General features: G+C 40.6%; 1 protein-coding gene across 2 annotated transcripts; it reads right to left on the bottom strand.

Moving 5' to 3' along the window:
• Positions 1-42,211: 42,211 nt before the first annotated feature.
• LRRC3B (leucine rich repeat containing 3B) lies at positions 42,212-125,690 on the bottom strand. Of its 2 annotated transcripts, none has more exons than XM_004419434.3 (2): positions 125,117-125,690; positions 42,212-43,462 (listed from the first exon to the last, which is right to left on the bottom strand). In XM_004419434.3, the coding sequence occupies exon 2, from the start codon at positions 43,296-43,298 to the stop codon at positions 42,519-42,521; it is 780 nt and encodes a 259-aa protein (XP_004419491.1). In that variant the 5' UTR covers positions 43,299-43,462; positions 125,117-125,690; the 3' UTR covers positions 42,212-42,518. The 2 variants fall into 2 exon arrangements, with proteins under 2 accessions (XP_004419491.1, XP_087286759.1); XM_087430633.1 differs by lacking the exon at positions 125,117-125,690 and adding an exon at positions 122,841-124,163.
• Between the last annotated feature and the right edge of the window lie 18,489 nt (positions 125,691-144,179).

Below are 144,179 nucleotides of genomic sequence, written 5' to 3'. Positions count from 1 at the left end.
AGTTCAAGAACTCTACAAGGCTGTGTCTTGGTATTTACCATTGTAGGTCAATTTCCCTCTAGCAGGAATTTTCAGTATGTAGAGTCAATTATGTTTTGATTCTATCAAAAAAAAAAATACTGAATTGCAGCTCTCAATATTTGTTCTGTTTTCTCTGTAATTTATCTTAACTCTTCCTTTATTCCATTCTCTTTTGTTCAATGTTCTTATTTCTACCATTTTTGTTGTTTCCTGTGTTTTCTGCAGTCTGTTTTCCATTTGCTTCTTTCAATTTCAGCTTCATTTTTGTGATGGTTTTGCTCTGTTTTATTTACTTCCTTCTTGAGTTTGCCAGATCATATTTCATCTCCTCCTTTGCCTTGATATCTCTAGGTTCTAACATTTCTTCTTTGTGATCTTCCTGAATAGAGAAGATTGCCTCAATAAAGTTTATAATATTTCCTTCAATTCATGGAAAAGTGTTGAACAAAAAGATTATCTGCACCATGGTTGTAATATTTTTCTTGGTACATTTAGGTCCCTTTCTCATATTTTTCTGCTATAGTAACCATCTTCAATGTTAGATCCATTCCTTTTTATTGCTCATTATTGAATAAATTGGAGGAGGTTTCTTTAGGGAAGAAACTTTCTAACATCACACACAAAAGGTCTCTTTCTCTTGATGCAGCAGAGGCGTACTGCTTTTTCTCAATATGGTGGGTAGGGAGTGGAGGGGTGAGAATTTTGCCACTAGCACTGCTCCCTCAGTCTAGCACTGGCTGTTGCAAACAAAGAATATTGCCTTTACTACTCAGGTTGAGTCCTTCACCTTCAGGAAGTGTATTTCTGTTGAGTGTTCTAACATCTGCCTTCACTCGGCCAGCTCATCACTCTCTGAACTGCTTCATGTTCCTGCAAAATTTTTGCACAATTTGGTTTGTTTTGGCAGTCCTTACACATATTTTGGAGTCTGCAGATTCTACTTGACTTATAGTTTTGCTAAAAATTAGTTTTGTATTTTTTTCTTTGTTACTTTTGCAAGATATCCAGGAAGAGAAGAGGAAAACTACTGACTTATACAGCCATATTTATACCAAAAGTATTGTATATTTTAAAAATAATCTTTCCAACGTCTTGGTAGCTCCTAGATCACAACTGCTTTAGTGTAGAAGATTAGAATTCATGGTTTTTGTTTTAAAGATGGCTGAGGAATAAGAAATCAGTAACAAGAAATGATATTTCTGTGCATTGTCTTGATTAGGGCCTCTGCAGTTTCACTCAAACCTAGCAGCCCTCATTTGTGTCCACTTGGCCCAAAGGAAATTCACATATCTTTGTCATGCTAGGCCACGAATTTGGTATCTCTCCAATTTCTTCTATTATTAAAATAGGGAAATTGAGATGGTTGTGGGGGTGACTGACAATTTGATTCTAAGAATAGTTCTAATTGGGAATGGAAATCTGCTCTTTCTGACAGGAATCCACTTTCTTTTATACAAGATTTATTTGTTTGTTTGCTTTTGACTGAACTCACTTGTTTTTAAGGCAGAGGGAGCATCCACACAAGTCCCCACTAAGCCAATTCTTGACTTTAACAATTGCTTCCCCCCATCTTTCTCTTCTTTTTTCATAGTCTGCTTCTCATATTGTCCAAAGGACGGTTGGTGCTCATTTTTGATCAAGAGTAGCAGAATGTTTAATACCTAGAGTCTCTTTGTCCCCAGCTTTGGGGCTTTGTTGTCAGTTCTGGCACAACAGGAAAAGTCCTACTCAGTTTTCTGCAATGCTTACGGAACATCTATTATGTGCTGAGCCTTGCACTAGGGGCTGGAGTTCCAATGTGTATCAGTCAGGGTCCCTGCCTGAAGGAATAGCTAGTTTTGTTAGAGAAATAAGAAATGCTAAAATTGCCCTAATGCAAGGTGGAATGTAGTTGAGCCCCTTGTAGAAGGCATGATTTGCTAGGAGAGTTTGGCAAAAGGATTCCAAGTGGTGAAACCATGAAGAAGACAACATTTGACTTGGGAGATGGAACGAGTAGGTAGTCCTTCATGAACCATTTTCCTTTTAGGATCATAGGATGCTTGTGTTAGAAAGGCCATTTCAGATCATTTAATCTGAATCATCTGGCTTCCCAGAGGAGGAGACAAGCTCAGAGAGCAAAGTGTCCTTCCAAGATCACATAGCTAGTGTTTGAGCCAAGACTTTCTTGGATCCTGGCTCTAGGCCTGGGCTTCTTCTTTTACAGCATGTGGTCTCCAAATATTGCAACACCTCCAAATTCCAAGACCACCTTTTAACCAAGTGTTGGCCATCTTGAACTTGATGTGCTTTCCAGGTCAGATGAGATCTGGGAAGTGAGGCCTGTGCGTGAGCTTGAATTTCACTTAAAGACACGTAGACCCTTACCTGTTCTTTACGACTCACCACAAATGATCAATTACAGCTTCGTAACCCCCTCTGCCATCTCTTTAATATTTCAAGGATATATAATGTTCAGTCCCGACCTCTATGTTTACGATTTATTGCTTTCCTTTCCCACATTTTCTATCAAAATGTCCAATCTGCTTTGGGCTATTAACTCTTTCTGCTCTCTGATGTTTTAATTACGATGATGCATAAACACTGACGAAAAGTGGCAAAAATTTCAAGACAGTTCTTTTGCAATGTTATTACTTAACCTTTACAGAGAACTGTATGTTTGCAGGACACTTACATGCTAATTAACTCTTCTTCACTAACACTCTTGGAAGGGTTCCAGGCTGTTTATTTCTAGGCCTTAAGTAATAGACTTTGATAATAATGACCCTGTAGGCCTGGAAGGGACTGTAACAGATCACTGAAGTATGTGCCCTGCTCCCAGAAAAGCCTGCATTGAACCTATCCTGGACTCTCTCCCCTGATGTTCATTTCTGTCTTCATATTCTCTGCTAAATTCTCTAGGAGCTACTGGTGCCAACTGCTACTTTTAATCCCTTCTTGTTGGGCAGAAATTTGAAGTATGAGCTCCTTGTATTTTAATTTTGGTTTCTCAAATCCATCCATCAGAAGTCAGCGTCTCCAAATGGTCATGTTATAAGCCAGGTGGGAAATCACCATGACCTCAGTTCAACAGAGCTCTCAGGAATTGGGTTCTATAAATCCACTTTGTGCAATTTTAGATACAGAATGTGATAGAAAAGAAATGAAAAAGAGAGAGGAACTTACATTGATTGCATACCAGCTATGGGCCACTCGTTTTCTAGACACTTTATATACTTGATTTCTTTCAATCAACTAAGATAGATATTTTTATCCCTATTTTTAGAAGTGAGGAAACTAAGGCTTAGAGACATTCAATAATTCCCCCAAGGTCAGACATCTCTGAAGTGGTAAGCTACAGTTTAAAGCAGGATTGTGTTGACTTCAAAGCCAGAGTTTTTTGTGTTACAACAGTCCTAGGAGCCTTGCGAGCACCTACAACTGGAAGTTGTAGAGGACATTTCATTGTTGCTTTCCCAGCACTGTTTCCCTTAATCTGGAAATAACCCCTGAATTTCCCATGGAGAACGAAGCTGCCTCGCTTTTAGTCCACACAGTTTGGCTGGGGTTCCTCCCTCATCCCCAAGGTAAAGATATGGGCATATATCTCAGAGATAGTCAATGAGAGCATCTCATTTCCCTAACCACAGAGACTAGGTCAGAGATGAAGAAATGGTCCACTCTGGACCAGTGGGAGCCTATGGTGGACAGAATAATAACCCCCACAAATATGTTCACATCTTAATTCCCAAAACTTGTGAATATGTTACCTTACATGGCAAAAGGGACTTTGCAGATGTGATTCAATTAAGGATCCTGAGATGGGGAGATTATCTTGAATTATCTGAGTGGGCCCAATGTAACCACAAGGGTCCTTATAAGAGGAAGAAAAGAGAGTCAGAGTCAGAGGGTACTAGTCTGATTCTCCAGAGAAACAATAGAATGAAAAAAGAAATACATGTATATATATATACTCACACATACATAAAGAAATTTCTTATAAGGAATTGGCTCATGTGATTACAGAGGCTGATAAGTCCTAAGACCTGCAATCAGGAAACTGGAGACCCAGGAGAGCTGATGATATGGTTTCTGTCCCAGTCTGAAGGTCTGAGAACCAGGACAGCCATCAAAGTAAGTTCAAAAGCCAGCAGGCTCGAGATCTAAGAAGAGCCAGTGTTTCAGTTTGAGTCTGAAGGCAGGGAAAGACCAGTATCCCAGCTCAAAGAAGCCAGGCAGGAGGAATTCCCTCAAACCCAAGGGAGGGTCAGCCTTTTTATTCTATTCAGGCCTTCAACTGATTGGATGAGGGCCACTCACATTAGGGAGGGCAACCTTCTTTACTCGGTGTACAGATGAGAATGTTAATCTTATCCAAAAACATCCTCACAGACACACCCAGAATAATGATTGACCAAATATCGGGATACCCCGTGGCTCAGTCAAGTTGACACATAAAATTAACCATCACACAGAGAATAGTATAGGGCAAATTAATTGAGGTCATAAATGCAATGAAACTGCTACAGGAGGTAATGGCCTACCACCACTGCTGGTCTCTGATGGTTTTTTCTTAATTCTTCACACACCTCTTTAAAGTCTGTTCAAGCCACCTGAGATGAGTCTTGTTTCCTATCAGGTCTCTGACTGATATACTTGGTAGTCTAAAAGGATAGTACAATTCAAAAAGAATCCTTTCTTCTCTAGGTTGAGTAACTATTACCAGCATGATCTACCACACGATTCTTTACTATTTAACCTTGATTTGTTAAGTTATGAGAATTTTACTTTCTTACTTTGATTCAAGACCTAAGCAGTAATAGAAATGGGTAGAGAACATACGGCAAGACTGCAGAGTAAAGGTGTTACTTAGATACAGCAAACCTGGTTCCTTCTCCACTCAGCCTGGAGAAAATCGTGTCGTCTCTCTGGGCCCCCAGATTCCCATTCCTGAAATGAGAGAATTCAATTAGGGGATCTCTCAGGTCACCTGCTCTACCAGAGACAAGACCTCTTTCTAAGCAACCTATGGGAAAACTGCTAAAAAGTTTGCCAAAACTCTCATGCCCTCATTGTTTACAAGACAATGAAGGAACCTGTAAATGACCAGCTTAAGAATGTGTTTTCATTCAATAATGACATGTAAAACCTTACTTTGGATAAGACACTGGGAAAGCACTGGAATAGAAAGACTTGGGTCCTTCCCTCTGAAAGCTTACAGTCTATCTGGGAGGCAAATAATTAAACGTGAATTATAACCAATATCATAGTAAGATAAATGGGAGAGTATAGGGTGGGAGAAATACCCAACTCAGATTTGGATTGCGGAGAAGGCCTCCTGGAGGTGGTAACATCTGGATTGCTTCTTGAAATGGAAGTCAAAAGTAGGCATGGGGACAGGGAGTGAGACAGAGAAGAAAAGATTAAATAATTGTTCAAAAATGTTCACTCCTTCTCCCACCCCCACCTCTTTGGGTGCAGTATACAACCCTTCCTCTTAATTCTAGATGTCTTGCTTTGGCCAATGGAACATGGGCAGAAATGACAGTGTGACAGTTTAGGGCCTAGGCCTAGGGATTCATCCCATAGTTCCACTTGCCCTTTCTTACTTCTCTGCCATCACCACAGGAAGAATCCACCCCAGCTAGTGTGATAGTGTAAGGAAGATGAGTAACATGTGGAGAAGACTTGAGCCCAACCCACCATGAAGAGCCAAGCTCTTTGAACTCACAGCTTGAAGCAGAGCTGCCCAGCCAATCAAATTTATATCAGCGGACCCATAGACAACTTGCAGATGCACGAATGAGTCTAGGTGAGATCCGTACAGCTGCCCAAGCCAACTTGTAGATGTGTGAGAAAGGTAAGCTCATCTTTGGATGTCATCGAGATTTTATAGTTTTTTGTTATGCAGCTTTGTTATGGTATGAGCTGAGTGATACAGGAACTTTCTTTGTTCCTTCCTGCATTCTAGGCAGAGAGTATAAGGGATAAGCACATATAAAAATCTACAGCAAAAGGGAGCATGGCCAATATATTAGTTTCCTAGGGCTGCCATACCAACTTACCACCACTGAATGGCTTAAAACAAGCAAACAAAATTATTTTCTACCAGTTCTGGAGGCCAGAAGTCCAAAATCAGGGAGTCACAGCAGGGCCATGCTCCTCCAAAGAATCTAGGGAAGAATCTGTCCCTGCAAAGTCTAGCTTCTGGTGGCTCTTGTCATTCCTTGGCTGTAGCAGCATAACTTCAAACTCGACTTCCATCCTCAGATGAGCTTTTTCTCCATGTCTGTGTCTCAAATCTCCTTTTTTTCTTCTCTCATAAGGACACTAGTCATTCCATTTTGGGCCCACTTTAGATCCAGGATTATCCCATTTTGGGATCCTTAACTTAGTTATATCTGCAAAGACCCTAGTTCCAGATAAGGTCACCTTCACAGGTACCAGGGGTGAAGACTTGGCCATGTTGTCTTGGGGACAATACTCAATCGACTACTGCCAATATGAGAAACTGAAAACAATTCAGCAGAGCGGGACTCAATAGCTCACCTATTAAATTGGGACATTTAATACAACAGTATTCAAGTTATTGGGAGGATTAAAGAGTTCATTATACAGAAAATGTGAAAAAATGTATCTGGTATATGGTAAATTGTCAGCAAGCATTAGTCATCATCATAATTTAAATAATTATCACAGCCTTACCAACTTTAGAGAATTATGTGAAAATAAAATGAGATACTAGTTGATGAAGCATTGTTGAGAAGTGTTTTTAAGTATCAAAACCATTTAAAATGTTATTACTTTTGAAGAATTCTCATGCATACATTTTCAATAAAGCAAATCACATTAAACATCCAGCGAGTGCTAAAAGGAGAGACGTGGTAAGTAAATCTTTTCAAAAAGTGAAGAATACCCCTGTGTGATTTTTTTCAGCGAATCAGACTTTGCATAAATCAGTTGACTAAAAGAGGAGCTGGTCTGCTCACTTTGTTGTTCATGCAACATGCTACCAAATTGATTTAAAAGTGAAAATTTTTATTCAAATAACAAGATCAAGACAAGAACACAAGCTAGTATTTTTCTTGGCTGGAATCCTTGGGAAGCCTGAACACTCCCACATAAATACGCCGTTGTCAGATTTCCTTATGTAAGTGCTTATTTATCTTCTTTAGGGATGCCTATTGTGTGGAATATGGTTTTTGAAAACATTTAAAAAGCTCTCCTACAGATTTTTTGTAACCTTCTCAAATGGGGTTAGGAAATTTCCCTTTGGCTATACACTGGGAGGAAATGATTATTTCACCTTTTAAAATATGAACAAAATTGATGAAAAACAAACCAAATAGGACTTAGGGTTGCTGTTTCTGGTTCTGGTTTCACTTGTGGGCTCGAAAGGTATTTACTGAGGACCTACAATGTGCCAGGCCCTCTGCCAAGTGCTGGGTAGACATTTAAATAAGGAATTTAAGTAAGATATTGTCTTTACTCTCAATATAGTTAAGGATTGGAGAGAGATGAGAAAATCAGCAAGCACAGAACGGTGTAATGTACATCTTAATGGTTCTGTTAAGGGAGAGGTGTAGAAACATAGAGTCCAGCATCCTGATAAATGGGGTGGGAGGAACAAACTCCGCCAGAAGGAAATGTTGTAGAAGTTGAGCTCTGAAGGAAAAGGAGCCAGAGCCCTGTTGTGGAATGGGGAAGGAACGTCAGAAAGCGAGAATTGTATGTGCATATATATGTAGATGGGACATCCATTGAGGTCAGTGGATTTTTTTTGATCAACAAATATTTTTTGAAAGAATTTCAAATGTCCCTTGACGTTAGAGGGAAGAGTGTATCAGCGAGTAGAAGATATAACTGTGGGATGTCCCGGGACCTATATGATGGACCCTGTGTGATGAACTAAGGGCTTAGCACTTTATCCTGAATGTATTCTAACCAGGGGATCCACTGGTAGAGAGATGAGAAAGAGAAAGAGAGACGGAAGGCAGCTAGTTCTAAGAAAGGGAAATTGGTTAGAAGACTGAGGCTTCAGTTTAAGGGACAAAACCCTCATCTACGACAGGTGAAAGAAGAGGGTAGGAGAATGTGAAGACAAGGAGATAGCATCAATAAAAATGGATGATCACTTGGGTGTATTGGGTAGAGGGCCAAGGTGGGAAAAGTCTAGAGCTGTGCTGTCCAGTACAGTAGCCACTAGCCATGTGTAGATAATGAACACTTTAGACACAGCTAGCATAATCTGCAATGTGTTGTAAGTATACAATACACACCTAATTTCAAAGACTTAGTATGAAAATCTAATGTAAAATATCTCATTAATAATTTTGTACATTGATTACATGTTGAAATGATAATTTGGGGGTATATTAGGTTATGTAAAATATATTATCAAAATTAATTTCCTGTTTCTTTTTACCATTTTTTTACTATTTTAATGTGGTTACCAGAAATTTTTAAGTTACATATGTGGCTCATATTTCTGGCTCATGTTATATCTCTAATGGACAGCACTGATCAAAAATGATTACACAGATGTCTGTCTTGGGCAGGTTGGTGATTGTGTTGTCATTCAACAATGTAGAAATGACAGAGGAGGAAAGTTCTGGGAGGATGACTAGGTGTTTTATTTTTGATTTGTTGATTTTGAAATGTGTATTAGACTTTCATGTGGAGCTATCTACTTTGTAGATATGTTAAATACATGAGTGGGAGGCTCAGCATAGAGATCAACCGAAGAAAATAGATTTTGAATGGGTGTGGGCATGGTCATCTAAGCAAAAGTTCTCATTTCCTTTGGAATTGCTCTGTCATAGGGTAGATGAATGGTTACCTTTATAAGAAACTGCCTAGCTAATTTCCAAAGTGTTTATGTTTCTCTCCTCCTATCAGCAATGTCTGAGATAAAGAATGGACGTTGTTTTATATGTTTTTATTCTTTTTCTTAAAGACGGCTACTTTAATTATATAAGCATTAAGTCCTATAAAACCTGGGCTCTCCTGTTAAGGTGGTAAAGTCAGATCCAAGACTCCAGACTCCTATACTATGGGGAGAAAAGTGGAGGAAGGGGAACAGAACCTCTGGAATAGCAGTGATCTGGATGAATCTTGCAGAATCACTTTGAGATGATTAATTTTGTGTCAACTTGGCTAAGCTATGAGACACAGATATTTGGTCAAACATTCTTCTAGACTTTTTATGAAGGTATTTTTTAGATGAGATTAACATCTAAATAAGGAGACTTTGAGTGAAGCAGATTACCCATCATAATGTGGTGAGCCTCACCTAACCAGGTGAAAAAAGATTGACCTCCCATGGGAAGAGGGGATTCTGCCAGAAGATGGCCTTCAGACTTGAACTGCAGCATCAACACTTGCCTGGGTTTCTAGCCTGCTACACTACCCTGCAGATTTTGAACTTGCCAGCCTCCACAATCAAGTAAGCCAATTCCTTAAAGTCTCTCTCTCTCTCCCTCTGCCCCTGCCACACACACACAAGCATCCTCTTTCTCTCTGGAGAACCCTAACTAGTATACACTTCATCTCTCACCTGGGATTCTAAAGGGCTACCAGCATTCAGAGCAGACTCCTTTCCAATTTCCTCTCTTCCCCAAATGCAAGTTACTACCACACTCAGTAAAAAGGTCCTTCGGCTTGTGCTTTGAACGCTCCCAGAGTGTGCGTTTCTAAACAGGACAAGATTTCCCCTTTTACTCTCCTGCCCCTGTCCCCTTCTATTTATCAGCTTTTAAACTAGTTATTTTTTCTGCTCTTCTCACTACACTGACCTTATGGTATAATCAATACAGACAGATATCAAAGAAGGGGAAATAGGAAATATTGTTACCATTACGTCCCAGGAGCCACTGTATACATTGAACCCGGATATAAAATTGCCCCCAGTCACCTTGACCTTGCCTAACAGTGGAGTGAGGGACCCAGGTAGACACAAAGAGCCCTGTGCAATCAGATTCGAGCTCAGCTACAATGATCTCTGCCTGTGAGGGCTACTGAAGGCTTCCCAGAGAGGGTGATTCTGGGAAAGAGAAAGCCTCCCCTGCACTGCAGCTCGACGCTGAGCATCACAGAGCTCACCCCCTGCCCAGCAGCTAACCTCACCGAACCCCAGAACTGCCATCACTGCTGCTTTTGCTTTGACACTGAGCTGAGTGCACCACTGGTCTCGTAGCTGTGATCTGTGAAATCCATGGAGCTGTTATTTAGGATTTTCTTGTAACGCCGTTGAGAGTCATTTTCCTGTGGCTTCCATTATTATTATTATTATCATCATCACCACCATTATTAGGTGGCTTCCTAACAATAGCATTTATGTGAATATGCTTTGTTTGTACAGAATTGCATCCAATTTCCTTCGGCTCAAAGGTAAGAGTCAAGCTAATCACCCAGTGTCAGACACCCAAAAAAACTTGGGATTCTTTTGGCTTCTCCTCCAGGGCAGTAGGGGTGGAAACCCTGTGGCAGGCCATGTGACCCTCCAGCACTGCTGTGAGAGAGTGTGGGCGGAAAGCAAAATGCTAAGGGACTGCTCACCCCTGGACTGATTTTTATTTGTCGGCATTAACACTTTCTCACGTTTCAAATTCCAAGGGAGAATATAGACATTGTAAAGGCTGTGGGGGGAGGTTAAATTACAGACAGAGCTTACCCAACATGGAACACTCCTGTTGTGAGGATGGAGCAAGTTCCCTGGGGTACTGAAGGTGAAGGCAGAAACATTGCCCCCCACTGCAAACACCACACATGGCATTCATGGTGCACAGTCATTCCTATTCCCTACGACTGTAAATAGCCCTTTCAGAAAATGAAGCTCAGATCTATCTTTGCAACAGGAAATTTAGAGGCTAGTCTCTTTTATTCCTCAAATTTTTGTCTGTTTCTTTGATTTTTGGGTTTTGCTATGTGGGACTGTAGAGGTTCTCAGGATATGTCTGAATACTTCCTTGAATTCTGGCTTTGCTCCCTGCAGTGTCTGCAGGACCTTGTTAGTTCATCTTTCTGGGACTTATTTTTCTCATTCATAAATTAGAGGAAATAATAGTAAAGTCTCATGCAGTTTCTGTAAGATTAAATGAGAAAATCCTTATTAAGTGGTTGCCTACTGATTATGTGGCAGAGAGGGTTTGGTGACCATCCATGGTATATACTCCCCTTCCATTGTAATTGATGGGAATGGTTATCCATCCAGGAACTACATTTTCCAGCGTCCTTGCATCTAGAGAAGATGCCGTGACTAGTTCCGGCTAACGGTATGTGAGTGGAAGTGATGGGTGCCACCGTTGGTCCCAGGAGGTTAATTAAATGCACCTGTGTACCTTCCTCACACTTTCTTCACTCCATCTTTTGACTGGTACATACCCAAGGAACCTTGGAGCTTCAAGGTGGAAGTAAGTGTGACCCTGAGTCAACTTTCACATGATGGTTACCCAAAAGAGCCTCGCTTCACAACGGACTTTTCAGGGGTGAGGAAAAAAAACATACTTTCATTGCCTTGAAATACTGAGATTTTCGGGTTATTTTTTATAAAGTTAGCATAGCCTGATTAGTAGGAGTTATTATTATTTGTACAGGTGAGTCACTAATCTATTATTAACTCACTCACTAACATCATTTCACATTTTTCTTTGCACACCACCACTACCACATTAGGTGAGAGGCTTTAACATATTTAGCGTTAATAAGAGCTATCAAGAGGTTTTTCACTAAGTAAGCAGAAAGACGTCTAAGAACATTATGTATTTTATGAGGCCAGAAATCACTTTTATGTCTTTTTCACCATTTTATTAGTGCCCTAGTATAGTATCTGGGCTTAATGAATATTTATTCATTGAATGATGTACTACTCAGATAGAATAACTACTGAATAACAAATATATCTACAGTGTCAGTGGCTGACCACACTGGAACTTTATTTTTTGCTTATATGTCAGTTCAGTGTGGTTCTTTGGTGAGCTCCTTTCCATGCAGAGATTCAGAGGACCAGGATCCTTCTGTATTCTGGCTCTAGCCTCTCATAGAGTCTTAAAGTCCTCTGTTCCATCATTTTCATACATCTAGCAAAAGGAGATCATGGAAGATCATAAGAAAGGATTTTATTGGCCTGGCCTGGAAGTGATGCATCTCACTTCTACCACATTCCATTGGCCAGAACTCAGTCACATGGTCACATTTAGATGCAAAGGAAGTTGGGAAATGTAGTCCAACTGTGTACCCAGGAGGAGTGTATTAGTATCCTATTGCTGCTCTAACAAATTACCACAAATTCAGTAGATTAAAACAGCACAACTTTATTATTTTATTGTTTGGGGGGTCAAAAGTCTTAAAATCAAACTTGGCAGGGCTGCCTTCCTTCTGGAGGTTCTAGAGGGGAATCAGTTTTCTTGCCTTTTCCAGCTTCTAGAGGCTGCTTGCACTCCTTGGTTCATGGCACATTCCTTCATCTTCAGAACCAGCAGCATTGCATCTTCCATGTCTTTGACCTCTGCTTCTGTCGACGTATCTCCTTCTCTTACTCTGACCCTTCTGCTTTCCTGCTATACAGATCATTGTGATTACATTGAGACCAACCAGATAATCTAGGATAATCTTCTTCCTATCTCAAGATCCTTAACTTACTCATATCTGGAAATTTCCTTTTTCTATGTATGGTCACATATTCACAGGTTCTAGGAATTAGGATGGGGGCATCTTGGATATTTTGGGGGGGGCTTATTCTTTCAACTATAAGGGGGAAATAGTTTGTGGTGAATATATAGCAGCCTCCACCACAGAAGGATTAATTAATTATGAGAAGATAATAAGCATTGCTCTGGGTAGACATGGAGATCAATTTTGACTTTCTCCGACAGATTATGGTTCCCTAGCAAAGTGATCAAAGTTTAAAGAAGGACTACAGTCTGGGGAATTCAAACAAGAATAAAACAGGGCTCCAATTTAGAAAAAATGGGATAAGTGTGCAGCTCCTGGAACAAGAGGGTAATGTGTGGTATATTTTATTCTTAAAACAAGAATGAGGCAGTAGCCAGTAGCTAAAATGACCTTTGGCTGGCTCTCTTGTCTAAAATAAACACAGGTGTCTCTGCCTCGCAAATTTCTTCTAAGACTCAAGCCATGATTTATACACAGTGCTTCAAGATCCTGGACCTGAAAAACTGAGAGTCCTCTAGCAGAAACTCCCAAGAAGGGCAAAATATGGTTAACACTGTGTTAATTTTACAAATCATAATTTTAAAATATCTGTGTTTGCAAATTAGGATGCTTTCCTAACACTAATTAAAATATCCTTATTAACTTTTGGCAGGCAACTGCTGTTCTTAATTTGAGGAAAACATATCTAGAAGGGTTTGAAAATATTTTTAAAAAATAGACTACCAAAAAAACCAACTTTGACTACATAAACCTTGCATAAAGATAGCAGTAAATTGACTACAAACACGGGAAAAAGGACTATAATTGTCTCTCAACTTCATATTAGAAATATTACAAACAACTAACTTCAAAAAAATAACACGTCTTTTTACCTTTTCCAAATGTTTGGTTAAAACTGAATTCAGTGGTTCTTTTTCACTCTCATGAGGACCCCATGATGAAGTATTCTTGGTTGAGATTGTTAGTCACTGACAACAGAATCCACTACAGCTATTACTCAGAAAGAGATGTGAGATGACATTAAGCAGTTCACAGGGATGCAGGCTTAGATGCTGTTTAGAGAAGAACTATGCAGCCAAGTGGAATAAACCATACCATGGAGCTCTGTCCTAGAAACATCGCTGCTGATACCACCTACCCCTTAGCAATATGATGCCAAGGCCAAGACCTTAGAACACTTCCTATGGTTCAGAATAACCAGACACCTGCTTGCCAATAACTGGATCTTCTCAATGTGGAAACTGCTTCAATTTTCTCCCTTCCTCTCCATGACATGTGGGATTGTGTCTGTGTGGTGAAATTTAGTTTACCTGTGGATTTCTACCTTCATGACAGTTTTAAAATTTAATTTTTAGTTTTACAGATTCTATGGCTCAGGAAGGCAAGCTAGAATATTTGTTGAGTCAAGCAAGCTACCATATATGCTGTAAGTATTAGGCTTCCCTCTTTGGAGTTTCCTCCTCGTTAAAAATATAAAGCATTTGCTGCACATGTGGAGGCATGTATCTTGCACTGTGTGCTTTTGCCAGGATGGAAGTTCAATAATAAAACTTACATAGACCTGGGGCATCCTTGACCTCTGCCAGACCCACAGTGATTCTGTGGCATCTCTGTGAACCTAAGAGACTTACTACTGCCCCATGCTGGAAGATTCTCTTTTCATTTCAGTGATGCATCATGTTTATCTCAGTCCTGAGTTTCAGAAATCAGGAGAAGAGTTTGGGCCCCAAATATTGTGTCTACGTGTCATAGGGTGACTGAGGATAGCAGCCCATGTTGGCCCACATATTTGGAGTCTGGGTGTGTTCGTTTTCCCTCTGATCTCTTGTTGCCAATGAGGACATGAATGAAGCATGAAATCTGTCAGAGGAATGGAGGGAAAAATTCCTATTAACACATGTTTATAGAACACTTGTACATTTACAAAGCACTTCTTCATATATTCTTAAGTGTTGTTGGAGATAGGCAGTTACGAGGGAAAGGAGGCGTGATTGTCTCCATTTTAAAGATAGCGAAACTTAGACTGAGTTGTCCAAGTTCATAGACCTAGGAAAAAGTAAAACTAAAACCCTAATCCATATCTTCTAACTTCAAGCCTGGTACTCTTTGGATCACCCAAATTTACATCAGAAGAGGAAGCACCTGAATGCTCATTTAGAACCTCCTAAAGTGCCTGGCATCATCTTAGACACTTTTCGTTTATTATCCCACATTTCCTCACAACAATCCCCGGGAGTAGGTGTTATTACAGATAAGGACACAGGCTCAGAAGTCCCCCACAGGTGATAAATACCAGAGTCTGTATCAGAGCCAATCTTCTCTAAAGGTTTCGATGTTCACTGAAAAATTTGCTCCCAGATTCTTAGTAAAAATAATTTGGCTTTTGAGATGGAGAAGGAAAAGCAGAAATTCCAAGAAAATGAGGAAGAAGAAGAGAAGGAGGAGGAATTGTTGATAAATTGTCCAAAGATTGGTATTTGCCTGTGCTGTGCATATTAGACTCAGGACCCATTCTCTTGAAGAGGTCTCATGGATAGGTCCCTTCTTTGCTGACATTTCCCGCCCCACTGATTTTTGGAAACTGGCATCATTTTCTCAAGGTGTGTGAGGAACAGAGTTATGGTGAGGCTTTCCCCATCTGTGCTAGTTCATTCTACTCACAACTCAAGCCCTATTTCCTCCTTGGTTTCCTTCCTGTAGATCAAATACGTCACTAAGTTTCTTGATTATAAAAGTGGAGGGACAAGCTAGAATCTATCATTTAGGAACAATATAATTAAAATATGGATAATACTTGTACATACCCCAATATCTCAGTTTTGAGAATTCTTCAGTAAGTTAAATATTTACCAATTGACTCAATTCCCCTACTATGTATATACTCAAGAGAATTGAAAATAAATGTCTGTACAAAATCTGCACATGTTCACGCAATATTATTCATAATAGCTAAAAAGTGGAAACAACCCAAATGCCCCTCAACTGATGAAAGGAAAAACAAAATGTGGTGTATCCATACAGTGGAATATTATTATAATATTCACACCTTGAATACTATAAAAAGAAATGAAGTACTCATATATGCTACAATTGAATGAACCTTGAAAACATTATGCCCAGTGAAAGAAGCCAGATGCAAAAGACCACACGTTGTTTGATTCCATTTATATGAAATGTCCAAAGCAGGCAAACCCGGAGAGATGGCACGTAGTTTAGATGCCAGAGGCTGTGGGAAGGGGAGGATGGAGGGCAACTGCTAATGATGCAGGGCTTATTTTGGGGGTCATAAAAATGTTCTAGAATTAGATAGTGGTGATGAATATACAACTCTGAATGTATTAAAAACCATTGACTTCTACCCTTTAAAAGGGTAAACTTTATGGTATGTGATTATGTCTTAATAAAGCTGTTAGTTAAAAAAATAAAAATAAATGCTGCATACAAAAAAGGAAGTAGTTCAGTTGCCCAATCATATGGAATTCATCAAGCATATGGCTATAACCCTTTAGCGGCATTTAAAAGCTTTTCATCATCACATTGGATATATGGAATTCTTTCCAGAGAAACCTATATTTTAAGCCTCAGGATAGTGAAGTAAAAATAAACTCTTGAAAAAATATGCTTTGGAAAAAGAAATCTGTATATTTCCTTCAATGTGTTTCAATTTAATTTAAGTGGCTGGTTTCGGAATTTTTCAAGGTTTAAGTATTCATTTATTCATTCAAAATATCTTAATAGAGAAGCTACTATGTGCAAGACACAGAGCTAAGGGCTGTAGATTATTCAGAGAAGTATGAGGCAGGAATAATGTTAGGACCTCCTAAGGAAGACAATACATGCCCATATACTGCTGAGATTTAGACCTGGGTCTAGTGCTAGGCTGCAATTCCTGCTCTGGCCACAGCAACGGTGGCTGATTAAATTTTTTCCCACTGATCCCAAGGATTGCCTTAGAAATCTTTACAGAACCCTGATCCAGACAGACCCTATCAATCACTAAGTGCAAAAGTTGAAACTTACTTGGGGGCCAGATTCATCAAACCCCCTCATTAGGTCCAGTGAAGTTAAGAGACTTATTCATAATTTCAGAGTTGGTCAGTGCTGATTTAGGAATAGAATTTGAGTCTCCTGATCCCACACCCTGTGCTTTACCTTGTGAAATGTTAAAGAGTAATACATAAAAAGTGAATGGTACCAGATATGCTACTTGATATTGGACTTTAGAAGAAGAAAGAGAAATATAGGCCTGCAGATTGAGAAGTCTTCATGGGTAGTACAGGGCTTGGAAAAATGAGAGGCAGAGAGAAAGCTACGCAAGGCCCCAGAAAGTGCGTGAAAAAAGGACTCAAGTTGAGAACGACCACAGCATTGGGGAATACACAGGGCATACAGCCACGAAGGAGACAGACCTGCAAGTGTACCAGTAGACCCCCTTATGCTTCAGAAATGCACTTGCTAGCTACCAGTACTTGAAAATCAGCAACTTTAACCTTTGTGCATCTCACTTAATAAACAAATGGCCCTGGGAGAGGCAACACATTGTGCTCCTTCATTTTACAAGTATTTATTGAGCACTTATAATGTGCCAGGGTTTGGGCATTCCAAGAAGAAAAAAAAAGGCATAATTCCTGCTAGGGACTTCTTATGGGGGAGGCCAACAGATGTCACTGGTGCGTGAACCTCAGGATGAGTGTACTTATCTCTTGCCTTCTTTAGAATGGATTGTGTGTTGGGTGTGGGTGGCCAGAGAGAACATGAGTATAAATTGGGGTCAGATTGTTGAGGGCATACAAAGCTAAGGTGATCAACTTGAACTTCGTTTCATAAACCACAGAAAGAAGATAGCACTTATGAACAAAGTCTCCATGACATCTATTGAGGGAGGAGCCTCCAGAATGAACTCACCCTAGTCTCTTATTTTCATTGAGGAAACGAATTGACAGAGAAGGTAATGATTTGTCTGAAGCCGCACCACTAGTTAGTAGCTATAAGTAGGACCCAGGTCCTCTAATTCCTGGCTTGCTTGTGCTACACTCCCCACATGATTTCCCAAATGTCCGATGGATTAGGGCTAGAGTTACAGTGAAAGGCAATATGTCCTAGACTTAGCTGGACCTTGGTTCCTCACCATCATGTCTGTTTACTTTATTTGCTTTCTTTGATCCATCAAAGCAAATGATGACTATAAACAGCATATGGACTAACAAGAAAGTGAGCTTCCCAAGGGGCTGCCATCACCATATGGTGCCACCTCAAACTCATACCCTCCATTTGCCTCAGAAAACTATTTGGCTGGCAGTGTGCTGGGCCTGAACTTTAAGTCATCTCTCAGTCTCCTCACTTAGTCATTTCTATGCAGGGATTCACCCCCAAAGTAAGTTATTAAACAGATAAAACATTACCTTTCTGTATTGTTTAAATGTTTTCAGGCTGCTTTGAAATCATTTTTGAAATGAAAGATGGTATGAACAAATAAAAGCTGAATAAAAGAATAAACAAATGATATAAAGCCAAAAAGTGAGTACTTTATTCCTCTTCCCTTGTTTACCATATGAATTTGTAATTAAATATCCAAGGTATTATTTAAGAAATCTTTTTAAAGTGAGGTCAGTGTAACATATATTTTTTTCTACGGTCTTTTTTCCTCCCTCACTTCTAAAGTACCGTGTCATGAATGATAAATATTGATACCCTCAACATAGGGAAGTTAGTCCCCGCTAGAACCCTGCTAATATTTTTGTTTGTAATTGTTGTATTTCTTCCTACAATACTGTTTGAGAGCTTTAACCCTTGCAGTGCTGACATTTTACCCACAATTCTGAGTACCCCAAAAGACTTTTCCTTGGTATTTTAAACCCTTGAGGTACTTTATATAATTCAAATTTTAAACGTGTCCATTTTAATAAGCCATTAGAAGATGACTGTTCCATCTTCGTACATTGGAGCCCGTGCCCCACTTATGTAGTCTGTCAGAGACAGATATTATAAGGTGCTGGGGGTCCTGCTAAAACAGACTTTGGGTGTCTTCAAAGAGTTGCTCTTGAGGTAGTCCTAAGACCACCATGGCTAATGTCACTGCCATGGTGGCCACTGGAGTTTGGATTTATATGAATGGTGTCTCCTTTTTTCCTTCACAGTAGCATGAATCCCAATAAGCCTTCCCTTGATGAATATTTATTCATTTTTTTAAACAAACATTTATTCAGAGTCTAGTTGGAGCCAGGCTCTGAGGTCAGCACGGGGAATGTAAGAGTAAGAGTAGGGTCTTATAGCATCAATAGGAATTCATGAAGAGAAAGGCAAGCAACAACATCTCGAAGTAGCAGGACCAGTGGGTTTAGTGCTTTACAAGCATCACCTCCACTTGGTCCAGAATACACCTATTCTCTCTTGCAAAGATTCTCTCAATTACTCAGGGATGTATTTGACTATAGAGTTGCCTTCTGGAGGGAAGGTGTGTTTTGGTCTTTCTCCTAAAGATGCTTGACTTGTAAGACTTGTGTCTTTGGACACCTTTCTCCACTGTTAAAGGTTAAGATAGGAGGGATAGAATTGCTGCATTCATTTTATACCACAGCTTGAATTGAAGGTGAACCATGAAAGGCAGAGTGAAGACACAGAAAGAAACTAGGCACTTGAAGACATCTTCCTTGCTTCTGGATCAAGCTTCACCTCAACTAGGCCTATCTCTAGATTGTTCAGATTTCCTTTACTATTTACGGCAATTTGAGTTGCATTTTTCACTACTTGCCACATTAAAAAAAAAAAACCTAACTCATGCCAGTGTCACCTACATACTGGGTAAATGCCTGTAAAGATAAATATAACATAGTCTTTGACTTCAAGTAGTAAATAGCTGTTCGAAGGGGAGAGAAAAAGCATAGGGTGATACTTATAACACAATGTGGTAAGGGCTAGTGTAGAATTAATGTATAGCATTTAGAGAAACCTAGTCAACACACTTGATCAAAATAATTCCTTCCTGGATGGTTCTGCATAAAGGGGAGATAGGCTGTATCTTGACCCTGAATTGAGTTACAGCTCTTGGTTAAGTTGACCACAAGTGCCAGATTCCACTGTGATGGGTCTTCCTGGAGCTGACCACATATTTTTCCTGGTGGATGACCTCCAACTGAGTTATAACAATATCCGTCCTTTGGACACCTGGTCATTCTCCCAGAAGAATGCTGTAGAATTCCCAAAACCTCGCAAATGAAAGCAGTTTGTCTTTGAGAGGGCATTATTTCTACAAGATTATCATGTTTGCTATATATATATCATGATATATATATATATATATATATATATATATATATATATATATATATCATGTTTCTTTTCTTTAGAAAGGAAATGGATCAATCTTTGTCCTCCTTAAACTTTTAAAGTGATAAAAATCATCTACAAGCAGATCTGTCGACTGGAAGCTTCACAGATAAAAATAGAAAACTTCCTGCCAGTCACCAGTTTCCATCCTTCCCCTTCATCTCCAGATCCAAAGAAGCTGAGACGTCTTGAAGCATCCTATAACCCAAATGCCACATTCCATTGCAAAGGAAAGATGACTGTCTCTGAAAATTGAGGGAAAAGTATAGTTCTCTAGAAATTTCATACGGAATATATGCTAGGGTGGCTCTTCACTGGGAAGCAAAAGGGGAAAAGGAAGAAGGGTCTGATGAAAGAGAGAGCCAAGAATGAGCACTGAAAATAGAAAAATAATGATAAGCACAAAGAAGGGAAGTAATAGGATAAAATAGGCAATTACAGGGATAAGACAATTTTTCAAATTGTATGTACATGTTATTGTGACTGCTACTATTTCTTGATCTTATTGTTTTAATGCAGCAAAATTTTAAACAGGTTAAAAAGACTTTAAATTATATAATGTGTTAGGCATCTTGCCGGAAAGGCCTGCTTTTTGAGAATAAGGCAGCAAAACATTATGTGGCAGAGAAAGACTTTTACGAAAGGTTCCCTTTTTGTTGAATGAGGTTTTGCAAATCTGCCCCTAACAGGAGGATTTGCAGCCGGATTATCCAGATCAACTTGCTGAGCCAAGAAATGGTTTCCTCTTTTATTCTGATTTTTAAAAATTAAACTTCATGTTTAAACTCAAATCCTAGAATGTTCAAGTAAGATGTGTTGACTGGTGATTTAAGGAGGAGAATTCAATGACTTGGACTCAAAACTGAGCTCCACTAAGAAAATAAAATGGCTGGTGGGATGGGTGAGGGGTTCATTATTAATTCTAGTGAGAATGAGACTGTTTCCAGAATTGTTTCACAATGATTTCAAGGAAAGTAACTTTTTACAAATGGTTCTTAACATCACTAGAGACCCACATGTAATAATAATGAGAGCTAAAATGGAATAGGATATCATTAGGGAACTGAACCTGAGCTTCAATTGTACAGAATGAGTGAAATATGAAAATGACAGAAAGGATGTTAAAATTTAAAATCCTTTCCCTTTTGGGTTAGCGAAGATGTTATTTATAAATCAAGGTGTTTTAGAAATACGAGGAAACTTGATTCTCCCTACTCATCCAGGCCAGCACCAACTGCCAATATTGTCCAGGCAGGAGCACGCGGGGTGGGGGGAATTTCAGCCTTAGTGATCTGGCTGAGAGTCATCAGGCCTGTGATTAACCCCAGGAGGGGATTGCTGCAGCTGGACACAATCTATTGCCCTCACTGTTCAGCTGGAGGGAGAGTAGGAAAACAAGTTCACCTTAGTCACCCTCTCATGGATGTGAGACCCATCTGGTAGTCTCATGGTCTGGGCTAAGGTGATGTGCTTGATTTTCCAGAACCATTGGGCATCTTTAATCACACAGCTGACAGCGTGTAATGATGCCTGTGAAACTCTAGGATTTTCCACAGTCTGATCCAAAGTCATTTACCCAAATCCATCTTCCACCACCCTGATCTTCCAGTCTACTGACTCAGGGGGCAGTGATCATGTTTCCAAGGCTTTATTTTGCCTCTTGTACTTTATTTTTTGGCCCCCACTTTTTCTTTAATCTTACTTTTCATTCCTTGGTCCTGACTGTAGTCTTCTGTCAGTTGCTCTGTCCCCTGGGACATTTTGCCTTCAAGGCTCTTGATGACCCCTGTCTATTGGACCCCAGTCTCTAGTTGGGACCTTGAGTGCATTCAGACCCTGCCTCCTTTTAGATGTGTGGCTTTATAACCAAAAGAGGGTCTGGGAAATTTGGGGGTACCTTAAAATTATTCTTTTCTTCAGAGACAAGACAATGACCACGTGGCCTGTAATACAGTCATGAGTTTTCAGATTTGGAAGTTCTCCTGAGCATCATCCTGTGTTGCTACCCACAGCCACGATCCTCCCTATATCCTCCATCACGAAGTGCCATCTAGTGCCTATCTGAAGGCCCCTGAGGTGGGGGGGACTCACTAGGCATAGTGAACACTTAATATGTGTGTAGTGTTTTCTGAGCAGTGCATTCCCCTCTGGGACTGCCTTTTTATGAGCCAGACCTGCCTTCCAGTAAGTGACACCCCCTGGCACTGAGCCAACTTTCCAGAGCTTTACAAAATACGCTCCAATGTACTCTGAATAATCACTTTTCCCATATTTGAAAATCATAGCAAAGCTTCCCCTAGGTTCCTCTGTTTTTCAAACTTAATTCTATTTGTAGACTTGTTCTAATGGAAGCCTCCTAAAGATATGTGTTTTGTCAATGTTCCTCTTAAGACGTTTGTCCCAGAGATGAACATGCCTCATAACGGAACCGACAAGTAAAGAAGAGGTGGACAAATATAGCTTTGGTTCAAGACTCGGTACTTCATTCTGTAGCTGATTACATTAGTTACTACCTCCTCACTGCTAGATTATCAATTTATCAATTTATCAAGTCCAGAGATCCTGTCTGATTTTCTGTATATATAGGGTCTAAACACTGAACTTGACCTAGATTTTTTTGAATAATTGAATGAATAAATGGCAGCAACATTACCCTGAGTTAATTTGCATTCACATTCAGCTAAAATATGTACATCTTTCATATTCATTACTCCTATTACATCAGATCTCCCCAACCTAAACTTGTCCCTTGATTTCTTGGATCTAAGATGTGGAATATTCCACTTATTTTATTAGAGTTTATCATTTTATTTTATTTTATTTTTTATTATTTTTTTGTTTATTGCAGTAACGTTGGTTTATAACATTGTATACATTTCAGGTGTACATCATTATGCTTCTATTTCTGCATAGATTACATCATGTTCACCACCCAAATACTAATTACAACCCACCACCACACACATGTGCCGAATTAGCCCTTTCGCTCTCCTCCCTCCCCCCTTCCCCTCTGGTAACCACCAATCCAATCTCTGTCTCTAGGTGTGTGTTTGTTGTTGTTATTATCTACTACTTAATGAGGGAAATCATACGGTATTTGACCTTCTCCCTCTGACTTATTTCACTTTGCATAATACCCTCAATGTCCATCCACGTTGTCACAAATGGCTGGATTTCATCGTTTCTTATGGCTGAGTAGTATTCCATTGTGTATATATACCACATCTTCTTTATCCATTCGTCCCTTGATGGGCACTTAGGTTGCTTCCAAGTCTTGGCTATTGTGAATAACGCTGCAATGAAGACAGGGGTGCATGTATCTTTACACATTGGTGTTTACAAGTTCTTTGGATAAATACCCAGCAGTGGAATAGCTGGATCATATGGTAGTTCTATCCTTAATTTTTTGAGGAATCTCCGTACTGTTTTCCATAGTGGCTGCACCAGTTTGCACTCCCACCAGCAGTGTATGAGAGTTCCCTTCTCTCCACGTCCTCTCCAACACATGTTGTTTCCTGTCTTGTTAATTATAGCCATTCTGACTGGGGCATGAGGTGATATCTCATTGTAGTTTTGATTTGCATTTCCCTGATAGTTAATGTAGAGTTTATCATTTTAGACTTGATCGAATGTACCATGTGTCTTTTGGGTCCAAATTCTCTACCCCTTTTCATTGGCTGAACAATTGTGGACTGACCACTATACGGTGTCCCTCTTCACACGATTCCATTGAAGGAAGCAGGACATGGCGTTGGATATGCTGGAGTGTGTTCCTGGGGAGACTTGACAGCTAGAGAACCATGGCTTGCCTTTTAATTTCTGTTTTAATAGCCACATCTCCACTCTTGAGAACCATGCCCTCCCCTTATATTTGCATTGTGCACCTGCAAACAACACTTTCTTTTTTTTTTGTGAGGAAGATCAGCCCTGAGCTAACATCCATGTTAATCCTCCTCTTTTTGCTGAGGAAGACGGGCTCTGAGCTAACATCTATTGCCAGTCCTCCTCCTTTTTTCTCTCCAAAGCCCCAGTAGATGTATGTCATAGTTGCACATCCTCCTAGTTGCTGTATGTGGGACGCGGCCTCAGTATGGTCGGAGAAGCAGTGCGTCGGTGCACGCCCTGGAGCCAGTAGCGGAGCGCGCACACTTAACCTCTAAGCCACGGGGCCAGCCCCAAACAACACTTTCTTAACGATGACTTCCAGACTCACTTCTCAGAGTCTGGATGGTCATGTAAAGAGAGGAAGTTGCTCTATCGGCTACCATATAACTAGCAAAAGTGGAACCTAATGCAAAATGTTACAAGGATCCACATATCACAAAATTGTGAGCACATTTTATCTCCTGTAAGCAGGGGATTTAGACTTGGTTATGAAAGAATGTAGTATGGAAAGGGGGCATAAATTATTTTTTTTCCCCAGCTACTTTGTAATAGTTTACAAGTATACAACATAATGATTTAATAATGTATATATTGCAAAACAATAAGTTTTCATTTCTGTTTCTGTTTTTATTTTTTTTATCTCTCCCTCTCTCATCATTGTCAAGAACACAGGGGTTCTCCAAGCTGCTGCATTGTGTTTATGCCCCCTGGTGGCTTTCTGATGGGAAAATAGACTAAAGCCTTGCTCCTCCAGGTGTTGTCCACGGGCCAGCAGCATCAACATCACCTGGGAGCTGGTTAGAGATGCAGGATCATGGAGCCTAGCCCAGACTTAGTGAATCTGAGTCTGCATTTTATTAGCACCCACAGGTGATTTCTCTGCATATTCAACTGTGAGAAGTACTTGAGCAATAGAAATGGGACTTGGAATAACCCAAGACACTTAAAAAACACTGATGCCTGTATTCCACCCCTATAAAATTCTGATTTAATTGGTTTGGTCTGTGACCTGGGTAGAGAGATTTTTTAAAAAAAATCTCCCCCATGTGATTCTGATATGCAGCTAAGTTTAAGAACCATTGTCATCAATGGTATCATTTCTGTAGAACTGCATGTTACCACAGGGGCTTCCCAAAACTCTCCAGCTGCTAAGGAATTGCATCTGCGCTTCTTGGAAGCTTCCAAAATGAAAATGCACCAATGCCATGATTCACAATCTTGGCTGCACGTTGGAATCACCTGGGAAGCTTTAAAAAAACACTGATACGTGGATCTCAGCCATCAAGATGCTAATTTAATTGGTCTGGGACGTGGCATAAGCATCAGGAATTTTAAAGTTCCCTCAGGTGATTCTAAAATGCAGCCAAGATCAGGCCTCACTGGACTAGATTCTACAGAGCTCACATCATTTTGCCCTGGCTACTCCTTCCTTCCTTCCTCTTACTCATCTCCATTCCCTGCTAAATTTCCACAGGGGCTGACATGGCAGACTGGAATGAAGACACTGCTACAGAGACTTTGACTCTATTTGGAGTAAGTTGAGCACCCACTGTTTGGGTCTCAGACTCATGGTTGAGACCACAGCTACATGGGCCCTCAGCTCATGGGCCTGACACAAGGCATTGGCTTCTTGGGCAAGGTTTTCCACTGGCTGTTTGACCTGTTGGGCATCCTATATATCATGCCCAAGTTGATTTTCTCTATTTATTTTTTCATACTAACACAATTAGTTCTGTAACTGAAAAACATAATAGAAATATTATATTAATCAAAGAAAGAACCTCTTACCCCTCCTTTTTTCCTGCTCCCAGGTTGGCTCTGTACTTACAATGTGTAGAAGGAGAAATTGGCAGGTTGGAGGGAATCATCTTCCTATGTCTCCCACTGGGTAGTTGATCTTAGGTAGAAACTCCTCCCTGCCCAGTTGTTGGTGTTGAGGGTGCTGCTTCCGCCCACTAGTGATCAGGAAGGAAGGGAATACCTTCTTTACTCAGTGGATCCCAAAGAGGGCTTAAAAAGTGCTTAACTAAAGAGGTTTGATGAATTACTCCAAAGGAGTAGAGAGCTGAGATAGGGGATGGGGAGTATGGCAACCTGTCCTATACCCACTGATAGGTAATGCACATGAAACAGATAATACCCTGGAAGCCTCTGAAAGGAGATGTCAACTGTGGACCTCTTTGTTACTTGTTTGTTTTTTCTTCCCACTTCTTAAACTTTTTCCCCTTTAACACCTTTTTCTTTCAAGTGTCTCCATTGTCCATTTTTTCTTTTGAGAACCACCAGATTTACCAAAAATATGATCAAATCTTAGTCTCCTTCTGTCTCTTATCCTGTCCTATAAACTTGACAATCTCAGGCATTGGTTGGCAATGCTTTTTATCCTCCACCTAGCTGCTATTGGTCTGGTCTGGGTGTCCAACGCTTCCGCAGTGAAGGGGATGAGCTTGGCTCCCATGCACTCAGGGTGGGGAAGTAGGGAAAAGGGGACGGGATGAATAAAATGATGTTCTATTCCAAAGAATGGATGGTTCTCTCCAGGCATAACTAAATTCAAACACATCACACTACTGCAAAGTTTAATTTCCTTCCTGGATTCTTGAGTCTGGACAACTTGAAAAAAACTATTCCTAATGTTAAATTAACTTTGACTTTCTTTCTTATGAACTAATAATGTGGCCTTATTATGACTAAGAAAGCATTCACCACTTTCCCTGAGTTATATTAAAAGCCTCTTGCATTACCATGACAATGAGACTCTCTAAACCCAAATCACAAATCCTTAATCCCCGGAAAAGGCTCAGTCCACAGCACACAATGTTAGTCATCTCAAGTTTCTAACTAAAGAAAGGAATTATAAGCTTCAGATCATTTGGAAATTGTGAGATATTGAGACAAATTCATCAAACATAAACAGATAACGTTGTCAGCTTGGTCTAAAAATGAAATCTCTATTCCAAAATAATAACTAAGGAGCAGTGTGTGTGTGTGTGTGTGTGTGTGTGTAGGTTAAAAATTGGTACTCAGAGGCTATTTACGTCAGCCATAAAACATTTAAAAAATATCAGTAAATGGCCTGTATCTTTCCTATCGACAATGGAGTTGGAATAATTTCTCAAAATGTAACAATTTATTTTATTCTGAAGGTTAACGACACTTCTTAGGTTGCTAATGTGATTTTGTCCATTAATCCAGGCTTTTAAGATGATATTTCAACTTCTAATTCTAATATTTTGACATAGAACCACACCCCCACAGTAGGAGAAAAAGAATTGGGCTTCGAGTCTTTTCCTGAAAGCATGACTCCTGGTTTCTGATTTCTATAATGGGATTTTTTTAAAACTTTGAAAGATGCCATTATTTTCCTTTAGTGATGGTATTTTATGTCACATTTCAACTTCTGTGCCTCAGATATTTGTCACCTCAACATTGCTTTGTCAAGTCTTCATTACACCATGGCTCCCTTTTTATTCTACACATAATGAAAAAGAGCATCAAGGGAAAACTGACACTTTTCGTGAGTGTATCTTGAGGTAGGAATTCATTACATTGTATCAATGATATTTTAGTATCACACTGGGTACACTAAATTTCACAGATGAGAACATTCAAAATGGATAATGTTGCTGTTCAAAAGAAAGCTAAATGGGACAAAATTGCTGTCTCTTCACAAGAAATCCTTTGATTTAATTTGCATACTTTGATAAAGATGCACAGAAGACAGTTTCTTTTAAAGACTCATTTGTATTTCTTGCAGGACAATGTGTGCCTATTCATCTACATTTTTGCTTCCTTCTTCTGGAAATAAGGGGCTAGAAGCATATAGGATATTCTCCAGTGGGAAAGCACAGGCATTTGTTCATCCTGTTCCACCCCCAGCTGACTTTTTGCTTTCTTCTCATATTTTTTCAGATCTTTTCAGACATAGCTTAATTCTCCACCTTCTTCAAGAAGCCACCACTAACTCTTCCTTCCCACGTTGAGTTTCTGCTTGCTCTACATGTTTCTGGGTTTTGTCCCCTTAAGTTTAGGGACCATGTTTTTTAAATCTTACACTCTTATAGTGCTAAGTGCATAGGAAATTCATTTCACTTTTGCATTCATTCAATCAATAACTTATTCAACACATATTTGTTGAGAGCCCTTTAAATGTGAGGCATCATGCTAAGTGCTGTGAAGACAGCAGTGACCAATATAGTCACTACATCTTATTTAGTGTAAAGATTGAAACTTCCAGAAGTGTGTCTTAGGAAGTAGTAGCAGCCAGCAACCAAGGATTTGCTGTCTCCATCTCTAGCCTCCTAAGAACCCCCAGAGGGCCTGTTTGCACTCAAGCTTCTCCTCATCCACCTGGAGGTATATGTCCAGACTCCCAGGCGAGGAAGCTCCCAGGGTGCTGAGACACAGTCAACAATTCTGACAAGTACCTGGGCTAGTCCCAGGGGATCACAATGGGGAGAGACACCCTAGAGATGTTGAGAGAATTATGGCGACCTTGGAACCTGGCTTTTTACTCCTGTTTCCTTTACATTATGGGTCACATCCAGCATGAATCATAGAGGCCCAAGGCCCCTTGGTTTCTCATGTGTTGTGGTCCTCACTCCTCTCCCAGTATCCAAATGTCAGCTTCCAGGTAACAAAGGACAGAGGATCACCATTTTTCTGCTTTGGGAAAAGCAACTTAAAAGGGGTTTCTAAGAGGCTGGAGAGCAATATTAGGGTTTATTTTTCTTGAAAATTATAACATCACTTACCATTTGTTTGCAATATGTTAGGTATTTGTTTTGATCATCTCCTCTTTACTACATTGTTAAGAGAGAGATTCCTGCTCTATAGGGATGGCCAGACAGAAGACATCCAACACTGGACAAATCAGGTTGACAGCTTTTGTTAGTCGTGTGTACTCACAGCCCAGGGGAGGAGAACACCGCCTGACATGCAGGCTACACAGGGGTTGCATTTAGGAATAGAGTAAACGACCAGGGCTGTGGGAGGAAGGCTTTGTAGGACCAAGAGGGTAGGTGCCCCCTGATTCCCACGGGAAGAAGTAATTGGCTTATTTGAATAATTCTGTGGGCTGGCAGAAAACTGAAGCCCGCTATCCAGGGATAAGCAAGGACTGTGCCTGGTCCCCATGATAAGGAGGGTTGTTGGGCTAGGCGATCTTATCCAGGGACGTAGAGTGGTGGGAGGGGAATTAGCAGTTAGGCCATTCAAGTCCTTCCCAATTTCACCAGATGTCAAAGCAGCGCATGATATTGAACCCTGACCTTAGATCTTATATCTAAGTATTATACTATGCATTTGACACCCAATATCTCATTTAACCTTCACAATAACCCCAGTAGGTAGTTATTATTTCTCACTTTATATTCAAAGAATCTGGAGTTCATAGAATTTAAATCACCCCAGGTGACTTCCCTGTAAATGGAAACTCCAGGACTCAAAGTTGGATCTGTCTCCCTCTATAGCTGTGACATATGCAGTGATGCAGCTTGTGAAGGATTCTTTCAAATCAGGCCAGGCCACACTTCCAATTAACAATGCATTTTGACACCAGGATGTGACTGAGAATGTGAAATGGAAATTCTTGATGTTCTGCCACCTACTTAGTATCTTCTCAATGAGCTGCAGCTCCACGGATGGGAAGGCTTTGAGTACAATGAGTACATTGTCTTTAAGCAAAGTGTTAATTATCTTGCAAAACCTCAACACATTCCATTCTCCATGCATTATGTGTCCCCCGAGTTTTACTAAATTTTCAGGATTAGGTGAGATCATGAGGGCAAGCTGTTATGAATGGGATTAGTGTTATTACAAGAATCCTGAGACAGCTTGCTTCTCTCTGCTCTCTGCCATCTGAGGATACAATGAGAAGATGACCATCTACGAACCAGGAAGTGGGCTTTCACCAGACACCTAATCTGCCGGCACCTTGATCTTGGACTTCCCAGACTCCAGAACCGTGAGAAATAAATGTTTATTGTTTAAGTCAACCAGTCTATGATATTTTTGTTATAGCAGCCTGAACAGACTGACACAAGGAGAAAACATTTATTTTTCTTGCTCACAGTTCTGAAAGTCATCAGGGGTTACTCTGCTTTAAGATACCAGATGATTTATTTCAGGAAGTTCAGGAAGTCTGTTCCATGGATATCTCATCCTCCCTAACCAGTGACTACCTGAGGTATGTTTCTCTCATGATGAATAGCAGGGGCACAGGAGGGCGAGTGGAAGCATTTGATGCCTCTTAAGGCCTAGACTCTAACCTGCCATACTATTACTTCTACTCTACCAGGAAGAGGTACTGCAAGTCACACTACACTGGGTAAGACGTCATGGGAGCATAGTCCAATCTACTACAGGGGTATCTGTTGTCCTCCTGTTGGCTTTTTACATGGTGCCTTCTGATTCATATGCTATATATATGAAAAGCCACTTAAAATGTCATTTAATTTAGGCAGGGCTAAAACTCTGGGAAAAAGAAGACTAAAATCATGCAAGGATTACTTCATCCCCAAAGCTGCTGTTTTTCTTATTTTTGATTTTTTTTCAGATGAATCACAAAGTTGTGATTTGGAGCTATCTCTCTTGTTTAGGAAAAATTGGAAACTAAATTTGCTGCGTACTTTCCCAAAGAAAAGAGTGCATGTTATCACTAAAGCACCTGATCTGTCGGTGAGAAGGGCAATTAGAGCTTTCGTGAATTGGGATTCAGTGTGTACCATAATGTGATGTATTGTAATGTATTGTCTTAAGTAAGACCTTTTACCTTGACTATAGCTGTCAAGTCTTAAAATAGTTGGGAGAGTCTCAGTCCTGGCAGTTTACTGTAATATAGGTGAAAATCAAACATTCATGTAGTTATTAAATTGTATAGTCTATTACTCTTCTTGAACAAGAGTTATTAAATCATGGCAGCTTGGTTACGACACACAAATGATTAACTTTGATGAGGTCCAATGTTCTTCAATTCACAAAATGCCCAGGCATTTGTGACACCTCCCCATGACAGGTGGTAGCTAACTTTAGGAGTGACGGCCAGACTTGGAATGGGATACGTGATAGTGACACAAGGAGACACAGCACAGCATTCCGTGTATCAGAAGACTGAAGTTATGGTTCCTGTTCTGCCTTACTGACTCAGGGACCTTTGTGAGTCACTAAAGGTATAGATTTTGGGGTATAGATTCTTACTTATAGAATGAATATAATAATGATACATGATGTTCTCCAGCCTAAATGAATTACCAAAGTGTTCTCCAGCCTAAATGAATTACCAAAGTGTTAGTTATCATGGTGTTGAAAAACATGTTAAACCCGTGTTCTCCTGGCATGGAGCAGCATTGTGAAGCTGCAACTTGGTGATGTGGCTCTGGAGTTGGATTGCTTGTACTGAAATCCCTGCTGTACCTTAGAGAAGGTGTGACCTCAGGTGAGTTAATTATCCTCTCTGTGCCTCAATCTCCTCGTCTGTAAAACATGAATCATAATAGTATCTACTTCAGAAGGTTTCTCTGACGAGTAACCAAGGAAGGCAAGAAAAGTGCTTAGCATGATACCTGGCACATAGTAATTGCTTAGTAAATGTTATCAGCTGAAAATGATTATTTTCATTATTATATGGTATATGTTAAATTTCTGCAAAACAAAGGGTCCCAGAGAGCATTTTTTTATACAGTCTTAAAAAAAATGCACTTCATTGTATTTTTTGACAAATAGACATTAATCCTTTATAATACAACATTTTTGATTAGCCTTTTAGACTCCATGAGATGATATTTGAGTGGCATGGGAAAGAATATTCCAGGTGTTTCCATCCACTCTTAAAGAACACCTCCTTTTGTGAGCTCAAGATACAAGCATCCACCCCCTAATCTCCTGAATGCAAGCACGGAGGTTGCCCAGGCCTCCCAAGAAACAGGTCCCTGCAGGTGTGGAGATGTGGGAGGGACTAGAAGGACAGAGATTCCAGGTCAAGGATTAGACAAGAAATTTAATAAACTGCATTAACATGAGCTCAGTCATTTCCCTGCAAGGCAATAAGCGGGTACAATATTTTATTTAAAATCTTCATTAAAAGAGGTCTTCAAATAAAATGAACTTTCTCCTTTCCTGACAACCAGGAGAAAAGATTTAAGACCATTTAATCTGTGATGCAGTTTAAAATCAAACCTATTTTTGGCTACATCAGGTTGAACTTGGCAGTGAAGCCATGTTGCCTCGCTAGAATTTTTAGGCCGGTTTTATGAAGCCTCATTGACTCCATGTATTTTCATTGATTCCATTATTTTCATGTATAATCATTAAACTTTAGGGACAGAACATACCTACAGTAGTAACAACTACGATGATGATGATGACGATGATGGCAGCATCTGCCACATGCTGATTGCATCTCCCAAACATGTGTCATATCCACCTACTTTCTGTCTCCATTGCCACAATCCTTGCTCAGGCCACTTCCTTTCTTCGCCTGAATTTAGCGCAACAAATGCTTGTGCTCCTCATGTCCAATCATCCCCCTGCCCCTGACAGTTCATTCTGCCAGTTATATTTCCGAAATGCAAAATTGATCACGCTCTCGTCCTAGCTTGGAACTCTTCAAGGGATCTCAGAATAAGGTTGGGGGGGGGGTTCCAAGAATTCAAGATAGGAGAGGCAGGAACCTAGTGAGTCTTAAGGATAGAGATAAGAGGTCATTCTGGAAAACTGGACAGGGTTGATCAGGAAGGGCCATGTAAGCATTAAGGAGTCTGGCCCAGGCATTATTGAGGGGAAACGAGGGAGACATTAAATGTATGCGAACAATGTGTATAGTACAACCCTTTTATATAAAATTTTATATATGTATGTACAGAGAGAGGTCCAGAAGAAAGTTCAAAACATTAGGAGTAGTTACCTCTGAGTGATAGGATTTGGAGTAATTTATACTTTCTTCTTCGTGTTCTTTAATATTACTCTTATTTTCTACATGACTGAATTCTTAGATTGTTAAACATTGAAGTTATTTTCATTTTGCAAGCGAAACAAAACAATTCCTGTGCTCTTTTTTACCACACTACAAGGCAAATTAAAACACTGGGATAATTGGGCCTCTCCACGCTTTAGGGTCTCACAGTAGCTGAATCTGTAGCACAATGAGCAGTTTTCTAATAGGCTTCCCACTGTCTCTGGCTTCTAAGTTTCTTGCCTGCAGAAGAAGTCTTTGAAGTCTCTTACTAGCTGAACCCTAGTCACTGCTAGCTGAGGGAGCCAGCTGTGTGCATCATCGAACAAATGGCAAGCCAATTCTAATTACAGTGTTTTTATTGCTCTTTGAGAGGTGAGAGGCAAAAGCTGTCATTTACAATCCTGGTCAGAGCTTTCAGAGCCCCTAATCAGAAAAATGATCATTGGAGTTGTAAACTGATCTGATCTACTGTGAAAATTGCTGGAAAAAAATTGATAAAATCCTTTCCATTTTAAAACCCCTGATCTTGAGGACAACTACATTAATGAGGTAGCGGGAATTTTTAGCTCGGAGGAAAACTGCTAATGAAGCTGTTATGGGAGGTGAAACACGAATTTGGGTGTAATTAAATATGGGGCACACAGATAATGATATCATGCTTCCAACTAACATGTTTTACTACCTATGGCCATTTTTCCCTTTAAAATAGTCTTAGTTATATGAAAATAAAGCCATCACAATCCGATCATTTATTCATTTTGCATTCCTATATCTACACGAAAGTCCTTGCTTCTCAGAGTTATTATACTCCTCACTCAGCATGGGTGCATTTCCAGAGGGCAGAGGTAGATCCATTTCAAAAACAAAATTGGCCCTGAAAACTAAGGATGACACAGAGAGATCCAGATAGAGTACTCAAAAATGCGATGGCATTAATTGATTAATTGCATTTTCTGAATTTTTCTCATATCACTTCCCCAAAAATCCTTCCAAAATGCTCCCTGGAGATCAAGGGTTAATATGATGTATTAGTTTGTTAGGGCTGCCATAACAAAATAGCACAGACTGGGTGGCTTAGACAACAGAAATGTATTTTCTCACAGTTCTGGAAGACCAAGAACAAGGTGTCAGCAGGTTTGGTTTCTTCTGAGGCCTCTCTCCTTGGTTTGCAGATGGCCACCTCTCACTGTGTCCTCACGTGGTCTTTCCTCTGTGCACACACATCCCTCATGTCTCTTTGTATCCTAATCTCCTCTTTGGATTAGACACTAAAGGCCTGATTTTAATTTAATTATCTCCTTAAAGACCCTGTCTAAAAATATAGTCACATTCTGAGATACTAGGGATTAGGATCTCAACATATAATTTTTGAGGGGGACACAATTCAGCTGATAACCTATGGCATCAGTTGGAAAGTGTAAATGGAGAAAACAAAACAATAAAGCACCTAAAACATTGCTTGTTGTCTTACAATATCAGCAACAATGACAATATAATCTGCCAATATTGAGTAGAGATGAATTTTGGTCTTTTTCACCCCCCAAATCCAAGTGTTCTCTTGAACAGATCATTACTCCTCTCCTTGCAATTACCTGGGGTTTCTCATAAATGAGAAGTGGACAGGGCCGGCCCCGTGGCTTGGTGGTTAAGTGCGCGCGCTCCGATGCTGGTGGCCCGGGTTAGGATCCCGGGCGCGCACCGAGGCACCACTTCTCCGTCCATCCTGAGGCCGAGTCCCACATACAGCAACTAGAAGGATGTGCAGCTATGACATACAACTATCTACTGGGGCTTTGGGGGGAAAAATAAATAAATAAAATCTTTAAAAAAAAAAAAAAAAAAAGAAGTGGACAGAGCATGAGCTTTGGTGTCAAGAGAGCGTCCTGCAAATCCCAGCTCTCTCACTTGTTACCTGGAGACATCTCGGGCAGGCCACTTAGCATCTCTGGGTCTCAGTTCCCTCATTTGGAAAATGATGCTCTCATCCCCTCTATCTCCCTCCTTCCAAAGTGGGGGTGGGTGGGTAAAAATATGAGCAAAAGCCATTGGGGGCTGTGGGATTGTAAGGCTTGAACTTGTGTTTGATCCAGAATCTTAGTGATTCAAGTGTAGTTTCATCGCAAAGGATGATTGGATATCTAACATTTTCGGAACATGAAAGCAAGGGGAAACAAATTATAAGAAATCAGAACTTAAGCAATGTAGAATATGAAATAAGTCTGGAATAATCTATAAATTTGATGTAAATGTAAAAGACAGCAAATAAACATAAATGTCTTCTCTGTTTTATTACATAAAGGGTTTGTGGGGTCTTGAAAAATATTTAAAATAAAATAGAAATATGCACATAAGAAATTAAAAACAATCAGAATGATTGATGACATACAGGTAATAGTAGGTCAAGAGTAGAGGAAATTAAACTGCAGCTAGATGGACTATGACATCATATATAGTTACTAAATTAGAAGTGCAGGTTTCTTTTTTTCCTCTTAATTTCCTGGCATGTGAGGCAAAAAGGGGAACTTTATTATCGGTTCACATGACACTCACTCTCCATGAGGAGAAAGCAGTTCACTTTTTTATGGCAGCAAAGTTTTGCCAACCACAATGTTCAAGAAGAAATTTCTAGTGCAGGATGTCCTATTGGTTGGTGTTACCACCCTGACTGATCACCCTAGATCTCCAGAGAAGAGAGGAGCCATCAGAAGTTACAGGGGCCTGAGCCCAACCTCCAGCAGTTCCAGTTCAGTAGGTCTGGGTAAGATGTAAGTATTTATATTGTTCAAAAGCTGTCTCAATCTGTCTGATCATTAGCCAGGCTTGGAAAGCATTGATGTAGGGTATACTCAGAAATCTTAGTTTGAGTTCCTCCACTAAGCAGACACTGAGACGAGGACTTGAGTAGTACAGAGAGTTTATTTGAGAGGTGAAGGAAACACTGAGAGCGTAGTGGAGAAATGAGACAAGGGAGGAAAGACAGTACAAATAGTGCATCACCAAGCTTGTTACCAGGATGGGCGAGCAGAACTTCATCCTGCTGGGGAAACCCTGCAACACCAAGTGGGACACATGCTTCCAAGAGTGCGGGAGCCAAGTGCTTCTACATCAAGTCCCCAGTAGTCATCGGTTGAGGACTGCTCCTAGAGGGTGGCAACTCCCTGGCATCCTCAACCTATGTAAGTGGCAAAGTGTGCTGTCGTGGCCTGAGAAAACCATCAGGCAAATGCATGCAGGGGGTGACAGTCGGAATTTGGATGGTGTCTGTGGAATGGTAGGAGTGAGGGCAGATGTGGCTACCACAAAGCAATACATTGGACACCACCCTTACTACCATCCCGGGAGCAACCATGGAACCAAGGTCATCATTTTCATGATTGAGAGCTATAGACACATCTGCCCTGCCCAAGAGCCTGATTTACTTTATGTATACACAGGATTTCAGGGCTGGGCACAAAGGGATGAGCGTAAAAATGGGATGAACCATTGCAGTCCCCAAATACCAGGCTTTCCTAACGGTCCGAGTGAGCTAAAGCTTACTTTGTTCTTTTGAACGTCGCTTCTCTCTTATGCAAATTAAGAAAAACGTCTTCCCCTATCCTTCTCCATTTATTATCATAGGCGTGGAGATGAGAATTCATAAAACTAAAAGATGATGCATAACTAGGCAGCATGGCTTACGTGGAACAAAGGACTTTGCGGATAGCTAAACCAGGCTCCACTATTGTTCATTAGCTGTGTGGTCTTGGGCAGGATACTTTCTGGGTCTGAGTTTCCTCATCTGTAAAATGGGCACAATACTTGGGAAGGCTGTGGTGAAAATTAGGGAAGGGAGGAACAGAGCCTCATGTTACGTCAAGTAAATGATAACTGTTGTTAGGGAAAGGTGAAATTATTTGACAAAACGTTCTTTCATTTGATAAAAAGTTCTTTATCTGTGACTTATACATGGGGATTTCCCAGTTCATGTTTTAGGGTGAAGATAGAAGGTCTTGTCAATGGTAAAGTGCTGAAAATGTCAGTTAAGTCAGTCTTGTTGCTTTCCTCAAAGCCTTGCTTTCAGGCAGTACTTTCCCAAGTTTTTCTTCTTTATTTCTCATTTCACATTCTCCTCTTGTCACTGCATCTCACTTCTCGAAGAGCCCAGGAATTGGCAAGACTGTCTCTGGAGGATGAAAGACTTTGAGAGCAGACCAGCATCTTACATATATCTTTCTTCCAGAAGAAATGTGGACAATCCTAAGGAAGCTAGATTTGTGTAAATTAGCCCCATTCTACTCCTTATGGGCCATTTTATTTTAAAATCTATTCAATAATCAATGCCATTAGCTCAACAGATGGCTTGTTAATCTTTAGACCAACAGCCAGATTTCAGATTGCCTTCCACTTTGCAAGCTCTTCTCTGAGGAAAAAAATAAATGAAATATAAAAAGAAAAAAAAAATAGAGTTTTGATCCCAACCCCAGAGAGATCCAAAATGTATTTATTTCAGACCTAGCTCTTATGGTCAAATCTAGAAACCTTTTGTCAGTTGGATGCCCACACATCTACAACAAAGAAAGTAAATGCATTTATTCTCATTTAAAAAAAAAAATGAGCAAAATGCAGAACATTTATCATCCAAAGAAGGAGCATAGCTCACAAGCCTGATAACTCAGTTGCCATTAGTGACAAGGGTAAATATTTTCACTGAACTTGGGGACAGCCTTCAAAATATATCTAAAAACTTTCCTAGAAGCCCAGAACCTAGGCCATCCCTAGACCAAATACTGATAGGTAGATTCTGTTTGAATGTTCTCACTATCCCTTTTCCTGATGCTTTCAGGACCCAATTCCCCATGTTACCCGAAGGTGTACATGGATACACACGCCCATAGACACACACACGCTTCTTAAGCCACTCACACTATCTCTGGTTCTTTTAATGTTAAAAAGATTAAAGCCATAAATACAGGTGGATTTCCTTTTACTGTCACGCACCCATGAAACCATGGCACTCTATGTCCATTTTGTGGCCTCAAGATCATAATTTTCCCGGGTTGGAAGAAAAAGTCTTGGACTTTGAGGAGTGCCCCTGCCAGGTCTCTGTGACCCACTAATTCATTTGGTGCATTTGGGGCCATCTATATATAATAAGTGTGGGCAAATGTGGGATGAGGAATTCAGTTCTAACTTTTCCCAAAATTCACCTATTTGGATTTGGGAAAGGCTTGGGGGAGGGGGGGTGCGCATTTACAAATGAGTGGTAAACAGGTTTGCCTCTGGTTTGCTTTGTCTGGGTCAGACCCAGCCAACTTGTTGAATCAATGATAGCACTTTGGGAAGCCAGGCTGACAAGAGCTCTGGAAAGGGAGGAGGACATTGTGTAAGGGCAATCACTCCCCTCCTGCCAGCAGGGCTTCACTTGATCACTGAGGGTCTATGTTGCTATTCAAGGAAACAAATGCTAATGAACTCTCCCTCCCCAGGAAGTTGCACCAAGATCATTTTCTCCATCTCTCCACTGTGAAGCCAGATCATGCACAGCATTAAGCATGTTATCCCGGGGCTATTTGTGAAAGAGAAATGGATTCTCTCATCATACCTTGAAGGAACAAGAAGCTTTTTAGAATCATAGATATTCTTTATTACAACTCTGTGACAATGTAGGAACCTTAAGTGCCTTCTGAATCCTCAAAGAAACTGTTTCTGATAGCCAGTGATGTTTTCATGGTGTATATTGGTATGTTGTTTGTTTTCTTGAAGATTGGGAAACAGTTTATCAGGAGAGGCAGTTGGTGTTGTGTAAGAGACACTGGATGGAGACTATGGAGACGTGAGTGCTAATCCCCAAGCCTGCAAGAGTTTCAATTTCAACATCTATAAAATCAGTAGGTGAGATCATCTCTAGGATTCTTCCAGCCCTGACATTCTAGGAGTTTGCCTAGCTCTAGTATCCTGAACACTTCATTAAGCAGAATTTTCCATTCTCTAACTGTGCCAGATAGATGAGAGCACTTGCTGTATGAATTGAAAGTCTTGAGCCAATAAGGAAAACCTACCCACATCCCAGACTGCCTTATGCTTGTTGATGTCAGAACGAGAATTATTGTGGGTAATCAGAGAAGGACATGAAAAAGAACAACGTGTACCTGGCAGAATTTGTGTATCAGTGCATTACAATTTGCCAAAGTGTTCTTGAAAGTTAAATCTTTCATTGCATAACTTTTTATCACTTTCTTAAAAATGTTCCAGTTGGGTTGGCATGTTTTATGATTTGCTTTGCACATTGTCAATGGTTAGACTAAAATTCCCAGGTATTTTTGTATTTAAAAAGTTGAAGTTAGGAGAGTGATGCCAAAGGAAAGGGTTGAGCAAAGAAGCTGTTATTCAAAATATTTAGAAGGTAAGTTGGATTGTACCTCAGATAATGAGATGATAGTTAATTTCAAAAACCTTACAGTCCTAAAATAGGTATCTCTCCACGTAGATAAACACATGCAAGGGCTTGGAAAGTTAACGATAATTCTGGAATCAAAACTGGAGCGTGCGTGGCGGGCCTTTTCCTGCGCAGCTAGCTGTGAGCCTTAGTAAGCTCTTTCCACTCATTGGTATCATGTGCTGTTGGTCCAGTGGGGTAGAACAACCCTACAGGCTGACGGGAAGAGTATTTCCTTTCAGTTCTGGTCATGAAAGGGCCCTATAGCCTGCTATTTGTTTTTTTTAAAAAAAGAATTAATTTTCTCCTCCAATGGCTTATATACTCCAATTCATGGCAACCTAACTCAAAGATTTTCTTTTTTTTGTTAAAAAGCACTCGCACTTATGTCACTGTTAACTGAAAATCTACATACAGAATTCAGGCAGGGGAATGATTATTAACCTAGGATGCACCTCTTAACTATGTATACAGAGAATTACAAACTAAAATGTGGGAATTTAACTTTGCACATCTGAACAAGAATGTGACCATACTACAACACTCCTCAGAGATTTTTCTTTACATATACTTTCACTTGACTAATGTAATTGGCCATTTGCAAAATAAGCTCTTATTAGTAAGACTATAAAGATTATTTTGGAAGGAGCAACCTGGAATGGATAATGTGATTTGTGAAAGCTTTTCTATGTGACTCACACATTCAAATAAACACAATTAATTAATTAATTTTTTTAAAGGGTTATCTTAGCAAAGACTTGATTTTCCTATTGTTTAGGAAAAAAAGGTGTATTCAATTAGGCATCTTTCTATGGTAATATTTACAGATATATATTATAATATTGTCCTCCAGGGGGCGTTAAATCTTTAGCAAAGCTCCAATTTGGCTGGAAGGCGTTCAAATCCAGTTAGCAAAAGCAGACAGTCGGCTTCCTTCTCACTGGGATGCAGGAGTTCTAGGGCCTATATTCTGAATTTCACATCTCACGTTTCTACACTAGACTTTACACTTTTTAGTAAGGAAGGCTAAGGTGGGCGTGAAAAGCACGTGGCCCTGGGGTGTGTGCCATGAGCCCAGCCTAGCCACGTTGCTCTGAATGCCTTACAACAGGTCTTGGATTGGCTGACCGTCATGGTTCACAGCAGTAATCCTTTAAGAGACTATTGCTGTGAATAGGGACTGTAGTGTTTTCAAGGGTAGAAATGTGATTCCTGGAGGCCCAAAGATAACCTAATATGGGTTAGAGAAGACTATGTGGGTCAAAATGGCAAAAGATCCCTCCTCCTCCTACTTAAGCCCCACAAAGGCCTATTTTTGCTAATATTTTTTAATGAAACCATCACCTTGGACTCTGCAAACCTTTAGGTCTGGGGAACCAGAAACTTTATGTAGTAAAGTCCATGACTGTATAGCAATATAGTACAGTGGTTAAGAAGTCCATAGCATCTGAAGTTGACTGACTGGGTTTCAAAAGAATTCTTATAAGCTCTAGGATCCTGAATTAATTACTTCAACTCCTGTGTCTCTGAATCCTCCTTTACAAAAGACTTTCTCATAAGGTAGTTGTAAGGGTTAATTAAGACAACCCAAAGAAAGTACTTGCTGCATAGTCAGTGTTTCATAAATGCTATTAGTTACTCTAGTCTGAGTCTGGAATCGAGATCCCCAGGATATGGCTCCAGACTTGTCTCTTGCTTCTCCCCTATATAGATTTCTTCATCTCACGTACCTCCCTACACTTTTATCCCTTTGCTCCCTCTGCTTCCCCCTTCCTTGCCTACATCACCATCTGACGAGATCCCACCCAAGTTTCAAGGGATTATCTGTAATGGCACCTTAAAACCAAAAAAACACAATTCCCTACTCCAAGAACTGAACGAGCTTTCTCCTATCTCTGAACAATATTGGGAACACATATCTTGATACACAGGTATACACATTTGTCAAAACTTATAGAACTGTACACTTACCATGGGTGCACTTTTTTGTTGTTGTTGAGGAAGATTTGCCCTGAGCTAACATCTGTGCCAATCTTCCTCTTTTTTTTGCTTGAGGAAGATTCACCCTGAGCTAACATCTGTGCCAATCTTCCTCTCTTTTGTATGTGGGTCACTGCCACAGCATGGCCACCAATGAGTAGTGTAGGTCCATGCCTGGGAACTGAACCCTGGCTGCTGAAGCAGAGTGTGCCGAACTTAACCACTAGGCCACAGGGCTGGCCCCCATGGGTGCATTTTTTAACATGTAAGTTATACTTCTATAAACCAACCCAGTAGGAATGTAATAAGAAAACCTCAGGTTTTGGAGAAAGGATGACTTGGTTCAAATTCAAGTTCTGATACTCTCCATCTGGCAGGTCATTGAACCTCTTTCACCTGCAGTTTCATCCCATGGAAATGGGGCAGTTGTCCCTTCCTCCTCTTGTAGTGAGCGTTTAGAGACATAATAATGGTATAAAAATGCCTTGCACAGTGCTTGCGCACAGTTGATGCTACATGACTATTCAGACCTTCCTTTTTAGCATGGCTATTTCTAAGTTTGTCACACACCCTGGTGGACAGCACCAGAAGGTAATCTTGAGGACATAATATGTGCTGTCTTTTTATTTTCCGTGTGTCTAGCATAGAGTAGAAGTAGTGTGTTTTGAAGTAGAAGGGCTCTTTATAGCTAAACACACTGATGTTAGGTAGCAAACACCCAGAGGCATCCCAACTTAAGCCTCTGCAGGATGCCACTCTGCGTAATATCACCTGGGTTTGCTAAGGCTCAGTATTTTCAAGTCCAAGAGATACTTAGTTGGTCAATAACTCAGCTATGGCTCCCCAAAGTACAGTAGGGCTTAATAACATGTCTTCTATGATGATAGTTCTTTAGGCTCACAAGGATTGTCTATTTCTTTTTAAAGCAATGGAATGACTGTACTGTTTTCTTGACCAATAAGTCACTCTGTTTTCCATGGTTCAAAGTTAAGCTTTTATTTGGTTTTAAATTAAAAAAATAAATTTCATTATTAAATAGTGAGATGGATCAAACTAATATTCAGAGAGTATCTTACTCAGGAATATGCCACCGGGGGTACAATTCAGCGGTGGATCACCTAAACTAAAATTATTTTTTGTTATATTTGTTAAAAGTTCAACAGTGGAATAATTCAAAAGAAACTGAGATACAAAGTTTTAAATGTTTACAATGGATGAGAGAAGTAAACCACTTATTCTACTGCAATCGCAAACGATTTTCTTTCTTAATGCCAGTCACTTTGGACACTATACCACAGTGCTAATGTCGTCGGGTTCATCGGCTTTCTTTTGCCTGCTTGGCAGGGATTTCAAGTATTCAAGGTGTCTCCGTGCATCCTCCTGATTTTGCCTCACATAATACACCACATATGAGATCACCATGGTGAACCAGCCAAACATGGTGACCAACATGGCATAATCGGTAGTTTTTTTAGGGAGGTTACAAAGGTCAGCATCATTGGCAGCATTGAGGAACGGTCTTCCGGCGTGTTCATCCAATACGGAAGTCTTACAGATTACATTGTGGGCTGTCTCATGATTGGACGCCATGCTCCTCAGAACTTGCTGTAGAGTACAGTCACAGTGCCAGGGGTTGTTGGCAATTCTGGCCCTCGCCTTCAGGTTATTGAAGGCATTTTTGTGCACACTTTGAATCCGGTTGTCAGACAAGTCCAGAGTCTGCAAAGTTTCAGCTACTCCTTTGAAGGCATGCTCATCAATAAACTCAATGCCGTTTTTGGACAAGTTGAGAACTCTTAGTTGATGGAGGTCCTTAAAAATCTCATTGGGGATAGATGTGATCTGATTGGAGTCCAGATACAATAAGACTGTTTCAGGAGGAAGATCTCTAGGTATTTCCTTGAGATTTGCATTGCTACAGGTGACATTTAAACCCCCAGAGGAAGAACAAAGACAGCCCTTGGGACACATACTGGCAGAATGAAAGCACAGTATCATAAGAACAAAACTTTGTAGGAGGAGACACATGGAGAGGGAACGGGTTAACCACAGGTCTACCAGATTCATGCTGGAATGTCAGCATAATCACAAGCCCATTCCTCATTTACTCCAACAAGCAAGCGTGGCAATGGTTCCAGCCCTGTCCACACTGTTGACTTCCTTCTTGCCTGGTTCAAAAGGCTGCAACTAACACATGTGTCTCTTCATTATTCCTGTTCTTGCTTGGGTACCTAAAGGAAAGGGAAACAGACGCAATTAGCTCTTTTACAGCACGACGTACACTGCAATTAATAGTGCTCTCAGGCGTCTGGCATTCTATGTGGGCAGGAGGGTTGGTTATGCAGGTAATTTCCGTCAACACCACTGGGAGTTATCTGCATGATGGGAGTCTCCTGCTCAAATCCCAGGTGCTGGGGGAGAAGACTGTCAAATGAAAACATTTTCGAATTGTGTTGCCTTGTTTTCAGTTGTGCAGAGTTAAACAGTCCAGATTTCTCTCATCTCTACTGGTCCTCTCTACATCCTAAACCCCTTCTAAATTCTACAGCAACAAAATTTAATTACACCTTTCCCCCTTACTACAATAACAGATGCATTAATGCAATTTAGCCCTGCACCTGGACAACGATGAGAAATAATAGTGATATTTCATAGTTAATGACCATAGACAGCAATATCCGTCAGAGTTTTGAATGGATGTCCAATTTGGAATATTGTTTCTAAAGAAATATCCTGCTTGAATTAAGAAATGAATGAATGCATTCCAATATTCACAACAAAGTGTTGCTAGGGACTGACAGCCTAGAATCTCCAAAAGAGTTGCTTCTCCTGTGGGCTCTTGAGATTTCATTATACCTGGGAAGATGTCCTTAACTGAATTTCCAAAAGATTCTCTATCTGTTTTCTAAACCACATATCCCCTCCCCAATAGATCTTCAAATATGACATACACCTTTAAGCCTTTTTAAAATATAAGATGAGAATTAAGAAATACTAGCCTGTAAGAATTCCCCCAATAGCTTATGTTTTTCTTTCCAATCATATATATATTATTAGTGTTGAAGGGGCCTCAGAAATTGCAAAAATTAAGTGATATGAGCAAGGTTATGAGCTTACTCAGAGACAGAGATGAGAATATAAGTTAACCCTCCAGCTACTCTCATATAGAGAGGACAAGCACATTGGGGACAAGTTCACAGAAGAGGAGAGTGGATCTTGGAGAGATTATATGACTTGGCTAAGGTCAAATAGCTTGTAGGTGGTAGACATAGGACTCAAGCCAAAGACTTTGTGCTGACTCAGTAATCTCGCAACTCTTTCCACTACCCCCACATCGCTTCCAATTCCATCTGCTCTATGAGGAGTCAGGATTCAGAGAGCATTGCTTGTTGTGATTTCTGATGCTGTTATGTTGCAGCTCAATCCCAAATTGAGGGCCCCATGGAGCTCCATTGAGGGGGCTCTCTGCATTGTGGAGGGAATCCATGCCTGACTTCAGAGAATTCTTTCTCAGGATCTGAGAAACAAGGAAAAATTCATTCCTCGTACAGCAGTGAGCCACAAATGACTTTCTGCATGAGCAACAAATGACTCTCTGCAAACTTATCTTTTCCTAAGATCCCAGATGGATAAATACAGAGGGAAATGACTCCAAATGTTACCAAACTCGCAGAAGAGAAGATTAATGTGAGCTGAAAACATAATGAACTGGGTTGTTAATCATAGGAAAAATGAGATTAGCAACAGAAGAATGGAGTGGATGTGCTTTTGGAATCCAGAGTCTCTTAAATGCTAAAGAGAATGCTAAAGAAGGACCCCTAGGCTTACTAAGCCATCCATCAATAGCTCATTTCATTTGCAGTGATAATTTCCCTCCCTTCCACGTTTTCCTTCAAAAGTGCACTGCTTGGCATTTGGGGACTCTAGTAATCATCTAGATGGGAGAGAAAAGAAATAAACAAATGTGGGGGGCGGAATCTCAGAGAGGAGAGGGCAGCAGAAGGAGAAAGCAAAAGTTGCGAGGAGGAGGACATGAGAAGGAAACAGGAGATGGAAGAAAGGAATGTGATTAGATAAAATAAAGGGAGCTCATGTCATTGAGCAACTTCCATCAACTGAATAGTGTGAACAGCCTAAATCCTGAAGAAAGGTGAGAAACTCTCTGGAGAACACTCCACATCTGTCCAGAGACTGGTGAAGAGTCTATCCGAAGAAAAGTGTTCTCTAATTTAGACTATAAGCTCCATGATGGCAGGGACTTGTTTCTGTCTCAGGTAGAAACAACAGCAAACAATTAAAAAGTAGGAAGTACACTGGGTTTGTATCCCAGCTTCAATCCTTATTAGCAGTGTGCTCCTGGGCAAGTTATTAATCTCTCTAAATCTTACTTTGCTTATCTTCATATAGAGATTATAAAAGCACCTAGCTACAAGGTTGAGAATTATATAAGATAATCCACATAAAGCATTTAGCAAAATGCCTAATAGGCAGTAAGAGTTCAATACTTGTTAGCTATAGTTACTATTATTATTCTGGATACATTCCCAACTCCTAGCATAGTGCTTGCCATGTAGTGAGTGCTAAATGAATATCTATTGTATGAATGAACCAATGAAGTACTGAATAATCTAGCCGTGCTTTTTCTTTCCCATGTAATTATTTTTATTATTTTTAACATAAACATTGGCTCATCAAATGTCTGTTGGTTTTACACGTCAAAATGGTGGTCTGTGGAAAATCATGAGTGCAGACTCCTGGTTGATGGAAGGAAGAATGGAACTCTTTCTCAGTAGGCTCCTCTAGACTTAATCATAGTTTTTCCAGAATGATCAGTCCAATGGTCACAGTCACAGACAGGAAATAGTTAGGACATATCTTGAGTTCTCAACATCAGAGTGCAATCCCTCTTGAGATGGAATCCTTCACATCCCAAATGGTCCACCTATACACTGGATAGAATGCCTATTATGAGTATAAACACAGAGTATCCCTTGCGTTCAAAGAGGTTGGACTCAGACTAAGTATTTCATCTTCTCTCTCTGATGTTTGATAAAAGGAGAATAAAAGCTTCTGGGACTGGCTAGATTTCTGGGTTGCTATGACTCAGCCTCTAGAACATCTACCCTCAGCCAGGACAAAGTGACAAGAGATATAGGATGTAGCGAGCTGAGCCCTTGGGTGTCCAGGAGGCAGACAGCAAGGCCAAAGATATCGAGTCAAGGTCATCTTCAGCAGGGAGAATGGAAGAGCTGCTTCTCCACTCTATCATGCTGAATTACTATTTTCCAAATGGATTACCAGCTTAACATTGCTTTAAATTACTGGATAGGTCAACAGTGTTTCTTGGAAAAGGAAGGCATGGGGAGATGTGCCTCAGAGTCAAAAAGTAGGCATTCTTCTGACATCAGTCATCATCCAGCAGAGCACAGAGATAAAGAGGAGCCTGGAAACCTGAAACTCCTCCTGTTCTGTTTCCAGTCAGGTCTACCCACAAACTCAAAGTCGCAAACAAGCTATCCTTCTGGGGAAAAAAAAAAATCCCTCCTTAATAACTTCAGAATGAGTGGGTAGAACATAAAGACGGCCTGAAGTCACACTGATGATGGCAACAATAGCAGCAGCAGTCACTGCCTGTCCTTCTGATAAGGAGCAAGACCCACCAAAGTGACAGACCAAATTAAACAGCATCTTTTCTACTTCCTAACTCCCCCTCTGCAATTCTCAATTCATTAGACTACCCTATTCTCATCCCCTCCTTCCCTTCAAATACGTCTGGGGCAATCAGGAAGCTATAGCATTTCTGTATGTGATGTTCAGGTATGAGCTGTGTCCCCAACGAGGGCCATTTTATCCCCACGCCCATGCCTTGCTCACATGTTCCTGTCACACAGGTTTCTGAGCTACAGCAGTTAATGCTGGGATTGGATGACAACCATCAAATACTGTTTGCAGAAGAAAAACAAAAAGTGGACTTAGCAGATGGCCTGAGAAGACAGTTCTTTCTGTCGCTGATTAACAACTCTGTCTTGCTTCCTGTTTCTTTCTTCTCATCATTAGCGGATACTCAGGAACACTTGGGGCTTCTAACCCAAAAGCTTTCATTAACTCTTCTAAGATAACTGAGTGTACCAATTTAGAAAGAAATACCAGACACACCAATTTCTTCCAATTACATTCCATGCAACTCTGCCACCGAACAGAAGGACTTGATTAAAAAGCAAAACATAGCAAAATAGGAACGCCTTTCAATTTAGGACATAAAATTCAAATCAATGAAAAAAAAACTCATGAATTTAAGTACTTAAAATTACAACTCCGAATGGCAAAAAGTAAGACCACACAAAGCAAAAGGACAGATGATAAAATAAAGGGCTGATTTCTTTAACATCCAGGAAGGTCTTACAAAGGAATAAGAAACTGATCCAATAGAAAAATGGACAGGAAAACAATGTATACAAATGACCAATAAATCACATGAAAAGATTCTTGATCTCACTGACAGTAAGATAAATTCAAGTTAAAGTATGTATCATCTTTGTTAAAATTAGGAAGAATAACTCGTGTTAATGAAAGAATGAAGAAAAAAGCACTCTCTATCACTTGATGAGGGGATAAATTGGGACACTCTTTTTATATGAGCAATTCAGGAATATCTATCAAAATTTTAAAATTTAAGACCAAGTTAGATTGATTTGTACGGATATAAAGATTTCCAAAATCACCCCAAAAAGCAGCTTGAAACAAAAGAGCTCTTATAGTATGTCTATTTGTGTAAAATTTTTAGAAGAGGAGGTAAATATGCAATTATAGGTACATAATTGGTATACAAATGCACAGACCATTTCTGAAAGGATGTATAAGAAACTATTAATAGTAGTTAACGCTAAGGAGCAGAACTCAGGGGCTGGCAGGGGAGAAGAGGAATTGTCTTTTTATTTTATACTCTTCTGTACAATTTTAACTTCTTATGGAATGAGGTGTTTTGTTTGTTTTTGTTTTACAATAAATATTTAAAAGAGTTAATACCAAAGGACCAGATATTAGCTGAAAAACCAATCCAAACATAAGGCCACAGAAAGCAACTTTTGAGTGCATGAAAGAGTTGGACAATGGTAGCCTAGAAGGTAAGGCAGATGAGAAGACAATAAGTTTTAAAAAGCTGAATATGTTTCAACATGAGAGACCGAATATACAAAGGGACAATGGTGAGACCATATATAAAAACAGACCTCTAACTCGCAACCTGCAGCAACCAGCTCAGGAAGCCAAACTCCAACCTCTGTAGCAATTGGCCCAAATCAGCCAGGTTTTGATCCATAATTGCCAGCTTCTCTAATTTTTGTCCCTGCTTCCAACTTAGGACCAACCAGGGAAAGCCAAATCTGCTCCATAAGCAATCACATAGGATGTCGCGGTTCTAGTTAGCCTGCCTCCGGCGTCCCCATGCTGAGAACTTCCAATCAGGGCATATCTGAGGCTTTTCTTTTTTTCCACTACAAAGCTTTTATACTCCCTTGCTTGCTTTTGAGTCTCTGCCAAGTGCAAGGGATAGTGGCTGAGTCCCTTGCTATAGAAAGCTTGGAATAAATGGCCTTTGCTTGTTCTCATTTGGATAATTTTTGTTTATTTCTACAAAGATTAAAGTTTGAGTACGTACTTTCAATGCAATATTTCCAAAATTAGCTTTATAAGCTACTACAGAAATTATACATTGATTTCTTTATTTGCTCAGGTTTTCTGTGAACTAAGTATGGGTTGCATAAGCCATCAATCTGTGTAGTTCCTGACCCAAAAAACAGGAAAAGAGAGCTGGGACCTGAACAATTAAGGTGAATGAACTGTATAGGTAATTTTCTCCCCTGCTGCTCTTTGAAATCTTGTTTGTAGGTACAACTCCTTAATTCACATCTTTAGCACTGAGACCTGCCATGAATTTTAGTTCTACATTTCCATTCACAACCACCTATCACCAGAAGATTCCACCAGGGCTTCAAATTGGGCATACCTAAAAGTAAAATCATTTTCACACTTCAGTGCCACCCAACCACCCGCCTCCTCCATCATAAACCACCTGTTCTTCCCCCCGATTTCTTGAAAAGTTTTCATTTTCATTCTTCCTGTACCTCTCCCTTGTTTTGCATTCCCAATGCCTCTTTCCTTTTCAAACTCCATCATCTTGTTCTGAAAGAAAGCAAAAGCCTCCTTCCTCGGCTGCTTGTGTGGAGTCTCTCTCTGTTTCCATTCTCCTGATGTCAGGTTAAAGTAACACCTACCCATGTCACCCCACTGGTCAAAAAGTTTTAATGACCCCCTGTGGTTGTTCATAACAATCCTCCTTTTCCACTTGTATCTCCCACCACACTTCCTTACACAGACAAAGAAACCTGAACCCGATAAACATAGATCAATGATTAGAAAGCTGATGATGAATGGCACTTCATCCTACAAATACGAGATTTATCAGAAACCATCTCAGCTGAAGACCTCTACAGCGTGGAATAGCTTTCTTGGTTTCAAACCCAACTATGAAGATCTGGTCTATGAGTCATTTAGGTGGCTATTAATAACAGTGGCTATTATCATTTAGTTAAGGATACGAACCGATAAGGCCCACAGATACAGAAGGAATTGAGGATCCTTATATTTAAAAGGAATGTAATCTGCTTGCACATTCAGAATTTTTTAAGTCACGGAGCTCCCCAAATCTCCAAACTCTACCTTCTCTGATATCCTAGCCTCTACTATATTATTTATCATTTTCTACTCAAATTAAAGACATCTATTTACTACCAGATCATGAGTTTTCAGAGGGTTGGGTCAGTGTCTTACTCATTTTTATATTCTCACGCTGCCCAAAGGAAGAATTTAATAAAACACTGAAGTGAGTTGGGATCCATTTTCATTTCATCATAAAACAGCTATCATTTACTTGGCATTTATTACATGCTAGGTATTTATTAAGTGATTAATTCATCTAACAGGGTGGTAAACTGAAGTCTGATTAGGTCCCTGGTTAAACGGATATAGAATTCCAAAGTGAGGGGTCAAGTTTCCATATGAAGCTTGACACATGTTCTGTGAGTCTAACATGTTCTTGCCCACTCAGAGGGTAAAAAGCATCAAGAGGTACCTATCTTGTTACCTCCCCAAGAAGAAAAGAGAGTTATTACATGATTCCTGGAGCTGAGGGGCAGAAGGTCCTAGAACAAGAACCAGGTTGACCCATCACTTTATGGTAGAGTTGGGTGATGTTTCGAAGTTGGGGTGAGCCTGCACTCCCAGAGTTTGTCAGACAAGGGGTCGGAAACTATTTTGTATGGGTCGGATATGGCCATCCAGGGGAATGAGATCCCCCGTGGAGAGTACCTCGGGTTCTGTCTCACTGTCCTGTAGGATTCCTTGGTAGCACAGAAGGACTAGAAACTGAAGGGTAGATGCTTAGATTTGGGGAATATATATCTGGAATATATCCACTACCAGAGGAAGTCGAGCCACCCACTACACTCCCTTTCCCTTCCCTTTGAGCCTGAAACAAAGAGGAGGGGAGAGTAGTTGAATATTAAATGACATTCTCTTAGACCAGACATTTAAATTATTGTATTTAATTTTTCCTTGTAAATTAATTGAGTCCACGACTTAAAGGAATGGTAAGACAATCTATATCCTAAGACTAAGCACAAAATTATGGGACTGGCTGATGTTTTCATTCAGGGACTAGAGGAGGGCAATCACCACACAGAACAGAGATTAAAGGAATGGTGGAGGCAAAAAGTAAAATTGCATTTTATTCTGGATACTTATATATCACCTTACACAATCCTCACTACCACACTGAAAGGTAGAAATTACGACCCTTATACAGATGGGCAAATTGAGGCATAAAGAGTTTATGTAACATGCTCACTGTCATAGCTACTAAATGACAGAGGCAAGATTTGAACGCAAGTGTTTGGGCTTCCAGAGCCTTTGTGGTCAAACATGGCACCACACGCTTTACAGCTAAACTATAGTAATTTTTTTTTCTCCTTTTCACCTGACTCCACTAAGATGAGGAACAAGGACCACGAGGGATTTTACATTGGGGATTTCTTGAATGCTGAAAAGAAATACTGGCAGAACAGAGGGAGGGAGGGAGAAAGGCCGAAGTACGCTTCTAAGCCAGCTCTAAAATTATACATTTGCCTTACATTTGTGAACATAGATATCTGTGGGGAAGTCCATGGATATGCTCTCATTTAATTATCTCTAAACAGCTTCTTCAGATACACAAGATGGGCATCATTAGTCCTGCTTTAGTACAGCAGAGAAACTGGTTGAATGGAGACTGCTCACAATCACACAGCTGGTTAGCAGAAGGACAGAACCTGGATCCCAGATGTCCCATAGAACAGGTCCCAATCATTCAATACTCATTAGTTTATATGTCTCTTTCACCGGCCACTTTTTGATATGGAGAGTCTGTAAACACAAGTGTTGAATTTCAAATGTCAAGCCCTCTGTTGACTGCTTTTTACAAAGTTTGGGAGACTCAATAAAGAGAGGGAGAACTTCCTTTTTCTGTAAGAATCTCTTAAAGGCCACTCGGATACAAAACTTTTATCAAAATGACGTGAAATCCATTTGTCCCAGATCTCAGTCAGTTCAGGCACTGTTTTCCTCTTTTGAAATCTATTTCACAAAATAAATCTTTAAGCAAACTTTCAATTTCAGGGAAAAAACAACTCTTGTGAACACATTGCCTCCTTCCTACAGGATCTAATGCCCATAGATCTCCAGGGCAGATTTAAAAGTTCTTCCTACCCATGAACCTCCTGGAAAAATAAAAAGCAAGCAAAAACCACTTTTTTGAGGACCCAGTATTGGGTCCCTCTGTGAACACTAAACACAGAAAAAAGATAAGACTATGTCTTTGCTAACATCTGTATTTATTATTCAACATGCTGCAACTTTATAGGGTGACTGAGTGGGAACCCACCCTTCTCAGTTTCTTTCTGCTTCTTTATTAGTATTTCCCAGCAAGAGTCTATGACATTTACAACAGTGAGAGCTTTGCAAACTGTAAACACATAACCTACATAAATCTAGGCTCCCAAAGACTTACCAGGGTCCAGAGGCAACTTGAAAGCTGCTTCTAGAATGCACTAATTTATGCTGAATTCAGCTGCATTTCTGAGTAGGAAGAGTGATTGTTACCATTTTTAAAAACTCATCCTGCTTAACTCTATCCATTGACTTGGTGGGAAAAGCACCAGATTGAGACTGAAAACCAAGGCCCAGAAACTGGATTCAAACCCCAGCTTCTGAGGAATGAATTCCAGGAACTTAGCAAATCACTCACACTTCCATGCCCTGGTTGCCCTAGGACTATGATCAATAATATCCACCTCATTAGTCTCATAGTTACGAGGATAAAGTGAAATAAATATATGTGAAATGTGCTTCAGAAACTGTCAATGATCATTCAGAGATCATGCTCTGTTATGGGTTTCAGTATTTAGTTGTTTTCCTAAAAAATCATTCTTTTTCCAGAGCCTCATATTTCTTTTTTCTTGAGCATAATCAACTAGGAAATGATTCTCACATCACCTCTACAGTAATCATGCCAAAATATATTTACCTGAATCTACTCAAAACAAAAAGGTCTGACCAATCCAGAACTTGAGACATCTCACAGGGTGACTGATCAGGACTCTTCAAAGGATTATTGAAGGGAAAAAAACAAAAAACACAAAGAAACGAACAAAAACAGGCTGCAGAACTATTCTAGATTAAAGGAAAACAGATGTGACTACTAAAGGCAGTGTGAGAAACTGACTTCTGGGTTTAAAAACTGCTAGAAAAGAGCATTATTTGAACAATCAAAGAAAAATTTGAATACAGACTGTATGTTAGATATTATTGTATCAAATTTAAATTTCTTGGGACTTATCATGATCTGAGTAGGAAGGAGATAGTCCTTATTCTTAGTAGGTACACTCTAAAGTATTTTGGGGTAAAGTATTACAACAACTGCAACTTTCAAATTATCCAGCAAAAACAAGACTATATTTATATGTGGAAAGAGAGAGACAAAAGTGGCAAAAGATTAACATTTGGTAAATGCAAAGTGATGGATATAAAAATGTTCATTGTACCAATTTTTCAACTTGTCTGAAAGTTTCACATTTTTTTAATGAAAATTTGGAGGAGGGGAGATTCTATGTCTTAAAAATAAGCAAACAAAAAAGAACTTTATGGAGACAACAGATCCCTTCCTGGTAAAGCAGGAGTCATAGGAATCCTAATCAGAGTATTGCTTAGTTCCTCATTGTGACACAAAATGAACACATGTACAGGGTGAACCTGGTATTAATTGGGCAACGTGGAGATCACGGCTTGGCCATTTATTAATTATGTAACCTCTCTAGTCCACTGTTTTCTCAATTGAACATGGGTAATAATAGTTCTTACTGCAAAGGGGTTTCATGAAGATTAATTGAGATAACACATAAAAAAAATTTATAAAATCTTCTGTTGCATGATAAACTCTCCAAGAGGTACTATTACTGTCACTTCTACTACTACCTTTGTTGTTATCATCAACATCATCATCTTACACCTTGTCTTCTGTCTGCTAGGACAATGTAGTGCTAGGGAGAGCTACCCTCCCCTTAATGTGATAAATGGGATATTCTGATGGTGGCTAACATTTCTTAGGTATCTGCTATGTGCAAGGCACTAGACTAAATGCTTTACTTTAAAGATGGAGAGGAATTTTGCCCCAGGATGGATCATATCCAGAGTCTCCCCATATCTGCTTTAGAAGATTTAGACGATGAGATTTGGGACTTTTGAGCTGATGAGATTTAGATGAGATTTTGGATTTGGATTTTGAGTTGAGGTTACAAAGGGTTGAAACTTTTCGAGGTGTTGGGATGTGATGATTATATTTTGCATGGGGGATAGATATGAATCTTTGAGGGCCAGAGGGTAGATTGTAGTAGCCTGAAAATACCTCCCAAAATATCTATCTAGGTGCTAACCCATAGAACCCATGAATGTTACCTTTCATGGAAAAAAAGACTTTGCATATACGTAACAAAGTTAGAGATCTTGAGATGGAGAGATTATCCTGGGTTATCCGAGTGAGCCCAAAATGTAATTACAAATGTCTTTATAAGAAGGAAGCAGAGCGATAATAGACACAGAAGAGAAGAAGGTGATACGACTACTGAAGTAGAGTTTGGAGTGATGTCGCCACAAGTCAAGAAATGCTGGCATCCTCCAGAAGCTGGAAGCAGCAAGGAATGGATTCTCCCTTACAGCCGCTAGAGGAAATGTGACCCTGCTGAAAAACTGATTTTGGTCCAGTGAACCTGACTCAAACTTTTGGCCTCTAGAACTATAAAAGAGAATAGATGTGTTGTTTTAAGCCACAAAGTTTGTGGTAATTTGTTACAGCAGTCACGGGAAACTAATACAGTAGAGTAAGTATGGAATAGAATGTGAAATCAGTTCTATCTGACTTCCCATTACACTGGGTTAAAGGTTTTTGCTGCAACTAAGTACTGGGCTCAGCTCTGAGTTTCCTGGCAGACAAAGGAAGAAGATAGAAATGTCAAATTGCAAAATGGTTATTATCTCACATAGTGAAAGATGATTAGTTATTAGTATAGATAAACATTTTCAAATTTCAGAATTTTTAAAAGATCCTATGAAAAGACTACCATACAGCATAATGGATAATATCTTTAAAATTTCACTAATGATGTGTATATATTCTTCTTTAGCCTTAAGCATGAAGTGAAATCATTGATCCTTGAAAGACTTTCTAAGCTATAGAAAGGTAAATTATCATCTAGAGATGGTGTTTACTAGAGACGCATGATAAAGCAGGGATAGGATAGAAAATGTGATAGAACGGGATGGTTAGCATGGCCGCTATAGTGAGGGGGTCTATAAAATTTATTGTACAAACTAAGTCACTTTTGACAGTGAAATGTGGTGCTGGTAACAACTGTACCGGGACAACAGGCTTAAATAGGAACTTTCCCAGACAAAATGAGACACATGGTCATCCCACTTATACACAACATCCTTAAGAGTTAGGAGAGAGCCTAGACAAATTTACAAGAGACCATTTTAAAAAAATATGTCAATCCTTGACTGAGACTAAAACAGACCTTTGTTCAGGGCCTATAGTCTTCCTAGACATCAACATAAATTATCTTCTCTGGACTATTAACTTTTAACTTTACAAATAATATTATAAAACAGATATAATTTTTTATAAATTAAAAAGGCTATCCAGAATTTAAACATCTAACAAATCAAATATTTTATTCTTCCAGGCCTTACAAAATGAGATGTGTGCACACATTATTTTATAATTGTCATTTTGACATAGGGTAACGATTTTGTTTTTTTCAAGGTTCTAAATTATCACAACCTTTATCATTTTAATACCTGCATAATGTCCCAGTGAATGGATATATATACTAGATCTATTTAAACACTATTCTTTCGTTAGATATTTTGGTTTTCTCTCATTTTTGCTAATAACTTACCATAAATAATATGGAAGTGAAATGAATATTTTGAGTCAATACATTTTCCCTTTGGATTATTTCCTTAAGATAAACTCCTAGAGGTAGAATTGTTTGAAGTCAAAGGATTCTCAACTTCTTATCTGAATTCTGTTCATGGTCTACATTATTGAAAGGGCCATTGCATAATGGGAAATGTCTTTAAAATGACAAACGTTGGTTACATCTGTCCAGTTTGTATTGAATCTGTGTCCATAGTGTCAAAAACAAACTATGTAGAGTTGTTCCACCGGGAAGGTAACAGCTGAGGAGGCTGAGTTGCCCTCTTCTGGTTTTAGTTATTGTGGATCTTGGTCATAACAGCATCTGATGGGATCACTGGCTCTGTCTATTTGCTCCCTGGTTAGAGCAGAGCAGACCAGAGAAGAAGGATACTATTTTTGGTCAAAATTTTGTGTTTTAAAAAACCTTTATAGTCAAGTCTCCATATGTGCACGTTCTGCACCTGCTAATTCAACCAACTGCAAATCAAAAGGCCTATGATGGTTGCATCTGTACTGAACATGTACAGACTTGTTTTTCTTGTCATTATTCCCTAAACAATATAGTATAACTATTTACATAGCATTTACATTGTATTAGGTATTATAAGTAATCTAGAAATGATTTAAAGCGTATGGGAGGATGTGAATATGTTACATGCAAATACTATGCCATTTTACGTAAGGGACTTGAGCATCCTCAGATTTTGGTATCTGCAGGGCACTTGGAACCAATTCCACCCCCCCCCCCCAACATATTGCGGGATGACTGTATTTATAGTTCCTATAACACTGTTTTGGTAATAGTCTACTATTTTTCCTAAGAGGAGTCCCCAGGGAAAAATGATGCCCTGCATGTTTTTTGTTTTCTATTAAAAACATAAATGTGCAAAGTATACAACTGTTTCATCATTAAGGCACTGTTGTAGCAAAAAAAAAAGAACTAAAAAAAAAGCTAGAATGATGCTAAAAATCCATCACAAAAAGATTGATTAAATAAATATGATACATCAATACAAAATGATGAAGGAAATCCTGATTTAAAAAAAGATGTCAAATACATATTAGGTGAAAAATGTACATGTATGATCTCATCTGTGTCAAACAAAGCAGAAAGATCTACATACACACACACGTATAATTAAAAAGTTATGGAAGAACAATAAAAAATTGATAACAGTCTTATCTCTAGCGGATGGTTCTGGAGCTGATGATATGAAGGAAAATTTTTACTCTTTATCTTATACTTTTTTCTATCATTGCAATTTTTTTGCCATGAGCATGATCATAATAATAATTAGGTAATAAACAAAGATATTGGCCAGTAAGCATTGACTGATAATCTATTTTCTGTTAGGAGCTACAGGGATTACAAAAGTACATGCGACTCGGTGTCTCTTCTAACCAGCTGAGCCACCCCGGGCAGTCATTTAAACTTTCTGAATCTCAGCAAAGTGTACAGGAAGCACATAGGCGTGAAGTTAGATAAAACCAGGTTCAACTCTCAGTTCTGGTACCAGCTAGGGGATCTAGGGCAAGTGAATTAACTGCTCTGAGTCTCATTGCCTAAACTATAACTGAGAATAACACTAATTTCCTGGTTTTCTGACATGGTTCTGATAGTGCCCATCTCATAGCAGATGCTTGACAAATGCTATTGATTCTAAACCTACCTTCAAAGGGATTAGAATCAAGTTCAGATTTTCCAAGGGTTCTGTGTAATACTAGCTGTCTGAGAGTTCCACCAAATGAATATTTTGCAGTCACATAAATCTGACAAACACATTCCTTGAGAGTCAGAATGGGCATCAGTCTGTTCAAGGTTCTGAGAAGTTACAGCAAAGTAACCTAACTCAGAATTACCCAAACATACTTGGTCCCCCTGCCGAATACCTCCTCATACCCCATTATTTTTACAGCAAAACCACCCATAGAATAAGATATTTGCTAAATTCAGATATGATAAAACAACATTTAATGCTACTACTACACTCTTACTTTACCCAAATATTTGGAGGGGTATAAAGCGACAAGTTTTGCACATGAGAATTCTATTTGCACTTGATCCCTCTCAGGCTGTATATTATCACAGAGAAACACTCAACACCAACTAATGTCTACTGCAGGCAGAGATAAAAAAAATTAATAATCCATAGCTATTGCTAGGGTCATTTTATTTAAAGAAAAAATGCCCCTTGATTAAAACTATTCATGCCTATAAGTAAGTTAAAATGAATGGGTTATTATTATCTTTGAATTTTATCCTCTCCTATTTCCTTGTCCTCAGACACCACTTTCATTTTTGAAAAGATCATTTAATAACATGATCCTTGAAGGCCTTGAAAACCTTCTAGAGTTTAAAAGAAAGGGCTTTGGAGTTAGACATCCCTAAGGTTTTCTAACTTTGTAATTCAACCACTTACTAGTTACTAATTAGCACAAACAATTTACTATTTATTGGTTTTATGATTTTTAGGGCATGTTACCTAACACTGGACCTCAATTTTTTCATCTATAAAATGGGCACGATAATACTTATTTCACGTGGTACGGTAGCTTGCTTTATAAAGTGGCTTCCATTATTCCCTATCTTGTATTATCCATGCTCTTTTGCAGTGGAACCTTGAGTTTCCTCCCATCAAGAGGTAGAGGCTATCTCCCCACTCCTCAAATCTAGGTTGGCCTTGGTGTTTGCTTTGACCATGGACGAGGTGGAAGTGACACTTGCCAGTTCCAAGCCTAGGCCTCTACAAGAGGCCATACATGTTCTTGCTTTTGGTCTTGGAGTCGTGCCCAGCCACCATGTGAACAATCCCTGGCTAGCCTGCTGGATGATGAATGACCATATAAAGGAAAGATGAGTTGTCCCAGCTGAGGTTCTCCAGCCTAGAGTCAGCCTCACTCCCAACATGTGAGAAAGCACAGTCTAGATCATCAGAGCCAACTATGTGACCTGCAACTGACCACAGACTCATGAGTGAGCCCAGCCAAGACCAGAAAAACCACCCACCTACTCGTGACTGTGTCAGTGATAATAAATGCCACTAAGTTTGTGGATACTTGTTACACAGCAAAAGCTAACTGATACACATGACTATTTTAACAATAAAAAAGTTAATATATTTATGTTTCTTATCACAAGGTCTGGATGATATTTGTTTAACACATACACACTAACACCAAATAGAAGAGTATGCTTCTTAATAAAAGTATAGTAGAGACCTCATTCAAGAATGTCGTAATTGCTCAGTGCTGAAGGACATCAACAATTACATTATCATTAGAAACCATATTACTTAATTCTATTTGCTGACCATGATAGCCAGTAATGTTCCAAATTGTTAGAGTAACCTCCAAGTAGTCCAGAAAAACTGATACACAGATGAAAGGTGTCCATCTAATTCCAAGGTCAAATCTGAACAATACATTTAAATATTGTTTGCTCCCACATCCCTAGTGCCCAGCACAGTGCCCACCATGAAGTCAGTGCTCTATCAGTGTAGCCGAGTGGTTAGGAGCAAGGGCTCAGGAGTCAGACTGAGTCTGAATCCCAGTTCCTTCAATAATTTTGCCTTGCCTCAGTTTCCCCATCTGTAAATGAGGATAACAGCAGTACTTACTTCTTCTATCTGTATTTAGGATTATGTAAGATTACTTAGGTAAAGTACTTAGAATAGTACCTGGCACACAGTCAGTGCACAATAAGTGCTAGGTATTTGTCTTTGTTGAGTGATTTTTGTTTTAAATGTACTCCTGGAAACAGAGCCTATGTGTTAGTTCTGGGCATATGTGTGTAGCCATCCTAGTGCTTGCTGGTTCTCTAGGACTTTCAGAAGCTATCCTGCAAACACAAAGACAAACATCAAAGAGATAACTACAAAGAAAGCAAAGTTTCTAGAGATTCAGTGAAGAATTTAAACATCATATCTTAGCAATCGTGATGAAACAGAACTGAAAGAAATAACATTTTATTAATTCAGGAGCTATCATCAATGTGTAGATACTCTACAGTTCTCACCTGTTGTTCTGTCTGCAAAAGGTTCCCATCAAATGGACCCCACTCTCCATTGCACAGTCCTGAAGGGTAGAACCCCAGGGACTGCTTTCCTCAATTTCATTTTGACCATTCACTCACTACGAAGCCTTCCCAGAGGGCCAAGCCCAGTGGTGTAGTGGTTAAGTTCGTGCACTCCACTTCAGTGGCCAGGGGTTTGCATGTTCGAATCCCGAGCACAGACCTACACACCACTTATCAAGCCATGCTGTGGCAGACGTCCTACATATAAAGTAGAGGAAGATGGGCTTTGATGTTAGCCCAGGGCCAATCTTCTTCAGCAAAAACAGACAGGAAGATTGGCAATAGATGTTAGCTCAGGGCTAATCTTCCTCACAAAAAGAAGAAGAAGAAGAAGAAGAAGAAGTCTGTCCAGATCTGTGACTTCACACAAATCCTCAGTGAATAATCCAGGCTGATGACCTGAGGGTGACACCTGGGCCCTGATTTCAACTAAAGGTCAATAGAGAAATCATTTGCACTCAGCTTATCCTTCTTTCTAGGTCTTTTCCTAATCAGGAACTCAAAATCTGGTTACAAAGTCAGCAAAGGGGCTTGGAGTCGAGACAGATTACACAGATAATGTGTAAAATGAAAAGCCTGGTAGTCAAGAATCATCTCATAACTAAAGTAGCTCTTTTGAACCTCGTAATTTTCCTTTCCAGAACCACTGTTTATCAAAGCAAGTAGAAGTCCTACCCCTCCAATCTGTGGGCAGAAACCAAGCAGTATATAAATCATCCCCAACCTTCATGTAATTTGCCCTTGATTTCAGATTTAGATTCTTCATCCTGTTGAGCACCCTAATGTATGCATTCAAATTTCATCTTCTCACTGATCACATGGGAGATCATGTATGACCAAGGTTTTTCTCATTTATTTTATCCTGTGATATGTATTTTTCAAAAAACTTAAGTCCTCCTTAAAGGAGAAGACAAAATAGAAAAACCAACCAATATCCATAGAACAATAAAGTCATACAAAGAACTTGCCTGGATACTATTGATGGCAATTTAATTCTAACAGAAGGATCATCAGACAGACTGCCTTCTATTTACCTGCCACTGGATGAATGAGGCAGCCCTTTTTATTTATTTATTTAATTTTTTGGTGAGAGAGATTGGCCCCGAGCTAACATCTGTTGCCAATCTTCCTCTTTTTTTTTGCTTCAGGAAGATTGGCCCTAAGCTAACATCCTTGTCAGTCTTTCCTCTATTTTGTATGTGGGTTGCCGCCACAGCATGACTTGATGAGTGGTGTAGGTCCATGCCAGGGATCTGAACTCACGAACCTGGGCCACCGAAGCGGAGCACACTAAACTTAACCACTATGCCACCAGTCTGGCCAGAGGCAGCCCCTTTTAGATCAATGGGTTGGATCTAGTCTAGAAATGTTCTTGCCTCTTCCTGTTCTCTGCCTGAGCCCTTTAGCTTCTTAAACATAGACTTCTCCTAAATATTAAAAATCTTCCTTTCATAGTAAAGAAATGCTACAAAACAAAAAAAGGAAATCAGAACTGAGATTTATGGTTTATCTTTTCCATAGTGTGTAGTTCACTGAGGTTCCACAGGGTAATGTGTGGCCCTGAGTTAGCTTGATTTTCCTCTGGGAATCACCCGGAAAAATCCACAGCTACCTAGGGACTTAGTTTTTGTCAACAACAAACCAAATAAAACTTTCCAAACTCATTTAATTGTCTGCATGATGCAGCAAGGCTTCCCCTGTCTCCTTGCTCAGACACAATACACCAGTTTAAATAAAAGTGAATTGGTATTCTCCTTCTTAGCATTTACTCTATCTTGGTGAACCAATGAGCCAGGTAAGATAAGTAAAAAAGGTAGAAATCGGTCCAGGCGAAGCTAAGAAAGTCAAGCAGAGGAGAGAGAGCCATTCCCAGAAAGAGATAACATAGATTCCTATCTTGTCTCCTTTAAATGCTTGCACAATTCTTGAAAAGTAGGCAATCACGATATTAACATGCAGTCACAAATCTCATTCCCGGTGGGATAGTTTCAGGAATTGTGACCAAATTACATTATATTATACAAATTCTTATACACATTCAGCTTAAAAACTGTTTGATCAAGGGGGAGTATGTTATTTTTACCCTACCTGTGGCTTTTGGCTTTGCACAGTCTCAGGATATAGGATCGGGATGGGTGGTAAGGCTAGTCTGGTCTCCCTGATTCCCTGATTCTCTGACTTAGTAACACTCGGTCTAAGCATGAGCACACCCCCCTGAGCACTTCTTTCTCTTTTTCTTTTTCCATTTCAGTAATTCCTAAAGCCACAGATGGAAGGGTTGGACAGAGCAGAGCAAAACACCCATGTGTGGGTGGGCCTGCGGACCATTTGAATGTCACAGCTGTGGGCATCCCTAGAGCTGCCTTGGGGCCATGACACAATAGGTGTTCAGGTCATATTTGCTCAATAGAGGGCTGGATGGCTGAAAGCACGGCAGAAGCTTCTCAAGAACCTAAGATCCTGGGTGGGGGCTGGAGTCCTGGGAGTGAGCCACCCTGCCCTTACCGGTACAGACTTTCCCACCTCTCATCTGTATGGCGGTCCACATGGAAATGGAGGACGAGAGGGAGAGCCACTAATTGTGAGCTACTTATTGCACTATCAGGTTCAAAATAAAAACAGAGAGCCTCTCCACTGGGGAAATGCAGATGGCATCATCCAATTCATGAAAACTGACATCTAGTAAGATCAGGAGGATGATGACTCTGCTCCCCACAAGCCACCCAGGGATGCCCATGGCCACAGGAGGGTGGGCTCTGGGAGGGCTTGCCATTGATTAGCATGTCAGGATAGTGTCCCAGACAGACTGTCATCGAGCCTGTGACACTGGCCTGGCCTGCGAGTTTCAGAAACACATAGTCAAAACACGAAGGTAAAATATTTACAGGGAGTGAGTAGCAGAGAGAGACTGAATCTGTACGAAGTGGATTTTTCACTTTAAATTTGCAGCATTTCTCTCTTTGCCTGTGCTCTGTCTCAGGTAAGCCAGCACCATCAACCCTTAGGGAGGTGGAGCATCAGAGAGTCTACAAGGTGTCCTTGTGCTCATTTGGGGAACCACCGGGGTCCAGGTAAACATGGCAGGGCTGCAGACACGAGTTCTCTCCAGCTGCAGAAACAGATGGTATGCATCCCATGATGGGGAAACCGAGGCCTGGGCCATGTGAAGAGCTGATTCTTCTACTACCCAGGTAGTAGATTCTCATCTATTTGGGGATCCAGGTAGGTCTGTTCCAACCAACAATTCTATATGACAGAAGCCATGCTCGTCCTTCCATAACTAGAACTAGGATAGAGTGGTTGAAAAGGCAGTAATTATGGGGGTGGGTGGGAATGGTCATTATTCTCTACTGGTGCTGACAAATATTCCCTGACTAGGCTGAACTTTTCCCCCAGCGCAAAGAAGTACTATCCTTTCTGTAGTCCTTTATTTAAGATGTGTGCCTGTTCTCCTCTGTAGGAGAGCACTACCCTGATCTGCTGATCAGAGAAGGATAGATGCCTGGGTGTCTGGAAAGGGCTGCATGCATATTCTTAAAGATTCATCCGTTTTCTATGAATCAATCATCATAAAACTTCCGTGTTTTGTTTTCCCAGGTGCACCTGGGGTACCTGAGCCTCTTTCTGAGATGACCAAGATGGGACCTTCAATGAGGTGTCTTTATAGTGTCAAAAAAGGAAGAATCTGACAGAAATCTTTCCAGAGGCCACTTGTGGAACATCTCCTTGTTTGGTGACTCTGTCCAGTGGGCAGATGAGATAAAGCAATGGGAGGAGGGGGAGCCAGGGCTAATTCTTGATTAGTCGAACTACAGATTATCTCAACCCCTGGATTCTCGTCCCTTTTCATTTGCCTTCTGGGTCCTGGGTCATTTTCACTGCTCATTATCACCAGCACCAGAAGAAGGCAGAGGAAATGAAGGGAGATGAAATTTGAACGAATCAATTCTGCCATTTGTTAGCAGCTCAACTCGTAAGTATACAAGGGGGAGGAGGCTGCAGCTCTTCTGTGAGTTTTAATTCTCCATGCTATTCTTGTCCCCTGTGCTGCCGTGCAATCTTGAGTGGGCTGTATGGAAACGATCTGTGGGACGAAGAGGAAAGGAGGGGGAAAGCTCCCTCCACAGTAACTTCTTCAAAGAAAAGGAAAAGGAATTCTATGCTCAGTGGCAGCATTCCACGCAGAGCAGCCCAAATTTTATTAAACAAACTCATCTTTGGAAGCATCTTATCCACTCAGAACTGGAGGAAAAGGAATGCTGATACTGTATTGAGAGTAATTATAATGCAGGGGATGCACTGACTGTCATAGCTGCAAAAAGAAAATGAGAAAGTATTCTTAAAAGATTATGCCAAGGACAGCAAAAGCAGAAGCAAGCAAGAACTGTGTCAAAACCTTAAAGAATAGAGAAAAGGAAGAAAAACACAGTAAGACTTTTAAACCCACTATCACCAACACAGGTAGGATGGCAGGGAGAGGATGGAACCCTGCAAAGCAGGAAATGTCCTCTTCTTTCAGAGCATACAAAATAGGAAAGGGTTGGACTATGGTTACCAATGTCCTGTCCTGCTCTCTGGTGGACACTGTGATGTGCCACCAAGATGTCCCTGCAATGAAGGGCTTGTCCCAGCTATTGGGAGTGCTGGTGGCAGAGAACTTTCAGCTGTCAGCCCCTTTGGAGATAGTCTCCATGGCAGAGAGTCACTTTGCCTTCCAGGGAGAGTCCATAGCCAATGACTGAACAATGTAGGAGGATAAGGGCCTGGGCATCTTGGACCAATCTGGGTCAACTGTGAAGAGCCATTCTAGACCCAGAGCTGCCTGTGGGGTTGGCTGAGGCTGTCACTGGGTCTGCATCATAGTTTGACTTCTCCCTCTCTCCAGTCCATCTCATCCTATCCACAGATGTTGATCCCAAAGGTATTTCATTTTTTTTTTTTTGAGGAAGATTGGCTCTGAGCTAACATCTGTTGCCAATCTTCCTCTTTTTCTTTTTTCTCCCCAAAGCCCCAGGACATAGTTGTATATCTTAGTTTTAGGTCCTTCTACGTGGGATGCTGCCTCAGCATGGTTTGATGAGCTGGGAGTAAGTCCACGTCCGGGATCTGAACCTGCGAACCCCGGGCCGCTGAAGCAGAATGTGCAAACTTAACCACTGCACCACCGGGCCGGCCCCAACCAAGAGTACTTCTTAATAAACCTCTTGCATGCAGAATCCCATCTCCAGGGTCTTGTCACCTGGAAGCTCAACATGTAATGGTCACTACTTTTCCCTCATCCTGCCTGAGATGTATAGCTTATCACTTTTTCTGAACTGAAGATTTACTTTTGTTTATGAGATTGGTATATACAAGAAGAAAAGCTATGAAATGCAGCAAATAAATGCAAGTTGTGGGGGGGCATGCAAGAGAGAAAAACGCTATGAAGGAGACAAATGGAAATAGAATAAAAAGATTGGGCTTCAAATTAAACATTAAAAGAAGTAGTGTTGAAGTAACGATAAGGAATACGGTGGTGGCGTAGTAGTTAAGTTTGTGTGCTCTGTTTCAGCTGCCTGGGTTTGCAGGTTCGGATCCCGGGCATGGACGTATACACTGCTTATCAAACCGTGCTGTGGCAGGCGTCTCACATATAAAATAGAAGAAGTTGGGCACTGATGTTAGCTCAGGGCCAATCTTCCTCAGGAAAAAAGAGGAGGATTGGCAATGGAGTTTAGCTCAGGGCTAATCTTATTCACACACACACACAAAAAAAACCAAGGTGGATACACACATATACACACACACATTTATATACATAGATGTATATATATATAAAGTTTATCACATCTTAATATTAAAATAAAAAAGCCAGCTGTAAAACTGTGTGCACTGTATAATTCCATTGTAATCAGTAAACACATTTATGGCATCAGGTACTGCTCTGATAATTTCACAATTACTAACTCATTTAACAAGCTTTATCACCTTTTGAGGAATTTACAGTTATTGTCCCCTTTTTCTAGGTGAAGAAATTGAGGCGTGGAGAAAAGTTAATTAATTTGCCCAAGGTCACAGATTTAGTAAGTGGGTTAACCGGGATTTGAACCCAAGCAGAATCCATGCTCACCACTGCATTGGGCTTTCTTTCACTCTATTGTCATGCCTGCGCAAATAAAGAGCATATCGGGGTTAATTTAAAAATCTCTCTCCTCTCTTTCTCTCTCTCTCTCTCTCTCTCTAGCTCTCTCTGTCTGTCTGTCTCTCTCTCTGTGTCTCTGTCTGTCTTTCTCTCATCACCCAATTGAAGCTGGCCCTTGCCAAGAGGAAGTATGGTGACACCACCTGATGTCTGTTTGTTGTCTTAAGGTTGCCATGAGCCTTTATGGGGTGTGGCTGCCATTACAGTGCTCACAAAAGGTTTAGCTCTCCTTCTTCTGGGAAGGGGTGGGATTGCACTGTTCCACCCTCTTTGAAGTTAGGTGTGGCCATGTGCTCACTCTGGCTAATGAATTCTGAGCAGAACGTAGGTGAGTTTTAACGCCCCCCGACTTCCCCTACTCCATCATTCTGGGTCAGTTAGTAACTAGAAAAAGCAGATCCACCCCTCTGACCCATGCTGGACACACAGCATGAGTGAGAAATAAACTTTTGTCCTTTAAGCTTCTGAGATCTGGAGTTTATTTATTACCGCAGCACTACCAAGCCCATCTTCACCACCCCAGCACTGATCTTCCTTCCACAGATGAAGGAACGAAGCTTCAGAGTTTAATGACTTCTCTATGGTCATAGACTAGTGAGGTAGGAAGCTCTTTGACAAGCAGAGATGGAGTCGATGGATCATTTTAGAAAACAAGAACAACTCCAGCAAAGTCAAGAGAGCAAAAAAGTATATTTGAGCAACCTCAAGTCTTCCAGTGTGTGTGGGGATGGAGAGCTGCTGACTGGGGCAAAATCAGAGTTCTGAGTGAACATGAATAATGAGTTCATTCTGAACTTATTAAATATGTTTATAGAAAATCAGTAAGACTGCGGGTGCACAGGACCAGAAAGTGTCAGAGAAGAGACAGAGAAGCATAAGCACACATGCAGCATACATCACGGTCAAGGCGAGGACACCAGCAAGAGTTTCCCACCAACCTGCCCAATTCCTGACACTGCATGCTCCCTTAAATGCCGCATAGATTGACACTGACTTAATCATGGGAACCAGCTGGAATGACCAATTCCATGCAATCTTTGGTTCATTGGCCACTATCAGAAAATAGTGCAAAGCCTTCACAGAGAGTGCTGGAACTATCACAACTTTATTTTTTTAAAAAATGAGGTGGGGAAGCTTCCAAGGGAATGTATCCAGCCGTGATCTTGACTGAATAACTTGAGCAGGTAAACTGGCTGATTCACCAGCAAAAATGGGACAAGGCCACAGCAGACAATTCAGATAATTCCAGAAGGATCCTGAGAAAATATTGAGAGGAATAAGCCCCGTAGACTAAGGATCAGCCTCTGTTAGACATCGCTATGCCTTGCACTCAGAAAAGAGCACAAAGAGCTGGTGCCAAAATTTGTCTGGTAAAGTGCTGTAAGTAAGAACAGAGGTTTATTCCCAAGAAATGCTGCTGCAGGTATCTTAGGAAAGGTAGGCATCCCAGCTGTGCAGAAATAAGCTGAGGGATACAAAATGGAAATCTGGTGCAGCTGTTCTCTCAAGCCAGAAGGATCGATGACTTCTTGGCATCACAGAGTGTTGGAAGCTGTCCTGCTTTGAGTAGGCAGTATTTTAAGAATGGAGTCTGGGATTAGTTTCACTGCTTCAATGGGGCAGAAGCCTCAGCTACCCATGGGTCCACTTAACCACTGTCCTTCGGTGCTGGACCAGGCCTTTGGAAATGGCTGTTATTTCATTCCTGACCGGCATTCTACAACCCCTAGTGGGGCCCTGACGTGAACCTCTCTGCTCCTTGGGGATCCAACTCCCTGCATATCCTTGCCAACCCCTTATTCCTTTCTCTAGACCTTGCTAGAGCTTGTGCTTGGTCTAAAGTGAAGGGGCCCCAGGACCTGTGATGCTGCAATAGCTCAAATCTGGCTTTGCCAACATTTGGAGACGCCAGTTGCTGTGCTACACCTTACCCAACAGATGAGATTGCTGCAGTGTTAATGCCACCGTGTATCAAGCCAGTGTCTACCATGCCCCTATAGGTGTGATCTGAACTGCTGTCCCCTTCCCGGATGGGGTGGGTAAAGCCCCATAGCCTCATTAGTTTCCGTTTCCCACACCCTGACTTTTCCTAACCTCCCCCCATTCCCAAAAGGTGCTTCTAAAGTCCCAGCATGCCTCGGAACTAAGCATGACTAGACTATAAAAGATCTCAGAATTGAGTTGCTTGGGTTTAACTGGTATAAAAAAATCAAGACAGAATTGTTTTTGCATGTCATTCTTAGTACATGCTGCAGAATGCCTGTGTAGAGAAACATGGGTGTAAATTAGGAAATCTCAGATCTTGCATTGTTTTGGGTAAACACAATGGAAAAGTGAAATAGAAAATACAGAGCTAATTGATGTAGAAGAAGGAAAAACAGCAATCTTTTGATGCTACTGTTCTGTGGGCGAACACCACACGCACTACACAATGGGAAGGGAGAGAACCACCCTACTGGGTTGATGATGCCCCCAGGGGGAGAGCCCTGAGTCGGGGGCTGCATGGAGGTCCAGTGGTGCTTTAAAGTGAACAATGCCACCACAAAATGGAGAATTTTATTTTTCTCTAGACTGGGAACTGTCTTTCTGATGGCACCCGGCCAGGAAACTTATTTTCCCACCTCAATGACAGGACTTCCTGGGGGAAAATAAATAGCTCTTCCCACTAGGAACAAAAGCAAAAGGAAATGTAGTTATGCAGTAAACCAGGTGACCAGAGAGCAACCAAAGAAGTTCTCTTTTGCAGGTGATAATGTGTGTATGCATTGGGGAGGGTGGGGAGTAAAGCAGAAAGAGGGAGTAAACTTCAGAGTTTGCAAGGGAAAGGTGACAATAATGGGACGCAGGTTATGTGTAGAGGAGTCTAATCCTAGGTAATGTATAAGAAAACAAAATGGGCATGACGTAAATGGGTTGGACCAGGAGGAGGGCTGGCACAAAGCTCTTGCTGATTCCTGAGTGAGAGGGGATTGGTGGTTAACTGGATAACTTGGCTGTAGTGTAAAATGGATTTGATTAACTGCTAAATCTGGTTAACACATTGCACATACTGATTTATTAAATGAATCATTTTATTTTAATTTTTAATTCAAGAGCCTTTGCCCATTTCAGAAATAGTTTTATACATGTCAGGTTCATCAAGCATCTGGTTGGTACACTAGTATCAGACAGTGATTGACATTAATGATAATATAGTGATAAGAATGATTATTTTAACTGTAGTGGCTGACATTTATTTAGCACTTACTTTGGACTATACTCTTTATACACATCACATCATTCTATTCCAGCCTCAGAGCTATCAGGAAAGGTGTGACCACTATCATTCCCTTTTAGAGATGAGAAAACCAAGACACATAGAAACTTGCTTGAGTCAGTTGCAGAGCCTGGATTTTGACTCAGATCTGCCAATTCAAGAGCCTGAGATCATAAACATTATGGAATATAGTCTCTTGGTGAGCAGAACTGATGGGGTTTATGTCTATTCCTCCCTATTAGATTGTGAGGAAGGGGAGCTTCATGTGCTACAAATAGGTTCTCATAAATATATTTAATTCAGCCTTGATTTTCAAACCAATTTTCCTGTTACAACTACATATTTAACATCACACATTTTTTTAACCATAACATTTACACCTATAGTTATGTTTGTTAACACAATTCAGTGTAATCCCTAAAGATTGACATTAGGTTACCTATGTCTGAAAGAACTTCCATAAACACAAAAGAACAAGAAAAAGTACAAGTAAATGCCAATGAGAACAGAAACTATATATTCATATCCCACCTTCCAACCTTTCCCTACTTCTTTCTTATTCCCTCAAAAATTAGTTTTTTAAAAGCTTGATCCAGACCAAAGTATTTAATATGTCTTGTGTAATATGTAAGTAATGAAAATATATATTCGAGAGAACAAAAGACCAGGTTTTCTCTTCTCTGTCCAATGTTGCCCTTGGGCTTTAGCTTCCAAAAGAAAATATTATGATTAATAATATAAAGCGATCTTTCTAGATTAGGATGCTTCTCTGAAGTATTTTGGAATCTGTGTTTTAAGATATGCCAAAATAAGTCCCCTCTTGGGCTGGACCATACTTTGATTCTTTTGATCACAGTGAAACAAAAGATCTTGGAGACCAAGAGGGAGAAGCCAGCTATAGAGTTTCTTCTACCAAATGCAATTCCCAAATAATTTTTGCATATAATCTCCAGGCTTTGGTATTCTGTCTGAAGGTGTGAAAGGTCAATTGTTTGAACAATTCAGGGCTGCAGAATACTAATCGCATATTCGTGACTTTGGGTGACAGAGATGCTTCAGGAAACTACAGAGGTGCCTTATGTATGGCATTTCTGGGCTACCCCTATAGCAAATGGGTAAGGTATAAAATCATATTTCTCATGCCCACTGGAAAATTTACGGTCTCTGCCCATGGCATTAGACCTCATCCAAGAGAAATCCCACCAAAACTTTCTTTTACTTTATTTGTGAAATGAAGGCATAGTTGATTCCTAAGTAGATTTACAGACATGTATTTCAAAAGTGCAATTTAGCAGGATTCCTACACATGGAACCTTCAAGCAGAGCATTTAGGCATGTAATCTTTTTCTTCCTCAGTAAATATTTTTATTGGGAAAGTTCTTGAAAGCTTCAGGAAATAATCCTCACAATTTACTGATACTTTTGGATTAAAATAAGAAGAAAATATTTTGACATAGCAAGAGCTAAGAGATTCAGATTCCTGTGGAAATTTTCCTGAGGATCTCCAGTCAATTTCAGTTAATACTAAAGCTTTGTGCAACCCTTTGTCAGTAAAAAAAAAAAAAAAAAAAAAAAATAGGCTTAACTGTCAAGCACATTTGACATTTTTTCCATAAAAACAAAGTTATCATCCTCCAGTTCAATCTACTAGTTATCAACCGTGCAACTTTCAGCAAGTTACTTTAACCTTTTGTACCTCAGTTTCCTTTTCTGTAAAATGGGGACAATTTTCCCTACCTCAAGATTTACTTGTTATCTGCTTCCAGAGTCACTCCACTAACTCTCAATTTCACTCTTAGGTGGAGTGTAAGGACAGGTGATCCAGGCCTGCAGGTGAAATGGAAGAGAATCTCATGCTGGCCAGGTAACTCAATACTCTTGCAAAGGTAGTACTCAAACACCCCTCTCATAGAACAAAAAAATAACTTGCAATGAAATGGATCCTCAGAGCAGCTGTTCTCTTCTGCAGTCTGCAAAACATAATGTGGACATTACCTATGTTCATCTAATAGTACCTCCTTGAAGTTATAAAATTATGGATTTTCGTGCTGGATTGTGACGGGTAGGTGGTAAATGGTGTCTGGTTTCTAAATTAAAGCCCTCATTGATGAAGCATGCCCCTGGGCTGGGCCTTGCTTTTCTTCCATGTATCTGGTTAGGGAGGGGTAGTGGTAAACGAGGGGCCTGAGATTTTAAATAACGGGTGCTGGGTGAGGATGCCAGGGATGACTTTGTGCTCTTGAGTTGGGGGGTGGAGAAGAGAACAAACCTTTAGAAGACAAGGAGGATATGAAACACTACTGGAGGGAAAGAATGTGACAAGTGAAACACTCCTACAGTGCATCCCACTGTCTTCTTACATAGACATTGCTGCATCCTGGAAGTCCAAAAAATTCTCCATAAAATGAAGTATTCACCTTAGCAAACAGCAATGGCATGCATTCATTCCACAACTATTTATGGGGAGCCTACCATGTGCCAGGCACCGGTTAAGGAACTGTGGATGCAGAAATAAATATAACAGAGTGAGCCCTGACTTCACAACCAAGACCACAGACATCACGCAAGCATGATGGGCACAACCTCCCTATTTGAGAAACAGTTTCTGTGTGTAAATCTTAGTGACAACAAGTCCTCATGGGCAGGAAGAAAGAGTTCAAGGCTGACGGATTTGCATTCCAGGCTCAGCTGTGTGATTCTGAGCAGGTGACCTAACCACTCTGAGATTTTGTGAACTTATTTACCAAAGGAAAGCAAGACCACATGGTCTCTCATGTGTCTTCTTTAGTCTTCACCTGTTATTTATAAATGAAATAGAGAGAGAAACTAATTTCTCATTCTGGCAAGAAAATCGTCAGGAGGACTGTTGATATAGGATGTTGAACTCTACAGATATAGGATCCTTAATGCTGTCCAACACGCACTTCTCATTTCCTAGGGGAAAAGATGACCCACTATCATATTCCCTTGGCTACCCCAGAACTCTGAGCTGTTCCAAAACCTATCCAATCTCGCTAACACTGAACCAAATTCATAACCAGACTGTCACAGTGGGTGTCTTTTCCCACTATCAGTAGAAACAGAGTGAAAAGGATACATAACCCTTTATAAATTGATGTCAAAATCCCATAAGAAACTATCCAAATAAAAAGCTCTTATGTTATTTTGACCCTTCAGCAAAGATGAGACACATGGAAATAGAAATTATGAAATTTTAATGGAGGAGGACCCAGGACAAGGTTTTCCTTTCCCCTGGAAATGCAAAACAACATCCAGAAAAACAATGTTTATTTTTAAAAATAAATATAGTTGAAAAAATGTAAATCTAAGAATTCCAGGTCATCTGGGTTTTGTTATTTTATAGTTTTCTGGACCTTTAATAACTTTCTTAAAAACAAAAAATAGCACGGAATTAGATCCTCAGGAGAACTAATTCAGGGAGAATCTTTCTTAATTGCCCTGGAGTGAGAAGCCACTGGGACCTACCACATGAAGATCTGCATTTTCACAAGGTCTAGGTGATGTGTTGCACAGGAAGGTTTATTTTGCCCTGCCTAGGTAGGCCTCGTCTGCAGGCTGAAGGAGGAAGGCAGGTGAGCACTGTAGAGAGTGGTGAGTGGCTGATGGAGAAAATTAAGCCAGAATTCCCTCCTCTTCATGTGACATTTCTTTCCTTTTCCCCATCTCAGTCCTTGCCTCACTCCTCTTTCATCCATTTTCTCATTCAACAAATATTTTCTTATGAGCCTCCTATGTGCTAGGCGCTCTTCCCCATGTTGTGGGTATAGCAGTGAACATGACAGACCAGTCCCTGCCCTCGTAAAGCTTCACATTCTGGTAGGAGAGGGCAGGGCAGACAGGAGGCAAATACATAAATAAAGCCTTTAATGTCAAGGAGTAACAACTACTATGAATAATAATAAAATCGAATAAGAGGATGGGTCATGGGGTGTAACGGTGTTATTTCAGATAGGAGGGTTGGTAGAAGCCTCTCCAAAGAGGAACTTTTGAGCAGAGAACCGACTGAAGTGAGGAAATGATCTATGAAGATAGTAGGAGGAACAGTGATCCAGGCAGAAGGAACAGCATGTGCCAAGACCCTGAGACACCCTCAGTTTCTTTGAGGAAGAGTGAAAAGTCCGGTGTGGCTGATGCAAAGTGGGCAGGGGCACAGTGGTAGAGATAGGTTTGGAGAGGTCAGTAGGGGCTAAACCATGAACATCCTCAAAGACCATGGTGAGAGGTTTGGATTTTATTTTAAGCATGATGAGAAGCCACTGGAGGATTGTGAGCAAAGAAGCAAGATTGCTGATTTATACATTGAAAGGATCATTCTGGCAGTTGTGATCATACCAAGGCCACCACTAGCCTCCACCTCTTCTTCAGAAACACCTACAATGTCACAGATTGTCGTTCCTTGAGGACTTTGAACGTCCCTGTTCAAATATTTGATAATTGAATGAATAACTGAATGAATGAATAGTTCTAGTTGCCCAGAGTGTGGCTACTCAAGGCAAATAATCCTATGCTATGTCATATTCATTAAGATCTTTTCTCATCAAATCTATTTGGATTTGCTATAGGATAGCAGACATGTCAACAGAAAGTCCACCCAAATATTCCTGGAAGATCTGAGCTTCTGAGAGGAATTCAAATTTTCACTTTGTTTCTAATAGGAGAGAATAGGAAAAATACAAATTTTTCTCACAGGCAGAATTTAAGAAAGAAATTCATAACCTTTCCTCCCAGAAAGTTCTTCTTTCCTCTATATGCTCAAAGGCTTTCACGTTAACCTTCAGTGGAATGTGAATTGGGTATTGGATGACCTCCAAAGTCATTTGTATCTTTAGTTTTATGAATCTATAATTATATGTCCTCCAATTGTAGTGCTTTTCCAACCCTTCTTCCAGAGTAAACTTCAAGAACCAGCATTATGCTTAGCACGTGACTTTGAGGGTCGTCTGGCTCTTGGGTGCAAATTCTGGTTCCTTAGGTACCAACACTGACCAACAATCCCACTACTTCTGCCAGATATTCACAAATTTAAAAATGAAATAAATCAAGGACTGACATAGAGTTGCCACATTTTATTTTGTCAGCTACCACCATTATTTCATTAAAGAAGTGACATGTTCACCATAAAAACAGGAAGGGAAACATTTTCAAATAATGGCTAGTCTTTCCCAAGAAACAATTCTTAAAGCATATCACTCTATTTTTAAAAATATAATTATATGATAAAATTTAAAATGCAGAAAATGAAAACAATTTTCCTTCAACTATGTTTTGTATATAATTAATAATTGACACGTCTGTCAATCTGAGTATATAAATATATATTCAAAAATGCAAGGAAAAACAGTTATTCTAATTAACTTCATTTATATCAATATCATTGTCAAACTTCCAGTTTCACACACTGTTTGCCAAAAATGGAAACGAAACTCGCTGGGGTTTCTTCATACAGCTTGGAATATTCTGGGCAAACTGAAAGAAGTTGGAAATTGTTTCCATGCCACCAGCTGCTTTCCGACCATCTCTCTCTGGAGCACGAGGAACGGTGGGTAGTTGGCAGAGTGTGTGTCTGGCTGAAGGTAGCAATTGCTGCAGGCAGGGGGATGCAGCAGTTGGAGCCACTGCTAAGACCCAGGGCTGGTGGCCTGGACCTGACTCACAACCCATCACCTTGTCAGTTGTGAATTCATCTGATCGGGGTATCACAGACACTTACATTGCAGACCTGATTTTAAGAATCATTGGCTTTGTTTAATGCAGTGCCTGAATGTCTCTATTTTTTTTCAATAAAATGACATAAGTTCCCATCTATATGGTATCTACCTAGCTATACAGGTATCTACTTATATGCAATAGAAATCAAGTGAGAAGAACTCCCTAGGGAAGACATTCTACTAAAGTACGCAGAAAACATACATCAAAAACTAGAAAATGTTGAGAGATTTCTTGTCCTTCCTGCTAGCGAAACCCCAAGGGGTTTCTAATTATTTCAAGTTCCATCATGAAACATCAACATTATAGCCCAAATATAAAATGACTTTGAATCCATTTTAAATTATATTTAAGCACATGTTATTTGAGAGATAGTCAGAAGGGACAATGCAGGGGATTCGGTCCATGTTGACACTCAGGTCAAGCCTGGTGACTTCACTGAGAAAGAAAATATGGGAGAGTAAGGAAGATAGGGAAGATAAGGAAGGGGTGAGTTTGAGCTCATTTTTAGAAATGCTCAGTTTGAGATACTTGTGGGACTTCCAGGTTTTGAGGTCTAGGAGGTATCTGTAAATCCATTTAATCATCTAAAAATATTTATTGTATACATTTACTAAATGTCAAACCCTGTGCTAGGTACTAGAAGAAAGAACATGGGCCCTTTTTCCACAGAGAACCTAGATTTTAACATCAACATTTTCTGGAGTAACTGATAGAATGTTTTTAATCTTTGAAAAAACATATTTTTAAATATATAATTCATCTGGAAATTTTAGAGCATCCTTCATTTTTTTTATAAAAACACAAGAACAGAAGTCAAGTGTTGTCATTTGCATAATCCCAATATTTTACTTTTCTTATTTTGATCTCGCTAAATTAGCCAAGAGCTTGAATTTTATTTTAATCCATTTAATTTCATCTTAATATTTTTTACATCCATAAGTAAATGTGTTTGTTTTTGTCCTATGACAGCAAGACAAAATATATTTACCAAATACCCATAATTAACCTGTTGAATTGAAGATAGTGTAACTTCCTACAGACTTCAGAAAGATCTCCATTAATTAACTTTGGGAGATGATGAAAGTCACAGCCACATTTCTGAGAGTGCCACATCATTAATCCACATACTAACTCAACATAAATCTCTCCTGTAAAATGCAGAGTAGGCTTGTTCCAAAAATTCAAGTGGTTTAAATGACTTCTATTAAGTCAAAGTTGACTTGTTTCAAAATCTTATCATCAGCAAATCTGTTTGTTTCTTTGTTCTATATTTATTCTTATTTGTTATTTATAATCTACACTAGATCAGGAGATGAGGTTGGGTCTCCTGCAGCCTGCCTAGCTTTCTGATGTGGTGCACAACCCAGGGTCCATTTTCAGGAACCAGGATGTCAAGAGTCAAGTAGACAGTGTGACTGTCATTCACGAAGTCCTGTGGCTGCATTGGGAAAACTCTTTCAGAGCTGGTAGATTTCATCCAGCTCCCCATCTGAAATCAGGTGGAAAGAACTCCATAGGAAAGACATTCTATCAAAGTACACAGAAAACATACGTCAAAGACTAGAAAATGTTGAGAGAAGGATTTCTTGTCCTTTCTGCTTGTGAAACCCAGGGTGTTTCCATTTATTTCAAGTTAAGTCATGGAACATCAACACAGTAGCCAATCTAAAACTACTTGGAATCCCTTTTTAAATTGTATTTAAGCACATGCTATTTTATGAATGGTCAGGGGCGACAATGGATAAGACTTGATCCATGTTGACATTCAGGTGTCAGTCTTGGTGATTCTTCACTGAGAATGCTGAGAAGGCTGTTGACCCACAGGGGATGGGGACAATCTCAGGGAGGTGGCAGCTGGGGACCTCACAGGGCGTATGACACAGTAGAAGGCAGAGCAGCCAGAGAGACCCAAGTCAAGAAGCAGGATTGAGGGCACTGCTTCTACCCCATCCCACGTCGGGGGACTGAAACCACTGGAATATCCTCTTCTGTCTCTATTGTATACCGGGAATGGTAAGCAAAAGGAACAGGCAAGCACTCACTAGCAGGTATTTGTATCCACTCAAGTCCGTTGCACTGCCCCATATCCTAAGACTGCCCCTCAAAATCTCCCAAGCAGCTGAGAAAACCTTAATAGAAGTACATTTTCATTGTACTGTGGGCCAACTCTGGTGCCATTTTTTTCTCCCTATCTACATGTTTGGCAATACCTCATTCAGCATCACTGGGTTTTCATCTCACACACAGCGTGTCTAAAGGCACAGCACTACAGTTACTGCTTGAAATGAAAACCTTAGCATAAGAGACATAAGTGACTGTATAAGCTCAGTTTAGATACTGTATGTTCTGATTTTTTCTAAGAATATGTGTTCGAGAGAAAAAATAAAGGCAATCTATGAACACTGATATTTCTTGATTTGACAGTTATGCAAAAAAGATTGCTCACCACTGTGACAGACCTTCATTTGGACTAGTATTCAAGAGCGATCTCTAACATGCATTTCACGTGGCAACATTTACATTTGCCGAGGCTAGAATTGGAATCCCAAGTGCTTTGAGGCTTGGCGAGTGGAGTGAAACTTTTGAACAGTGAGTAAACCTAGCCTGCCACCCGCCATCTTCATCTCATAAGCAGCCTTGCTGTTCCTCACAGTCATCTTGTACAGTTGCTTTGGTGAAATGATAAAAATATTGTTATTCTCCAAAAAGTGGCCCCTAAAAAAAAAGGTATGCTATGGAGTTGTTTCCGAATTAAGATATTCAAGAAAGACTTGGATATATTCTATTAGAAATACGTTTCAAAGACATAAAAAGGGAGAAAAATCAAATATGTTGAATGTAAAAAATCTTAAGTAGCTCCTAGTGTAGCTACCATAATTTGAATAATAGATTTGGGCTAAGGTTTTAGTCTCTGATGGAAACTGGATAATAAATTTGAGATTTTATGTCTAATACTAAACACGTTAGTACTGTTAGGCTCACCAGATTAGAGGTTAGGAGCCAATCCAGGAAGTGGACAGTAGAACTAATGTTCTTTTTCAAAATGTAGGTGGTCTTCCTGCAGTAATTACCCAAGTGAAGAGTCTTCTTTTTCTGATTTTTTACAATTAACTTTAAATTATGGGGAGAAATTTCCATAAGCGTGCATCATAACTAACTCTTATCAAACAGTAAAGAACTGACCTAGTGACTGAGTAATGAAAATAATAAGAAATCAGGCTGGTGACAATGCATGGCCTGTTGCAACCAATTTATCACCACCTCTCTCCCCCCAAAATTACTGACTGTGATTTCTAGGATATTACGTAATTAAAAACTGTGATCTCTCTTCCTAGATATCTTCGGCTTTGCCCTTGGGAAAATCAAGCTTATTTTCTTTAAAATGCATTTTATCTTCTGAAAAAACTTAATTTTAAACTTGAGGATTGCATTTAAAAAACTGACATTGCCTTGGGAGATACATATATATGCATATAAATATACACACACACATAAGTGTGTGTGTATATATACTATATTTTTAAATTCGATATTTTCCTGTAAATCAAAATATATGTAGAATGACATAGTCATTTAACTAGAAAGCAGATTTTTTGGAGGGAGACAAACATCTTAGTTACTGAACAATAATTTATTTTAACTGGTTGAAGTCTAGAACTGGGGGGAGGTGGAGTGCACAGAATACCATGTTTTTGGAAGGTCTATAAAATGAGTTGAACCGTGAGTCATTGTTACTTTATTGGGTTTTCAATTTTCTAGCAACAAAATAGATCTTGCGTTTAAAATCCACAACATTTTAATTCTTGGCCTTTCTGGGAGAGTTTTCTGTTAGGGAAGGAGATCAAGCTCAAGTTTGCAAATATTGAAGAAACAACTCTAGGACAGAAGTCCAAAGACCCAGAATGCAGTCCTGGTTAAAATTTGTTTCACATCGCTGAGCCTCAATCTCTCTATCTGTAAAATGGAGTCTTGATACTCTAAACGTAAGAATTATTATTGTAAAATATATGAGAAGAGGGCTGTGTCCCCCTCTCCCAAGGCTGAGCACACTATGATGCAATTGGCATGGTATGCAATGAACGCACATTGAATGAAGAACTGAAACATCAGAATTCTCTTTGCTAGTTCATTGTATGTAATAATAAAGACATTAATGGTTATTGAGCTTTTGTTATGCTCCCAATACCACACTGAACTCTTTATGTGGATTATTGCTTTTCATTCTCCTCACCTAATGAGGTAGTAACCATGATTATCTCTATTTTATGCTTGGGGAAACCGAGACACAAAGAGGTCAAGTAACTTGCCCAAAGTCACACAGTTTTAGCTAGTAGGACTGGGAATTCATACTCAGACTCCTTATCTCCTTCTACAATAAAGAAACAAATGACTTTTGTCTTCAGCTTGTTCATAAAACCTTTGATGCAGTAATAATTCCTGATATTTTTATAGCACATGTAGTATTTTTTGGGATCCCCAAGCAACCTGGGAATATCATTAGCTCCATTTTATAGATTAAAAAACACAAAGCTCTGAAAGAAGAAAAAATTTGCCCAGGAATATAAGCAGCAGAGTGAACAAGAATTCAAGCCTTCAGAATAATAACACGATGAACATTCCCCTGTATCGCCCACCACGACCATCTAGCAAGCGATAGAGTAGAAGGGAAGGGACAGAACTCAGAACCAAATCCCTTTAGTTGTTTTGAGAAACTCACTACTAATGTTTCTCCCAGTATTCTGGGAAACTGCTTCATGCCTCTCATTTCTGAACGGCAAATGCTGAAATGACTTCTCTTTCGGACTGAGCATCCACCAGGAAATGTACATCTTTTCCTAAACCACCCCCACATCTCCTGTGATGAAATAGATTAATTAACAGCACACATAGGATAAAAATGAATGGGATGAAGGAGAGAAATGATTAGAGTGAGGAGCTAAACTGATAGCAAACTCAATCAGATACAGAAAGAGTCAAGAATATTAACTCAAACAACTTAAAAAGAGAAAGCTAAGCAGGGTGGAGGGGGGGAAGAGCATTTTATTAAGCTTAGGGAAATGTGATTAAAGCTGGAATGTAATAGAGTGGATGAGGAGACCTTGATCTTTCACCTGGCAGCGCGCCCCCTTCCCCATGTAACAAAACTGAACCAAACCCAACTAAAATGAATGAAAATAAAATAATTGGCTTGGGAAGGTATCTGCTAACACATCCTGCTTATGGAAAATCCAAAAAATCATCTTTCACCAGCAGCCATATGACTTTAAGTATGATTCAACTTTGGGGAAAGAAAAGTAATGAAGTGTGAAATAGTTTTTTTCTTGAGGATGGAAAGCAAGAAATCTCTTTTATTTTCCAAGTTATTGGTTTGCTATCTTCAAATAGGACAGATTTTACTAAAAGAGTAAATCTTAAAGAATAAGAATCAAGCAATTAGTGAAAGTTGGGGTTCAGCTACATGACTCTCAGTCATCATGGAGTAAAAAGGTAAAAATCTCCTTATTTTGTACATACTGGTACATTCAGACAATACTTTTCCTTCAATAAACAAATCTTTCATTTTCTGGATCTAGCTAAGCCAGTTCAGGTTTTTTAATCCACCCACGAAAGAAGGACCACCCAACTATGTGAGCAATTTGCTTCTCCTTAGTGAAAGTTGCTAAATGGGAAAATTGAAGGCAAAGAAGGGATTCTGGAAGCATGTGACTGGTGTGGGCTGAAGCATGACATGGTGGAAACAGCAATGACTCTGCAAGTCGCTCATCCCCTCCTCAAATTTTTGTTTTCACCTTCACTTGCACAAGGACCCTTTTGCAACATGAGTACATCTGTGGACCTACCATAAAATTGTTGAACTTATTTAATATTCATTGAATAAACAACTAATGGCAGCAAGCTACTCTAAATTCAGTAGTGTGTTTGAATGAATTTGCATTTATTAACCTCAGTGAATAGCATCATTGTATGTTTGCCCAATGGTTGAACATGTGTGTGTTACATATTAATTTGTTCAATCTATGGACAATGTTTGATAAGCATGTGGATTTGAGGACCCTTATAAGTAATCCATGGCTCCTCAGGATTCTTCAGCTGCCAGATGGGAACTACTGAACCCTTTCTCTTCTACTGAAGACTCCATGGTCTAAAAATAGACTTTTAGAAGGCATTCCAGCATGTTATCCTGCAAAAATTTGCAGTCTATATGCATTGAAAAAGAGCCAGAGGATCATACAGTGAAATGGTAACAGTGTTCATTGCTGACTAGAATAGTTTAGGGAGGTTTATTTGCTTTTCTATATTTTCTAAATTTTCAACAATAATTATTTATCTCTTTTGTAGTAAAAACAAACAAAAAAGCAAAACAAAAATATTAACCAAAGGTCTCCATGCCACTACATCAGGAAGGCACTAGCAATCCTCCGTAAACCTAAAAACTCAGATCCTTGGAAAATATCCCCAGTAGCTGCTCTCACTCTCTCCAGGGGACCCATTCCTGCAAAGTGATATAGGAACCTATGGAAACCTAACTGTCCATTTTACCACCACAGCATATTCCAAAAAACTAAGTTCAAGAACAACTACATTTTCATTGCAAAAGTAATCCTGTCACACTTCTGCTCAAGTCCTTCAATGGCTCCCCCACTGACCTGTAGGGTAATTTCATGGCCCCAAAGCTTTCTGATCCTGCCTCACTAACCTCTCTAGCCTCTGTCTAATCACTCCATTTAGCAACCAACTCTGGATCTGTCATGGCCCTTCAGAGCCATCTTGCTTATTATTTCTTAGAAGAGTCTAGTCATTTCCTAGAGCACATCCTCTGGATCAAAGGCTCTCCAATTCTTTCAACAGGGGTCATTTATGCAGGCAAGAAAGCTGCACTATTCTATTATTTCAAAAATAGATTACAAAGATAGTAAATTCATTTTTATGTTAGGATTTAACTGTAAGCCAGATAGGTCCTCATCATCTCGTTATTTGAAAATTATAGATCCAACACAATGTTGAGTCCAAAAACTCAGCATTGATGGTGCACTGAAAATTGTTAGTAATCCAATGATCTGAGTCTATAAACGCAGGAGGGGTTGTACAACATTGTCAAGTGTGGTAATGACCACTATTGATCTCCCAATTTCCAGTCTCATCTTCTTTGGTAAGAGATATTCTATTTTTGCTAGGCACATGACCACCTATAATAAAAATCATACACCCCAGTGTCCTTTGTAGTTAGGAGTGTCCATGTGACTAAGTTGTGGTCAAGGAAATACATAGAGGAAGCATTGTGCTATACTTCCAGAAAATCTTCTTACCAGGGAGAAGGCACACCCTCCTCTTGCTACATCCCATTGCATGGAATGTGGATGTGATGATGGGAGTTTTATCAGCCCTTCTGGACCATAAGGATGGGGGCCATTCTCTAAGGATGACAGAACAGTGAGCTGGAAAGGGTCTAGGTCCCCTAATGAATAATTTCTGTAGCTTCCATTCCAGCGTTGGATTGCCTACTCTGAATTATTTCTAGGTGAGAAAGAATAAACATTTATCTTCTTTAAGTCTTTGTATTTGCAGGTTAATTTTTATTTTTTTCAATTCTCTGTACTTGCAGCCAAACCTAATCTTATAAGATATATGGAGCTTTGCATGACAACCAGGCATTTTAGCAGAATGCAGAATTAGAACCCTTAATAAACTTAATAATGTACCAACTTTAGTTTATGAACATCAAGTGTTAGTAATCCTTAAGAATTCACCTAGAAGGTTAGCATTCTCATCTACTCTTCCAGGGGCTGACAGGCCATGAGCTTGGGTATACCTGTCTAAACTGAGGCTTTTTTCTTTTCCTTGAAAGGAAGCCTTTACTTACAGCAGAGAAAATCACAGAGGGAGAATTCCCAGAATTCAAGGAGCCCAGGCATCACCACAAAACAGTTCATTCTTAGTTTTAAATGTAGTTGCTGGAAAAAGTTATTAGTGACACTTCTCTTTTCAGCTGAAATTCCTATCTTTGATGAAAATGCTAGAGTTGATATATTTCTATTAAAAATAGCAATTTTCACTCTACAAAACACCTAACCTACTCCTCAAAATTGTCAAGGTCATGAAAAACAAGGAAGGCTTGAGATGACATCACAGACCAGAGGAGATGAGGTGATGTGACAACTAAAGGTAATGTGGATCTTGAATTGGAATCTGGAAAAGAGAAACACAGTAGGGGGAAAACTGCTGACATCCAAATAAAGTCTGGAGTTTGGCTGATGGTGAGGTACCAATATTAGAGTTTTAATTGTGACAAATAGACCAAAATAATATAAGACGTGAACAATATGGGAAACTGGGTGACAGTATACAGAAACTATCTGTTCTATCTTTCTAATGTTTTTGTATGTCTAAAATCATTTTAAATTTTAAAATTTTATTGAAAAATAGCAATATCTATTGCTAAGAAGTTGGGAGGATAGGTTGAGATAATAGGTATAAAGGCAGGAGCTTGTAGAAAGGATCCAATAAATGTTAATGTCCTTCCTCCTGAGTAAACCCTTAAAATCCCACCAACATTTTTGTTATCAGATAAATTCTATGACATGTACTTCTGTCTTGGCATGGCTGAAAAACCTATTCTCTTATCATAAACTTTCATAAATGTGAAGATGGTAATATGTTTTCCTGCTCTTTTGTTCTCCATCATCAATAATGTATTTGTTGTCAGCTTTTCCTCATAGTTATTTCTCTTTCTTCCTTGAAGTCTTTTCTCTCTGTAGTCCTTCTAAATTCCCCACATGACTAAGTTTAGGTTCTAAATCATACTAAGTACAAGGCACAGTGATATTCTTAAGGACAAAGGTCCCCTTTTCTCCATGGTTCTCTCTCCCAGGGTTTTACACAGAGTAGGTTCTCAGTACGTTTCTGTTAAAATTGATTTAAATTAATGAACACGGAGTATAGTGAAAGCATTGTTTCATGATTCTTGAAAGATCTATTACTGTTGCAAACATTCCAGCATGATGTTAGATTTAATTACAACACTAAACTTTTAGCTCTCTCATATTTATTTCAAAGCACCAACTTAGACAGATTTTCTAGTACATGAGTTACCCTTGTGAAAATCAGATGCCTCTGGGAACTGCATGAACTCTTTCATATAACCAGGATGAAAACAGTGAAGAAAACCCTCTTTAAGTAAAATAAAAGCATACCTGAAGGTTTGACCAGAATTCCCACAACTGCCAAAAGATTCCTTACTTGTTTCCAAAGAAAGTCTGGCAATTCAACAAACTAATTATTTGATTCTAGGTCCTTTCTTGCTCATTTAGCCAATTTTAGTATCTGCTTATTTATTTCTTAAATCATACGTCTTTTTCTGATTATATAACAACATTTTGAAGCTTGTTTTAGTAAATTATAATAAAAGAACACACAAAGAGTCAATGGGAAAGAAAAATATGTCAACAATATAAAGCAAGGGTGCCTCTGGGAAATATTTTTAGCAGAACTGAATGAGGAGGACAAGAAGAGAATCAAAGATAGAAGAAGAAATAGTTTAGTGTGTGATTTTCAATCACAGCAAACTAAAGTTTGATTTAGAAGTTAAATACTCAGGTAAATCAGTCCTGCAAATTGGGATCTGGCCCTGGATTAGGAATGGGGCCAGCAGTACTCTGCTCTAGGCAGCTCCAATCCTCTTGAGCATTAGTCAGGGCCCAATCCCCGGAAGCAGATGCTGTTGATGCTCTACCCACATCCCCTTGGATACCTTGGTGATTCCAAGCACACCAGCTTGATGTGCTTTCACTCTCAACAGCCCGCACCCACGCCTTGATTGTAGGATGACCCTCGGGCTGCTGTAACCTGTTTTGTTTAAACAAGTGCTTCTCAAAATATGATCTGCAGACCAGGAGCATCAGCATCACCTGGAAACATGTTGGAAATGCAATTCTTGGGCCATATCCCAGACATACTGAATTAGAAACTCAGGGGGTGGGCCCAATAACTTATATTTTAATAAGCCTTCTGGGTGATTCTGACACATGCTCAATTTTGAGTCCCACTGACCAATATACATGGAAAGCCAGGAGACTGAGAGTTTATATTTTTGGGGGAGGCAGCCCTTAGCCAATGATGATAAATGTGGGAGTATCAATACCCCATCTGCCTCACCCCTGGTAGGGACAAATCAGAGGTAGGACCCCAACTGTCTCCAGAACTCCCCTGCAGAACTGAGCCACAATTACCTTCTGTGGAACTCTCTTGATAGCACAACCTTACTTGGCCTCCTTCCCTTCACTTCCCTACTAGTTTTTCCTAGGACCACTTTCTAATCAATTTCATGTGAATCTTCAGCTCAGAGTCTGCTTCTAGGGAACTAAACCAAAAATACCTCCTTCAGTGAAGACTTCAGCTTCATTGGTTATAGCCTGGTGGCCTGGCATTACACTATCAATTGTTACTAGACCCCAGGCACTATACTAGAGGCTGGGGATAACAAGCTAAATAGGACTCTCTCTGCCCTCAGAGAACTTAGGTCTAACAGCAGTAGTGGTGGGGAGCAGACATACAAACAGATATTGTCAATATAACAATATTAAAATTCTTAACAGTACTGGGAAAACACTTTTCTCAAAATTCCTGGAAGAGGCAAAAGGCCAAGCTAACTGTTGATGTGTGGACAAGGATTAGTGAGTCAGGATACAGAAAGTGAACAAGATATTCCAGCCAAAACCATGAACCAAAACATGAAAGTGAAGAACAGAGAAAAACCATGCATAATTCGGTGTTCGTGTGCTGTCTAGTTCAAACTGACGAGGGGCAGGTGATGAAGTTAAAAACATGAGGAAGTTCTAAAGTGCAGGAAGACTTTTATGTCCTGCTAAGTAGCATGGGCTTTGTCTGTGGATGACGGGTATCTGGTGATGGGTTTTAAGTATGAGAGTAACATGTTCAGAAGTGCACAGAAAGTCCCTTCTGACTGAATTAAGAGGGGCAATTCTATCAGCTGGGAGACAAAGTCAAAGACTACAGTGATAGTCTAAGCAAGACATAACAAGGGCCTGAGTAGAGGAGGATATGGAACCCAAGAAATATTTAGAAGGTGAAATTGGCAAGACATTGAATAAATGTAGTACTGAATGACAGAGGGAGGAACGAGGCAAGGACAAATCCAGGTTTCTGGCTTAAGTGATGCAATTAACTTAGAGTCATAATCATTTCCATTTTGCCAATTCAGAGTGAGGACTAAAACAGTCATGCTGAGAATTGCTCCCCCACTTTGGGAAAGCAAGCCACAACTAATATTCTAAATCAACATAGTCGATGGAAAACTTCGTCAGTGCTGAAAGACACAAGGCAGCTCTGATTAGCACTGAAACAGAATTGCCTAATCAATAAAAATACCAGGCCCAATTAATACACAAACGCTTTCAGTTAAACCCAATTTAGGCATGATTACTTTAAATGGGAAGTTTATAAAATTTTCCAGCATTTCTTAAGTAATTAATAACATTCTAAGTCTTGAGAAAATTAGATGTAGAGACATGCAAAGGTTTACTAGAAGAACAAACAGTAAAATGAAGATGTATGTGTGTGTGTTGGGGTGGGACAGAGGGAGCAAAAACATAATCAATGTGAGCTGTCAACCAGGCAAATTGCAAAATGAATTCCACAAATTACTATTTGGACAGAAGCAAACACCACAGCTAACTCTGGTACATAAATATTACCATTAAATATTACCCCTTTCTCAAAGACAGAACTTGATCAAGCCAAAAGCTGCCTGCAAAAATGCAGAAGCCTGTGGAAATGGCTTGGAAGAGGCTTTTTACTGGTGTCATTGTGCCTGGGAAGGCTTATAGCACAACCCAATCTAGCCCCATCATCTTGCACCGGATGCATTGGGAGCAAAAGTGACAGAATGGCAGAGCCAGTACAAGAACTCAGTTTCCCTTCTGCCCACGTGTTCAGTCTCTTGATTCTTAGAAAGGCCCTATGCGTAACATAGATGCATACACTCACTCCTCCCCTTCCTCTCTGCTCCATTTGGCTTCAACTCCTTGGTATCCAAAATGAGAAAAACAGCAACAGGAAGGCCAGTTTCAGGCTTCCCTAAAGATAATCGAGATGTCAGTTGGCCTCATCCTTCCACCGTCAATCTGAGAAAAGACTCCCACTAAAGCAGCAGACTGGGTTGGTAAGCGCAAGAGGCAGTGGTAGGAACCAAACAACGTGCCCACCACAAAAGTAGCTGCATTCTTTCCAAGAAATGTATAGTTACAGACTCAAATCCCAATTTGAATGAAGCAAAGCACAGTATTAAAACACAAACATACATACACACCTCTCTCTCTCTCTCTCTGTCTTAAGACATAGACAGAAACCAATTAGCACGGATGATGCTGTAGCTACAGCAGAGTTGAGAAGCTGGATGGTAGAGAGATTTCAGAGGAGGGGCTGGGACTGCCATGGTAAAGTGGGAGTGGGAGGAAGTTAAGGGGTGAACAGGGGCCGTTTAAGGGGACATAGTGGCAGAAACTATTCATGAATCAGTACCAATGCATTTCAATATTTCAACAACTGGTGTGCTGGTACGTGCATATCAGATGAATATCAGTCGTGGCAAATGAGTATTTTTCTTGTATTAAAACTCTCCAAATCCCAGAATGTGGGGCACAAGTAGGGCATGGCAGAGAGTCTAAGGGCAGTAATGAATTAAATTGACTATAATGATCTAGGAAAAAAAAAAAGAGGAGGCCAGCTTTAATAGCTAGAAGAAATGACAATTATCTAACTCAAGAGAAGGATAAAGGAGCACTTTCACTAAAAGATCTGAAATTCATATTCCTTTAAATGTGAAGTTAATAAGACTGGTTTTCTGGAACAGACAATGGAATGCTGGGGTGATATGTTAAAAACAACAACATTTCTTGCAGGAGCCTCAGGATCCTCAGATAATTACTAGAAGTTTCTGAGGAGTCACAGAGATCAGAACCTGTAACCCTGGGAACATAGTTATCTGGACAAGTTATCTGAGCAGGATGAAGAAACTCTCTCCATTCTGGACCTTTCTGCACTTTCCTGAACTTCCAGGCTTTAAAAGTCACAGAAATGTCAGAGACTAATTTTGGGCTCTGATCTTGAGCTGGAGAAATCTAAGAACATCAGGAAATGCAGCGTAAGAAATTGATGGCAGCTGCATTAACCAAGTTCCAACTCTAATGACTTTTACTGATTTAGCATAGGCAGGACGCAGTGACCATCGCCATAAATGCTGCAGTGTTGGTATGCACAAGGGTATATGTGGCAGCACTGTGTATGATGGCAAAGAACTGGGAAAGCATAGATGTTTTACTCTACAAAGTTGGCTAGACAAACAACACCACGTCCATTCAATGTGATATTACACAGCCATTAAAATGATGTTTATAGAGACTACATAATGTTTATATATATATATAGTGAAATTATACATATAATGTTTGTGTGTATATATATATATATATATATATATAGTGAAAAGGGAGAATATAAAATTACCTGTACAGTATGAGTACAACTAACAACAACAAAACACCTAGAGTCATAAAAATCACCAAAATATTAACAGTATTTGGGTGTGGAGATTGAGATTTTGAGTGGCATTTCTTCATCCTCCTATTTATTAATATTTTCCTAATTTACTTTAAATAAGCATATAGTAACAAAATGGACTGAAAACAATAGTGTGCTTTGGATGAAGTGCCGGCACTAACACTAATTCTGTAGGTAGTAAATGCAGCCTTCAGAGAGGAATTGCCCTTTTGGCTACAAACATTTTGCATTCTCTCTGCACAAGATCTTCCCCTAAACAGAGGCCAGTGTTAGTGTGTGTGTGTGTATATGTGTGTGTGTGTGTGTGTGTGTAGCGAGGGGATTTCTACTAAAGATGCCCACACCTCCAGGGTCAGTATTTCTATGGACTAGTTTGAAAGGCACTCATAGTCCATTCAGGGTATTTTTGAAACTGTTCAAATGTCTAAGAAAAATTTTGGAGCTATTAGGATCCTACATGGATTAATAGTAGACCAAAGATCAAATTACCTCAAAATTAATTACCTTAACAATTTTTAGTATTTTTTAAGAAATATATGATATGCCAAACACTATGATGGTATAATCCCCACCACAACTCCTTGAGGTTGGTGTATTGTTATCTCCATTGTAAGGAGGAGCAAACAGAGGCTCAGGGAAGACGAGTAACTCACTCGGAGTCATGCAGCTAAGAAATGAAAAAATCAGGATTTGAACTGAGTACTCTCTGACCTGACCACTACTCTATATTGTCTGTATTTTTTTTTTTTTTTTTTAGTGAGGAAGACTGGCCCTGAGCTAACATCTGTGCCCATCTTCCTCTATTTTGTATGTGGGACACCACCATAGCATGGCTTGACGAGCGGTGTGTTGGTCCACGCCAGGGATTCAAACTCACAAAACCCAGGCTGCCGAAGAAGAGCATGCAAACTTAACCACTATGCCACCCGGCCAGCCCCTATTGTCTGCATTTTTTGACACCATAAATACACACCTAGATACCTCGGAAGTCGGTAGTCCTCACAAATCATCCTTCTCTATCAGTGTTTGCTCTAGAACAATACCAGGGAAAGCAAGCAATGCTCTGGAAGACACCAACACGTAGATTAACTACTGGAGTTTCATACACTGGCCACTTTAGAAATCTAAATGAACCCTATCTTAGAAGCCACAGTTAAAGGAAAACGATGATGTAATTGTCTGATGGTTCTCCTTTTATTAAATCATCTTTGAAATGTTACCTATTTGCACACATAAAATTCACTCCATCTTTGTTCTGTTTTGAATTTGCTAATTTATTTAAGAGAGCTAATCATATCTAACATTTACTCTGAAAGACTTGTGATCTGCTGCCGAAAAGGAAACAAATTCTTATCTGGCTAAATTAAATGAAAGAGGATAAAGTTCTGGTTTAAAATTCACTTGCTTTACTTCCATGGATTTCTGACAAAAAGAAAACAAAATAAATCTCTATTTATAATTTATATAATTTAATAATCAGGAGGTCCTCCATCACATGCATCCAGGAACCAGAGACATAGAAATCCTGGCCCCAGCCACACAAGCAAAACCCCTGTAATCCTTCCTCCTTACAATTCGATTTCTCAAGTGCCCTGAAATCTTGGGCTGAGAAGGGATGTAGTAACACGATTATAAGGGGAGCCCCATTATCATCTCCCGCTAAAATTCAGAGGGAGAAAAATGTGTGCAGCTGGAACAACAAAACTCCAAGAAAAGTGAGAGCTTTTGCAGAATAAGTACGCTGCGACGAGACAAGGCAACAAGAAAAATCATGGGCTAAATCTGAGTGCAAAATTCTGTGGTGAAACTGGTTTCATCACGAAACACCTTTCCAAATGAAGAGCTAAATGGAAGAAGTGTGGGAGAATCATTTCAATCCAGATGGGCTAACACTTCAGAGGGAAACCTACAGGGAATAATATTTCACAAAATAGGAATGAATGAAGTCAGCTGATGGGTCTTCTATTGGCTTTTAGCCTCTACAGAACATTCCGTGTTCAGAAAACCTAAAGAAAGCATATCCACAAAGAATTATTTTGTTTTCATTTACGCATCCAGGCAAAATTAGTTCTTCCTGAGGAAGCAGCAAAAATAGTGACAAGAGACCAAAGAAACCTAAGTTGGCTATTTACATAATACTATTCAAAATATCCCAAAGGTAACCAAATGTTTTCATCTAAGCCTTGAATCTGTCTGCACAGTTGTATACAATCTATAAAACTTCACATGTATTGTCTTATTTCAACTTCCCAACAATCCCAAGAGGTTGCCAGGGCATCATTAGGCCCATTTCACAGATGATGGAACTGAGACAGAGAGACTAGAAGACTTATTAATGGACAAATGCACGTGGCAGAGTGTGAATTTGAACTCACATGTCCTTGCCAAATGTGAGTGCAGGGAATGTGCTCAGCAGAAACCCTGCCCAGAATCTGAGTTCTGTGGTTTTGGAGAATGTACTTAACCTTTCTGTGACTCAGTTTCTTTATCTGTACAGTGGAGACAATAATAGTACCTACTTGTAAGGATAAATTGAGTTAATATTTGCAAAGTGCTTGGAATCCAGTAAGCATCATTCAAGTGGCTGTTATCATTAGCATACATAAAAATATTTAGCTCCATCTCCCCTTTTAAACATAAAAATATATTTGTAAAGTTATGTTTCCAATATTTATGTCTGGATATCCCAAAACTCCCAATTTACTCTGCAAAATCATTGGCAAGTTAGCATCAGATTCCAACCCATATCTTTAATTTTCTCTGATCCTGATACACTCCTGCTCTTACAGCTAACCATCCATTCGCTGGGTAATTGGTGCAGTCATGCCCATACCACTGCTCAGAAGGAATGGGATCTGCTATCTTCCTGTTCATTGTCAGTGTAGATGCAATCTTAGAATTGGAGCTGCCTAAATTATGCAACCTCACGATGACCCAAAGGAGACACTTTGTAAAATACTGTAGATTGAAAAAAAATAAAAGATCCCATTTACCTCCTGATTGCCATTTTTTATCTATTTCCACAAGTGCAGTCTGGTTATTACCACTTATCTCAGAGACCACATCATCTGAAATGTTTTGTATAAAGAATGAGGCCTTGGTAAGGATGAGCCCCGCCTCATCAACACCTCCCTCCTCCTCAAGGTGGGGGAGCTGGACCAGCAGCATCCCTGGGCAGCTTCTTAGAAATGCCAAATCCCAGGCCCCACTTCAGATCTACTGCATCAGAATCTGCATTTTAAGAAGATCCCAGGTGATCCTTGTATACATGAAACTTTGAGAAGCACAGGGCTACCTCTCTGAAGGCGCTTTATTTGCAATTTCTCTCTTATCGGAGGGCCATTTAAAGAATGCCATTCTGCTAATTGTTCTGTGGGTGGGTAAAGTCAAGATTAGCCTCAATTTGACAGTCAGTACTACAATACACTTAGCAACCATTCTAGAACTAAAGGCAGCCAGGCTCTCCCTGATTTTCTCGAGTGTCTCTTGTTATTTACTTATTAAATCTTGAAAAAGCAGATGCACCTCACCTGCAACAACCCAGAAAAATAAAAGAATGAGTCATCGCACTCCACGATTAGAAAAGCAGCCTCTGCCTGTCGATTCATAGCTGGATGAGCCCAGAAATGAATGAAAAGCCAGGCCAGACAACCATCCCTCTGCGAAACTCTGCTCAGAAGGCAACCTCGAAGTTAATGAGCGCCTTGCTTGGAATTAAGAAGTTTCAAGAGACCCAATGAGAAAAAAAAGAGGAAAAGGAAAATAACTTAATGAATCACTCGAATTCTGTAACTACTCAATGCATGAAAGAAAGCATGAGTCTGTTTAAATGAGTAACACCATCAATTCAGAGAAGTGACTTAGCAAATAAGAAAGTTAGAATGTGATCACTCAAGATAAACCCTACCCTCAGAGACACAGAGGAGTCAGCCACTAACTACTATTGTGCCACCCCCCTGGTCACTTTCTCTTTGACCAGAAAGTATATTTTAAAATTGAATGTAATTAAATAAGTATCAATCGGGCAGCAACTATAAGCCTGGCATGGTGGGAATTTGAAACAATGGAGGTGATTCAGGCTGTTCCCTCAGGAGTTTACAGTCATGGTGTGTGTTGAGAGTAAGCATCTATTTCAACTTTTTGAAAAAATTATTATTTTCATGCATTAATGCCCTCCTTCATTCAGTGAAGAGGAGAGGGCAAAGCAGGGAGTCTGGGGCTCAGAAAGCACTCTTCAGGTAATAGGCCCTTAAGCAGAAGTCCCCGATGATATCAAAAGCAAAAATTTTATGTCTCTTTGACATTTAATGGTTTTCAAACACTTTCCCATAGGCTGCTGATTTGTATATGCTCCAGATCCCTACAAAGAAGGTAAGGCAAATGCTTTTACTCCTAACTTAACAGAAACTGCTTTGCAGCTCAGAGAGCTCAAATAAATGAGCCATGTTTGCACATCTATGAGTGGCAGAAAAAAGAATTTGAAGTTAGATTCTATATCCCCGTCTAGGTCTTTGTTTGCTCTCCCATGCTAACTCCTAAGTTGCTTACAAAGCAGATCCACATACCTTATTTCACTCTAATTTTGATCTTAAATTACCCTGTGAAATAGAAAGCAGCAGAGACTATTGATTCTAAATTTCGATGAGAAACTTGTCAATTGGCTCTGGTAATGGGTCATCAGGACTGAAACCCCAATCTTTGGATTCCTAGACTGGAAGCTATCCTCTGCTTTCTTGATGTGAGTACTCTCTAAAATCCATTTCCTCTTCTTCTTGGATACCTGGCTTGACTATGTTTCACAGCCTTCCTTGCAATTAGGTGTAGCCATGTGACTGAATTCTGGCCAATGGAATGGGGTACAAGGAATGCATGCCTCTTCTAAGGCTTGGTCCATGAAAGTATCCCATGTATTCTCCTCTAAGCCTCTTCCCCTTCTGGCTAACTGGAATGGAGATGACAATGACAAACTTGGAAGCCACGTACTGATGATAACACAGCCACAGTCAACCTAGGTCCCTGAATGACTGCATGGAGCAAAGTCACCTTCCCCTCCCACATCACCACCAACCTCAAATTGCCCTTGACAATCATGTGACTAAGAAATAAATTTTTGTTCCATTGAGTAATGACATGTATGGGTTGATTTGCTATAGCAGCTAAATTGTCTTAGACACAACCAGCCTCCCTGCATGCCAGCTCGTTTGGGGCAGCAGCAGCAGCAACATGCCTCTTACTCTGCTTCACAGAGACAATCAAAGCCATCCCTGCAGTGAATCTTCAGGGCACTCATAAATCATGGAGTGAAAATAACCCAGGGAGACGAAGAACCAGGCCCAGCCATTTGAGTCAGTGTAGAGAAGTAGATGAGATCAGGCTTTGTGAACAAGCCTCAATTTGAAGTCCAGCTCTATCACTTATTAGCTATGCAAACTCTGGCTGGTCCCTTAGCCTCTCTTAGCCTTGGTTTCCTCAGCTGTATAATGGTGATAATAAACAGCAATAATGTTATGGTGAATTTTAAGCCATTTCACAACTTAACGTGATATGCTTGGCACAGACCCTGCCACATAAAGAATATTCGGTAACCAGTAGGCATTATTAACATTTAGCATGTGAACCTCTGAGCTTTTTTGTCACCACAACACAACTACAATTGTAGCTGAACGTAGTATGGGTGGTTAATAATGAAGTAGAGACGTGAGCTCTTCTCCATTCGGTATTCTAAGGAGGACACAGCTACAAAAATGATAGTTAAGACAATTAAAAAGATAATGGTAATTGCTTTTGATGCAAACAGGACAGATGAGTTAGCAAAATGAACAGAAGCATATTTGTCTCCGGCACCACTAGATTTCACTAATAATCCTAGGTCAACCTGTCAAGGAAGATCTACTCATCAGCAAAATGCCTTAGTCATGCAATCGTAGGAGGCTCTAGGTTGGATTTTACTAATAGTCGACATAAACAAAGCAGCATGTAACTCAAGATACGGACGCTATTATGCCTCTCATAGGCTTTAAGAGAACTCTAGAGGGTTAGAGAGAATTACATTTCCTTCTCTGTTGGTCACTGGCTTCAAAGATAGGGTCATAAAGCTTGCTCTATGACTGCAGGCTGATTTCTTTCTTTACTTTCTTTGCCTAGCAATTTTGAAACTTTACTTTGGAAAGTTCCCATTTACCATAGTGCTTAACGAACATAAAATACAGATACACATACGGACACCACAGTGTTCCCATTGCTTCAAAACTAATCAAACCATCACCAAAATAAAATGTGCCCATATGAAACCATACCCATGCAGTACACTATTTTCAAATTCCATGGCATTCCAAATTCTCAGGTTATTCAATATTGCATTTTAAAAATGACAATCTCTATATCCAGGTATATTTAGTTACATTACATGTTACCAGTTAAGTTCATTCACAATGAGAGGAAGTACATTCTTCCTGGGATTCTCAAACCACCAGTAGCTGCCTTTTCTGCTGGCAGAATAAAAGGGGATGATTAGATCTGAAAGCACCATCAAAGATTTGCTGTTGTGATTTTTACCAAGTTTCTCAGCCACGGCCCTTGTAGGTATTTTAGCACTCAAGCTGACACGTGGCAGACTATGACTGCATTTTCTGGGGCAATACTGACGTGCCCATCACCCCCGTGCAGAGCCAACAAAGGCCGCTGGCCGAAGACTGCGTGCATCGGCCTCTGAGCTGTCTCCTTTCTATTCCCTCTCTTCCATCCTGCTTAGTGCCACTCTGTCTTTAACGTCACTTGCAAATCTTGCTTTTTGACAAAGAGAACAGCCCTCAAACTGAGAATCGTTGACAGGTGAGAGTATCTAACAAAAGACAACTTTGTTTTATTTTTATGATATCGGTTCTTAAGGTTAAACTTCATTTTATGAAAAGTGATACTAGTTTTCCATTGAGGAAGTCATATAAGTATTTGATAGATGGATAGACAGATATAGATAAAAAATATATATTATTTACATATACACTTGAGTAAAAATAAATAAGTCCATTTAAAGAAAAATATTACAAAATTATACACAAAAATCATGAAGATGTAAGGAAGCGACTAAGACTAGGAACTGTCATTTTAAAGCAATATTAGTCTCCTAATGTGATACGGGTATATACTTTCTGCTTTCTTCTAGGCACTTTCTACACACTGGTGCTATGTTCCTTAGAAAACAAACAAACAGAGCCAGCCCTGATGGCATAGTGGTTAAAGTTTGGTACTCTGACCTCTTCGGCTGCCCAGGTTCGCTTCCTGGTCTCAGAACCACACCACCCATCTGTCAGTAACCATGCTGTGGCAGCAGCTCACATAGAAGAATTAGGACTTACAATTAGGATATCCAACCATGCACTGGGGCTTTGGGGAGAAAAAATCAAAAGCAAAAACAAACAAACAGAAAACCTTCTCTCTCCAGCGGTTACATTTCCCTGTGAAACTACATATAAGATTTCATCAGCTTGGCATCCCAGACCCTTTACAGCATATTCTGACACTCCCTGCTATTCTCCCCTGCTATTCTTTTATGCCTCCAGGCTATAGCCAAAAAGAACTTTGCACTGTCCCACCACATGCTTTCTTGTCTCTCTGTTTTTGCTTATGCTGTTCCCTCTGCCTACCATACCCTCCTTACGCCCTGCCAAAGAAGCCTTTGCTATTCTCCTTTCTCTGATGTACTCCCAGAGCATATCCGCATTTCTCGTCCGCAGTTGTTATACTTTACCTTATTTTGTAGCTGTGTATCAGAACCACCTGGGAGATTTTTTAAACTACTGATGCCTTAGCCCCAGTCTAGAAATTCTGGTTTAGTGTGTGTAGAGTATAGCCTGGGCCTTGTAGGATTTTAGAAGCTCTCGAGGAGATTCTAGCATGCAGCAAAGTATGAGAACCATTGCTATAGACACTTATGATCTTCTCCGGGCCCCTCCTATTGGACAGTCAGCTTCTTATGTGTGCTCATCTTGGTATAGATGGAATGGCAGTAGGGAAAGACTCAGGCATCCATTTCAGCATTGTGAACAGATCTGGGCCTGGGCTTGCTAAGTCCATCATGGTCTTATTCCAGGGCACCCAAATCTCTGATGGATTTTCAATCATGATTCTACTACATTATTGCATAGGTTATTAGAAACAGATCACCAGGGACAAGAAAGCATCACAACAATTCAGCCAGGCTTTGGACTACTTCCACATCTAGGAAATGGATCATGCAGGCTATTTTAGATTGTTAATTAGACATGGAAAAAAATAACCATCTGGTGCCACCAAGTATGGACACTGTAAACTTTTACTCCAGTAACCACATATAATTAACCTCTTTATAAACTAAACATTATTGATTAGATGGACCATTGTTTTCAATATGGCATCTTTCAGTATGGCCGCGCCTAACTACTTCATGACACACACGTAAGTACAGTCTGTTCTCAAAAACGAACAGTTCAGAGTGAGTTTAAATGGGGGACATTAAAATTCACAATAAAATCTAACACCTGGCCCTGAGCTGTAATCAGAGAAATGATTTAAGAGCCTAAAACATCCAGCATGATGAAGAGTTCTCAAAATCTCTGCTTGACTTCAGGTTATCTTTCTGCTGTTTAAAGGACACTGTCAGCTTTCTTTTCTGTGAGTTCTTCCTTCTGACAGTTTACATGTTTTGTTTTATACTCCATCTCTCTCAGCCCTCCCAGAGGCTTAAATCAGTGAGAAATGACATGTCAGTTTCTCCTAAAACATTATTAATGACAGACCAATTTCTGCAACATCTGAACTCACATGTATATCCCAGCCCATCTTTGAGAATATTTCAAATTAGTCTTTCTGCTGTCTTTGTTACTCTGCCTGTAGGAAAATGACAGAAATTCTAGATTTCATGGAGAAATTGTCCAGACACAGGCTGTGGCTAACACAAATCAGTTGAACTGAATGTCAGAGAGATGCAAGTCATTTTCCTTTCATTAATTCCCATTAATATCTTCTTCCCTCATTTTTCTCTTTTCCTACCTTTGTCTTTTCAATTTTTCTTAACCAGTCTTTTAGGCACTTTCATTCTCTGTTCCTTGGTATATTCTTTGACATCTGGTTCATTCTTTTATCTCACAAGCTCAGCCTCTGGTTTGGGGTGGCCTCTCCCTAAGCGTGAGCCTACCAGGGGGTGCTATCATCCCTTCACCTCCTCCTTGACCCTGGCAATGCCTTGCACTGGTGGCAGTGGAAACAACAACTCCCTCTAGAAACAGATTCCAGCACATTCAAGATACAGGCTTATGCCATAATAAAAACGTGCATACCAATGAACTGAAAAGGGAAGAATCGAGAAAAAATTGAAAAATATTCTTCAGCACCTGAAATTTAGGGAGATGCTTTGTGTTCTTTCCTTAGCATTGTTTTAACTTTGTTAGTATAATTTAAATAAAAAATTATGCACTTTTTAAAAAGTTGACTTAAAATCTCTAAAACATCCATGGATTGTTTAAAAAAAAGTGGGGTTGTGGGGTGAGTAATTCAAAGAGTAAGATGGAAAATACTGAGTACTTACTTAGTACATGGACGTAGGAAACTGACCCGTCCCCCTCAAGCACAGTTGACCCTATTGACTAACAGATGCTTACACATCCTTCCCCAGAGGACTATCTCCTTTATTCTTGCAGCACTTGAGCTGACACTATTATCTTACCCCTCTGAAGCCTTGCATTTTGTTCCCCAGCTCTTCTGTGCTATTCCTCTTACTTCTCTCTTCCACCTTGCTTCACAGCTGTGCGGTGACATCTAACACTTCCCCACAACATATGCTGGCAGGACCAGGTGCCAAAGCAGCAGAGGCTGTGAGAAACGGAGAGGATCCCATAAAGGGCTAGGCTCTGCCTCGCAGGCCCCAGCTGTCCTTCCTCTCTGGTCCCAGGGACAGGGCAGGCCCAGATGATCACACTGGTGGTGTTATTTTCTCATCTATAAAATGGCTTTTTTGAGAATTCATTGAGATAATACATATTAAAGGGCCTAGCTATAGTAAATTCTCAATATATGGTTATTTTTATTGGATGGCCACCTTCTAGTCAGGCTTGCAGGCTGAACCAATGAGTGGGGAAGTTGGGGCAGTTTTCCATCTACCTCAAGGTTAGGCAAAAACGTACTTCTGTAACCCATTTGAAGGTCTGTTCATTCTCCCCGCTTCAGATGAGAAGAAAATAAATGAAAGATCTCTGTGGCATGTATTATGACACTTCTCTCATTCCTTCTTTCATTCATTCACTCAACAAATATTTAGCATTGACTACATGCCAGACTATCTTATAGGTATCCAGGATACAGCACTGATAACCCAAATTTCCTGACCTCACGGAATCTGTGACTAGCAGAGGAGACAAACACTAAACAAGTGAACAGACACACACACACACACACACACACACACACACACACATTCATGTATAATATATCAAGGGGTGATAACCAAAAACAAAGAAGAGAAACAAACTGGGGTAAAAATGGTAGAGAGTGGGGCAGGGGGTAGGGGAGTGATTACATACTTCAGACGCTTGATCAGAGACAGCCTCTCTAATAAGGTGACATTGAGTAGAGCATTCTCTAGAGACGTCCGGAAAAGTCTTCTTCAGTAAAACAAACACATCTGATGCAAGGGAATTGTTAGCACGTATGACTCTCGGAATAAATCATTTTTAACATATCCCTCCTCTACACGAAGAAATGATGTTCAGTGACAAGCACGAAATGGAACAAACATATTTCGTGAATAAACTAAAATGAGCACTCACCAAACAAAATCATGTACTTTGAAGTATCCAAATGTTAAACACATATAAAAACCACAAGTGGTCACAGAGAATGACGGAATTAATGTAACTCAAGGTCTATTTGTTTTTATAATCATTGTGCTCCATCATTTATTCCAAATCTACTATTTAAATGCAAGAATACGTGGTGTCACAGAGGCTGGGGACACACGCTGTGCCTGAAGCAAGAGAAGGATCATGGATCTGTTATGTCCTTATTGAGTGGATCCCCGAGGCCCTGTGCGCCAGTCGGCATAACTGGGACTTCTCTGAATTAACTTCCATGTAGAACACAGCGTTTGCTAAATAATATTAATAATGTGCTAATTTGGAGCTTATGTATATTATTAAAGTTTAACAGTAACCACAGCAACACATATTTTTGAAAGGAAAGAATATTTTATCTCTGACATTATTTAGAAATGTTAGTGTTTGGTGATAATAAGAAGCAGAACAACTCTTAGCCAGTTTTATGACCGTTTGAAATTCTCCATGTGCCTGCTTATTGCCTGCCCCAGAGTGTGCTGCTCCACTGCCCCGCCTCAGACATGCCATTGATGGGGTGAGCTGGGTGACCCCTCTGTCCTCCTTCCACATCTAGCACGATCCCTTCTTCCAAATACGTTTCACACTCTCCTTCCTGGGCCTTTCAGAACCTGGAATACAGCAGCCTATATCCTGGCAGTAAACTGATCTGACATAGTTGCTGAGGCCCAACAGAAAAGCTTGTTTGATTCCCATTGAAATGGGAGCCACCCAGCCCTCCTGTTTGTTAGAAAGGGCATTACCTCAACTTTTGAGAGCAAATAACAGATATTTACTGAATACCTACAATGTGTAAGATGCCAAGCTAGGCAGTGAATAGGGGTACACAAAGTTTTGAAACATGGTCTTAAGCCTTCAGACATATGGTCTTGGACGCAGCTTATAAAAGGCAAAAAACATAGAGCAAATAAATTTACGAGGTACAAGCTTACTTAAAAAGAGGGATTAGTTTAATCAGGGGGGATCAAGGAAAACTCCTGCATGAGTATTTGACCCGAGTCTCCAAAGGATGCGATAGCATTGGATAAGTAAAAAGAAAGAGGAGAGAGAAAGTCTTAAGCAGAGACTGTATCAGGGGTGTAAAACATGCAGAGTGTGTTAAAAAGTCAAGCAACAGTTTGGATGATGTCCAGCTTGAGCACTGAGATGCACCAGGAAATGTGTTAGGAAAAGTAGAATGCGGCCATGGGTGGCCTCGAATACCAGGTTAACGAATTGGACTTCATAGACAGCTGAGGGTCACCAAATGCTTTAAGCAAGGAGGTAACCAACTCAAAGTGGTATTTCAGGAAAATGAATCTGGTGGTAATATGAAGTAAGCACTGAGGTAGAGGGAGGGGGTAAAGAAGGAGCAAATTTGGGTACAGGTATAAAGTGATAAAGACCTGAATTGAGGAAATTCTCCTTCAAATATAATGGAGATATATGACATTAGACAAGGGGTCAAACATCACAAAATTAAAACTCAGAGTATGAATTTATTTTTAATTTAGGGAATATGAAGATGACGATCTGGGAAAAATAGCCATACAATAGGCATCTAGAAAAGTTCTCTTCAGTTCATTGATGTAGTATTCTGAATCAAAGATTAAATATTCTGAACTAAAGATTCCCACAGAATTCCCAAAGCATAGGGAAGTCAGAGGGGCAAAGAATTCTCTTCAAACATTAGAGCTCAAATGCTAGTTTTCCACAAAATCCAGTAGAAGCTTTCCACCCTCAAAAACAAGCAAACAAGCAAAAGAATCACTTGCATGGTGTTCTAAGAAAATTCTGTCTGTTTGGTAGTTGGCCTTACCTGGGACAGCCTGGTCTTGAGTCAGATGACACAAGGTGAAACCCTTGGACCCCTTTAGGAATGTAAGTTCTACCTTCTATTTCTAATTCTTTTCTTGAAAACACAAATAGCTTCAATTGTAAACACTAAATAAATAAATAAATAAATAAATAAACAAATAAATAAACAAATAAATAAATAAATAAAAGAGGTGTCAATCCTCTGAATGAGCTGTATTTCAGGGCTGCACTTAATTTATGACTTCTCCTGTGCTAATTAATTCACCTCTCCTCTCTAAACAAAGCTCCTTACAATAAACCATCAGCTCTCCAAAAGAGAAAAATGCCTCATTCTCATTTGTGAGTTGCCTTTAGGGAGAAAAGTAAGTTTAAGAGAGTTTAAGCAGTCAGTATATTTATCTTTATTACAGATATTTTGCTGATTTTAAGGCATAATCCTTATTACAAATTTGGTGTTGCAATTATTCATTCTTGAAATCATTCAAATTAAAAATTAAAAATATTACAATTAAAATATTTTTGCATCAACATCAAAATCCTTGTGCTAGGTACTTTTTTTCCCCCAGTAGATATGAGCATTTGTGTGAGGGTTTCTCTTGGGAGTTTAAAGAAGAGACCTCATGTCCTAGGAGATGTGGGCAGGATTCTGTTCCTCTGGGGAGGGAGGAGGAGAAAATAGATCGGATATGCAATCTCCTTTCCTGAGTCAGTTTACCAAAATTCTTATACTTGAAGAAAGAAGGAAGCTATCCATTTTGAGAGCCACAGGTGAAGTAATTTTTCCCAAATTCAAGATTTGGTTTCATTTTCTTGAATCAGAGATTTCATTTTCCACTGAACCTTAAAGAACTCCTTTTAATTTCCTGGAAAAATTGAGAGAGAGTGGGGAGGGGAGAAGGCAAGGCAGCCTTACATACTGTGTGTAAAAGGTGTCAGCGAGGGAGGGGTTTCACTGTCTGAAATTGGCACCATTAGCTGATTCAGTCTCTAATAGGATGATTTTCACACTTCTAAAAAAACACATCTTTCTAAACATCATGAATAATAGATTGAGATTTCTGAAACTCTCTTCCTTTCCCTCCACAATTTAAATCAAGCTCTTTCAAAGCCAATAGACTACATCTTGATTGAAGCCTGAAAAGGTCATAAATAGCAAAGGTTGAAAGTTTTCCACAAAAGTAGGTAGATGAAAAAAATCCTTATACCATACACGGGCAAGATGTACTTGGCTGCTCATTCTCAGCATTGTCCTCCTTCATCACTGCACTGTTGTCTTGAAGGAACACAAGGAAAAAAATGGGCAATGGCGCCACTGTATTTGCCTCCAAGCTAGACCCTCTGCATTTATTTCCTGCCTCCCCAAAACCAGGCAAACGACGCCATTTTCCTTAAGCCAAACATGGCACAGGGAAGCTGTGTGTAGCCCAATTCTTCATACAGTCTCCCTCTGATGCTGGACATTGTTTAAATGCTGCATGCTCTGCATACTCCATAGGATTGAAGCTTACACCTGTAAACCGTTTGCTGAGTACCAATTTCCAAGCTGGAGGATTTTTCCTCTTGCTTCAAATTCCTCCAAGTTTCATCTGAAACTCCTGCCAATGAGATGTATCAGAAGTTAAATCATGTGTCAGAAATGCCAGGTATTTACAGAAAATGCTGCAGGAATATGAAGAGGATAATTCAGGCTGGGGCAATGGAAAAGGGTGCTTCATGGACAGGGCAGGGAAGGCTTAATAATAAGTGCTATCTGCATGGTGTTTTATAATTTCCAAAGTACTCTCAGAAGCCTTGTATCATCTGATCTTCAGAACAGCCCTCTGAGGCTCTTCCATCTCTCATGGAGTTTCCAGTAACTTCCATGCAACACATATTTATTGAGCAACTAGTATGTACCAGGTGCTGGTATACCCACAATAGCCAAGGCCTCTACTCCCCAGGAGCTCAGGGTTGAGAGGGGGAAATAGATAATAAACATAAAACACAAATTAATTATCAGGATAACTTAGATAGTGAGAGAAGCCATGAAGAAAACCAATCAGGGCAATATGTTAGAGATGGAGAGGCTGCTCTCAGTGGTGACATTTGAGCTGAGAACGGAAAGAAGTGAGTATAAAGCCATGGGGCGACCTGAAGGAGGGACATATCAAGCAGAAGGAAGTGCAAGTTCAGCAACTTTGAAGCAGTCATATGCTTGGCATGTTCTACAAACAGAAACCAGGCCAGCATGACTGACTGGAGCTGAGGGAGGGAAAGGTAAGAGACTAGTTGGGAAGGTGGGAAGGGACTCCCTATCTGAAAGTACATGACCAAGCATAAAGAAACAAGATGGAGGGGAAGGAGGAAATGAGGCTCATATTTGTTGAATATCTACTATGGGCCAGGCTTTGGGCCAAGGTCACAGTCATAAGTGGTGGGGCTGGGACTCAAACCAGGTTCTCTGACTCCAAATCCTATGTCTTATACTACACCATGCTGCCTAGCCCACACCCTGCCATCTGGAAAGCCAGCTTTGGTTCACCGAGGTAGAAACAGGGGAAATAGAAGGAACATCGATATTCTGAACCCTACATAGGATCCTTTTTACCTGCAGACCTAACTCCTGAGTGATTCTACATGAGAGGCATAATTTTGGCCTGAATTTTAAAAGTTGAAATTTCTCAAAGTGCTAAGAAATATTGTCTTTACTTTCTATCCTTGGTGGCCGTCTGGGCTAGAGAATTAGCTGATGGTTCTACACTCTGGGGTAAATTCAAGCACTGCAGATAGAATGTAATTATCAGATGAAATTGAAGAAGTGACTGGAGAAGAAAAAATAAAACATATTTAATGCCTCCAGGCAATGAATCCAAATGGATCTTGATCAGTGTTGCAAGGAGAATGCAATATAAGTTCTTTCCCCTACCCTCCCTCAAGCAAGTTTGAAAACTCTCTCAGTCACTGCTTTTACAAGAGCTCAAATTGCTTTAGAAACCTGTCATACTGAATTAGCAAAAGCAGATAGTAATTCAGAGGGGTGCCAACGTGGCATTATTGAAAATTGCTGGTTGGAAGGCTTCCTGCAGCATTATTCAGGGACAATAATTCACTTTCAGTACCATGTGTCAGTATGAGCAAATGATGGGATTTCTGCAGTTTTTGCATTAAACTTTCTAAAAAGTCCATGATAAAGTCAGAAAGTACACAGAGAACATCTGCATTTATCAACAAAAGAATGAGGAAACAAGAGCACACCCAACTGATGGCCCCAGTCCGTGGTCACTTGGTGTGGATCAAAACAGAAACACAGACCCTGTGGCAGCCCAGCAGAACAGTCAGATTTCAGATGACCCTTGACCTTGACATCAAACTCAAAGGCTGGGAGAATTAGGAATAAATAGCAGAGACATATAAAATAAAATGCTCTTCCTCACGGTCTTAACGATCGGTCATCTCCTCAGAGAAGCCTTCCACGACCATCCTACCCTGCCTCATCACTCTCTGTCATGTTACTCTCATCATTTTCTTTTTCTTCACAAGACTTAGCAATTTTTGAAGTCATGCAATTTATCTCATTACTTGCTTGGCTACTTCTATCCCTCCCACTCCAGAACATAATCTCCAAGAGAAGTACGATCTTAACTGTCTTCTACCCGTCTCTAAGAACAATGCCTGGAGCGTTGTAGAAAATCAATAAATATCTATTGAAGGACTTTTGAATCCACAAAATTCTTATTATACTGTAACAGAGGCTATTCTGTGTGTGAGTATTATTTTATCAGCTGTAATAATGAAGCCTATGTAAGCTAGAGTCCAGACAATCACCAGGAGCCGTCCTCAGCTCTGCTGACCAGAGACCAGCTTTATGTCTAACGGTTACTTGGCAGAGGGAATCTTAGCTGTGGAATAGTTGCGAAGCCATTGTGGCTCTCCGCACCGACGTAAGCATGCTCCTTAGTAGGCTCAAGAAAATGTTATTCAACTCGTCAACACCTACTTCTTGATGTACATGACGAAAATCTTAGATTGTCTCTGAGACTTCTCTATCTCAAAAAATGCAATATTTTTCTATAACTTTTTATTTTGAAAATTTTTAAGTCTAAGTCTACAGAAAAAGGGTACAAGAACTGCACAATGAATTCTCTGGATTGGCCAACTGTTAATATTCTGTCGCATTTGCTTTATCTCTCCTTGTACACATGTGAGCATGTACGTGTGAATGCATGTGCATGTGTCTATGCATGTGGGCATGTATGTCTCTGTGTCTATGTATATGTACGTGCATGTGTGTATTATGTGTATGTATATATGGGCATTATGTGTACATGTAAACATATGCATATGCATGCATATTTTGGCTTGAACAATTTGAGAATTATTTGCAGACACTGATGTACTTCATCCCTAAATACTTCTAAGCATGAATCTCCTAGGACCAAGAATAATCCCCTCTACTACAATTATCACACGCAGAAAATTTAAAATTTATAACTATACTATTTTCTAATAAGCAGTTGGTTTTCAGATTTTCTTAATTGTCCCCAAATGTCTTTTACAACTTTTTATTTTTGATTAATCAAGGAATCAAGCAATCAAGGAACATACATTATATTTAGTTGTCATATCTCTTTAGTTTCCTTTAATCTAGCCATGGTTACCTAGCCATGTTTTTTCGTTTTTTGTTTCTTTTTGTTTTTGGTCTTTATGACACTGACATTTTCGTAGAGTCCGGGGCCAGTTGTTTTACAGAATTTCTCTTTATTTTAATTTGCCTGATTGTCTCCCCTAATTATATCCAGGTTAAATTATAACATTCTAAATACGTAACATGACCAATATAAAGTAGATGTGAAATAACTGAGGTTCCCAAAAGGAATTTTTAGGCTGGAATACCAAACCAATGACATAGGTATCAGGTATCACCTGAATTTGTTAAAAGCCTCATTAATATGATTAAGTTAGTGCTTCCCACATATTAGTCAGTCACATACTACCTTCAAGAATTTTGCTACATCCAAGTTCTACCTGTATTAGCATTCACGCAATCTTTTTCTTTAATTCAATTTACTTATTTAAACTATTTCTTATCCTAAGAAATATTATCGATATAAATGGTTTTGCTATGCCTCCTATATTTTTTTAATACCTATCAAAGTATACACAAATACCAAGAAAAATGTGTGCACATCTAAAACTACCGGTCATACTACAATGAGGTACTTGGGGAAATGCTGAGTAGAGTGTGGTCAGATTGCTGTGTGTGTGTGCGTGTGTGTGCGTGTAGACAGAGTTGGCACAGAAGGCCTTCTCAAGAACCAAGGAAACAAGAAGGTGCCAAGGTTGACAGATCAAGCCAGGGACAACATCCAAATAAATGACAACACCTGCAACTCCTGAGAGACACAGCTGCTGTCTATAGTCCCCTGACTCCAGACTGATTGCCTCTCCACTCATTTCCTAATCCCTCAACAGGCAAGATTGAAAACAGGGCTCAGGAAAATGCTACTCAGGCGAACTCAGACACTGATGGAATCACTGTGTCCTCCAGAAGATAACTCTTCGTGGCCTGTAAAACATGCATTTTGGATCATAGGATTTCTGACTTTTTACATCCTCTCCATTTCCCAGGAGGAGACTGAGGCCCAGAGGCACTTGGTGGGTTGTTTAAGGTCACACTGCTAATTGGTGGCAAACCAGGAACTTCATCCCCAACTTAAGATGCCTGGGCCAATTCATTCTACTCCCCATGCTGAGGCCTGAGCCTGTATAGCTATTTATGTATAAAACCACCTGTCTATACATATACACCACATGTGTATATAACCACACACACACACACACACACACATATGTAAAACCACATTCTGGTTTCCTGCGTCCCTCTTAAATGCTCTTTCAACCACAAATGTATCCAGACACAAAAAGAAGGACATTCCCAAACCTCACCCTTGTCATCTTTGCTACTCCCCGAACAACCATCTTTCCCTGTGTCCCTGCGTATAGGAACCGTGCAGACTGGACCAGCCCACACTCGAATGCTTTTAGTAACTCTGCCCATCCTAATTCCTGCCAATGTATAATCATGCTATAAAAAGTCAGCTTTAGACCTCCTGACAATTATTCTAGGGCTGGACCTCCCACCTCCGTTCCACCTCAGGTCAAACCCTTGTGGAGCAGAAGGCCTGGCTGGCTCAGGGATGGAGTGAGAAACCCACCACCCCCCACCCCCCATCTGTACCAGCAGCTGGTAGATAGTCAACTCTCCATCGGCCCAGGACATTCTCAGGGACTCTCCCTTCTCTTTCATCCCAACATCTGATTCTGTTACTCCTTCGTTTATAATCCATTGCCATTCAGAGGATAAAGTCCATAATATCTAGCAGGGCCCTCAAGGGCATCCACTGCAGCTTTATCTCTTTTGGTGGACTGATACCCAGCCTTACTAGTACCTCAGTCCCCCACCTGAACATGCCCTATGCCCCATCCAGCCACCCCCAGCACAGGTTTCCTAAGCCAACTCTAGTGATTTTGTATTGTGTTGACTCAGCTCCATTTGACCATGTTTCCCAGAATTCCCTTCCCTGTGGGGTTCAAGTTAAGGTTGGCCACAATAGAAATCTGCATGAAATTTGGAAGCAGAAGTGAAGCCACAGCATTACACTTGGAAGGCACTGTCACAGCTTGCACACACTGTCACTGATTAGCTGGTTTACCTCATTGGTGAGGGCAGAGGTGGGCCCACATCTCTCCTGGCTCCCACTAGGTTTCCAGCCTCAGTTTCTGCGTCTGTGTGTGCAGCTCCCGGGCAAGGGACACCAGCTTCTTCTATAGGCACAGGTTCCATTTCATCCTTCTGGGTTCCAGTGTGTCCTTGCATCCCCTCACTTCAGACCTGATTTGTTCCCCTCTGAGTCCTGCTGACCTCGAGCAACTTCAAGCTCACCACCAGAAGGAGAGGCAACACCTTCTGTAGACCTTCTCATCAGCTCCCTTCATGGTCCCTGCCCAGTGATTTCTCTTTGCTCGTCCACCTGTGCCCTGCCAGACCTCTGCATTCCAAGCAGCTCCCACAACTCCATAAGGTCTGAGCCCTACAATAAATCCGTTACTCCATGTCATTCATAACGGCTCTGCTACCCTGTTCACATCCTAATTCATACTAAGTCTCCAGGTGTCCCTGCCCTCCTTGATCTGTCTGGTAGAATACCAATTTTATCTTTCCCTGGATCAACCCAGGGTCTCTGAAGCCCTTTTTAAGCCATTCTCAGCAACTCACGACCCATGTGGATATGCCTCTTGTCTCCTTTGTATCCTCACTGCACCCAGCACATATATGTAACACTCCACTTGTAATGCCATACGAACTCAGTTTTCCATAGATCTGGCTCTCTCTCCTATGTCTACAAGCTCTCTAAGGTCAGAGACAGGATCTCATGATCTATATCTCCGTATTCCCAGTCCCTGGAACAAATGCATATTTGTTAAATGACCTGAATACAGAGGAGGTAGAATAAATATGACCTTGTGGATTTCTAAACATCAGACATGGAGAAAGAGGATGAATGAGAAAGGCTGAGATTGAAGAATTCCATATTTCTAAGCTGGGTTGAGGGGTCCGCATAAAGCAGTTTTTTAAATTTAGTAAGCATAAGAATTACTTAAGGAACTTGTTAAAAATGCAGATTCCTGGTGCCACACTTTCAGATATTCTGATTTAGCTGTTTTGGAGCAGGGCCTAGAAATCTTCAGTTTAACAAGACAGAGGGCATTTTGATGAAGGGGGTCCTCAGAACACAACTTATGAACTACTGGCAAAAAAAATACAGTGAGAGGAGGGATGCTCAGGGTAGTAGTTCTTAAATTAGGCTGCTCTGAATCACTTAGTCGGGGGGAGGTGGGGAGAGTATGGAAGACTTGATAAAAATGCAGTTTCCTGGGACCCATCCCAAATCCTCAGAATCAGAATCAGAGCGCTTTGAGTGTGATGGGCGTCCAGCGGGGCTTAGAGTCAGGAAACTTTACTCCTGTGGTGTAACTGCTTAGTCATAAGAATCTGGAGCAGGGTTAATTTCCTGTCTTCATCTAATCACCTAAATTCATCCCTGAACCTTCCATCTATGAAGCAGAGACCATATAGTGCCCCTGGATATAAATGATGAGTACTCATGAGGAAAGGCCCTTAGGAGGGTCATATAAAAGGATTCTAAGGAAAAGATGGGGAGCTTTTGGAAAAATACTGGATTAACAGGAGACTAAAAGAACTGTTTCATAGGACAAAAAAACTGGAAGGACAAGTGTCTCTTTTTAATTTTTCCAGAGTTTAAATGTCCACACTGTGCCCCTGGATACCTCTCCCATTGTTTCCCCATATAAGCTAGACCAGTACCATCCAATATGGTAACCACTAGTCACATGCGACTCCTGAGCACTTGAAATGTGGCTAGTGTGACTGAGAGGCTAAATGTTTCATTTTATTTGTGCTTAATTTAAATTTAAAACCTAATACTCAATTCAGTTATTGGAAAATATTTAAGTATATTTGAAGCAAGTTGGATATGTGAACCTATTTTTTCAACTGCAAATTTTATGAAATCTAAATATAGGGCAAGTGTTTCTGATGAAAATTCAATGTTCAAAGTGCAATGTGTTGTACATATAAAATACACACTAGATTTCAAAGACTCACTATGAAAAAAAATTGAATAAATTTTAATTTCCTTTTATGTTAAAATGATAATTTGGGGCATATTGGGTTAAGTAAAATATATTATTAAAATTAATTTCAACTTTTTCTTTTTCCCTGTTTAATGCAGCTACTGGAAATTTTAAAATTACATAAGTAGCAAGCATTATATTTCTGTTGAACAGAGCAGTTCTATTCAAGACTGTACAGAATGTGACTATTTAATGTTGTCACTAAATATTTGGAAACCATTTGAGAATGTTACTTTATAGAGGGAAATGAAGGTCCCTCTATAAAGTAGTCACCCCACAGGGCTGTAAGCTAATTCCAAGGATGTTATCATTTTGGAAATGCAATCTTTTCCGGATCTCATCCCTACTCTACCTCCACCCATGGTGGAACAGCTGATGAGTCCCTTCTGAAAGTCTTAAGATTTTCAAGTCCAATCTGGTATTTGCACACCTTGATCATCTTCTACATACAGCAGCCTTACTTCAAATGACTTTGGCTTATTTCAAAACACCAGACCCATCCCAAAACAGTTTAAAATTTAGTATTGATGACAATATTCAAAAAATTATAACACTGGCTCTCAAAGAAGACCCAACACTATTTTTAATAAAGCCAACAGCCTCTCTCTCTAAAGGGCCCAGTTATGAAGCCAACCACACACTTTAGGTTGAATTCTGGTATGTTTCTTAAATAAATTACCAAACAGAAAATGACATTCTTTTATAATCCCTTCTACAAGTATCATCTGTCTGAAAACTGCATTGGTTGTTATTTTCCATGTTATCAGGTGTTGACTACCATCTTGATACAGAGGTTTTCAACTTGGGGTCCATGGTCCCCCAGTGTGGCCATGGCTAGAATGCAGCAGATCCCACAACTACGGAAGGCCTTTTCTGATTGTTTTTTCCACTGATCTCCAACTGGAACTTGGCATTTCCTTTCATTTTAAAGCAAGCAACAGACTACACTACTATTATCAGTACCTGTAATGTCACCAACAAAAATCACAGGTTTTTTTTATATGACAACACGGTTATTCCAGAAATCCTGAAATACCATTTATGCACATCATGACTTTAAAATCATGGCAGTTCATTCTTCCTGACTACAGCCCCTCATAACATATAGAGGCAACTATTGGTCAACTTCTCATCTGGTAGTCATTCAGCCACCAAAGGGGGAAGGTGCATCTTCTCACCTAGTGATCCAGACATTTAGGATGCTTTATGGTCTACCTTATCTACACTTGTTCATTCTTCATGGATACAAGGAAAGAAGTCAGCCATTTATTTGTTATAGTTTTGATAAACTGGACAGTTCAAATGAGAATTTTTAATTCTTCACAAATTAGCATTGTGTTTTGAAATATGATAGGCATGTGGGCTACAAGTCCAAACTAGACAAGTTCAATCACATCTGATGGTTAAGCTAACTATTGAAGTGTGTTATTTAAAGTAATTTTTTTAATATTGATGACAGATTGGCAGTGATATAGGTCATCCATCATGCCATAAATTCTGTGATTATCAGGGTGTTTTGTACATTTTTTTTTGTTCTTTATAATCCTATGTACTTTAATTTTTACATTCAAAAACATTTTTACATTTAATTTAAACAAATTAAAAATAATAATTTTACATTTAAAAAAATAAGAAGGGGTACATAAGTTTCACTGGACTGTCCAAAGGACATATAGCAGGAACAATGGTTAAAACCCCCTGACCAAGGCAACATATTACTAATCTGGGACCCTGAATATCCACGTATTTTTACTAGAGACACCTGCCACACGTGGAACCCAAAAATGTGACCTAGCACTGGTCACAGTCACACTCACACTTCCCATTCCACCCACAACTGAGTAGAAAGAAGGTTTCTCTGTATTACTTCTCTATTGTTGTCAGCACAGAGAAAAGGTAAAGTAGAGAAAGAAACACGACATTTTAAAAGAAGTAATAGTGCCCAATTTCACCTGAGAAAGCCCTAGAAGTCGATGACAACTTAGAGGTTTTGGAGGTTGGGGAGCAAACAGTAACTTCCTAGTCACTCCATAAATTACCACTAATTTTTCTGGAAATCAGTTGTCTCTTCCACCGCCAATATAAAAAGTGAATTGAGATCTTGCCTGTTATTACTGAAGCTATTTCTCTGAGTCAGTTGAGTCCAATACGAAGGTATATTTAGAAACACTACAGCACCAGTTAGAAAGAGGGCTGTGTGGGGCTTATACAGTAAAACCAGGCTAGGCAGATGAAAGTGATGCATATTGGAGGCCCATATTTCTCAGCACTGTTGTCTCAACATTGAGAAACACCCCTGGTATAAAAGCAACGCTGTCACTTTTAGAGATTTTGTTCTGTTTTTTTTTTTAAACACCAAAAACAAGATTCAGCCCACAATTTAATATTGTCAATATATTCTTCATTGCACAACTGGTATGCCAACTGTTACCTAAGCACTCAGGCTCTTCAAATCCCACACCCACATATTCTGAACTCGTCTGCACCCAGATATGAATAAAGATGAATAGCATCTTGAGGAAACAGCTTCTCCATTCTCGAGAGACAAAAGCCATGGAGCAAACCCCTCGTAGTGTCTGAGAGATTTCTCAGAAGAACAAGAAAGAACCCGAAAGTCACCATTTTGTCAGAAAAATCACATCCTTCTATGGCACCCCTCCCACTGAGGATTTAAAATTAAAAGGAACCTCAGAAGTTCTTTCCAATGTCGAGGTTCTATGACTCTCTTATAAAGAAATGACTATTCTTTTTTATTTTACTAATCTTAAGTTAATTAGATGTTGGTAAGTCAGTAGCCCAACTCAGCATCTCTTTATGGAGAATAGTTCTAGTAGACCATGATGAAATTGCGAATACTTAGAAACAGTCCCTTTTTTGCATGCTGGGTAAATAGAAAAGCATGCTGACTATATTTGCTTTACTATCATTATGTCTCCATGGGGTGAGCTAGTAAAAAAGCACAGGCCATTAACAGCTTGGTATATACGGCTATAGACTAGATACAGATATAGTTACAGATGCACACACACACATAACACACACACAATATACTCTAAAATAATTTATTTTCCCTTCATTTCAAACTTGGATTGCAGCAAATCCCAACACCCGAATAAACTGTTTTCCAAATGTTTGTTTATAAATTGGATGTTTTTCACCCCATTCATTCGTGTTCATTTATTCATTCAAGAAGAAGTTACTGAGTGCCTAAGATGTGCCAGGCTGTTGGTCAACATTAGATACAGTCGGACAAAAACAGGAACATCTTTGCTCAAAGAGGTGTTTCACAAAGTGGCTAGGTGCCCAGGCTAACCTATAGTAACCTCCTGTACTAGTCAGCTCAGGCTGCCATAACAAAATACCATAGACTAGGTGGAACAGGAATTTATTTCTCACAGTTCTGGAAAGTGGAAGTCCAAGATCAAGGTGCCAGCATGGTCAATGTGTGGTGAGAGCACTCTCCTTGGGTTGCAGATGACCATGCTCTTGCTGTATCCTCACGTGGCCTTTCCATGCATATGGGTGGAAAGAGAGCAAGCAAGCTCTCTGGTGTCTCTTCTTACAAGGGCACTAATCCCATCATCAGGGCCCTACCCTCATGATCTCATCTAAACCTAATTACTTCCCAAAGGCCCCAACGCCAAATACCATCACATTAGGGATTAGGGCTTCAACACCTCCTTAACATCCAATGTGATATTTCACCTATGTTAATTCAGTAGACTTGAGTGTTTCAAATCTGTCTCAGAAGAGTAGGACCTTAGTGTCTCTGATGTGTGGCCCCTACAGTGGTTAGGGGGGACAGGCCTTCAGATGCCAATAGGGGATGAGAGCTACAACAGTATCTGACATCTCAGTCCTGAAGGCCCAGGTGGCTTGGGGCTCGGAGAAGAGTGAAATAGACTCTGAAGCTCAGGTCAGCTCCTGAAGGAGAAATAGTAAGATCTCTTCAGTGGGGCCAAAATCCATAACTGATGTCCTTTTGTGAGTCAAGTATCCCTACTTCAAGGCTTGCCTGCATCTTTGAAGCTTCTCATGATCAAGTTCAGGCAGGCAATACAACAAAACAAATAAAGATAACACAAAATGAGAATAACATCAAGACTCAATGTACTATAATCAGCATGAAGTCTTCACAAAGCTGCAGTTACAGAGTGCTTTTAACCAGACCTGGCGAAGCTGAGTGCATATTCACCTCTCTGCTGTGTGAAAGCCAACGTCCACCAAGCTCGGCTCCTCAGCTAGAAAAAATTCGACTCTTCTAAAGTTTGACCACTTCCTTAAAAGCCTGCACAATCAAAACGAGTTTGGAATAGAAAGGGATCAAAATAGGGGAAATTACATAAATGCAAGAGCAGATTTTGACGTGACCTGGACTAACACCTAGTCGACTGACTTCTTCTCAGAGTTCTCCCCCACCTCCAAGAAACAATTGGCACACGCCACTCAGGGACTGGGTGCACATTTCTCCATGATCCTGAATCCATGCAGAAGCAATCAGTAACTCTTAGCTGGATCTCTGACATACAGACTTCCAAAATGGAACACCAAGCTCCTTGAGATGTTTTTAACAGAATGAAGGGAAAAAAAAATACTCCTACATTTCTCTTCCCCCATCTATCATTAAAATTAAAAAGGCAGGTGAGGATGTTCGGGTATCTTTGGGTGACTTAAATCAGGCTTGGGCTGTACTGAGTGTATGGCTCTGCCACAGCATGTAGGGCCTGGGAATAATTCTAATACCTGTCTGGTTCTTTGCAAGGGCTTTTATCTCCACAATCCAGAAGGCTCCTCACAGCAAGGTCTGTAGGACAAGGAATCTGATAGCCATTGGGCAGAAAATCGGGGCTCAGAGAGAATAAGGGACTCTCATCTGTGGTCACATAACTAATGGCAAAATCACGTCCAAAATCAGGAATTCCAATTGCAGATCTTATCTTTACACAAGTGTGGGAACCTGAGGCTCCACTCTTCTGCAGGAGGCTGAAGACAGCCTGTGGATGGGTTTTGTTTTGTTTTGTTTATTGTTTTGTTTTGTTTTGTTTTTAATTGAATTACCTCTAGATTAAACATTAGGAGCTTTTTCATAAAAATCTGGATTTTTCACTTTTTTTGGAAAATCCAACGCTCAGACCTGTACCAGTGCAGGCAACAGAGAGGTAGAGCTAGGAGCAAACTATAGCTCACTTCCCCGTGGATCTTGCCACAACGCAAATATGATCAAAGACCCCCTCCCCCTCCATGATCTCATGTTCAGCTGCACAAAACCCTAACAGGGATGCTGCTCCCTCTTCTGTTACTGTGCTCACGAGATTTCCCTCCTCCTGGGATGCCTCTATCTGTCTTGCCAGTTTGGTGGGTATATGTGATCAATCTCCGGATTCAGTTCAAGTGCCTCTGGCTCCATGAAACAATTTGGATTTACCTGGAAGAACTAACCAGGCCTTGTTTAAGGCTCTTGAATATTTTCTTGTGCTTGTTTTATTGAACCTCTTTTCATTTGTGTATATTCAGTGCTGGGTACATAGTAACCAATCAATAATCTTGTGATCAATAGTGGACTTAAACAGTACTTGTCATGCGCCTAACACTGTTCACACCTCTTATCGTATTAACTCATTTAAGCTTCACAACTAACTATTATTATACCCATTTTACATGGAGAAAACTGAGGCATATTTAAGGTTAGGATGTTTTCCCAGAGTCACTCACTCAGCTATTAAGTGGCAGAAAAGGAATTAGAACTGAGTCTGGCTACCTCTGGATAGATGGGTGGGTGGATAAGTGGATGGACAGTTCGATAGAAGGAAGGGAGGGAGAGAAGAAGGGAAAGATAGAGGGAAGGAGGAAGGATAGATGAACTGTCAGGAATAGGGAATAGCAAACGGAGAAAGACGTGAAAGAGCACTTTTTGTGGCAAGAAATGCAAGTCTTTTGGTGGGGCAGGGGTAGTGATGTGTGCTGGTGAATTTTAGCAACAGACTTTCCAGGCAAAAAGCCCTGCTTTATAGTGTCTGTCAGTTTCTGTGGTGTAAATACTCCCACCAGAGGTGATTTCAAGCTATCAACATGATATCACTGAACACAGAGTTCGAGAGAAGAAATGTGAAGAATTGGCAGCGCCAACCAGGACTAACACACCAGGGTGTGGGATACACCAAGGAAAATGACAGATGAAGAGACAGGCAGGACCAGGTGATGAAGGACCTATTAAAACATACTGAGGATGTAATCCTCCTCGATGCAGCAAGGAGTAGTTTAAGAGTTTTTAGCAGGGAGTGACATTATCACATGGTTATAAAGAGTTGGACACAAGATAGGCACAGTCAAAATTTTAGAAACCTTTTTTTCTTCTTCCTACATCTTTCCTGAGTGACAATTATTGCTGCAAGGAAAGTTATCAATTATTCCACTCCTTTCCTACTCTATCCCTTTAGCTGTCAGCTATTCTTCCCTCCACCCCCATCCCCAACCCCCATCCCCTTATTCTAGGCTCCCAGAAACACTCCAGGTGTCACAGACCCTCGGGACTGTAGAGTATCCATCTATCATTGTTGGATCCATGGCATGTAAGGGCTGAAAGGCCCAAGCAAAGAAGTGATCTTGAACCAGCTTAAACAGGGAAGCCATCATATAGAGTATGAATAACATAAGACACATCTTTGACATTATAGACCATAGAGCTGGAAGGGGCTTTAGAAACCATTTGGTCTCCAGTCGTCCTCTTACTGGAGAAGTGGAGCAGAGGGCAGTCAATTTAACCAGCCCAAAGCCACTGAACTGGTTAGGGCCAAAGCTGGAACTAGAACCAGGTTGCCTGGTTCCCGGTCAAATAGTCTACGTGCACATAAAGAGGGTGTTTTCTAAGATATTGCCTCCTCTTGCAAAGTCAAGGGCTTTCTTAGGAGATCTTGCTCTTCCACTAAGGAGGTTCCACTTCACCGATTAGAACAGACAGAAACATGGGGATCTCCAGGAGCAGGGACATTCTGTCATCCTCCCTCAACAGAGGACAATATGAGCCATCTGTTTAAGAAACTCTCCATGACCACAGTCCCCTCTCCATAGCTCAAGGCCTTAATATCCAGTTCAAGAATTCTTCAGATCCTGGCCTTTTCCCATGGGTCTCCATCCACCTGCCTGCACTGAGGCCATTTCCTGACAGCTAGGAAGTGGGCAGGGAAAGGAAGTGAAACTTTAAAGCCATTGTGGCAGCACTGCTTTGAAAAAAAAATTTTCTGAGGGGAAGTTGAAACTTCCGGTTAAAATGCAATGTAGTCTGATAATTCAACCTCACTTCAGGTGAAATTGGCCAAGGCTACCAGGGCATCTGGCCAAAGCAGTCATTGGGAACTGAAATGCAGGCCAATGCTCACCCAACCGGGAGCCAGAGGCTGCTGTTGCTCCATGGAAGCCCATTTCCAGTTCTTACAAAGGCATCCCATAGCCTGGCTGTGGCCCTGACATGGGACTCTCTTTCAGCTAAAGTTATTCTCCACTTCCCACAGCCCGTCAGTATCCACAACCATGATCCCTAGGAATAGGCAGATAAAGCCAATTCCTTGGTCCAGAAAAGTGAAAACTGCTCTGGGGAGACAGATCCCAGAGAGGTAATAGAAGCTAAGAGGACCCTATGTTACAATTTTCCCAGGCCCATCCCAATTCACACCTACTATATTCCAGTTGTAGATAATAAATTATATGATGACCCTGGTCTGGGGTTCTTGGGGCCACAAACCTCCAAGATATCTATCAATAGAAGTCTAGGAATCCATGAACTTGAACGGAAAAAACGTCACAAACTTGTTTACTAATATTGAACTACAATATAGCATTTCATTCTATTATGAATGCAGGCCACAACCTCAAATGCAATAGCAGTACCAGCGATTTTGTTACCAATATAAATCAGGTGTCTTAATATCATAATACAGTTGCTGCAGTTAGCTCACAGCAGCACTTATGCTCATCCCTGCTTTGAAATGATGGAAGCCATTAGTCCCACCATTAGATCTTGTTACGCACACATTAGTAGGTCACAATGGTTTATGTATTATATACAATTATCTCAATAAAATTTGTGTTATAATCTTAGATACTGCATTTTATGCATTTAAACACATAATTCTGGGGTCCCTAAGCTTGTCAGACTGCCAAAGGGCACCAGACATAGATAAGGTTAAGAGCCCTTGGCCTGGTGATAGAGAAGCCACATTAACAAGGCACAAGGGAATATGAGACAGAGACTATGCCCTCTGGCTGAGAAGCTAGCCTCCCTTTGAGTTATCTGGACCATGAGGAATTATTTAGGTACATTATTTTTCTTTGTACACCTCTTCTTCAGGTCTTTATCACCCCCACTCACTTTCTTTATTTTCTGTTTTTTTTTATGCCTTTTATTCCTGATCTTTCAGTTTCAGCTGACTACCAAATATCTCTTAGTCTTCCTGTGCTGTCAGTGGGTTCTCTTCCTTTGGGTAGTTTGTTTTCTCTTATGGCCTGCCTCTTTTACCCCCCCTTTTTTCTCCTACCCCCACTCTCTGCTGCTTGTCTGTTGCCTCTCTCTTGGCCCTCCTGACCTGGCTGGCTATCAGCCATCCCTCCTTCATGGGTTTTGCAGCAGAAGCTTTGGGCATCAAGAGTCTACACTGTACCTTCCATTAGGGAAGGGTATTCATTTTGTTTATAGGAAGTGTTTCTAAGAAGCAACTAAAAAACAGACTGACCAGCCAAATAAATGACTATGAAACATTCCATGGCAGGAGGCTACCTAACTTTGCAAACCCAAGCTTAAATATAATTTGTAGAAAGGATGGAACACGTTCCTGTTTGATAATCCATGATGACCAGATATCCAGAGAAGGTCAGCAGACTGAGCCAGGATTCTTTTCAGTGCATAAATTCCCAGTGTAGCCAAAGGAAAGTATACTGCTTAGTCACTGCTAACAGGGTGAGCCCTCTGCAAGCAGGCCTATCCCAGGATTGCTTTTCTAAATCAGAACTGAGGTTAGAAGACTAAAGGAAAGCCAGTGAACTCCGTGACCTTTGTACTTGAGCTTTGGACAGACATACAAGTGCACTGGACCTGCTCACTGCCCTCACCAGGGGAAATACTTGTCCTGGAACAGCCATCTTTCCCAGCAAAGTACTGAATACTTACATGCAGACTGAAAATTCTATCAACGACCTAAGAAGGAAAGGAAAAAAAAGAAAGAAAGAAAGAAAGAAGGGAAGAAATAACGAAAAGAGAGAGAAAAAAAGACACTAATCTGCATTTGAAAATGTACTTTGGTTTGTCAAGTATTACTCCATGTTTGAGAATGACTCAATATTTTATTTTTTATATTTGTTTCCATTTTACTTCTAATACAAGGCACAAATCCTTTTTAAAAAACTGAAAGAGTGGTGACACTTGCACTGGACAACTGTTCACATAAAAAGCAGCTCAGAGGGCTTAGGATAAAAAGAGCTTTAGGATAAAATAAATTTTATAAACTTTACTGATCTGTTCCTTTATCCTCTTAAAGAAAAAAAAATCTGTTTTTACCGGAGTGGTTCTTTTTCAATATTTATTCATTTGTTTATTTTAAATGAATTATACTGCCCTTACTATTATCTTATCCTATTTGGGAAAATAGTATGTTCCACACCTGTCAGCTCTTGAGAAGACTGCAGACTTCATTCTCATATAAAATGGCCGTTTCGTATGTCACGTTGCGATGTATTAATTCACTAAGTTTTTATACAGCATATACAGATATATATTTGTATGTCAGATATAAGAGCTTGCATCATGCTTCCCAACCATGTAGAATAAAGCTCATCAAAGTCACAATCTGCAGATAAAATACTAAATTTATTAATCTTATAGATTATTCAAATCTAAATACAGATTAAGATATTACATATTTATTTAAAATAAAATCCATGAGGGTAAAGTTTCTCAGGTTCTACCTAGTCATCCTTTTTTATCCCCCTGCCAATGTCTTCTTCAAACTCCACAGAACTTTATTATTTGGCTTCTCTTGTTATTAAAAATAGGTCAAGTTGAAATGCTCTGCTTCTTGATTATTTTTCATTTTTAAATATCTAACAAAAAGTGAGAATTTTAATTTACACTATGTGTTACCTAAACGTATTTATTCATTGTGTTCTGAATAAAAAGGTTTCATTTTTTTCATAACCTTTTTCCCAGAACGTGTTGCTTAATAGTAATTGTTATTCTATCAACAAACTCATATTTATATGATTTGAGATAAATATATTCCCAAAAGAACCGTCCCAGCACAAGTGTGCTGTGGGCCCTTGAACACTACACCAGACAAGAGTAAAATGAATAGAAGGGATATGGATCACATAAATTGGATGAGGATACAGCAGCTAACTCCCTTACTACCTCAGAAAAAGCTAGGAATTGGGAACCAGGATGTTTGCCCAGGAGCAAACAAATTCTTCTTTCTGTGGTTCCTAAAAGAGAGAACATTTCTTTTGGATTTTGACACGTCTGATATCAGTGTTACATCTGTTTTTCTCTAACACTGCTGTAATCCAGCTAAACCGGCCTCCCCACCTTCAGAAGGTTATACCCTTCTGGGATGATCTGATTTTTAATGGTTCTCTCTCAAGAGTTGGGCAGCTGTGCATATTTTTTCCCTACTTACATAAAAACGCTATTCATTTCTAATTAATTCTCTAGAAAGTGAATGCTTCCCTTGGGATAACTGAGGATTCTGGGATTCAGATCAGTTATCCCAACACAGATGGCAGACTGAGGTGGTAGGAAGGAGGGGCCTGCTCTGCACTAAGAAGAGTATCTCTTAGTGCAGACTCTCCATGGCCATTTCTGTCACACCAAAGCCCCTTATCAGCCAAGCCTCATCCCCATCTTCCCCCAGCCCATGCCTCCTTGACAGCACTGTTCCCTCACTCTCACCTTTTCCTCCTCCACCCCCAGTTACTGCCTGAGGGCCTCTGTCCTGGTTCCTCACAGCATCAGGGATGGAAATCCTGTTCCAGGTGACACAAAAGGCACCAAGTTTCCACCATCCTCCTGTAACTCTTACCCCCCTGATGTGATTCTGAGAAACAGGCTTTTCCCAATCCCCTTCTCTGTTTACTCCAGCTGACTTTTTGTTGGTTTATCTCCAAGGGGAGGACATCCTGGTACTGTAGCTACAGAAAAAAGACATGAGTCGTTCTTAGAAACCAGAATGCTGTCCTACAAGAATACCTAGAGGTGCACGGAACCTGTAAGCTGCTGGAGAAAGTCCCCTTTGTTAAAGGGGCTCAGTAGGTCAGAAAACGGCAAAGAACTATTTTCCCCCTTTCTGAGCCCCAAGTATATCCACTGGAAAGATACTGTTTTGCCTCAGATTTACGTCAGCCTAAAGTTTAACCCAAGGGTCAGAAATCCAGAAGAAATAATACTAAATCATTTCATTGTATTCAAAAGGGTTTTTCCCTCTGATGTACTACATTTTCTCTTATTTTCACAAGTACTTGGAAGTGGGGCAAGATAGAGCTACCCAACTTGACAGAAGGACTTTGCTAAAATGATTGAGAATCCACTTAATTTTATCTAAAATCATCCAAAGTGTTGCATGGTTAGTTAATTTTTGTTAAGTTGAAATCTTATAAATATTCTACTGAAATTTTTTGCTAAAGAGGCACATTTGTGGTGGTTTATCCATCATATGATGGTGACTTTTTCTGGTTATGCTGATTGAGGCATTTATGAAAAATTAGCAAAATGGTCTATTTTTTAATAAGCAAGATTTCCCTAGTTAATTTTTCACTAATTAATTTTAAGATGTTGAAAAACAGCAGCAGTGAACATAATCTTTTTACGCATAAACAAAATTTATTTTGACCAAGGGTCAGAAGACAGGGGTTCTAGTACTAATTATGCTAGGAACACACCGAGTGGCCTTGAGCACATCATTGAATCTCTTCCTCGCCTCTGGATTGGGAGGGATGATATCTGAGATCCTTTAGCTCTAATATTCTACAATTCAATCACTAGAAAGGGACTCCTTTGCAGAATACAGTTTCTACAGAGAGTGACGACAGAGCAAATCTCTGCTCACATTTGGATGTCTCCTTCTATTTCTTCTCACATTTAAAAGACCAATGTCTACCAAAAGGTTCAGAAAAGAAGTCCAATGCCAGCAGCTAATGCCCTAAATTTGCTTCCATTCCCAGGATCCCATCCTACTAAGGTGTACCCCAATAGGCTCTGAGAGGGACGGTATGCAGCATCTGTCTCCCCGTGCTACAACCACAGGGGCTCACAGGCAAGGACTGGTGCCTACAGTACGCCCCTAGGGTTTGGAGTAAAGTGCTGGAGGGCTCACCCACGCTTCCTTGTGGACAAAGGGTCTTTGGTACCAAATTGGGCTGGGAGCATGGGACACACCCAGTGTTCTCCACCCACAAGACTAACCAGCCCCACCAGTTACTGGCTGGATGACAAATAGCAAATAACTTAATGTCTCTGTGGCTTAGTTTGCTCACCAATAAAATGGGAAAAATAACTTTATCTTCCAGGGTTGTTGTGAGGATTAAAACCAAAACAGAGCACGTAAAATATCTAGAATAGTGCCTAGCACAGAGTAAGAGCTCCATAAACGCTGGCTCTGATTATTATTAGTACCTGTCTCCCCAGAATAGCTCAGCAACCTGAAAAAACCACCGTGGAGGATGCGAAGGCTTCCTTCAAGAGTTCCCAAGGGACATGTTCCAACCTGTTTCTACGCGCCAAGAGAAGTGACCTGAGCACAAATCCAGGTGATAAGCATCCAGCAAGAGCCGGGCCCTGGGGAGTTGGAAGCTAAATCTTGCGGATTGAGGGACTTAATTCCGGGATCCTACCTCGGGTATCCAGGTAACTCGGAAGAAGCCACAGCTCTATCCCAGCGCTGCCTGGCCTGTGAGGGTGTGGCCTTTGCGCTCAGGAGCTGCACCTGGAGCCTGCGCGGAGGGAATCCCCGGCTCCTTGGGGCTTTGAAGCTCGCCGCGGGGAGACTGGGAGCTCCTGCTCCAGGGGTGCCCCGGGATGCGAGTGACAGACCTCGGAATTCCTCCCTGGAGCCCTGATGAGTCGACGTCTCTTCCGGAAGGGTCTGGCCAAGGCGTGGGGTCCAGAAAAGGGGACTGCGCTGAGCTCTGCTTTCTCCCAGTTGGTACGGGAGAACAGGAGACTTCTACAGGGCAACTGCAAAGACGGCTGTGCCCCTGAAAGCCTGCACGTGGGAGGTCTGCACAGGGACGACCAGAGGGTTTTACCCGGCTCCAGACCCAAGCAACCTCCAAATTGTTCTTCTACGTGGCCAGTAGGAACCGGGAACCGGACTCTCAGCCAAAGGCGCCTCTTGGAAAGGGGCGTGCACCTCCTCAGAGAGAGAAGGGTCAAAGGAGGTGCTTCCAGGCCTTTGGCAGCCCAGTGTATTCCCCACCGGGATAAACAGAGCCTGGGGGCTGCTCCTTCTTTGATACAGCAGTCTAGGCCCCCTCCTGCAAATGGTTTTCCGTTCCAGATTGCTGGGGTGCAGATGAGGAAAGAGCCTCGCTTTCCGGCATCCGCCAAAGCGTCTGGAACGACCAGAATTATCTACCTAGGAGCTGCAAGGTGGTCAGACCCACCTCCGCACGGGACCCTGGGTCTGGGTGCCGGATCTCCCCTCACCCAATGCCCACGCACCCCCTCGCCCTGCGTTTCCCCGCACGCCCTCCAGCTCTGCGCTCCCCAATCTCCCGGGTGCAGCACCGGGCTCCCCGACTCACTTGCTCCCCCCAGGTGCGATTTGCGGAGGGGCGAGGGGGAGGGGGGCTCCCACTGCAGCCTCTGCCCGGGCGCTCTCTTCCAACCTGTTCGGACCCGTCTATTCGCCAAGAGCTGGGGACTCCCCCCTACCTCACACACACGCCTCCCCCTGGGGGCCAGGAATCCCCTTCCCATTCTGTGGCTGTGGGGACATCCTTGACTCCCGGGCGCCCGGCGGGGAAGGTGGGAGTGGGTCTGTGGACCCGGCTGCTGAGGTGAAAGGGTGTAAAAGCAGGTGCCGGAGAAAAGAGGGGACTACGGTCCCCTTAGAGCCAGGAAAATCATCCCTGGTCCATGATCTGACCACTCAGTCACCGCCCAAGACGCCAATGCATTCAGAATCTCGCCAGGAGGTTTGTTTCTCCTGGAGAGGGAGATCGTCCCATTCCAGGCACCCAGAAGCCTGCCTTCCCAAGTCCCCCCGGGCCCCGGCGTTCCGGGGCTCCGTTCTGTCTCTCTCCTCCTCCCCAGGTGCCCAACCCCTCCCCCATCTGTATTTACACACCAGAGCCAGCGCCCTCCGGACTCAAATCCCTTTTCCTCCTCGTCAGATGGCCGCTTGGGGCTGGCCCCTTCCCCGCTTTAGCAGAGCCTTTCGTGCCCTCTCAATCAGATCTATCCCCCATCCTCAGCTCCCTCCTCCAACCCCACCAGCAACCTTTTCCTTCTCAAACCACTTACTTCACCCACCCGGATCTGTACTTGCCGTTCCCACGGCGCACAGCCGCGAACCACTCCGAGGGTTTCATTACCGAGTTGGGGTTGGTATTAGCAAGGATGGACCGACTCCCTCCGCGCTGGACAGAGCCCCCGGGGTGGCCGCAGCATTCCCCCACATCCCACACCTCCTATTTCACCATCTCGGCTCCTACCCGGTCCCTACAGGCAAGATGAGTACTGCTGGGTCCCAAACCCTCGCCTCTCTAGCGGGAGCTGCAGGGAGTGAAAAGTCGGCTGGCAAGAACACACAGAGAGAAATGGGCAGATGCATACGGCAAGGCGGGTAGGGGGTGGGGGAAGGGCGCATGCGAGAACTAGACGTGCAACTTGCACGGCACGGGGTGAGCACGGCGCGGGGAGGGGGGCACAAAAGTTTGCAGACTATTACTGCATGGCATCCGGCTGCACGTGAGCAAAGAGGGTCGACTCCCCCTCGCCAGGAGGGCTCTCTCCAAGGGTCTGCACCAAGGGGAGCTGGGGGTTTGGACATGGCTCAGAACTGGGGTAATAGTTCTCCTCACTTGTTTCCGGAGGGACGGCCTAGGCACCCGGGCAGAGGGACGATACCGCGCTTTGCGAAAAGCAACAGGCAGCTGCACCTTACCTTGCGCCAGTTCCGGGCCGGGGTGGCTGCTCCATCCTCGTGGCGCAGGGAGGAGGCGTTGGGTACGTATGCCTGGGGGTGTGCGCGCTGCCGGAGCTGCAGCTGCCGCTATCCCCACCCGGCTGCCAGGCTGGCTGCTCGCCCCGTACCGGGCCGGCCGGGCGGGCTCGGTCCCCGGCCGCAGCGGCGGCGGTGGTGCGCGGCAGCTTGAGCGCGGGACGCGGGCAGTGCGTGGCTCGGCTGGCGTCCTCCGGCGCCTCCACCAAGCGAGGGTGCGGCCCCGGGCGGCCGTGCAGGGCACGGCTTGGCTCCGGTTGCTGCGGCGGCCGCTGCAGACCCTGCACCGGGCCCCGGAGCCTCCAAGGAGGAGGAGACAAAGACGCGAGGGAGGCGAAGCGCCGCTCACCCCGATGCAGTCGGCTCAGTTACTAGAGGAGAATCGCCTCCAAACCCGGGCTGGGGATAAGGGAGGAGGGGCGAGAAGCCTGGGGACTAGAGCAGGACGGAATGAACGTGACAGTCAGAGCTCTGCCGTCGCCTCGTCGGCGCTGCCCTCTCCCCTCCCGGGTGGGGGGTCCGGAATGGAGAGAGAGGGCGGGGGCTGAGCCTTTGCTGCGGGAGGAGATGAGCTGAGGTGGGAGCATTAGCTCCCTCAGCCGCCCTCGCCTTCCTTCCTCACACCCCCTTGCACAGCTCCGCTCTCAGCATGCTATGGCCCATTCTTTCTCCTGTTTTTCTAACTACTGAGATCGGAGCTGAATTAAGCTGGCAGAAGCAGCATAACGTGGTGATGGGTTGGTTGTCCTCTATTGGGGAAAAAGGCGGATGCTTAAAATCCGTTCGACAAATGATTGCCTCCTGAATGCCAAGTACTGGACTAGGCTATTTTGGGGAAGGATGAATAAGGTGGGATATCCCCCCTGAGGGCTCCACGGTCAGATCTCAGAATGATCCCCTGCAGTTCCTGAAGCCCAAAGATTTGGGGCTGAGTCGTGGCCCCTGAGCCCTATCCCCAACCAGCCCAGTTTCCCAAAGCAGAAGAAGGTGTTAGGAGAATTCAATTTTTACTTCCCCTTCCAGGGATAACTTGGAATGTGCAGCCGAAATGGTCTCTATGCCCCTTAAGAAACTGTGTGTGTGTGTGTGTGTGTGTGTGTGTGTGTGTATTTTAAGATTAAAGCACATTATTGGTTGTAGTAATGTTCTTATTTCATGATTTAAATTATTTATCAGGTGCGCACACACACACACACACACACACACACACAAATTGGGGCCAGAGGAACCAGCCTTCACAGGCTCTACAAATACCACCTTCTTTTACAGCCCTTTTCCATCCCCATCTCTCACCCTAGGCAGAATTAATCTTTCCCTTCTCACAGTTGTATTTGCCAATCACTTGCAGAAATTACACATTAGATTTTTTTATAGATTTCTGTTGCTTCACTCACCTGTGAGTATTACCTTTTTTTCCCCCTTTGGTTTCCACTGCAACTCCCCGCATTGTTTTGTATCTGATGGGTACTCAAGGAAAGATTAACCAGTTGAAGGTCATTTTCTCCTTCAAACACAGCTAAATCTGAGTGTCTCTAGAATTAAAAAGACTCCAGTGATGAAATTTTTAAAATTTTGGGGGGAGGAGAGGACACATATAGTTACACTCACAGCCTCTTTGACCTAGAACTGTAAAACTATTTAAATCTTTTTTGTTTCTAGACAATCTTCTCCCACTGACCACCCCTCCTCTGTTTGTTGAGTTCTCAGAGGTAAAGCAAACCCAGCTGTTGCCCAGCTGCATAGAGCAAGAGATATGTACTCAGGTGCCAACACCTGGAGCAAACCCATTCCAGGTGAAGAATGATCAAAAAATCTTTATCATTTCATGACCTGTGTCAAGTATGTTGAAAGCCTGCCAAGATTTCCTAGTTTGAAATGAGGGTCTCTTTTTCTGGATGCATTTTAGAACAGTTTGAGCGTATTTTATTGCTGAGAGGTAAGAAGTGTGCTTTGTACTTTAGAGATCTTTAAAATTGCTCTTTAGGTTCTGTCCCACTTCCTATGAATTATAGGATGGATACCCCAGATCAGGGATGCACTATGAAAAAGATCCATAATGTGTAAGAGATTAGAAAAAATGACTCCTAAGATATCTTCTATTTCTAAGATGATGCCATGATTGGAAAGGTTGTAGTTTGAAGTTTTGTTTATTTCTTTTCTTTTTTTTTTTTTTTTTCTTGATGAAGTTTTAGGACCCAGACACAGGTAAGTATAGACGGCAGGTATATAATTTGGTATAATGTTTCTGAAGCGAAATTTGGCGTTACTATCAAAAGCATTAAATGTTTGCGTGCTGTTGTCCCAACGACTCTGTTTCTAGAAATTTATCCTCAGGAAATAATTAGGGATGTACAAAAAGATTTTTCTACAAGGATATTCATTGCAGTGTTGTTTATACCAGTGAAAACTGAAAACAAACAAAATCAAAGTCAAATGTCTAACAAAAGAGGAATGGTGAAATATTTTGAAAAGCTATGAATGGAATACGAGTCAGACATTAAACTCTTGTTGTAAGTCAATAGGTGAATATTGTCATGAATGATGGTTATAATATAATTTTAGTTGAAAAAAGTCAGATGCACAAGATGAGAGAATAGTAAAAATTAAAATCTGGAGTTGACAGATCTAGGTTTGGAGTCAGACATTTCTACTTGCTAGCTGTGATCTTGACCTCTAATACATTGGCTATATGATTGGGTTCATGTTATTTACCTCATAATGTTGCTGTGCTTTAAATGAAACAGTATTTATGATGCACTTAGTACAGTGCCTAGTACATAGTAAAATCTCAATGGGTTTTTCTTTTGGCAAACTTTAAACGCATAAAGGTGAGTTTAAGGTATAACACATTTTTTGTTATATATATATGGATTTAGACTCATGTCTAGAGTAATATGCACTCCAGTATTTGTCTCTGTTAATACTGGGATTATGGATTTCTTTTTAAAAATTTATATAATAGTCGAAAGCTGTGGAATTTGTTTTTAATTTAGTTTTCTTTAATTAAAACAAATGATTTCTAACTATGGACACAGGAAATCTCTAGACTTGGATGTTTTCTGCTCTAGTTGATTCACATAATTATCAACAAGACTTGCTGACTATTGGTGTTGCCCATGCTATAAAAAGGATAAATGACAAGGCATGGAGTTTGTCACCTCTGATATAAACTTCTATTTGTTTGGTAGCAACCAGGAGTCAAGTCCAGCTCAGCAAAATATGCTGTTTAATATGAAGAGCTGATTGGCTGCTGCCCCTGCCTTGTCATGACAGCCAATCAAAAAAAAAGAGGATAGAGGAGGTTTCAGAAGCTATATTTGTAACTTTCGATTAGTGAATTAGAGAAGAAAGCCTAGTATTGAAGAGCCATGCAATTCAATGACCTTCGAATCTACAGTAGGGGCCCCTCTGGGTGAGAGGCAGAGCTTTTGTGAAACTTATCTGTGTATGTTACAAATACTATAGAAATATAGAGACAAATATCATTTCCTGGTGTTTTCAGTTTAACTTTTTTTAGAAATAAGAGTGCATCATTTTAAAATCAATATGTTTCAGTAATTTTGCATGTAAAGGAAATTCCTTGAATTTTGAATTGCATTCTCCCTTTGAAACTCTCTACAGAAATAGAAATGCATTCTTCTGAGCCCCTGAGTTGAGTTTCTGAAATCTGAATAGTTGGGGTACCTTAAACCCTGCTGTCTAATGAATGAATAGGATCAAGGCAAAAAGATGTTACTATCATGAATTCTTTGTGGCAGGTGGTCTAGTTAACTATTCTTAATAACAAACTACCCTAGAACTTCTTGGCTTAAAATAACAATCTTTTATTAGCCTGAATCTGGAATTTAGACAAAGCTCAGGGAGAAAGGCTTACTTCTGGCCCACTCAGTGTCAGCTTAGGGCCACTGGAGTCAGACTGGAGGATTCACTTCCCAAATGGCTCACTCACTTGCCTGGCAGGCTATGTGGGCTATTGGCATTCAACAGGAGCTGAGGGCCGGGGACCTCAATTTCTCTCCACTTGGGCCTCTCCATATGCATCTCTGCACAGTTTCTCATAGATTTCCTCACTTCATGGCAGTTGGATTCAAAAAGAGAGCCGCAAGAGGAATCAGACCTTTCCTGGATAATGAAAACCTAAACAGTTAAGCACTGCCCATTATATAAACAATCCAGTCTTCATATGACATTATAAATTTTAATCCTGAACTCACCAGGCAAAGTAAACTAGTGAACTAGCTAATCATTTGAATGATTTAGGCAAATGGATCAATTTTTCTTCCATTCATTGAGTTCATTTCACAAAGAATTGGAAGACTAGCTGGGAATGTAAGTTGGTGTAGCCACTGGTGGAAAACAGTATGGAGATTTCCCAAAAAATTGAAAACAGAACTACCATATGACCTAGCAATTCCACTTCTAGGTGTTTATTTAAAGGAAATGAAATCACTATCTTGAAAAGATATCTGCACACCATGTTCATTGCAGCATTATTTACGATAGCCGACATGGAAACAACCTAAGTGTCCATCGACGGAAGAGTGGATAAAGAAAATCTGGTGTATGTGTATGTACAATGGAATATTATTCAACTATAAAAAAAAAAGAAGGAAATCCTGCCATTGTGACAACATGGATGGACCTTGAGGGCATTATGCTAAGTGAAATAAGTCAGAGGAAGACAAATACTGTATATCTCACTCACATGTGGAATCTAAAAAAAAAAAAAAACCAAACTCAGAGATACAGAGAACAGATTGGTGGTTGCCAGAGTCAGGGCTTGTGGGGTGGGAGAAATGGGTTTGCTATTTAGTAAGGAAAAAAAAAAAAAAATTCAGGACTAGCCATTTAAATGAATTTCTAGTCATTTCTCTATATATATATTTTTAATTTTACTGAGGACTCCACATAGTGAAGACCAAATTCCTTATCATGGTTTCTCATGGGCCTCTGCAATTTAACTTTCTTCCCAGCCCTATCTCATATCTTCCTCTACCTTCTCACGTTTTTCCATCTTTTTTGAGCCTTATATTTTGACTTGTTAGAGCCAGCTGTTGACAAGTTTACTTCCCCTACCAGACTATAAGTTTCTTGAGAGCAAAGACTTTATTTCAGTTTATGCCCCCACAACTCTCAGCCCAGAGCCACACATGGAGTGGCTGCTTGATACATATTTATTGAAAAGATGAATAATTCAACACCCCTTGTCTTTGCAACTCAATCATTCTATCTCCAAAATGGCAATATTGCTCGTGAGCTGCTCCACAGGGGAGCTAATTAATTCTCTGAAATTGGAAAATATTTTCAAGTTCCACCATACTTTGGAAGCAGTCAAGAACATTAATATGTGCAATAAAGACATTATTATTACTTTCTTGACACATAAATGGTGAATAATCCCTTTTTAATGTGTTTGTTTTGAATATACTCCACAAATTTGCAGGAAGTAATGTATTGTTGGCTCATTTCTACTAATGGACACCTTGTGTGGACTGAATAAGACGTGGCCCCTTCAAGCTCTGTTTGTTCATTTCTCCAGCTTTCAAAGCTGCTATTTTACATGATTCCTGCCATAAAGGCAACCATGGTGCAAGAATCAGCCTTCTGGGGATTCTATGTCTTGAACCACAGCGTGGGTACCTATGGGATTCTAGGAAAGCACTCTTTGTCCCCCAGCCATATAGTTACTATGGGAAATGTCCTGTAGCTACAAAGCTGAATGATCCAATAGAGACTCTGTGTCCCAAGCTAGAGCTATCAGAGTCTCTTCCCTCGGAATTTTGGTTGAGAAAACTGGGAGAATTGGGTTAGATTCTCAAGTGGCTAAAGCTGCAAGATGTAAACCGTAAGAGCCATGAGCAGGCATGTCGTCTGCCATGTGGAGAAAGCCACGCAGTGTGAGCGATAAAGCTGCCATGTAAGGACAGATGTGAGAGGCAGAGCGATTCCCCATAGGGTCTGAGTCCCTGGTTCTAGCTGTTTGAAGGTCCAGCTATGTGTCTGCTTTTCCCACAGTTTTTTATTCATCTTCTCTTTTCAATAAATTCACCTTTTTGCTTAAACTAGTTCAAATTTGGTTTCTGTCACTTGGGACCAAAAGAATTCCAGCTAATGCAACATCGAAGAAAGATTTGAGAAATGCCTCTCAGAATATGTTTGATTAAAGATTAGAAAGAGAGCTTTTGGGGATGCTTTGATATGAGTCTTACATTTTGAGAAGTTAAAAGCTCGGTGAATAACATAAATTGAAGCCTATTTTTCCAGACAATAAAAATAGGACCTGATATGTAAAAACAGGATCCTAGTGTTAGTGATTTACTAGAAGGGTGGCTTCCCGAGGGCAAATATTTGGATTTTGTTGCTATACCACGATGGCTATGATAGAATTCTGCACAGAGTAGAAGTTTAATAAATATTTGTTGAATGAGTTAATGTATTTCTTTGTTGCATCTCTTCCTTACTCCCAGTTAGAAATATGAAAAAATAATACTTATTGAACTTACACTATAAAGCAGCCACTGTGCTAAGTGTCATCACATTTAATTTGCTACCAGACCTTGGAGTGGAGGTGGGGGGCAACTTTGGATTGAGAGAACTTCTCAGAGATTAAGCAGTTTGCTCAAACAATTTGCACACAGAATCTATATGATGGGGTCAAGATTTGAACCCAGGAGCATAGCTCTCCAACATGTGTGCTCTCTCTACCATACCACAATCAATAGTAACATGTCTATATAGGGCAGAAATCTCTCCTGGGGCAATAAGCTGAAAGGGGTAGGGTTGGACTGGAATGTTGCTTCATATGATTTCAGCTCTAATTATCAAGGATTTAGTGAACACAGAATTAGTCCTCATTTTATAGCCAAGTACGTGCAGGTTTATGGTGCTGCCTCCAGTATTCACCAGTCAATGTCTCCTTGGAAAGTCTCATTGTCAGGATGGAAGCCCTCCATTTCTTCCCCCACCTTTCCATAAGGGGGCATCGTAACACTCCCAGTCCCTTGTAGCTGTTGGTGCTCCACCACATCCCCTTGGTATCACCATTCTCGATCCCACAGCTTCCAACTGCAAGCACCTGCTACTCTATGCCTGGTCTCTTGAGGGATAGCCTAGAAGTGGTAGGAGACTTACTGCCCCACCCTCAGTGACTGATGGCAATTGATGGATAGACACCCTACACACTACTCCTGTGTTGGTATGACTTTAAGGCCTGTTCCACACTGTCTCCCAGAGGTCCTCAGTGTGACTGTGCCCCAATTACCCACAACACTAACTTGCTCAAAAGTGAGCCCTTTATTGGCTTCCTTCCCTTCCGTGTTTCACTTTCCTCGACCTCTACCAGAACTTTCCAAATAAACTACTGGAACTCTCACCTTTATTTCAAGGGTCTGCTTCTGGGGTAAACCAAGCTAAGTCCTCTCTCTGGTCCCTCACTACTGATCCCTAAGGGAGAAAATCAAATTACCTGATCGATGAGTTTGAAAGAAGAAACTGAGCATTATCCATTATGTTCCTCTCTTTTGGAGATGGCAAGGCCATAGGACATGCATGTTTGGACTGCCTTCTGCCGTGTGTTTAAGGGCTTGTCCTCATTGGAAGGTCTTTAGTTAGCAACTGGATGGATAAGTCAGTTTAATTCGGGAGTGATATATTAGGACACCCTCTAGGTCCTTACAGATCTAAAATCATGTTCTCTAATCACCTTTATCAGCAATATAATGGACATTTTAATTCCATCCATATTAGGTCCACATGATTCATAAAAGCCAACAGGTGGAAACAACACAAATATTTATCAACTGATGAATGGATAGACAAAATACGTTATATCCATACAATGGAATATTATTTGGCCATTAAAAGTAATGATGGACTGATACATGCTACACCATGGATGTACCTTGAAAACACTATGATAAGTGCAGTATGAGCACCAGTCACAAAAGACCATACAATTCTATCCGTATTCAATGTCCAGAAGATCTATAGAGACATAAAGTAGATTAGTGATTTCTTAGGGCTGGGATAGGGGAGAGTGAGAGAAATGATAACTAAAGGATGTGGGGTTTTGTTTTTTGAGGTCATGACAATGTTCTAAAATTGACTGGAGTTATTGTTGCCCATATCTGTTAATATACTGAAAACCACTGAAAGATACACTTTAAATAGGTGAATTACATGGTATGTGAATTGTATCCTAATAAAGCTGTTAAAATTAGGTCCACATGGTGATGCAAAATGTTAACATTAGGGGAAGCTGAGTAAAAGGTATATGAGAATGCTCTGTACTATCTTTGCAACTCTTCTGTAAGTGTAAAACTATTTAGAAATAAACAATTTTTTAAATTATGTCTAAGCTTGGGAAGGTCCAAACTTGTGGGGGGGGTGCTTCAAAACCACTCTGACTCAGTTTCACTACTTATAAGGGAGAATAATACTGTAATACTCATCTCATAATGTGGTTGTAGGAATTATTTGAGATAGTGTATGACACTAAAGCATCTGGCAAATAGTTTTTCTCTCTCTCTCTCTTTCTCTCTCTCTAACTCTAATAGAGGTCTAGGTACCTAAGACAGAATCACCACTGTGTCTCAGGCATCCTATTTCCTCCTAAGATCACCATTATCCTCCACATCTCCTGTTACTTTTCAGATATAAGATTTGGCCCGACAAGTTGTGGTCAGAGTTCCAGCGATGAGGTTAATATTCTTATTACTACAATTTAATAGATAAAATGAGCCAGCTCAGTTTGCAGTGCCAGAGATTTAGAGGGGGAAAAAAAGCAGGGTGACATTAACAATTGATGCCAAAGTGGCCTTCCTTAGCAATTAGCTGTTCTTGTCTCTTTTGTATCCCATTGTAGCTATTTTTGTTATTATTTCTGTTTTATGAAAATGGTTTTGTTCCATCAGACCCACATGTAAGTTTCTAGTTGCTGATGCAGGCTTCCCTTTCTTCCTTCTGCAGCACTTATGGAACCCAACACAATGTTTCTGCTAGTTGGTCTGGAGTCAGTTTTGTAACTAATTATGGGGTTGATTTTCTTCTTTTGTATTAAAGTTTTCTCCACCCACTGGGGGTGTTATGGATTTGACAAGGAAGCTTTCCCTATCCTCCCTGTTTCATTGTGAGAAGCCAAGGGCATGAGGGAAATGCCCTTGTTGGAGTGCAGGCTGGGGTTTCCGTCCTTTCTCTAAACCTAAGGGACAAAGGAAGACACAGACAAGCCATTTAATGCCCCTAGCTTTGGTGTTTGCCTTTGTAAAATGAGAAGATTGGCCTAAAGCATCTCTAAAGTTCCTCTCAGGCCTGACATTAACCAAAAGCAAGCATTTTCCTGAAGTTACTGACAAGTAGTTGCCAAACACCAGAGGAGTGCTGATATGTTGTTAGCTAATATTAACTCTCATCTGTTTGCAGCATCTTGATGGGAAATCATCACTGGGAGCAGCTCTGTGTTCTGGCATCTGCTCTGAGACAAGATTTAGAGAACACAAGAAGAAGGAATTATGGAGATGATGGGTCCCTCCAACGTGGACAGAGATGGTGTCGTTCTGTTGTGATGCTGAAAGAGATACAGAGAAACCAACCAAAGGCTGATCTCAGTGCCTGGAAGATGAGTATTACATAAGTGCAATTTTACTTTCTGCGTTAATCTTTGCTGAGGTAATTGCCTTCGTTCTATTTTCAGTCTGTTGTTGGCAATGCTGCATGGCCTACTGACAGTTGTTCAATAAAAATAGAGATCGTACTCAAGAGGAAAAGTGCAATATTCACACGTGGCCAATGTTCTGCTTTTATGAGCCACGGTACTCAATTCCTCAAGAGTTAAATGGGGAGAGGCACTTGCTAGAAAGTTTTACCAGGAATCGAGATTGAGTTCTGTTTACAGGGTGTTGGGTATGTCTGGCGCACAACTTTGTACACAAAGGGACATACAACAATTTCAGCAAGAGGGAAATCTTTTCAAAAAGAAGGAACCTGGAAGTCATAATCTTCTCTTTACTTCTCACATATTCACTCAAGTTATATTCATCCTTACTCTCCATATGTATCAACAAATGGAACCAAATTTACCTCCCAAATATTTCTCTAATGGTCCACATCACACCATCAACCTCCCCCCAACTGCTATCTTGATTCAGAACATTATCATTTCTCAGCTGAGCACTGTAACACTCTCATAAGAGCTTTCACTATCCCCAGCATCCTCTCATCCTCCCTTCATTCTCAGCACAGCAGCTGGAGCGAGCCTCTAGCCTGCAAATGTGACTGTGACATGCCTTGCTCAGAATTCTTCATGATAAAATCTTAACTGCATTACACAGCCTACAAGTCTCATCATAGCCTTCTGCCTGCCTATTTCACGAGCCTCACCCTCTGCCGCTTCCCCTTATTCTAGGGTCCAGCCAAACTTAGCTGCTCACAGTTCTCCCAAATTCACTGCACTCTTGTGCCTCTTGTTGGAATACTGCCTGGCATCTCTAACCCATGCAGCCAGCTTCTTCTTACCTTTTAGGTGTCTGTCATCAATACCATCCCCGAATGGCCTTTCTTAACTCTCCAGGAAGACCTAAGGGCTATTTCCTCCCCATTCGCAATGTTCTATGTACATACTTTCAATATGGCCGTAATCAAACTAGAATAGAGTCCTAGCATTGTCATAGTGAACTCAAGCGTGATCACCTCAAGGCTGGGACCATGTGTTGGATCTTCAACTCCCTAGCACCAAACCAGATAAGAGATGCTCCATGAATGCCTAGGGAAGAGAATGGAAAGAGCATTTACTAAGCACTTAATATATGTCAGGCTTGATGCTTGTGAGTTTGGGGGATTGGGGGACAGGAAAGGAAAGTAAGCAGTCTATGATCTACATCTGGCAGAATGATAAAAATAATGAGAGGATAGGCAGAGATATAATAAAAAATATGCATATTGAAAAGCCAATAAGCTAGAAAGTCTTGTAGTCTTGGGTAGAACTTAATAAATCATGGAAGGGAAGGCAAACTAAGGGTAATATTAAAAAAATAAGAACTTTGGCTTCAAATGACTCCTACTGCCTCAGCAGGTGGAAGGGCCCTGGAGTCCTCACTGTTAAAGCCTCCTAGCATATTTCCAGATGACCTTGATGATCAGGCATCTATCATATGAAAAGGATCATAAAATATAGATGTTTCAAATCAGAGGAATCCCAGTAATCACTCTTCATGATCTGCAGAGATGTTGAAGAGAATTCTTAAGTAGGTGACTTTGTACACATAGAATTTAATCATAGGTCCTAGAACAATTATTCTCTTATTCTATTTAACATCCAAGACTTTGACTTTTAGTGGGGAGTTTGGGAGGTGAGGCTGGACAAGTAGCTGAGAGGAAATAATAAGACTTGAAGACTATACTGTGGAGTTAATATTTTATCATGAGGGATATGGGGAACCATTAAAATATTTTGAACAAGCTATGTCACAGTCACATTTGCAGGCTAGAAGTCTCCGACTGTATGTAGGATGGATGGGAGGTGTTAATGGAGGGATGGGGTTATGGAGATTATTTAGGACTCCATTACAATACTCCGGGTGAAAAATGTTGGCGTTCTGAATCAAGACAACAAAAGTGGGCTGGTGAGGCGTGGACCAATAGAGGGAGATGGTTCTGAGGTAAATTAAGGCATCTGACATTATCTAAGTGATCTACACTATGATGGATTCCATCATCCCTTCCATGTGCTAAATCAGTGGGATATGCCTAGCCCTTCAAGGTTTCCATGGCCAACAGAACCCCAGGCCCACAGTGGCGGATGGAGTCGGCTTCCCAACCAAATGACCATTCTTCTCTCCACTATTTTTTCAACAGAGCCCATCTCTCACTATAGAGGTTGAAAACCTGCTTTCCCAGCAGCCCTTGTAGTGAAGGATGGGCATCCGGCAAGATTCCAATCAATGGAATCTAAGGGGGAGCTTGCTGCTAGGAATATTTTAGTAACGGCCTTTCTCTTTATAAAAATAATTAAAAGAGAAACAATATCTCTCTTCTTTTACTATTCACGCACTTTGCCATGTCTGTGTGTGATGCCTAGAACCATGGCAGCCATCTTGAGACCACAAGGGAAAAGTCTGAAGACAAAAGCCATTATGTTGAAAATGGAGAAAAGGAAGAATAGAAAGAGCCTGGATCTTTATTGATGTCATTTGAGCTATTAAATGAGCCCTGTAACCACCAACCTCCAAACTTTCATTAGATGAGATGATACAAAGCCTTGTTTTAAAAGTTCTTGCTACTCAAAGGGTGATATCTGGACGGATTATATCAACATAACCTGGAACTTGTTAAAACTGTGGAATCTTGGGCACTGTACAAGAAGTACTGAAGCAGAATCTACATTTTAACAAGATCCTTAGCACCAGTGTGAGCCACTTTTAATTGGGTATTTCTGTTACTTAGAGTTGGAAGCATCCTAATTAATATACTCCCTATATACACATTCTTTTATAACTAAATTAATTATGCTTTCTTCTGTTATTCTACAATATTTGACCAGCCCTCTATCACAGTCTGCATTTTATTTGATCATGTATGTGTATCACAGTTAGAACTATCCTTGACAGTCTGACTCATACTACTTCATCAATTCCTTAAGAGTTTTTAAGGACGTAGGACATTTTAAGGACATAGAGTGTCCTATTGACCTACTGACCTTTGTGTTCCCCCTTTCTGCCTAGCATTAAGCTCTGTGAAAACTAGGATTCGAATATTTATTGAATAAAAGAATAAAAAGAGCAATCATTTCTTTGCAATTACTCTGGCCAATTAAAATTTTTGAACTTCCAATATGTAGACATAATGGATTCTAAGGTATGCTGGTTATCTGCCTTGGGCTATAAATGTATTCTGTTTTCTTGTTCAACCACTTTTCCAAGTAGAGCCCTACTCAAGAAAGCTCTTCAGAGTCAAGATGCTCAATAAATCTTGGGCCTTCTTCATGCTGGGCCACATTACCGCCATCTTCCTAAAGCTTAATTGCCTTATTGTCACTGGAATAATGAAAGTCAGCTCAAGGTTGCCCCTATCAAAGTCACCAGATCCAGTGCTCTTGGGACCACTCTATGCATATGGTGCTTAATTTAAAGTAATCAATGCCATAAATCAATTCCCCATCTAGCATCAAGCCTTGACCACTGAATATGTCCAGTAAGGAAATCTTGATCATCTAGAATTCAGGAAAAGCCAAAAAGAGGCTGGCATATTCAGCTGACTCTGCTTTCTTTAAAAGGTTCTGGCAATGTCCAAGCTTAGAGAAGCTAGAATGCTGGGATAAATATAGAAAATTGATTTATCTTTTTCATTTAATAAAAAGCATTCATAGATTTCATAAAGTAGAAGCCCTGCATATAAGTCATCCAAATAGAGGACACACACACTCAGAACAGCTTTTAGCCATCTTACAACACATACACAAATATATAACAATATAGTTTGACTTTCTGATTTATCCATAATTTTGTAAATTCACCTTCATAGCCCACCATGCGTCTGTGTGCTGGCCTGCATCCTCAATATCTGGCAAAGCAACCAGACATCGTAGGTGTGGTGAGGAAAGCCCAAGACCTAGGATGAAGAGATCTAGGCTCTGGTCCCAATTCCATGCTGGTTAGAGGTGAGAGGTGAGCCTATCTCAGCCTCAGTTTATTCAAATGAATACCATCCTTTTTTTTTTTTTTTTTTTTTTTTAAAGATTTTATTTATTCATTTTTTCCCCCCAAAGCCCCAGCAGATAGTTGTATGTCATAGGTTCACATCCTTCTAGTTGCTGTACGTGGGACTCGGCCTCGCGCTGGACGGAGAAGTGGTGCCTCGGGGCGTGCCCGGGATCCAAACCCGGGCCGCCAGCATCAGAGCGCGCGCACTTAACCGCTAAGCCACGGAGCCGGCCCAATACCATCCTTTTGATCATGAACACTCCTCAATCTCAAATTTTAGGGTGGATAAGAAAAACCATGCCATTATTTAGAGGAAATAGTTTCACAAAATTCTTGGGAGTGTTACGAGATAATTTAGAAGAGGTTGCTACTAAATTTTTCTGCCTGTTTCAACAATTTCATCTGTTTACCAACAGCTCTAATTGGGCAAAGGAGCAGACGTGATGTAGCAAAATAATCCCCAGCAGTGCCTGACATAATTCAATATTGTCAACTGAAAGCTAAACTTTATTGGACCAAATAGCCCAGTAAGGCCCACAGAAAACCACACATGGACAGCTGTGGTTATAAGTCCTCAATTGTCCTTTGCAAATAGGGAAATTACAGAAGCTATTTCAGAGCCTGGGAATGCCTATTAGCAAATTTTGCCTGTTCAAATTATGGCCTAGATTGAGAAAATCACTCCTATAATTGGTGTGAGCATTTTTTCACTCCCAGAAGAAAAACTAACTTTATGTTTATATCAACAAGATATTTTTGAGACACTATTCATTTGAAATTCAGTGGAAGTTAATTCCTCAGAAAGATGGAGTTGGTTAACTAATTTATAAAGTTTCCAACTTGGGTTAACAGATGTCTTACTCACACTTAAGATAATCACACAGGAAAAAATAGAGCCCTGAGAGGTTCAGGGGCTTGCCCAGCGTCACGCAGTGAGAAGCAGAACCAAGACCACAGCCTCACTGCCACTTTTGCTTAGAGCAGCGATTCTCAACTGGTGGCAGTTTTGCCCCTCAAGAAACATTGGACAGGGCCGGCCCTGTGGCTTAGTGGTTAAGTGCGCACGCTCTGCTGCTGGCGGCCTGGGTTCGGATCCCGGGCGTGCACCGACGCACTGCTTCTCCGGCCACGATGAGGCCACGTCCCACATACAGCAACTAGAAGGATGTGCAGCTATGACATACAGCCATCTACTGGGGCTTGGGTGGGTGGGGGGGAGACAAAATAAAGACCTTTTATAAAAAAAAAGAAACATTGGACAACGTCTGGAGACATTTTTGGTTGTCACACTAGAAGGAAGGTATTACTTGCATATATCACCCTTTTGCATTTAGTGAGTAAAGGCCAGGGATGCTGCTAAACATCCTACGATTCACAGAACAGCTCCCCAACATAGTACTGTTGAGGCTAAGAAACCCAGGGACAGAAGTAACATTCAGATGTGAAAGCTTGCACGTACACACACACACACACACATGTGCAAATACAAAAATGACCAGCAGAGGATAAAATAGCTGTCTACATTATTTCTAACACTTGCTTATAAGCAAAACAAGAACTGCAATAACAGCAAACCTTAGAATTTTCCATGACACTTCTCTTTCTTTCTTCATTTCCAACATCAGTACATCCTGCCAACTCCTCTTTTAAATGGTATTCCCAAACCAGCTGCTTCTTACCACCTCCACCAGTATCTCCTAGCTGTGGCTACCATGTATCTCTCACTTGGACCACTGCAATAGCATTCTAAATTTTATTCAACTCTCTTCTCGTTAAATCTGTTTTCTGCTCAGCAGCCACAGTGATTCTAACAATGTAAACCTGATCATGTCACTTCCTTGTTGTAAAGTCTAGTCCCCCACTGGGACTAATTCCATATCCCTGTGTGCTATTGGAAATGAGTAGGGCATATTTTTGGTTGTCATACTAAGTGGGGAGCAACTAGCCTTTATTTAGTAACTGGGAGCAGAGGAAGCCAATTGTCCTATAATAGGAGGGATTATGAAGTTTGGCTTGCCGGAACTGTTTAGCACCTCTGGTAAGATGCAGTAGCCTCATTGTCTCCTCTGCTCTCCATCTTGCTCTCTGCACTCCAGCTAGTGACCTAATGTTCCTTGAACCTGCCAATCGTGTTTCACTCTTAGGGATTTGGCACTAGGTGTTCCCTGCCTAAAAGCTCTTCTCAAAATCCATATGCCTTGCTCTCTCACTTCATTCAGGTCTCAGCTAAATTGTTGTCTGATCAAAGAAACACTATGTCACAATCTTATCTAAATTATCATCCCTTTCATTAAGGCGAAGTGTTATTTTGCTAAATGTTTCTTCTTCATTTATCAATATCCGATATCACGATATAATATATATTGATCAGAGTGTTCTGTTTCTTATGTGTCTCACCATTAGAAAGTGAGCTCCAAAGGGCAAGGGTTTTGTCTATCTCATCTTTGTGTATTCAGTGCTAGAACAGTGCCTGGCACACAGAATGTGTTAGACTAACATGTGAAGAATGAATAAACGAATTTATGTCTTCACTTAGACAAAAAAAAAAAAAAAAATCCCTCTGGAAATGTGAGTGTGGTCAGAGTAGAGAGAAAAATCATAAATTTCCATTTAGCTTGATGGCTAGATATTTTAAAAACCTAACACTACTGAAAAAAAATCCTGTATTCACCAAACACTGCTTGCAAAATTATGAGGAAATAGTCGTAATTGTTATTTTAATTATTTGGTGACCATAATCTGTCTTTGTGGACTGAGTAGCCTAAATAGGTCAAGATATTTCTCAAGAACTTCAGGAATCATGGAAGAAAAAGGGAAACATTCAATTAGATCTACTCACATAACATATAATTAACAGTCTTATTAAGGGATGCAGTTTCATGGACTATTTTGTGCTGACAATCTTAAATGTGTAAATTCAATAGGAATGGTGAAGTAAGAAAAATTCCTCCCCATTAACTTTGATGGAAGCCGGGTGTCTGACAAAACTGCAATTGCCTCGAGGCCTGCTTTCCAGCCAGGGAGACAAACTGCTCCTCTCAGGGAAAAGTTTGAGTTTGGAGAGAGAGGCTCCCAATAGCCCTTGATCTGCAGATAGGACTTGGCATCATCTCTGACTGCACTTTTACTTTTCCAAGCTCTGATTGCCCCCTGCATCTCCTTCAGCCCCCTGGCTAAAGAACAACAGAGATGTAGCAGAGCAAGGAGAATGTCCTTGTGGAGAAGGAGGCACCTGTAATACTTCTCATTTGAATTTGTTGACCTCATGTGGTTTGGGTCAAGTTCCATAGACCTAGAGCCCCAGTGGGCATTTTTGTGAAAGTGATTTATGGGGGGCTGTTCTCAGGAGAAGGGGAGTGTAGGAGGCTGAATAGAGCAGGGGAAGAAATCTAAGCAAAAATATAGTCTTAGCTGGAGTCTAGCTTCAGCCTGATCCCATGGGGAGCTCTGGAATATGAAGTGTACCACGGAGTTGGTCTTCCTTAAGGGAAGGGGACCAGCCTTTTGTACCCCTTTGTCAATCAGTCTTGGGCCTTTGACTGCTCAATAGGATGGGGGCACGACCTCCCTTGGGGCAGCTGTGAGCCCTTAGCAGCCCACAATCACAATCAATAGCGGGGAGTGGGGTGCCCTATCCTGTGAAGGGAATTTGGATGACGCACCAACAGCATTTGCTTCATGTCTGCCAGAGTCTCAAAGAGACATGAATCACAGTTTTTTAAAAAATACCCAAAAGTACTTTCTCTAAGTATCACTGCTTGGCACAGCATTATTCATAGTGGCCTTGAGAATCATGTCTGGCATCTTGAGTTGCTTCTGAGGGAATTCTGCTAATGTAGGGCAGTGTTGACATGGTATTTGCAATACTGAATAACATCTCCTTCTCTCCTTGAAATGCTCCAAGCCATTTTGCTAAGAGCCATATTAACAAGTCTCAGAGAACTGTGGGAGAGGTTAAAAATAGATGTTAAAACATCTAACTTAAAGATTTTAAAAAGGAGTCTATCAGTAATTTTTAATAATAATCAACTGAAACCATTTCAGCAATTCCTTTAGAAATCTTATTTGCATTTATTTTCTTTTCATTTATTTTAGTTAAACAACAACAACAAAACATATCTCTGAAGTAGCATAATATAGTTCAGGGTTCTCAACCTCAGCACTATTCACATTTTGGGACAGATAATTTGGGGCTGTTCTGTGCATTGTAAGATATTTACCAGCATCCCTGGCCTCTACCTACTAGATGTTAGTGGCACCCCTGCCCCACCTCTACCCCCTCACTTTGCTGAATGTCCCCTAGAAGGCAAAATTGCCCCCGATTGAGAACCACCAATAAAGCCAAAGGTACCCAGGATAATCTTTGGAGTCATGGCAGGTCCATCTACTAGCTATATACCTTGAGCAGGCTAAAAAGTTATTCTAAACTTTGGTTTTCTCATATGTGAAATGAGAATAACACCTACTTTACAGGACAGTTGTAATGATTTCAATAAAGAACATTAGTATAGCATGGAACCTGGCACATTAGTCATTGTGTGTGTCAGTTCTCTTCTTTTCCTTCTGGACTAAAATACTTTCAAAAGTGGTTTGCATTCTTATGGGTAGAATAATGATTAAAGGACAATTTTGTACAAATTAGGACATGAAGCATGGCTTAACTTCAAAGATCTAAGGTTGATAGAGAAAAAACAAATTCCTTCTTATTGGAAAAGATGTCACTCCTACTTGTCCCCTTTCGGTTTTTACTAAATACTGTTTGGGAGAAGGATATTAGGAATTTAAATAGGCATTTAAAATAACTAACATTTTCTGAATGCTTAGATATGTACCAGATACTGTTCTAAGCACCATATATGGATTATCTACTGAGTAGATCCTACTAGCCCCAATTTACAGGTGAGAAATAAGAGGCAGAGAGATGTTAGGTAATTTCCCCAAAATAACAGAAAATGGTGGAGCTGAAATTTTTTTGTGTGTGTGAGGAAGATCAGCCCTGAGCTAACATCCACGCCAATCCTCCTCTTTTTGCTGAGGAAGACCAGCTCTGAGCTAACATCTAATGCCAATCCTCCTTTTTTTCCCCAAAGCTCCAGTAGATAGTTGCGTGTCATAGTTGCACATCCTTCTAGTTGCTGTATGTGAGACGCCGCCTCAGCATGGCCGGAAAAGTGGTGCAGCGTGCGCACCCAGGATCAGAACCCAGGCCGCTAGTAGCGGAGCGCACACACTTAACCGCTAAGCCACGGTGCCGGCCCCTGGAGCTGGAATTTATACTGAAGAAGTCTATTGGAGAGTAGAAGAGTGAGGTC

The sequence above is a fragment of the Ceratotherium simum genome, chromosome 5 (genome assembly GCF_057802395.1).
Source record: "Ceratotherium simum simum isolate JZ-2026a chromosome 5, ASM5780239v1, whole genome shotgun sequence".
In the NCBI taxonomy this organism is placed as follows: Eukaryota; Metazoa; Chordata; class Mammalia; order Perissodactyla; family Rhinocerotidae; genus Ceratotherium; species Ceratotherium simum.
Note: the sequence above shows the minus strand (reverse complement) of the source record. Positions and strands in the feature narration are given on the sequence as shown.

Excerpts from the sequence above, each read along its gene's own strand:
- LRRC3B (XM_004419434.3), bottom strand. The coding sequence starts at position 43,298 with ATGAATCTGGTAGACCTGTGGTTAACCCGTTCCCTCTCCATGTGTCTC.